General features: G+C 43.8%; 5 protein-coding genes and 2 long non-coding RNA genes across 7 annotated transcripts; 2 read left to right on the forward strand and 5 right to left on the reverse strand.

Moving 5' to 3' along the window:
- Positions 1 to 9,412: 9,412 nt before the first annotated feature.
- LOC128444791 (NACHT, LRR and PYD domains-containing protein 12-like) lies at positions 9,413 to 50,546 on the reverse strand. Its single transcript, XM_053427446.1, has 13 exons — positions 50,421 to 50,546; positions 48,831 to 48,940; positions 48,639 to 48,656; positions 48,171 to 48,290; positions 47,490 to 47,726; positions 45,495 to 47,312; positions 44,678 to 44,851; positions 44,002 to 44,178; positions 43,675 to 43,733; positions 12,800 to 12,911; positions 12,097 to 12,265; positions 11,687 to 11,780; positions 9,413 to 9,447 (listed from the first exon to the last, which is right to left on the reverse strand). Exons 1-13 carry the CDS (start codon positions 50,544 to 50,546, stop codon positions 9,413 to 9,415), a joined length of 3,249 nt encoding a protein of 1,082 aa, XP_053283421.1.
- Positions 32,088 to 34,966, forward strand: LOC128444911 (uncharacterized). The gene is made up of 4 exons (XR_008339201.1): positions 32,088 to 32,210; positions 32,619 to 33,507; positions 34,181 to 34,328; positions 34,565 to 34,966. It is a non-coding gene; the product is annotated as an uncharacterized LOC128444911 (long non-coding RNA).
- Positions 37,053 to 39,023, reverse strand: LOC128444912 (uncharacterized). Its single transcript, XR_008339202.1, has 3 exons — positions 38,901 to 39,023; positions 38,310 to 38,492; positions 37,053 to 37,689 (listed from the first exon to the last, which is right to left on the reverse strand). It is a non-coding gene; the product is annotated as an uncharacterized LOC128444912 (long non-coding RNA).
- Positions 50,547 to 63,592: 13,046 nt separating the features above from the next.
- On the reverse strand, positions 63,593 to 71,423 carry LOC128444792 (NACHT, LRR and PYD domains-containing protein 12-like; the record flags this gene model as incomplete). Its single annotated transcript, XM_053427448.1, has 9 exons — positions 71,329 to 71,423; positions 70,296 to 70,389; positions 68,512 to 68,606; positions 68,072 to 68,176; positions 67,413 to 67,627; positions 65,396 to 67,196; positions 64,579 to 64,752; positions 63,919 to 64,095; positions 63,593 to 63,650 (listed from the first exon to the last, which is right to left on the reverse strand). Coding segments are annotated over exons 1-9 (2,814 nt in total), but the record flags the coding sequence as incomplete, so codon positions are not given.
- A 2,903-nt stretch (positions 71,424 to 74,326) lies between these two features.
- LOC128444793 (NACHT, LRR and PYD domains-containing protein 12-like) lies at positions 74,327 to 82,149 on the reverse strand (the record flags this gene model as incomplete). The annotated part of the gene is made up of 9 exons (XM_053427449.1): positions 82,055 to 82,149; positions 81,022 to 81,115; positions 79,238 to 79,332; positions 78,798 to 78,902; positions 78,139 to 78,353; positions 76,122 to 77,922; positions 75,313 to 75,486; positions 74,653 to 74,829; positions 74,327 to 74,384 (listed from the first exon to the last, which is right to left on the reverse strand). Coding segments are annotated over exons 1-9 (2,814 nt in total), but the record flags the coding sequence as incomplete, so codon positions are not given.
- Positions 82,150 to 85,049: 2,900 nt separating this feature from the next.
- On the reverse strand, positions 85,050 to 92,674 carry LOC128444794 (NLR family CARD domain-containing protein 3-like; the record flags this gene model as incomplete). The annotated part of the gene is made up of 10 exons (XM_053427450.1): positions 92,580 to 92,674; positions 91,547 to 91,640; positions 89,964 to 90,058; positions 89,744 to 89,848; positions 89,524 to 89,628; positions 88,846 to 89,079; positions 86,848 to 88,650; positions 86,039 to 86,212; positions 85,379 to 85,555; positions 85,050 to 85,110 (listed from the first exon to the last, which is right to left on the reverse strand). Coding segments are annotated over exons 1-10 (2,943 nt in total), but the record flags the coding sequence as incomplete, so codon positions are not given.
- A 39,725-nt stretch (positions 92,675 to 132,399) lies between these two features.
- Positions 132,400 to 135,307, forward strand: hyal6 (hyaluronoglucosaminidase 6). The gene is made up of 3 exons (XM_053427451.1): positions 132,400 to 133,305; positions 133,509 to 133,598; positions 134,828 to 135,307. The coding sequence occupies exons 1-3, from the start codon at positions 132,400 to 132,402 to the stop codon at positions 135,305 to 135,307; spliced, it is 1,476 nt and encodes a 491-aa protein (XP_053283426.1).
- Positions 135,308 to 144,179: the final 8,872 nt, after the last annotated feature.

Consider the following 144,179-nt stretch of genomic DNA (forward strand, 5'->3'; position numbering starts at 1 on the left):
CTGAAGTAAGCTTTTGCATTGCTCACTGCATTGTGAAACATGGAAAGCCATTTACTGATGGCGATTATATAAAGGAGGCTTTCTTCTCTACCTCAGAGATTCTGTTTGAAGTACTACAAAACAAAGAGCCAATCAAATCAAGAATCAGAGACATTCCTATATCAGCTCATCAAGTGTTGAGCGACACATCAAAGAAATGGCAGAAAATGTCGGGGCGCAGCAAACAGCTAGGAAAAAAGATACCGTAGTATTTACTGTGAAGCTCCTGGCTTCACAGTAAATGCGCGTGTGCGTGCGTGTGCGCAAGAACAGGTTCAGTACATTCCGGTCAATAGATACAGGTAGCCACGGAGACCACGGCCGACATGCGACAGGCCCTACGTTAGACAGTCTCCCATCTTCGTGCAGCAATACAAATAATAATAAAAAAAAAAAAAAGAGTAAAACGTGTGCCACTGCATTTTCTTCTTCTTCTTCTTCTTCTTCGCATTACGGCGAAAGAACAGGCTCAAGCACACAACGCGAGCAGCCAGGCAAGGTTAGAGGACAAACAGTCCTCGGGTCGTGGAGACCCAGACGTGAGAGATGCCACAACGTCACAACGTACTGTCATTTCTTTATTTTATTATTATTATTATAATTATTATCACTGAGCAGGAACAGGTTCGAGTACACAACGCGGGGAGCCGGGTCAGTCCAACGTCACTAATCTCAGGGTCACGGAGACCCCCGATCGGAGAGACGGCCCTCAACGGGAGCGACCGGGCAAGCCCCGAGGCGTGTTTTCGGGTCGCGGAGACCTAGACCGGAGAGATGCCCCCAAACCCGGGCGGCCGACCGGCCCCGCGTCACACCGGTGCACAACTTGGAGTGTGCGACGTTCTTTTTTTTAATATTATTACTGAGCAAGAACAGGTTTCAGAACCCAACGCGGGGAGCCGGGGTCGCCGCGAAGACAGGTCGGGGTCAAAGAGAGTTACTAACAATGCATCAGGGTACAAGTCGGGACACCGTCCCCACCCCCATCGCGTAGCCGTGCCGTTCTCCCTGACGAGGTCAAGCGATATCACGTCAAGAGTGTTTCACCAGAGAACAGGTTCTCCAACAGCTCCAACATCCTCTGAACGGGAAGAGAACCAAGACGACGAAGAAGAAGAAGACGACGAAGAAGAAGACGAAGAAGACTCTGACGACTGCGTAGACGACGACGACTACGACCCGGTGCGTGACGCTGCTGCTGCAGATTCCTCATCGTGCACATCCTCGGAAGGAGACGAACAACAACAAGAAGAAGAAGAAGAAGAAGAAGAAGAAGAAGAAGAAGAAGAAGAAGAAGAAGAAGAAGAAGACAGCTGCTGCGCCAACGCCGCCGCCAACGGACACATGGAAAGAGAGACCTTCCTGTCCAAAACTGAGAAATATCATGGTCCTCAACGCCGTACGGCCGAGAGGGGCGATCCACCTCCATCTCCTCCTGTACTTCCTCCTCCGCTACGCCCGTCGGGGTCCCTTCCCCGGGCCCCACGACGCACGCGACGTCCGGCGTCAACGACGCAGCCTTGAAGTTCGGCCTGGTCGTAACGCCGACGGTAGAGAACATCGTCCTGGAGATGACAAATCTGGAGGGTCGTTGGAAATACGTTGACGTCTGGAAAGGGATGGACGTGACCGACCTGTGCGCCTAGGTGGGGCTGCTGATCTTGGCGGGCGTGTACAGGTCCCGGGGTGATATTCCGCGCCACGATGCCCCTCAAGGTCTTTCACACGTACTCCACATAGTTCGAGAGGTTTGGGACGCTTGGGCGACGCGGCTGCCGCTCCTCTACAACCCGGGGCCCGAAGTGACCGTGAACGAGCAACTGGTTCCGTTCAGAGATTATTCTTTTCGTTATATTTTTTTGGGTTGTTGTTGTTGTTGTTGTTGTTGTTGTTGCGTTATGTTACGTGGCCATGGCTAGCCAGCGGCTGGATATTTCTCGTCGGTTGTCCGGCGGTATGCACCTGACGACTCCAAGCTTTCTTCTTCTTCTTCTTCTTCTTCTTCTTCTTCTTCTTCTTCTTCTTCTTCTTCTTCTTCTTCTTCTTCTTCTTCTTCCCTGTCGACATTCACGTCTTGTCTGCTCTCATCTCCCCCCTCACACACACACACACACACAGACACACACACAAACACACGCACACACGCCAGGCCGGTGCCCTTTCCGACAGTACATGCCCAGCAAGCTGACGAAATACGTGATCAAGTCGTAGATGGCGTGCGACACCATCTGCAGCTATATTTGGAAGATGCAAGTCTACACCGGAAAGCCGAGCGGCGGGCGCCCGGAGAGGAACCTGGGGCTGCGGGTCGCAACGTCACGTGCGACAATTACTTCACCTCCTACGAACCTTCACACCAGCCGCCACTTTGGTGTCTTACGTCCCGAAGAAGAAAAACAAGAACGTGGTGCTCCTGAGCACGCGGCACTCGGAGGCCGACGTCAGCCACTGAAAGCCCCCCGCGCTGACAGACATTGACAGCGACCCTCCGGCTCTAGGCCTGCAGCAAAATCAACGACAGCATCAACAACAACAACAACAACAACCCCAGGGTCCGGCCGCCTGTCCAGCCCTTGGCGTCGGCACCACCGCCGCCGCCTCCGTGGCACCCCCGCTCGCAACGAGTAAGAGGTGTCAGATATGCCCCAGGAACAAGGACTGTAAAACTCACACAATGTGCCGCGGGTGTAACAAATACATCTGCAAGGGCTGCGCTTTTCTATTGCCTTTCATAAGCGTGCTGATGTGTGGTGGGCTGTGCGTGTGCATGTGTGCGCATGTGTTTGAAGCAGGGTATCACAACAAGCGTTAGTTAAATCGCTACACAAACGCTCACAGCCAACAGCATGGGGAAACAGGGACAACACGAGGGATAAATGAATGAAATTAATTTCCCGACATTGGTTACATCCACATCTCTTATTTAGTCTCTGCAACGTTTTACTGCAAAGCAATAGTTAACTATGGTGTGTAATGGTTGAAATAAAGTCGCACCCATACAAACACCTTCACTACACTGTATTTAATGGTGAACCATCATTACAAGAATAAAAAAAGGTAAAAATGTGAAAGAGCGACTGCATGTACCATCACTGTTAAGATCAAGAGCATAACATTTTATTGTAAAAATCAATATAATCTGGAAATTATTGCAGTAGAAACATGAGAACAAACCAGGTGAATCTGCAACATTAGTACAATCCATATTACCAAGAGCTGGGATTGTGGATGAAAAGTTCGTGAGAGAAGTCCTGAACGCAACCCCCCTGGTATGTGAGAGTGAAGAAGAGGACAAGAGGGAGAGACTGCATTTCTACAGACCCACATCAAACTATCACATGCCTGAGAAACAGGTTCTACACAAGACAAATCATCCTGCAAAGAGTTCCTGTCACGGAATCAAAAAGTCAGTCAGAAGGATGTGACAGCTCACATCTGAGCCCCCCAACAAAACGTTCACCCTCATCAGCTCTTAATGCAGAACACCTTGAACTGTTGAATAGCTATTGAGGCATGTCCCACGTGATATTTCCCAAAGAGCAGAGCATAGCTCAAGTAGGTCCTATTACAGGTAACACCGCTGCTTTTAAAATTATTTTCTGAATAAAGTTCAATATTTAACATTTGTTCACTTCCTTGTTTGTGATTTTGTAATTTTAGGCTTAGAAATACAACCCTGTTCAGGTCTGGTGCAAAAAAACAGCCTAAAGTGTGTGAACATACAACAATGCAGCACAGATAACTGAAATTGTTTAGGTGAGTGACTTGTGGAAAGTGTTCAATACATGATCTTATTGGGTGACTGTAAAACTATTTCAGTGTATTATAGGGTACAGTATGTCCTGTCCTCAGTCTAGTCAAGATCCAGCCCTTCATTGCCCTTTAGTCCTCTCTGTGCCCACAAAAAAAGTACAACATTCATATTTAGAATTCTATAACAGGGTCTCAAATATCTCATTAACTAAATCTACCCTACTGATAGATGACAATGACTTTAATAACATTATTGCTGAGCAGGAATCTACACAAAACAACCAAAATCGCTTGGAAGTATATATGAAGGTATACTGAAACTGTTTGGTTTATGCCAACATCATGGTGCATTACGCCATCCACTGTGTTGCTGCATCGCTCCTGGAGGTACTGCAATACCAGTACCACTCCTTTGATTTTGTGTGCTCCTGTCCTCTGATGTCCTGCGCGCCCCTGTCCTTTGACTATGTATGCCCTTTATATATATAGTCTATGTGTATGCCACAGTCCTATGATTTTGTATTCCCCCCTCAATAACCAAACAAAGAAGAAGAACCAAGTGGATAATTTATCTAAAGCAACTGGTCAGCGAAACAGCAGTACGAGTATTACGAGCAGTGTGGTACAAGACAGTTTAAAACGCTTCAGGGATATCAAACAATGCATAGTATTACCATGCCTGAGAGTGCAGACGCGTCCATGTTTGAGGAGAGCTGTGTCTCTGTTACCAATCCAGAGCTACATGAGGAGCTGGCTGAATTACAGCGGCTGGCAGGGAAACTGTGGACAGAGAACAAACAACTGGTGGAAACAATGGATGATGGAAAGGAAATCTACCACTGCACTACCTACTATGAGCTAACACAGAAGACAGCTGAGCTTGAGGACCTATTTAAGATGCTGCAGACAAAGAAAGATGATGTAATTGCAAGAATGCTGATTCTGCAGGAAAGCTGCAAGGGCAGTACCTGTCATGACCTTTCGAAGAGGATGTCTGAATTTGAGAACCACGTTCAGATGCTGAATACGGACAACAGAAATCGGTTGGCAACACAACAGGAATACTACAACTACAGTACCTGTTTGAAGCTATCACGGAGGTTGGCTGAAAATGAGAAGCAGACAGATACGCTGGAGACAATCAACGATACTCTGTTGGTGGCAGTGCATGATCTGCAGGAGACAGAGGAAAGTCTGAGACATGAGGCTCAACAAGCAGGGATCAGGAATTGTGAACTTGAGAAAAAGAGTGAACATCAACTGAAAGAGATTTCCAGATTGAGAGCAGAGTTATTTACTCTTAAGTCCCATTTAGATGATGCTAAGGAAGCCATCAAGGATGAAGTTAAGAGAACACAGGAGCTGACTCGGTCGACATCTCTGATGGAGAAGTCAGAAGTCCAAAAGTTGACCAACGCACTGCAAAATAGAAAGGAACATGAAGAAGTCCTGAATCGGCAGAATAGCATCGTTATGGCTGAACTGGCCCGACTTGAGTCACTGAGAGACAAACGATTCAAAGAGAACGAAACGCTAAAGACAAGCGAGCGAAATCTTTTGTGCCAACTTTATGAAGCTGATTTGCTCATCCTCCATAAAGATGAGCTCATAACAAAGCAAAGGAGGGAAATTGATTACTGTCAGAAAACCATAGAGAAGCAGCATTTACTCACAGAGGATTTGAGAAAATCCGCCCGTGATCTGAAGGACCAATTGGAGGAAGCTCAGCTGGAACTAAGCAGAAAGCAAGCAGAGGACTGTGATCACAATCTGAAAGAGGAATTGATAACAGTGATTCCTCAGGAGGAGGTACAACCTTATTCGCTGTGGCTGAAAGTATTTTTGTTTGCTGTGATCGTTGTTGTAGGTTCGGGATCTGTCCTGACCAGCCACGCTGCCTGACATTTTTTACAGCCTACCTCCAATCTCAACCCACCTCCCTTTTAAACAAGACAGAAAACCTCCATCAAGGGTATTTATTTGAAATTCCAAGAAGTCCAGTTGGATAAAATTTCCTGAGGCAAAGGATTGAAACATCATGTGTAATGTGTTGTGATTCAGTGCCATATATATTTTTTATAATATATATATATATTTTTATTTAATGTTTTTATTTTTGTGTAAAATTGTTTTGCCGTTTTATGTTTTATATTCAGTTTCTCTGTCTAATGTTGTGTAGATTGGGGCCTGTTATTAAATGAATGAATTGAATTTCCTGACATTGATTACATCCACATCTCTTATTTAGTCTCTGCAACGTTTTACTGCAAAGCAAAAGTTAGCTATGGTGTGTAATGGTTGAAGTAAAGTCGCACCCATACAAACACCTTCACTACACTGTATTTAATGGTGAACGATCATTACAAGAATAAAAAACTATAAAAATGGGAAAGAGCGACTGCATGTACCATCACTGTTAAGATCAGGAGCATAACATTTTATTCTACAAGTCAATATAATCTGGAAATTACTGCAGTAGAAACATGAGAACAAACCAGGTGAATCTGCAACATTAGTACAATCCATATTACCAAGAGTTGGGATTGTGGATGAAAAGTTTGTGAGAGAAGTCCTGAACGCAACCCCTCTGGTCTGTGAGAGTGAAGAAGAGGACAAGAGGGAGAGACTGCATTTCTACAGACCCACATCAAACTATCACATGCCTGAGAAACAGGTTCCACACAAGACAAATCATCCTGCAAAGAGTTCCTGTCACGGAATCAAAAAAAGGCCGCGTCAGTCAGAAGGATGTGACAGCTCACATCTGACCCCCCCAACAAAACATTCACCCTCATCAGCTCTTAATGCAGAAGACCTTGAACTGTTGAATAGCTATTGAGGCATGTCCCACGTGATATTTCCCAAAGAGCAGAGCATAGCTCAAGTATAACAGGTTCAAAGTAAAAAGTTCAAAGTTTAGTTTATTGTCACATGCACCAATGACAGCGTCATCGGAGCAGTGAAATTCTTGTGACATGGCAGGCAACATCTACGCAGTAGACGATTTTACAAAAAAGAAAAATAATATACTATATAACATATAACATATAACATCGTAACATATAACATAGTCAAATGAAGCAGTAGTTTACAGGGTGAAGGAGTTGGGAATATTAAATTCAATAATATGAATATATGTATGACATATAACATGGTCAAATGAAGCAGCAGTTTACAGGGTGAAGGAGTGGGGAATATTAAATTAAATAATATGAGTATATGTGAAGTATGTGACGCTTGGAAGATGCAAGTCTACACCGAAAAGCCAAGCGGCGGGTGCCCGAAGAGGAACCTGGGGACACAGGTCCTGCTCGACGTCACGGAGGGACTGAGCGGGCGCAACATCACTTGCGACAATTATTTCACCTCCTACGAACTGGCGCGGCAGCTCCTGGGGAGGAACATCATCGTGGTCGGCACGGTTCGGAAGAACAAGCCCGAGCTCCCGCCCCGGCTGCTTGCGGTCAAGGGACAAGCGGTGTTCTCCTCTGTGTTCGCCTTCACGCCCACCACCACTCTGGTGTCTTACGTCCCGAAGAAGAAAAACAGGAACGTGGTGCTCCTGACCGACGCTCGGAGACCGACGTCAGCGACCGCAACAAACTACAACCGCAACAAAGGAGGCGTGGACAACCTGGACAAGCTGATCGGAATGTACAGCTGCCGGAGGATGACCGCGCGCATAACCCTGGTCGTCTTCCACAACATCCTCGACGTCTCTTCCTACAACTCCTTCGTGGTATGGCGAGAGGTCAACCCCGACTGGATGCCGGGCAAGCGGAACAAGCGAAGGGTGTTCCTCGAGCAGCTGGGAAAGGCTCTCGTGGCTCCGTACATCGCGCGGAGGCAGCAAGTCCCCCGCACCGAGGCGTCCGCCGTGGTCGTGAAGGCCGTGAAAGCGGCCGAGCTGAGAGACGTTGACCGCGAACGAGACGACCCAAGCGTCCGAGAGTCCGGCCACCCCTCCGGCCCTAACCCTGCAGCACCAACAACGACAACAACAACGACAACAACAACAACAACAACCCCAGGGTCCGGCCTCCCGGTCGTCGCAGCCGCCGCAGCCTCTGTGGCAGGACTGTAAAACTCACACAAAGTGCCTCGGGTGTGACAAATACATATGCAAGGGCTGTTCGCTTTTCTATTGGCAATCTTAATCGTGCTGATGTGTGGTGGGCTGTGCGCGTGCGTGTGCGCCCGTATGTGTGTTTCAAGCAGAGGGGGGACGTGTGTGTGTGTGTGTGTGTGTGTGTGTGTGTGTGTGTGTGTGTGTGTGTGTGTGTGGTTAGTTCAATCAGTACCCAAACGCTCACAGCCATCAGAATGGAGAAGCAGGGAAAACACGAGGGTAAAGTCCAGAGTTTTGACCTTTTGCGTCAAAGACAAAACTCTGATTTTAAACTCAAAGTGATTTCAATGTGTCGAACTTTGTGTTGAACTAAATCAATTTGTGACGTGAATCCAGGAACTTTAAGATCATAAACAAACATATACACAGAATGTGGTTCTACACACGGAGAAATACTGAGGGACAAAGGTGGAAAATAATGAAGACAAACTTAAATACACTGTACGTGACTCTTTACAGAGGGTTTATATATTCTATTCTTATATATGCTTGCGTTGTGTAATTTCAATAAACACATTGTTCATGTGGATAAACACAATCAGGGCAGGTTGCTGGTTTGAATCCGGTTCAGATGGGGTCTTCCTGTGTGGAGTCTGCATGTTCTCTCCGTGTTTTCTCAGAGTCTTCCGGCTTCATCTCACATGCAGAGTAGGGGTTGTGTAGATTGGATACTACACACAAGCTAATGCTGCTTCAGCCTCTGGATCCTCAGGACACAGCTCAGCCTCCGTCCACACACACTGTCCTCTTCACACTCACCTCCACGAAGATCACCACCTGTTGAGAGAAGAAGACATCAGTGTCACAGAGACTCACTTCATCAGCTGTGAGTAAGTGATGCAGCACATCCTGTAAGAGCAGCAGGGACTTCAGTCCTGTTCAGAGGTAGAGCAGCTTCCTCTCTGCTTCATGTTCACGTGTTGGAATGAACACGCTAAGAGCTCAGTGTGTGTCCTCTGCATGTCAAAGTTCAGAGTGGACACCTGAGAGGTGGATTTACTGCTGTTACAGGTGAAGCCATGTTTCACTGTGTGTTTAATGAACATCTTATTCTGACAAACTGGGACCAGAGGAGACAGATGGACCTCAGCAGAGGTTCTGCTCTGTATAAAGAGCTCCTGGTTACCATGCTGATGAGGAGAGGCTTCAGTCCCACTGATCTCAGAGCTGTGACAAAGATCCACCTGATCAGTTCTTCACTGATGAAGTGAGAGAACAAAGTGTCTCAGATGGGATGAAGACGACACCGTCTCTGTTCCTCGTTTGAGGCTGTCAGCTGTGGTCCAGCTTCATTTCCTGTTCACATGAAAACAACAACTGTCGTCTTCACGTCAACTCGATCACATGAACCCAAGCAGCTTGAGGCTCGTCTGATTGGCCGACTGTTGTCTCTCTGTGTCTCTGTCCAATCCTGACATCTGTCCTCATTTTCCTCTCACAGCTTCACTGAGGAAACACTGAGGCCTGAACTACGAAAACACTTCAAAATGTCTAGGAGATCTTTCTGAGGTCCAGCTCAATTGAACCTGACAGACACAGTCAGGCTAAGTGGTCACATGACGCTGGTTATCAACTCGTTAAGTTAACTCAGGTTTTCCCCATTGAGATCTGAGCTTGCAGATAAAAGGGGCGGGGTTTACTGTGTGTAACCAATCAGAGGCATGGACAGTTTGACTGAAAGTAGAGCCTCATATTTCACAACCAGGATCAAACTGTTCTATAATACAAATCAGAAGAGAAAAACACATGATCCAGAATAAAAGAAACTCAGTCACAGCTGCTAAATGCAGGAAGAACAGCTGGTAAAGATCTATGATCGTGTAAATGTGTAAGTTACAGCGCCCCCTGGTGGCATTTGGTAAAAAACTATATTACGTGACCACGACATAATAACGTGTGTGAACGAGATAAATAACTCGAGGCCACGAGATCTGATTCTATTGTTTACTAACAAGACGAGTGGAAGAGAAGAAGATTCTTGATAAGAAACGTTTGAATCTCAGGATGTGACACACACTGTCTCACTGTCTCTGAGGACAAACACTATCTCTGAGGACACACACTGTCTCACTGACTCTGAGGACACACACTGTCTCTGAGGACATAGAACAACTCACTGTCTCTGAGGACACACACTGTCTCATTGTCTCTGAGGACACACACTATCTCACTGTCTCTGAGGACACATACTGTCTCTGAGGACACACACTGACTCACTGTCTCTGAGGACAAACACTGTCTCACTGACTCTGAGGACACACACTGTCTCACTGTCACTGAGGACACACACTATTACTGAGGACACACACCGTCTCACTGTCTCTGAGGAAAAACACTGACTCTGAGGACAGACACTGTCTCTGGGGACACATACTGTCTCTGAGGACACAGAATAAAAGAAACTCAGTCACAGCTGCTAAATGCAGGATGAGTAGCTGGTGAAACATCTGTGATTGCGTCAATGTGTCAGTTACAGTGCCCCCTGGTGGCATTTGGGGAAAAAAACTATATTATGTGACCACGACATGATAACGTGTGAACGGGATAAATAACTCGAGGTCACGAGATCTGAGTCTGTCTCACTAACTCTGAGGACAAACACTGTCTCTGAGGACACACACTATCTCACTGACTTTGAGGACATCCACCCTCTCACTGTCTTAGAGGAAACACACTGACTCTGAGGACACAAACTGTCTCACTCTCTCTGAGGACACAAACTGTCACTCAGGACACACACTGTCTCTGAGGACACACACTGACTCATTGTCTCTGAGGACACACAATGTCTCACTGTCACTGTGGACACACACTGTCTCACTGTCCCTGAGGAAACACACTGACTCTGGGGACACACACTGTCTCTGAGGACACACACTGTGGTGGAAACCTCTGACATCACTATTCAATAGAAACACATGGACCTGTCTTCAGGAAGCTGACTGAGTGCATCTGATGTTTTGGTGACAGGATGAGTCTGGAGAGATTGAGATGTTCTGGGTGAGTTAGAGATCAACTGAACCAACCAGACGTTGATTTAAATTTCCCTTATCCGTCCCTTAAGGAGAGTGTGCACCACACAACAGTGTAGAGTCACTCTGGTCAGTGGGCGGAGCTTTTAAACGGGTTGATCTCCAACTTAACCTGGAGCAGGATAGCTGTTCATCAGAAGTTACCATGGATATTTACCTCGTTAAGAAGTGGACGAGCTTCGTAGGACTTGTAAGCCAAATGTAACATTTGACCACAATATGATCATGTTTATTTCCCCTCTGATTGATCATGATTGAATCTCATATAATGTAACCTTGATCAAGCTGTATCCTGTTCTACTGGATGAATCTTGGCCTGATTGCTTTAACTAGGCATTGTTGTTTTCATGTCATCAGAAGATCCCAACATTTGACCTTGTAACAACCCCAACCAGAATAGGAGGGGTGAGCCAAATGAATAAAGACAAAGAACTGTTTCCCATCGGTGTGGATATTACATACTAACCTTTGTCGTTTGCACAATGCTATGAGTATTAAAGTGTGATAATACTGTAAGAGATTGGTGTCTCGTTCCTCGTTGGTAGAGTGGGATTGTAGAAATTGCCACGACAGACTGAAACATTTAAACCTGATAACCACAAATCCGGCTTGGAAGCACAAACCCTGGATCTGTACTGTGATACTGACTGTGTTTAGTAAAATACTGATGAAAGCAGCGTGGACTGACTCCAACCATCTACTGACCTCAGAGTCTCAAGTCGACAGGTTGGACTCTGCATTAGATCAAGCAGGTCCTTCACTCCTGATTCCTGCAGGTTGTTGTCTCTCAGATCCAGTTCTCTTAGATGAGAGGGGTTTGACCTCAGAGCTGAAGCCAGAGAAGAACAGCTGATCTCTGACAGACTGCAGCCCTTCAACCTGGATAAGGAATAACGAATCCTGATTCAGTAAAAATAGATTATTTGGACCCGGTTCTGTCCTGCATATCAGTTTAGGAAATACAGAACTAAAGTCAGTGTTTTAACAAGTAGCTGAATATTTAAAATGTCAGAGATTAATTAATGAATGGATTTATGTTATGTATGAAGAGGAATTGTGTTAAATTATAATTAAATGAGATCAACTGTTTATAAATGCTCTTTTATAGATATGAGATCTACAAAAGTCAGTCAGTGAACTGACCTCAGAGCCTCCAGTCAACAAGTTGGACTGGAGGCCACACAGCTCCTTCACTCCTGAGTCCTGCAGGACGTTGAAGCTTAGATCCAGTTTTCTCAGATTAGAGGGGTTTGACCTCAGCGCTGAAGCCAGAGAAGAACAACTGATCTCTGACAGTCTGCACTGATACAACCTGGATAAAGAAATATGAATATTTGAATGTGTCCTCCTGTTGTTGTGGATCGTCATCATGTCAAGACTCTCAACATGCTGCTAGCCTCAGTCCAGTCTGTGACCTGAAGATAAATATCAGATCAGACATGTTGGACCATTGTTTCATTCATCACCTTCTTCTCTGTGTGTTGGTCACTGAGCAGGTTTGTGTAATTAAACACTGTTTAAAGTAGGGATGGCTCCTGACAGTCACTTCCTGTTTGTTTCTTTACTTATCTACTTTCCAACGTGTTTCAATAAGAATGTGTTTTATTTTGTAAACCTGAGGAAGATGGGTGCTCGGCCTCAGTCCACATGTTATTTACTGACACTTTCTTAGTGATCAGGGGCAGGGGAGTGCAGGTGAATGGAGTTGATGAGGTGGACGTGGCTGTAAAGGGTGGGTGAGAGACAAATGACTGAGGGACAGTGAGCAGAGCAGAACTGAGACATTTCAAAAAAATAATGACCCAATAAGAAAGAAATTCTGAAAAGTGAAGAAGGATTTAAGGACCTCAGAGTCTCCAATCGACAGTTTGGACACACCAGTCCAGAACACAGTGGCTTCACTCCTGAATCCTGCAATTCGTTCAGCCTCAGATCAAGTTCTCTCAGATGTGAGGGGTCTGACTGTAGAGCTGAGGCTACGACTTCACAATGAGTCTCTGAGAATCCACAACCACAGAGTCTGTAATTAAAGAAAATATCAAATCTGTGAGAATTAAACCAGAAAACACACTTTAATACAGAACAAACAATGAGGAGTGTATTTGAAGTGCGACTCATCTCCACAGATTGAACATGTTATTGATCATGTCTGGACTCACTTAGCCTTCCTGCATTTCCTCACAGCTGGGATCAGTCTCCGTCGACCCTGGACTGATGTTTTGAACTTCTCCAGGTCCAACTCATCCAGAACCTCCTCTGACATCTGCAGCATGTAGGCTAGAGCTGACTAGTGGATCTCAGAGAGTTTCTCCTCTGATTTGTTTTCTGACGTCAGGAACTGTTGCATCTGCTGATGAACTGAGTGGTCGTTCATCTCAGTCAGACAGTGGAAGATGTTGATGCTTCTGTCAGGAGAAATGTTATCACTCTTCATCTTCTTCAGGTTGTTGATGACTCTCTGGATGATCTCTGGATTGTTCCCTCTCCGACCCAGCAGGCCTCCTAAGACTCTCTGGTTGGACTCCAGACTGAGGCCGTGAAGGAATCGAACAAACAGGTCCAGATGACCATTTGTACTGGTCAGGGATTTCTTCATGGTTCTCCTCAGAAGGTCATCCAAGAACAGAGTCCCCACATGTTCCCAAGAAGTTGTTGAGTTTTTCTCTGTTCCTCTTGGTGTAACAGTGGAACATGTAGACTGCAGCCAAGAACTCCTGAACGCTCAGATGAACAAAGCAGTAGACTGATTTCTGGAAGATCAATCAATCAATCAATCAATCAAATTTTATTTGTATAGCCCATATTCACAAATTACAATTCATCTCATAGGGCTTTAACAGGGTGTGGCATCCTCTGTCCTTAACCCTCAGCAAGAGTAAGGAAAAACTACTAAAAACCCTTTTAACAGGGTAAAAATATGTAGAAACTTCAGAGAGAGCCACATGTGAGGGATCCCTCTCCCAGGACGGACAGAAGTGCAATAGATGCCACGTGCAGGAAAACATCATCAATAATCAAAGTCTCTAGCAGCATTTGATGAGGGTAGACATCCCGAAGGACAACCCCAACATGACATGCCAAGCAGTCCCGCTGCAATCACAGTCCATGTTCAGCAACCATCTAGACCACGATCCACCATCCAGACCAGACGGCACTCCAGTCCTCAGTCACCGTCCACCGCCGCCCACCAGGACCCATCACAAGCCACCACCGCGGTCCTGGTCCACCGCCCGTGCCCAATGCCAACGCGACACAGGGTCCGCCACCAGCACCACGATCAGCCCAGAATCCGCCACAATGGATCCACCACAGCGACCCCCGGTGTACGATCCACAAACCGCAATCCATGGTGCGGCCACAGAGGCCCTGGATCTGCGGGTGATAAAGCAAAGGGATTCCGGGGAAGGGGATAGGGATGGAGAAGAGGAAGGAGAAGCTGGAAAGAGAAGCTCCGTGTGTCATGTGTCATAAAATAGAACAAGTAACGTTCTGGCGCACTAATTAGCTCTAACTATAAGCTTTATCAAAAAGGAAGGTTTTGAGTCTACTCTTAAATGAAAAGATGGTATCTGCCTCCCGAACTGAAAGTGGTAGATTATTCCACAGCCGAGGGGCTTGATGGCTAAAAGCTCTGGCTCCTACTCTTTTTTTAGAGAATTTAGGGACGACAAGTAGGCTTGAATTCTGGGAGCGGAGTGCTCTAGCGGGTTTATAAGGTACTAACAGCTCTTTAAGGTAAAAAGGTGCCATATTATTAAGGGCCTTGAAGGTGAGGAGGAGAATTTTAAATTCTATTCTAGATTTAACTGGAAGCCAGTGTAGCGACGCTAATATTGGAGAAATGTGCTCTCTTCTCTTTGTTCTCGTCAGGACACGTGCTGCGGCATTTTGGACAAGCTGTAGAGTCTTTAACGACTTACTGCTGGAGCCAGATAATAATGAATTACAATAGTCCAGTCTCGATGTAACAAAGGCGTGGACTAGTTTTTCTGCATCTTTTTGGGAAAGGACATGTCTAATTTTGGAAATATTACGTAAGTGGAAAAAAGCGGTCCTAGAAATTTGTTTTAAGTGAGAATTAAAGGATAAATCAGGATCAAAGATCACTCCCAAGTTCCTGATTGTTTCATTGGAAGCAAGGGCAATGTCGTCTAGCACAGCTATATCATTAGATAATGCATCTCTAAGGTGTTTGGGGCCAAGTATTATAACCTCTGTTTTGTCTGAGTTTAATAAGAGAAAATTGCGGGTCATCCAGGTTTTTATGTCCTTGAGACATGTTCGAAGTTTAGTTAATTGATTACTTTGTTCAGGTTTTATTGACAAATATAACTGGGTGTCATCCGCATAGCAGTGGAAATTTACCGAGTGTGTCCTGATAATGTTTCCTAGTGGAAGCATATATAATGAGAATAAAATTGGGCCGAGCACAGAGCCCTGTGGAACACCATGGTTAACTTTGGTGCGCACAGATGACTCATCATTAATTTGCACAAATTGAGAGCGATCAGAAAAATACGATTTAAACCAGTTAAGGGCGGTTCCATTAATGTTAATTAACTGTTTGAGTCTTTGTAATAAAATTTGATGGTCAATTGTGTCGAATGCTGCACTGAGATCTAACAGAACGAGGACAGACACAAGTCCCTGATCTGAGGCTATTAAAAGGTCATTAGTGACTTTTGCCAAGGCTGTCTCTGTACTGTGATTGGCTCTAAACCCCGATTGAAAGTCTTCATATATATTATTTTCCCGGAGAAACTCACACAGCTGATTGGAAACAACTTTTTCTAAGATTTTAGAGACGAAGGGGAGATTAGATATTGGTCTGTAATTGGCTAAAACCTCTGGGTCTAGGGTGGGTTTTTTGAGTAGGGGTTTGATGACAGCTATTTTAAAAGACTGTGGTACATAACCTGATGATAATGACAGATTGATGATGTTAAGTAACAAACTATCAATTAGGGGCAGAATTTCTTTAAGTAATTTGGTAGGAATGGGATCTAAGATACAGGTTGTTGGTTTAGAACCTGAGATTAATTTGGTAAACTGATCACGGGTGATCAGAGAGAAGCTGTCTAAGTAATGGGTAGGATTCTCAGCCGTTTCTGAGATCTCTGTTGTTGGGAGGGTATTAGTGCCAATTGAGGGCAGGAGATGGTTGATTTTATTTCTAATAGTTTGAATTTTATCATTAAAAAAGGTCATAAAGATATTGCTATTTAGGGATCGAGGAATACTGGGTTCGGTGGAGGTGTGACTCTCTGTCAGCCTGGCTACAGTGCTGAAGAGAAACCTGGGGTTGTTTTTATTCTCTTCTATTAGTTTTGAATAGTAGGCGGCTCTTGCTTTGTGGAGAGCCTTTTTATATTCTTTAACACTATTCTTCCAGTCTATTAGGTTTTCAACATTGTTGCTGGAGCGCCACTTCCTTTCTAGTTTTCTTGATAATTGTTTTAACTCATTTGTCTGGGAATTATACCACGGAGCTAATTTACTATGTTTGACATTTTTCTTTTTTAGAGGCGCTATTGAGTCTAATGTTAATCGTAATGAGTCTGCAGAGCTATCGACGAGGTGGTCGATCTCAATGGAGCTCAGGGTTTTAAAGAATTTGTTGTTTATATCTACTGCTAATACGGGTTTAAATGTAATTGGGATTATTTCCTTAAATTTAGCTACAGCACTATCAGGTAGACATCTAGAAAATGAATTTTTTATTAGTGGCATATATTCAGTTATTGAAAAATCAAAGGTTATTAAATTATGGTCTGATAGAACTGGATTGCGCGGAAGTACTGTTAAATTTTCAATTCCGACACCGTACGATAATACAAGGTCAAGTGTGTGGTTACCACAATGAGTAGGTTTGTGCACACACTGACTGAAACCAATAGAGTCTAGTATTGAAATAAATGCTACGCTAAGGCAATCTTTATTATTATCAACATGAATATTAAAGTCACCAACAATAATAATTTTATCGGTCTTTAGGACTAAGTTTGATAAAAACTCAGGGAATTCCTTTTAAAATTCAGTATAAGCCCTGGGAGCACGGTAAACTACGGCAAATATGATTGGCTGTTGGTGGTTCCTGGATTGGCGTGGAAGACTAAGAACCAGACATTCAAATGATTTGTAGCTGAGTTTAGGTTTAGGATTAATTGTTAGACTGGAGTTAAAAATAGCAGCAACTCCACCTCCTCGCCCAATTTCTCTAGGAACCTGTGAATTGATATGACTGGGGGGAGTAGATTCATTTAGACTGACATATTCATCAGGATGCAGCCACGTCTCAGTGAGGGACAGTAAATCTATGTAAATTTCATTAACTAAAAGAGCTTTTTTTTCCAGTGATCTAATGTTTAAAAGACCACATTTAAAAGTCTGGGTTTCCTGTATTGTTTCAGAGGTTGTTTTTATTTGTATTAAATTTTTGTGTGGAGTTCTCGCTCTGTTATTGTTTAATTTCAATAATTTAATCGGACGGTGAACAGACACAATCTCTATGGGGTTTTGTGATTGATCCAGAGGGAGCGCAGAGAAGTGTTTAGCACTGCAGCTCTGCTTCCTGGTCCCAACTATGGGCTGTCATGTAATAGACTGAGTAATATTCCTAGATAAGAGAGCTGCTCCATCCCAAGTGGGATGAACGCCGTCTCTCCTAACAAGACCAGGTTTTGTCGAAAAAGTTAGGCAATTATCTATAAAGCCCACACCGTTTACAGGACACCACCTCGACAGCCAGCGGTTAAAAGACAACATGCGGCTAAACATGTCATCACCTGTTGTATTAGGGAGCGGGCCAGAGAAAACTACTTTGTCCGACATCGTTTTAGCAAAAGCACACACGGACTCAACATTAACTTTAGTGATCTCCGACATGCGAAGCCGGGAGTCGTTGCTGCCGACGTGAATTACGATTTTATTGTATTTACCTTTTTTAGTTTTAGCCATTAACTTAAGTTTAGATTCGATGTTGCCGGCTCTGGCCCCTGGGATACAATTAACTATAGTCGCTGGTGTCGCTAACCTGACGTTTCTCAGAACCGAGTCGCCAATAATCAGAGTCTGTTTATCAGCGGGTGCCTCGCTGAGTGGAGCGAATCTATTTGAAACGTGAGCTGGTGGCTCTTTAATCGTGGGCTTTTTAAGTCTAGCACTATGCCCCCTCCGGGTTGTCACCCAGCTGCCCTGCGCTCCCGGCTGCACGGGACTAGTCTGGGGACTGCTAGTTAAGGCTAAGCCACGTGATAAGCTAGGTGGCTCCGCGGCTAGCGGGAGCCGGCTAACTACAGCTAACGGAGTTTCTAAACTGCTGAGCCGAGCTTCTAAGTCGCTAAGCCGAGCCTCCATCGCTACCAACACACTACATTTATTACATGTACCACTACTGTTAAGGGAGGCAGAGGAGTAAGTAAACATTAGACACTCGGAGCAAGAGAGAGCAGTGGAGCAACAGGGAGAGAGAGAAGACATCGCTGCTATAGAGCTGCGAGGGTGAGCTCAAACATAACACAGAATCACTAAGCACGATAGAGTAAGGGTTGGTATGTGCGAGTGTTTAACTACAGACCGGTGATTTTAGCCGTAGTGCTACAGAGAAACAGTTGTGTTTTAGCAGCGGAGCTAATTCGCAGAGCGACCACCACCAGTGGCAAGAAAACAGGAAATGACGCAGCACGCTTACCGTAATGACGTCAGCTGTCTGTCCTACGACCTACGATCATGAAACCACACATACAGAAGATCACACACTCTCCTCTGAAGATCTCAGTACAAACTCCTGAGTACACCGAGGCCTCTGTGACATTAAGACCACACCGCTCCAGGTCTTCTTGGTAGAACAATATGTTTCCTTCCTCCAGATGTTTAAATGCAAGCCTCCCAAGCTTCAGAAGAACGTCCCTGTCAGCCTCCGTCAGCTGCTGTGGAGTCGTCTCATGTCCCTCAGAGTACTTGTTGTTCTTCCTCTTTGTCTGAACCAGCAAGAAGTGTGAGTACAGGTCAGTCAGGGTCTTGGGCAGCTCTCCTCTCTGGTCTGTGGTCAACATGTGCTCCAGAACTGTAGCACTGATCCAGCAGAAGACTGGGATTTGACACATGATGTGGAGGCTCCTGGACGTCTTGATGTGTGAGATGATTCTGCTGCACAGCTCTTCATCACTGAATCTCCTCATGAAGTACTCCTCCTTCTGGGCGTCAGCGAAGCCTTGTACTTCTGTGAACCTGTCAACACATGCAGGAGGGATCTGATTGGCCGCCGCAGGTCTGGAGGTTATCCACACGAGAGCCGAGGGAAGCAGATTCCCCCGGATGAGGTTTGTCAGCAGCACGTTGACTGATGACCTCTGTGTGACATCAGACACAAGCTCCCTGTTGTTGAAGTCCAGAGAAGGTCTGCTTTCATCCAGGCCGTCAAAGATGAACAAAGGTTTACAGACAGCAAGCGTCTCTGCCGTGAGCTTCTGTAACGCTGGATGGAAAACACGGAGCAGCGTGAGAAGACTGTGCTGCTGGTCCTTCAGTCAGCAGACCCACATCTTGGTTTTCTAAACCCTCTGCCCAGTCCAGAGTGAACTTCTGCACCGAGAAGGTTTTTCTAACGCCAGCGACGCCGTTGGTCAGGACGACTCTGATGCTGCTCTGCTGGTCAGTGGAGGCTTTAAAGATGTCGTGGCACGGGGGGTCACGTGATGCAGCGTAGCTAGGTAGATGCAGACCCACAGGCTCCTCAAACAAATCCATATTTAATTATTTTTATACACCCAAACTCAGTCCGAACCCGGTCGGTTAGCTTTATTATGGTCCGAAGAACCAGAAACAGGCAACTGAATTCAGCTGGTGAGCAAAACTCGACATCTATCGATAAAACAACTCCCGATCACAGTGACGACGAAGTTCATGTAATGGCGGTGGCACAAGACCACCTGGGCGGTGTACAAGACTCCCTCATTCTTCAAGAGATACGAAACGGTAATCAAGCTCTCTCCAATAAACTCGACGCTAAAACGGCAGAAATTAACCAATCTATCTCTGGACTGAAGCCGCATCAGCACAGCGGAGGACCAGCTGGTGAGCCTAGATTCTCGCGTCCAAAAACTGAGTAAAGAAAATGACTTTTTATTGGAGAAAATCAACCAGCTGGAAAACTACAGCCGACGCAACAATATACGTGTCGTTAATCTGAAGGAAAACTGTGAGGGAAACGATGGGGTTTGTTTTCTTGTTGAATGTTGGTGCTTTGGTTTATCTTTTTTTCTTTCATCACGGGAGATACACTGGCTCTTGCACAGTGCATTTACAAGGAGGCTATGACACTCTTGTGTACACAGTTAATTAATGAATAGGGTAGTTAAGTTTGTTAGCTTCAATGTGAACGGGCTAAATGGACCAGTTAAGAGGAAGAGAGTTTAACACAACTTAAAAAACTGCAAACACTTTTTTACAAGAGACCCACCTTACCACACAGGAGCATAAAAAGCTGAGAAGAGAATGGGTGGGACACGTGTTATCATCCTCATTTAACTCTAAAGCCAGGGGGGTTGCTATTTTAATAAATAAAAACATTCCAGTTACAATTGGAGAAACTATAATTGAGCAGGCCGCTATGTCCTAGTTAATTGCCAAATCTACTCTGAACCCTGGACACTGTTAAACTTATACGCACCCAACTCTGATGATGAATCCTTTATTCAAGATATTTTTATGAGGGTATCGGAGGGACAACAAAACATACTTGTAGGAGGCGACTTTAATTTTTGCTTAGATCCTATATTAGATAAGTCAGCTACAACAACATCCAAAACAAAGGCAGCCAAGACTACCTTATCATTTATGAAAGATCTAAACCTGACTGATGTTTGGCGACAGATACACCCTCAAACTAGAGACTATTCCTTTTACTCCTGCCCACACAACTCTCACACCAGGATCGACCTTTTCTTATTGTCAACACAGTTGATTCATAGACAGTGTTGCCATAGTTACTTTGAAAAAGTAACTTAGTTACTTTACAAGTTACTTGACTTTAAAAGTAACTAAGTTAGATTACAAGTTACTTGATTTTAAAAGCAACTAAGTTAGATTACAAGTTACTCTATTAGTTACATTCAGCAGCTGCCGACAACCCCCCCGCCGCCTCAACATAAAAATGACAACCGGTTTTGCCAACACTAACTTTATTAGACACCGCCGGAGGTCCCCCCCCCCCCCCCCCCCCCACGCGAACGGAGGGTTCCCCCAACGGGCGCTGTAGCTGAGGTGATCTGACGGGACCACCACGCGTCCAGAGTCGCTGCCGCCGACCGCCGTACCCGGTCCCCTCCAACCGGTCCCCGCCTTCCGCAGCGCCGACGGACACCGCCCCGCGGCATACTAGAAGGAAAGCCCCCGCACCGCGGATGAGCACCTCCCCCCCTAAAAAAACGTCGAGGCGTGCCGCACACCGAGCCTCCGGCGGCGTGGTGAGGAGGGCGACGGGGCGACTGCTCCCCCAGCCGCAGGACGTGCCCAGCGGGTTAACCACAAATACCGAAATAGTAACGCAAGGTGACTTGGACAAGTAACTTTAATCTGATTACTGGTTTGGAAATAGTAACGTTAGATTACTCGTTACTGAAAAAAGTGGTCAGATTAGAGTAACGCGTTACTAAGTAGCGCGTTACCGGCATCACTGTTCATAGAACACTAGAATCTAACTATTTATCTAGGATGCTGTCTGACCATTCACCTTTGACCCTATCTATTTTGATGCCAGAAAAACCAGCAAACCAATATAGATGGCATCTGAACCCTACTCTCCTTCATAGACAAGACTTTTGCCAGTTTATTAGGGACCAGATAATATTGTTCTGTGAGATAAACTGCCCCTCCTCCCCCAGTAGTTTCATATTATGGGACACGCTGAAAGCTTATCTAAGAGGGCAAATAATATCTTATACAAAGGGTATCAAAAAGAAATATATGGCAGAGATAAATGAGTTAGAAGCAGATATTCTGAAATTGGAAAAGGAGTTTCAACAATCTGGGTCTAAAGAACTTTACCAACGACTGGTTAACAAAAAATTAAAATACAATACTTTACATTCTTAAAAAACATTTTAAGAACCAAAAAAAAATATTATGATTTGGGAGAGAAAGCTCACAAAATCTTGTCCTGGCAGTTGAGAACAGAGGAAAGCTCAAGGACAATTAATGCAATTCAAACTGAAACTGGTGCAATCTCACACAACCCCACAGAAATTAACAGCGCATTCAAACAATTTTATACAAATCTATATACATCAGAATCACCAGAGGATCTATCTAAGATTGATGAATTTCTGTCCACTATTGATTTGCCGAAACTCAGCCATGAAGACAAAAAGAATCTTGATTTGCCCTTCACTCAGAAAGAAATCGAAAAGGCCTTATGCTCACTACAATCCAATAAATCCCCGGGAGAGGATGGCTTCCCCCCTGAATTCTACAGAGAATTTAAGGACTTACTAACCCCCCTTATAATGGATGTGATTAATTTGGCATCTAAAACTCAAACCCTTCCTGAATCGTTCTCCACTGCCATAATCACAGTGATTCACAAAAAAAATAGAGATCCATTAAAATGTTCCTCTTTTCGACCCATTTCATTATTGAATTCAGATTATAAATTGATTTCCAAAGCCCTGGCAAACAGGCTTGGTCAACTTTTGCCAAAATTAATAAACCCAGACCAGAGTGGCTTTATTTTGAAACGCTCATCAGCCAATAACCTGTGCAGACTCTTTAATATTATCCACCTAACTAAATCTAAATCTGAACCTAGTGTAGCTGTAGCATTAGATGTTGAAAATGTCTTTGATAGGCTAGAGTGGCCGTATTTATTCAAAGTTTTGGATTCGGCCATTTTTTTATCAATTGGGTGAAAACACTGTACCATAAACCCAGAGCCAAAATTACCACAAATGGACAGACTTCGGCAGCATTTCCCTTGAGTCGATCGAGTCGACAGGGATGTCCTCTTTCTCCTGAACTCTTTGTCCTGGCTATTGAACCACTTGCTGAAGCAATTAGACGGGATCCAGATATAAAGGGGTTCAGAGTAGACCAAATAAATCATAAAATTAATCTCCTGGCAGATGATGTAATTCTGTATCTAACAGACCCGGTTAACTCTCTCACAAAATTACAGACGCTGCTAAACATCTATGGTGCTATTTCAGGATACAAGGTCAATTTGGAAAAAAGTGAAATTATTCCACTCACGAACTTTGATCACACCGAACACCAACAAACAACCCCATTTAAGTGGCTCCAGAATATTAAATATCTAGGAATAATTATAGACAATGATCTTAAAAACTTATACAAACTTAATTACCTCCCATTGCTGAGTAAAATCGAGGAAGACTTCGACAGATGGAGGAACCTACCCATTACTCTAATTGGTCCAATAAACTGTGTGAAAATGAATACTCTCCCGAAGTTGCAATATCTTTTCCAGTCCTTACCCGTTCCATTACCTGAAACCTTTTTTAAAACACTCAACAAACACGTTAGACAGTTTTTATGGAACGGTAAAATCCCAAGGGTGTCAATGGAAAAATTAACATGGGATTTTAGCCTGGGAGGTTTTCGATTGCCCAATTTTAAAAAGTATTATTTAGCGGCCCAGATGCGATATATTTCGTCACTTTTTGGCGGTGATGCTGCCCCCTCTTGGATACAAATTGGACTTCATCCTCTGAAGGAGGGAGCTTCCAGTGATTTTATTTATAAATGGAACTCCAAAACCATATCCAACAGGACAGATAATCCTATTTTGAAACATTTGATTAAAATATGGTGTGAAGTTCAGAAAAATCTTGGGCTGAATTTGAGACTGTCACCAAAAACACCTCTAAGACAAAATGAACTAGTACCCATGACTCTAAAAAATAAGATTCTGGAGACTTGGCATGACAAGGGAATCCAGCATCTGGAAGATTGCTTTGATAAAGGACGTCTCATGTCTTTTGAAGAACTGAAGAGAAAGTATGACTTGTCCAGTAGAACTTTCTTTTGTTACCTCCAGTTAAGATCTTTTTTGAGAACTAACCTGGGCCCTGAAATGATTCTACCTGTGTTAACTAATGTGGAAAAAATGCTTCATGAGGGAATATATGTGCAAATTTATTTCTAAAATGTACTCCATGTTGATGAATGAGTGCCCAAAACCAGGATTACACAGATCCAGACTGAGATGGGAATCAGACTTGAATATAGCAATTGATGAACAACTCTGGTCAGCTTTGTGCCAGAACAGTCTGTCAGCAACGGTTAATGCCCGGTACAGACTTGTGCATTATAATTTTCTTCATCAACTGTACCTTACCCCACAGAAGCTACATAAATCCAAACCTGAATTGTCAGAAATGTGTTTCAGATGTGGTATAGAGGTTGGCTCCTTCCTACACTGTACCTGGCTTTGCACAAAGGTGAGGTCCTTTCAACAGGTCTTTAACGAAGCTCCAAATAAAATTTGCAGAAATTGCTTTATGCGTGGCCAAAAAATGTATAGCAATGACTTGGAAGTCTGATTCCCCGACTCTCATAGACAGATGGTCTGTGGAAATGAACAGTTGTATTCCTCTTGAAAAGATTACATATAGTCTCAGAAAGAAATATAAGTTATTTTTGCAAATCTGGCAGCCTTATTTGGAGTACATGGATACACCACCAACAGTACCATAGGACTAACTATTTGGAGCTCTGAATTACGCTATGTACTGTGTCATTGCAGTATTTCTCTGTGATGTGTCATCCTATGCACCAACTTTTTTTTTTTTTTTTCTCTTTGGGTGGGGGGAATTATTTACTAAATTTATTTAATTAGTGTTATTCCATCTATATTTGTATTTTGTTATGTATTTTTTTGTAATGTTTAATGTAGTATGCTCTGTATGCTCTGCATGTTCTCTTGGATTGTGAAAATATTTGGAAAAATAAAATATCACAAAAAAAAAAAGATGTTGTGGCACTTGATGGGAGTGTCGTGGAGGCTCTTCATCTTGGAAGCCGTTTCAAGCTGCCTCACCTCATGTTGAGTATTAACCTCTTCTCTACTTCCTGTTTCATCAGTTCCTTCAGTCACATGTTCACATCTCCTCCTCACACTGAGCTTATGTTCATCTAAAACCTCCTGCAGACCACGATCTGCTGAAACACAAGAAACAATGTCAGAGACAGAGAATCTGAGAATTTGCTGATTGTTTTCATCAGATACAGAAAAACTACAGAAAATGAAAGCTTTTTAACTTTGTGCTTTTATAACGATGTTAAATGTTGATGCTGTATGAAGGAACAAATAAAACCACATGTGCTGTTGTCAGAAGTGAAGACATCAGCAGACACATGAACAGTGCTGCTCTGACCGGCTGTCTGAGCTCCAGCTCCTGTTCTGGATATTTGTCCACAGTGTGAACAGGAGGAGTTTCCTGAAGAACCAGACTGGTCCCAGTTTGAGGTGATGCACTGTCTGCAGAACCAGTGTCCACAGATGGTGGCGACTGGATCCTTCAGGACGTCCTCACACAATGCACAGCAGGACGACTGCTCCTCCTCAGAAACATGACTCCTCTTCCTCTCCCTGTGAAGACATTTCCTGATAACTCACATGTCACAGTCACAGGTTGTCATTACTTCTGTCAAGGAGGTTTTGTTTTCACCCAGTATGTTTGTGTGCTGGTTGGTTCGTTAGTGGGATTATAAAAACAACAGATTACTAGTAAACTTGGTGGAAGGTTGTGGTCTGCGAACTAAATTGGGGGGGGGTTACTGGAGATCCAAATCAAAATGAGTCTCTAGTGTTTTTCAAAGTGGTTTCATAAGGAGCGTGTTGGTTCTTGGTGGAGGTCTGAGCTCTTTGAGGGATTTTGAGAGATTAGTCACCAACTTCAATGAAGCTGTGTCCTAAAGCAGGGGCCACACTACAGGAAACTAGATCCTCTTCAGAGCAGGTCACAGTAGAAACAGTCTATTACTCTGTGTGTGAGGGTCCAGGTTCATTACTGAAGAATGGAGGAACTCCCATTGACCAGTCACTCTTCAGAGACACACAGCTGGACCCTGGAGACTCTGCTCTCAGTCTGTGGTCCTGACATCTGCAAACACAAACATGTTTTATTCAGAACACATCATTCACTGGTTCATTCTCTGAGGATTCAGTTTGGAGCTTCACATGTTTGTAGTGGGTCTCTTACTTTGTGTGTGAGGGTCCAACTTGCTCTGAAATGTCCTCGTCCATGTTGCACCGAGCCGGCTGGGGCTAAGTTGTGGTTCAGGCCACGCTGCTCTTCTAGATATTCAAGAATTGATTCAGTTTCTATTGACTGAATCAATTAATTTATTTTGTAAATGTTTTTAATTGTGGAAATAGATAAAGGTTTTCATAGTTTGTAGTACTGGTATTTATTTGAGTACACAGGACTTCTTATATACAAGGAAATACAGTTACCACATCAGAAACCTCAGGAAGGCTAGAGTTACATTAAAAGTAAAACACTTCGGGTGAAGCACAATAGGCTCTCTCTTTCTCTCTCGGTGCATGCTGGGAGTTTGTTGCGTGAGTGAGTGTCGGAGCGAGTGCGTTTTTCGCTCTTTATTTATCTTTTGTTTGTAGTTAATGTTATATTTTTTGAATCACATAACACATTAGAGTCACAGTAGTTTATTTTCTGGTGCTTTAGGGTCTCTCTCTGGGTGTCTTTCCCCTCAACAGCGTCTTGCTGGTGTAGCGATGGCCGCCATGGCCAGCGGGAATTTTAAATCACTGACACGTAAACACGGTGTTAAGATTTGTGTGAGTTTCCCCTGCAGCGTAGAGAACATCGGGCTCGCTGTGGGGGGAAAGGTCGGTCACAGCTGCGTGGTGTCAGCGGCCCGTATGAACAGCGTCGCGTGGACAAGGTGAACTCCGTGGTAGAGACAGGGATCATCGTGAACGGTTGTTTTGTTCAGGTACTGCCTTTATCCCAACCCGCTACCAAGGTGGTCCTGTCCAATGTCCCTCCGTTCATCACCGATGAGTTCCTCAGTATAGAGCTGTCCAGGCACGGGAAGGTAGCGTACCCCATACGTAAGCTGTTGTCTGGGTCTCCGTTACTGAAACACGTAGTGTCCCACTGCAGACAGCTCTATATGATACTTAACAACCGGAACGAGGAGCTCAACCTCCGCTTCCATGTTAAAGTAGATGATTACGACTTCGTGATTTTCGCCACTTCATCGGTGATGAAGTGTTTCGGGTGCGGAGAGGAGGGACACACGGTGAGAGCCTGTCCGAAGCGGAGTGACCCGGCTCCGCCCGGTCCTGATGCGGCTACGAGCGCTGGGGCGGGGGCCCCCGCTGCTCCTCCGGTACCGGAGCGACGGGGACCCGGTGCCGGCCGATCCCCTTGGCGAGCCGGTCGCTGCGGGGCGGGCCGGTCCCTCCGGGGGGCCGGTCGCTGAGGGGCTGGCCGTCACATCTGAGCGCCCGATCGCTTCGCCACGGGTTTCTCCTCCAACATCTCCGCGGAGAACCGAGGCTGTGACCGAGCCATCACGAGGGGTGAGTTTTGTTAATACACCGGGTGTTGGGGGGATGTGTTGGTGGAGGATGTTGTGGTGGAGGATGTTGTGGTGGAGGATGTTGTGGGTGAGGTAGAGGAAAAGGAGGTGGCAGATAAAGGGGAGGAAGAGAGTGGTGTAGGTAGCAAACAGGTGGAGGAGGTGACGGGTTCAGAAAAAAGCGTTGAGCAGGAGGGAGGGGACAGTGGAAGGAGAGGAGGAGAAGCAGCTGAGGGCAGGATGGTGTGGAGTGAGCAGGTGGAGGAGGAGGAGATGGAGGAAGAAGTAATAAAGGAAAAGAAAACAGTAAAATGTAGGAGGTCAGCTAGGACAGTTTTAACTGAAGCAAAGACGAGCAAAGTACAAGTGGAGAGTGATGTGAGTGAAAGTGAGTGTGTGTCTGACAACAGCGACTTTCCGCCTTTTAACAGCAGTCAATAAAAGAAAACCCTTACAGTAGATAAATTTAAATCCTTTTTACATCAAACAAAAAATCAGCAACTGAAACTTGAGGAGCACTTCCCGTCTTTTTATTTCCTCGGCCAGACTCCACATGAGCCAGAGGGAGGAGTCTGGTCTCACAGACCAGGAAGTTTTTAGAATAAAAAAACTGGTGCTCAGAGCAAAGAGACAACTGAGCAGTGATGGAAAGGACAGCAATGGTTGTATTAATTAATTTATTGTTTTCTGTTTTTGTTTCTAACATTTTAAACAACATGGATGTTTTTAAAGTTGGGGTTTTAAACGTGAACGGTGCAAGAGATCAAAAGAAAAGAACCTGTATTTATGAAACTATGAAAATGAAAAAAATTGATGTCATGTTTTTACAAGAAACGCATAGTGATTTTAATAATGAGTCTGACTGGAGGAGGGAGTGGGGAGGGGAGGCCATTTTAAGTCACAACACTTCTCTGAGCGCAGGAGTGGGCTTCCTCTTCTCCACGGCTTTTAAACCAAACTCGCTGGAGGTCAAACATGTGATCCATGGGAGGCTTCTTTTAGCCAAAGCTCAGTTCGACCATTTTACTGCTGTTTTTATTAACATTTATGCTCCAGCAACCGGTGCAGAGAGGAACCCGTTTTTACTGAAAATAAGTGAGATTCTTAATGATTGTGCCATGGAGGATTTTTTATTCTTGGGTGGGGATTTTAACTGCACTGAAGATGCGGTTTTAGACCGCAACCACGCAGAGCCTCATCCAGCCTCTCAGCACGCCTTAAAGCAGCTGGTCCGCTCTCACGGCATGGTGGACGTGTGGAGGAGGATGCACCCAGACTGCAGACAGTACACCTGGTCCCACATCAGAGAGAGTAGGATCTCCTCAGCCAGGTTAGACAGGATTTATTGTTTTAAACATCACTTTAACATTTTTAAAAGCTGCGCTATCATGCCGGCTGGTTTTAGTGATCATTCCCTGCTTTTATGTCATGTTTTTGTCAGGAATGTTTTAGGCGCTCTTCAGTAAACATTCGATAAGAATTTTAAAGATGTTTTTATGTATTTCTGGGGTGTTTTTAGATAGAGGAAGGGGGAGTTTAGTAATCTTAGGCAGTGGTGGGACCATGGTAAGACACAAATACGCTTATTGTGTCAACAACACACCCTCAATGTCACACGAGATGCCACCCGATCTATGAAAGATCTAGAGACCGACATAGTGGAACTAGAACATTTAAGTGAGTCCACCGGAAATCGAGGTTATATTGAAAGCCTCAAAGAAAAAAAATGGGTTCAGCCGACCTGTTAGAAAGTAAAGTACAGGGCGCGTTAGTCAGGTCTCGGTTCCTGAACATTGCTGAAATGGATGCTTCAACTAGTTACTTCTTCAGTCTTGAGAAAAAGAACGGGCAGAGGAGAGTAATCCACACCCTGCTCTCAGACACAGGGGAAGAGCTGATGGAGTCACGCCAGATAAGAGAGCGGGCTGTGAGTTTTTATCAAGCACTGTACTCTTCTGAGGAAGAACACACAGGCACACAGCTCGCTGCCCCCCTCCGGATGCAGGAGCTGCTGACCGCCCTGCAAGGCATGCAGGGACGGCGGGCTCCTGGCATTGACGGACTGACCCCGGAGTTTTATAAAGCTTACTGGGGCATTTTATCGCACGATCTTTTACAGGTTTTTAATGAATGTCTGGCGTCTGGTTCCATGCCAGTGTCCTGCAGGAGGGCGGTCCTCACACTGCTCCCGATAAAAGGGAACCTGCAGGACATCAAGAACTGGCGCCCTGTGTCATTGCTCTGTGTGGATTACAAACTTCTGTCCAAAGCACTGGCCTCCAGGCTGGGGAAGGCTATGGAGCAGGTCATTGACAGGGACCAGACCTACTGCGTGCCCGGCAGGTCCATGGTGGACAATGTCCACCTCATTCGAAACCTTTTGGATAGCTCCAGTTCATTCGATGTAGATATAGGCTTGATTTCCCTAGACCAAGAAAAAGCTTTTGACCGTGTTGAACACAGCTTCCTGTAGAAAGTAATGGGGAAGTTTGGGTTCAGCGCTGGCTTCATAGCTAAGATCAAGGTGCTGTACAGTGACGTTGAGAGTGTGTTAAAGATCAACGGCAGTCTGAGTGCTCCTTTCAGGGTGGGTAGAGGTGTCAGGCAGGGCTGTGCTCTGTCGGGCATGCTCTACGCACTCTCCCTGGAACCTCTCCTCTGCAGAATAAGATCTAGCATTCAAGGTCTGTTTTATCCTGGTTTTAGTGGCAACATGATTTTATCGGCTTATGCCGACGATCTTATTGTTTTTATTAAAGACCAGACGGATGTAGATATTTTAGCCAAAATCTTAAATGATTTTAGCATGGCATCGGCCGCGAAGGTCAACTGGAAAAAAAGCGAATCCCTCGCAGTCGGGGAGTGGCCTGGCGGTCTCCCAGTTCTCCCCCAAAACCTGAAATGGAAGAGGGAGGGCATTAAGTACCTCGGGGTGTTTTTAGGAAACGAAGATATACATAAGAAGAACTGGGAGAACGTCACAGAAAAAATAGAAAACAAACTGTTAAAATGGAAATGGCTGCTCCCAAAAATGTCTCTTAGAGGGAGGGTACTGGTTTTAAATAATCTTGTGGCATCCCAACTGTGGCACCACCTAATGTGTTTGGAACCCCCCCCTGGCTTGCTTTCCACTTTACAAAAGAAAATGGTGGATTTTTTCTGGGGGGGTCTACACTGGGTGCCACAGGGGGTGCTGTTTTTAGCCAGGGAGGAGGGGGGACAGGGCCTCGTCCACCTGGCCAGCCGGACTGCAACTTTTAGAATTCAATTCATCCAAAAATATCTCACAGGTCCAGCAGATCTGGTGTGGACAGATGTGGCCAGCAGCATCCTTAGGCGTGCCAATAACCTGGGGTTGGATGATGCTCTGTTTTTAACAGATTCTAAATTCTTAAAGTTAAGTGGGTTGCCTCCTTTTTATCAAGGTGTTAAATCATGGGCCCTTTTTAACAAAAAAAGGTGCCAAAAAGCAGTCTCTCTGTACTGGTTGTTGAGAGAACCACTTGTGAATGGAGCCAGACTGGATGTCAGCGGCACATCAACACCCGGCCTAATGGTGGCGCTGACCCGGTCTGGAACAGTGACCTTACAGCAGCTGGTGGTTGCAGTGGGGCCGGCACTCGACAACACCCAGGCCCTGGGCTCCCTGCTGGGGCTGCAGTCTACCCGGATGGCCCAGAGGATCCTGGAGCTCTGGGCCCAGAGGCTCTCCATCCGTGAAAAGGACCTCCTGAGGGCCTACCAGAGAGGGGAGACCGCACCAGAGGCTGCAGACCCCTACCCGGAAATTATCCTGAGCCCAGGCCTGGGAGAAAAGACCGGCCCCCCACTAACTGAAATAAATACACACAAACTAACATTACACAAAATGGACAAAGAGACACTGTACAGGAACTGTGTAAAAAGCATCCACCAGACCGGACTGAGCAACAGACCCCCCACTGTGTTGTCACGGAGGTGGGGAGAACATGGACCCAGCCCACAGTGGAGAATTTTATACAAACCTCCCCTTACAACCCAGTCTCATCAGAAAACGTTCAATGGCAACGTTGGTCCACTTGGAACGACGTTACCATCTCACAATCTGGCCTCTCAGATTGTGAGATGGTAACATTTAGTCCTCCCATTGTTTTGCATTGGCGTGTTCTCACGTCACGTGACTCTCAAGCTCCCGTCTGCGGAGAGGAAAACATGGCGGAGATTCCTTGTTTTTTCAGATAAAAATATAATTTTGTAACTTAGTTTGGGCATAAAAATACATTCTGACACCATTTCTAGCGAGAAATGTGCTCTTTGCTTCCACAGTCTTCAGCCAGTTCGTGCTTATGATAAATATTTTAATAGTTATCATGCATGTTTTTATCGTTGCTATGATGGTTGCCATGCCACCACGGCGCAGCGTGGTGTTTAAATCACAGTCCCTGCGTGGTGTCCTTCAGTGATCGTGAATGTTATTCATGTTATATAATAGTAATATTTGAGGCTAGATTACATCTCTAATGAGAAGGATCCTGCGAGTCTGTTCATACCGAGGCCGGCCCGAGTGCGCGACCGGACTGAGTGCGCGAGCGGACATGACGTGTGGCTGTCGTAAAAACCCTATTTGTAAACAACCAGTCCTTTAACTCAGCGCTACGTCATAAACACGGAGCGCTTGGAAGACCACGATGTCATCTTCCTTCTGTCAGGTAAGTAGTTTATTGTTTTTAAAGATCGTTACGATCTAGGTTTACAGTCCGAGTGCAGAAAGAGTCCGTCAATCCACACTATGGACGCTATTCTTCAGCTAATACGCCATTGATAGCCACATGCTTCAGCCCACGGTAGCCTGTGCTACCTGGGAGGTGAATACATGGTTGTTGAAACCAGTTCAAGACGCTTAGCTCATCATTGAGGGACGCTACAATATAAATATAAACATGAATTTGATTTATGAATGCTTTAGATTAATAAGGAGTGTATTTCTCTACTATTACTCCACAATATCAGGTCAGTTTGGTTTAATGTATAGCATGCACTATGACAATAATGTTTCCATGTTATGGAGTTGCGATTCATTTTATAAAACAATTGCTATGTTCTGTTTTTTAATCAAGGAGGATCCAAGTGAAGCTACAGGAGTTTCATTAACGTCAACAACTTGGACCGAACAGTTTGTTTTGCTTGATGAAGAGCAGGAAGGGCAGCCTGGAGAGAAAGAGAAGCCGGGTTGAGCCCACTACCATCATCCATGTACCACAAGGAAGATGAGGGAGAGAAATGATCCTACCATTAAAGAGGTACTTTTAAGTTACATACCAGAAACACCATTTTATATAATGTGCTAAATATACATTTTTATTACATCCCCAAAGTACGCTTGCTGAAATACAAGTTAATATCACACTGAAAGAATTTTGATCAATCATGCTTCCCTGCTGTGATTGTTTAACTGGGAAAACAACTTTTTCCACAGGAAGGCAAGTAAATTTAAGGAATACATGTGCAAAGTTTTCCTCTGTTATGTATAATGATGACCCCATCAAACATAATGTTAGCAATATTTACACCTTTTAATTTATACTGATTATTTCTGTCTACATGTGTGAATTTGCCTTCATTAGTTTCAGAAAAGAGCGATACTGTATCGGTCAGTGGGCGGCAGCACGAGACTCCGCAAACTAGTCTGTAAGCAAAGTAGACGAAGGCATCGAGGTTGCGGCCTGCCATCATTGTTATTTTTGCTTAAGGGACTGAATATGTTTCATGCAGGAATATTAGCATTTCCCTTATATCTACCAAAACTGCTTGTTTCACAGACTGCAGTTTTGTTTTGATCCGATGTGGTGTGCAAATACAACCGTATCTGCAATGGGTTGTGGGGCATTAACATTTGTAACTCTAATTTTGTTTTGACCGACTGTGAAAAGAACGTTGAGAACATCACCACTCTACAGGAAGACACAGTCCAGTAATGGGTGTCAGAATTTCAGTAGTGAACGACAGGTACTGTGGAAAAATGTGTGTCATTGTTGTACAATGTCCTTTGACTCTGTTTACACAAGGTTAACACAAAAAGGTTTGATTGTAAACTGATATTGGTATGAATTCATGTTATTCTCCTCTTCACAAGAAACAAACAATCCAAATTACCTGCAGAACGCCCTTGATGGACGCTTCAGCTGCATCGTCAGACTGGCCAGACAGCAAGATGCCAACTTTAATGCCAATTTATTTGTGTAACATTCTGTGACCAAATGTATAGATAACTTTTTGTAGATTGTAAAAAAGATAACCCATTTATTAAAAAAAAACTACACTAGAATTACCGCACTGCGTTGTATGACTCCGCTAACCAGTGCAGTGTCCGTCTACATATTTCTACATATTTTCTCTCGTATAAATGACACTGTGTCTCTTGACAACTGAAACTATAAGATGAGGTCAGTGTGGCCTTGACCTTTTGACTTTAACACAAATACACAGTTAGACAATCCGAAAACATACAGTTTGCCAAAATATATTTTGTTTCACATTCTAGATGGCATAAGCAGAGACATCAACTCAGGAAAAATATTTCTGTAGAAAAGAAAGCCCTGTACGTGTGTACGTATGTATACATACACACGTACAAACGCACTATTGAGACGTTTTGTTGTTTTTTATCATATATTCTCAGGAAGGACTGATGCATTTACTGAGACGGGACGTGAGGGCCTACTCTGCGTGCTCAGAGTTCAAGCCCAGCAGGCTGCAGCGGTCCTGACATATTCCGGAACAGCAGCACAGTCTTTGGATGACTCCTCTGAAGATGAAAACATGGCGAGGTACTTCTCCACTGATGAAGAACTGTGAGGGCTGTGATTAGCTACACTCTCTTGCTACAAGGCTACTCTTGCTACTCCTTGGCAGCCTTAGGAAGGCATTAGCTTGCTGTTGGGTAGCTGTTAGCTTCAGCATTTTTAGTTTTTAGCGGCCTGTGTGACGTTTATATTTAAAACAAAAAAATCAGAGGGAACCATCTTCATAATTTAACACTATGGTTTGTTTGTGTGTCCTTCAGTTCTTCTCAAGAGAAGCAGTACAGGTGTGCCTCAGCTCCACGGTCCCTCCTGCAGCCTCCGCTCCTGATGCTAACCTCATGTCTCCATCACACCAAGCAGCAGACCTGGATTGACAGACCTTTCTCCAGAGCTGCCCCCTCCCTCTGAAACCCCCCTCTCCAAAACACTATTTGTGTAGTTTTTAAAGTATTTTTTGCATGAGAATTGTTGATCATAACATTTCCAGCAGATGCCTTAATGTAATGTTTGTGCACAATAAATGACATTGATCATAACATATTGGTATTTCCTTGCACTTCTACACCATGATATTGTCAGATAAGATGCTGATTACATTAAAGCAGTGAATGCTCTGCTTTAAGCAACATAAACACACAATGATCCAATGGATCTGAAGTAGAATGGGCACATTACATTCTGTAGAGAATGCCTCAGTAATGGAAGTCAGAAAATAACTTTCTTTATCTGAGGTTCCAGTCATTTATAGTCACAGCAAAGCACACAGGTCTGGTTGTCTAGGGACACCCATATCAAATTGTTTAAGATGTGTAACATCAAGTTTGTGTATCAGTGCAAAATACATACCGTCATTAGTCAAGAGTTCACTCTCTTGTTTACACTAAATTTAGGTGACCCAGATGTTTCACAATGCATCTGATAAGGTTTTATGAGAAACATTCTTAACATTAAAGAAATGAACACAGAGGATAGCAATAGATGTTTGACTCAAATCAGTAGCTGGTAATCAGCAGCCTGACTTTTTCAAACACATTAATACTACAATGAATGAGGCAGGGGTTATCTATCAGAAATCAACTATATCGTCACATTAGGTTTCTCTTGAGCTCATTGAAATTACCTTCACATTCCACTCACTGTCACCTGAACCATACTGTTGTTTCTGTATCTACAGTGACTTTTAGGAAAACATGTATAAAGCAATGTATAAACAATAATACATCTTATTTATATAGAGCTTTTCAAGAAGTGCAAGTACTTAACTGAGGGACAGCTCATACAAACAATATATATGTCTTAAATCCATGTGATGGGACAGCCTCACACTTGGATGTAAACCAATTTTAAAACACATTTACTTATACTGGAGATCTTTTAAATGAATGTCCCAGAAATGATTTCTGATAGATAACCCCTGCCTCATTCATTGTAGTATTAATGTGCTTGAATAAGTCAGGCTGCTGATTACCAGCTACTGATTTGAGCCAAACAGTTATTGCTATCCTCTGTGTTAATTTCTTTAATGTTAAGAATGTTTCTCATAAGACCTTATCAGATGCATTGTGAAACATCTGGGTCACCTAAATTTAGTGTAAACAAGAGAGTGAACTCTTGACTAATGACGGTATGTATTTTGCACTGATACACAAACTTGATGTTACACATCTTAAACAATATGATATGGGTGTCCCTAGACAACCAGACCTGTGTGCTTTGCTGTGACTATAAATGACTGGAACCTCAGATAAAGAAAGTTATTTTCTGACTTCAATTACTGAGGCATTCTCTACAGAATGTAATGTGCCCATTCTACTTCAGATCCATTGGATCATTGTGTGTTTATTTTGCTTAAAGCAGAGCATTCACTGCTTTAATGTAATCAGCATCTTATCTGCCAATATCATGGTGTAGAAGTGCAAGGAAATACCAATATGTTATGAACAATGTAATTTATTGTGCACAAACATTACATTAAGGCATCTGCTGGAAATGTTATGATCAACAATTCTCATGCAAAAAATACTTTAAAAACTACACAAATAGTGTTTTGGAGAGGGGGGTTTCAGAGGGAGGGGGCAGCTCTGGAGAAAGGTCTGTCAATCCAGGTCTGCTGCTTGGTGTGATGGAGACATGAGGTTAGCATCAGGAGCGGAGGTTGCAGGAGGGACCGTGTAGCTGAGGCACACCTGTACTGCTTCTCTTGAGAAGAACTGAAGGACACACAAACAAACCATAGTGTTAAATTATGAAGATGGTTCCCTCTGATTTTTTTGTTTTAAACATAAACGTCACACAGGCCGCTAAAAACTAAAAATGCTGAAGCTAACAGCTACCCAACAGCAAGCTAATGCCTTCCTAAGGCTGCCAGGGAGTAGCAAGAGTAGCATTGTAGCAAGAGAGTGTAGCTAATCACAGCCCTCACAGTTCTTCATCAGTGGAGAAGTACCTCGCCATGTTTTCATCTTCAGAGGAGTCATCCAAAGACTGTGCTGCTGTTCCGGAATATGTCAGGCCCGCAGCCCGCTGCAGCCTGCTGGGCTTGAACTCTGAGCACGCAGAGTAGGCCCTCACGTCCCGTCTCAGTAAATGCATCAGTCCTTCCTGAGAATATATGATAAAAAACAAAACGTCTCAATTGTGCGTTTGTACGTGTGTATGTATACATACGTACACACGTGTGTATGTATACATACGTACACACGTACAGGGCTTTCTTTTCTACAGAAATATTTTTCCTGAGTTGATGTCTCTGCTTATGCCATCTAGAATGTGAAACAAAATATATTTTAGCATAACTGTATGTTTTCGGATTGTCTAACTGTGTATTTGTGTTAAAGTCAAAAGGTCAAGGCCACACTGACCTCATCTTATGGTTTCAGTTGTCAAGAGATACAGTGTCATTTATATGAGAGAAAATATGTAGAAATATGTAGACGGACACTGCACTGGTTAGCGGAGTCATACAACGCAGTGCGGTAATTCTAGTGTAGTTTTTTTTTAATAAATGGGTTATCTTTTTTACAATCTACAAAAAGTTATCTATACATTTGGTCACAGAATGTTACACAAATAAATTGGCATTAAAGTTGGCATCTTGCTGTCTGGCCAGTCTGACGATGCAGCTGAAGCGTCCATCAAGGGCTTTCTGCAGGTAATTTGGATTGTTTGTTTCTTGTGAAGAGGAGAATAACATGAATTCATACCAATATCAGTTTACAATCAAACCTTTTTGTGTTAACCTTGTGTAAACAGAGTCAAAGGACATTGTACAACAATGACACACATTTTTCCACAGTACCTGTCGTTCACTACTGAAATTCTGACACCCATTACTGGACTGTGTCTTCCTGTAGAGTGGTGATGTTCTCAACGTTCTTTTCACAGTCTGTCAAAACAAAATTAGAGTTACAAATGTTAATGCCCCACAACCCATTGCAGATACGGTTTTATTAGCACACCACATCGGATCAAAACAAAACTGCAGTCTGTGAAACAAGCAGTTTTGGTAGATATAAGGGAAATGCTAATATTCCTGCATGAAACATATTCAGTCCCTTAAGCAAAAATAACAATGATGGCAGGCCGCAACCTCGATGCCTTCGTCTGCTTTGCTTACAGACTAGTTTGCGGAGTCTCGTGCTGCCGCCCACTGACCGATACATCATCGCTCTTTTCTGAAACTAATGAAGGCAAATTCACACATGTAGACAGAAATAAACAGTATAAATTAAAAGGTGTAAATATTGCTAACATTATGTTTGATGGGGGTCATCATTATACATAACAGAGGAAAACTTTGCACATGTATTCCTTAAATTTACTTGCCTTCCTGTGGAAAAAGTTGTTTTCCCAGTTAAACAATCACAGCAGGGAAGCATGATTGATCAAAATTCTTTCAGTGTGATATTAACTTGTATTTCAGCAAGCGTACTTTGGGGATGTAATAAAAATGTATATTTAGCACATTATATAAAATGGTGTATCTGGTATGTAACTTAAAAGTACCTCTTTAATGGTAGGATCATTTCTCTCCCTCATCTTACTTGTGGTACATGGATGATGGTAGTGGGCTCAACCCGGCTTCTCTTTCTCTCCAGGCTGCCCTTCCTGCTCTTCATCAAGCAAAACAAAGTGTTCGGTCCAAGTTGTTGACGTTAATGAAACTCCTGTAGCTTCACTTGGATCCTCCTTGATTAAAAAACAGAACATAGCAATTGTTTTATAAAATGAATCGCAACTCCATAACATGGAAACATTATTGTCATAGTGCATGCTATACATTAAACCAAACTGACCTGATATTGTGGAGTAATAGTAGAGAAATACACTCCTTATTAATCTAAAGCATTCATAAATCAAATTCATGTTTATATTTATATTGTAGCGTCCCTCAATGATTAGCTAAGCGTCTTGAACAGGTTTCAACAACAATGTATTCACCTCCCAGGTAGCACAGGCTACCGTGGGCTGAAGCATGTGGCTAACAATGGCGTATTAGCTGATGAACAGCGTCCATAGTGTGGATTGACGGACTCTTTCCGCACTCGGACTGTAAACCTAGATCGTAACGATCTTTAAAAACAATAAACTACTTACCTGACAGAAGGAAGATGACATCGTGGTCTTCCAAGCGCTCCGTGTTTATGACGTAGCGCTGAGTTAAAGGACTGGTTGTTTACAAATAGGGTTTTTACGACAGCCACACGTCATGTCCGCTCGCGCACTCGGTCCGGTCGCGCACTCGGGCCGGCCTCGGTATGAACAGACTCGCAGGATCCTTCTCATTAGAGATGTAATCTAGCCTCAAATATTACTATTATATAACAAGAATAACATTCACGATCACTGAAGGACACCACGCAGGGACTGTGATTTAAACACCAAGCTGCGCCGTGGTGGCATGGCAACCATCATAGCAACGATAAAAACATGCGTGATAACTATTAAAATATTTATCATAAGCACGAACTGGCTGAAGACTGTGGAAGCAAAGAGCACATTTCTCGCTAGAAATGGTGTCAGAATGTATTTTTATGCCCAAACTAAGTTACAAAATTATATGAAAAAAAACAAGGAATCTCCGCCATGTTTTCCTCTCCGCAGACGGGAGCTTGAGAGTCACGTGACGTGAGAACATGCCAATGCAAAACAATGGGAGGACTAAATGTTACCATCTCACAATCTGAGAGGCCAGATTGTGAGATGGTAACGTCGTTCCAAGTGGACCAACGTTGCCATTGAACGTTTTCTGATGAGACTGGGTTGCCCCTTAAGAAAAGAACAGGCGACCTCCAGTGGAGAATTTTACACGGCACCGTCGCCTCCAATGCTTTTATTTCTATTCTTAATCCCACCGTTTTAAGCAAGTGTCCATTTTGCGACCTGCGTGAGACTATTTATCACGTTTTTACTGAGTGCAAGAGACTGACAAGTTTCTTCGCTCTTTTAACTGCGGTTTTTAGTGATTTTAACGTCACTTTTACTGAGAAGGTTTTTATCATGGGAGCTGCCTACAACAAAGCAGATAAAGATAAGTGGCAGCTCCTGAACCACCTCTCAGCTGAGGCCAAGATGGCCATTTACATTAGTAGAAAAAACAGGGTAGAGAACAGGAACGGGCAGGAAGTGGGGCGGTGTGTGTGGTAAACCTCCGGGCCAGACTCCGACTCGAGTTCAGTTTTTACACAATGGTATCTGATCTCAAGTATTTGGTGTTTTAATGACATACTCTGCACCGTCACCAACAATGAGCTGTCCTTTCCACACTTTTTAACAGACTGAGTTTTTTAACAGAAGCACTTTTTTTATTTATTGAATAATGCTGTAAACAAGTGTTTTGTAAAATGAAGAATATGTAAATAAAGTGTTTGTGAAAAATCAAAATCTCTCTCTCTCTCTCCCCATCTCTGACCCATGCGTACAAACGTTTTGGAGACAGGAAAGTGGCGACGCAAACGTCAGGTGGCGAACTGAAGCAGATTCATCATTTACATTAAAACTAACAGTTTAGTTTCGCTTCGTACACTTCGCTTTTATTGTGATGGTTATGAAGTCGATGACAAACTTAGGATCATGTATTTAGTTAATAATGGACAGTGTGGGATAATGAATATTCACCATTTACCACGTGGGCCACTTTATATTAAACTTTACCCTAGAGCATCGCATGTTTGCCAAAAATAGCCCCACATTTGTTTTGGGATATTTGGGCCACATTAGTTATTGGTGGGCAGTTTTATCCATTTTCCATAAGAAGGCCAGAAGTGCCACATCACCGCCTGAAGTGGACCACAGCCGTATTATATCTGCGTCCCATCAGGTGATCACTGTACCAAAAAACCCACAATCACAAGGGCACAACAAAAAACAACATCTCCGATCCTGCTGAATAGGAGGCGCTACTGGATGTGATTTAGTCCTTTCCATAGTTTAACTTGTGTCATTATGTATTGTCGACGTCTTTGTAGTTTTTATGTTCATATGATCTTTAAAATGCTATCCACAATAAAAGTTGCATCGACGTGGATGCTTGGCCATTAAGACTTGATTCTGATATGTGTGACAGGAAGCTGAATTAAGTATAAAGTATAAAGTATATCCCATAAATGTGTTTGATGGAATTCTAATGGATCCTTTGGAGGACGTGTTGTTCACACTTTGTGTTTGGTCACGGTGACAACAGCCTGGTGCACAGCTCCATGAAGAGATGATGGTCTCACTCTGCTGCAAAGGAAGTGGACCTCAGAGCTTCAACATCTGCTGGACAGATGTTAGAGCAGCGTGTTCATGTACATGGCGTCACAGTCACATGTTACACTGAAACATGTGTGTTGAGGATCATCACAAAGTCACATGATGACCTCTCCACACAGTGAGAACTTGAGCCTGTCAGGAACTGACTCTGTCAAACATTTCTTATCCTGAAGTCACAAAGAACTGAGACGGGCTTGAAGATGAAGTGAAATCATCATGTTGAGACAAGTGTCTCTACGAAATATCACAAACTGCTCAACAAAACAGGCCCAAAATGTCCACTGTCTTCAGGACATCATCTCTCAGACACTTTCTGTCCCTTGTCTCTGCTGTGAACCTCCCATCATCAATTATTTCCCAACATGCAGCTGTTCCCAGAGGCCTGCTACAGTCTCCCCCTTGTGGTTGTTCTGAGGTGGTGGTCGAGAACGTACAACAAGAATCTTCATCTACGTTTTTATAAACGTTCTCGGGTCAGTTTTCCAATAAATATGGTAAAATGTTTATTAAACAGTTTCCTCAGAGACTTAAAGATGCTCTGCTCTTCATCGACTCTTCTTCATACTGTAAATGTCTCATTCACTTTTCTTCTGCTTGTTTCCATTATGTCAAACTGGTGATTTTGTTCTTTTAACCTGCACCAAGGATGAGATGTTTCCACCTGTTTGTTTGAAGAGTAAAGAAAAGAAGAGTCATGATTCCAGTGAAGTCGGTGGAAGGATGTTTATTGAGCATTAAAGGAGAGACAAGTAGAAACAAAACTTTTCTCTCTGAGATGTTTTTCTTCTCGTAACATCTGGTTTGTCACAGAGGAAATGATCCATGTGTTTGACTCATAGACTGAATATAAAGGCTTTGACTGGGATGTGCTGCTGTTATACTGCACTGCCACCTGTGGGTCAAAAGTAGAAAAGCCACCACCGCTCTGCACCTGATGCAGAAATTAAAAACGTCCCATTTTTAAGTCCAGAGTTTTGATCTTTTGTGTCAAAGACAAAACTCTGATTTTAAACTCAATGTGATTTCAATGTGTTTAACTTTGTGTTGAACTATATCAATTTGTGACGTGAATCCAGGAACTTTAACATCAGAAACAGACATATACACAGAATGTGGTTCTACACACATGGAGTAAATAAACACACAATCGGGGCAAGAAGGTTGCTGGTTTGAATCTGGTTCAGATGGGGTCTTCCTGTGTGGAGACTGCATGTTCTCCCCGTGTTTTCTCCAGGTGCCCTGGCTTCATCTCACAAACATATGCAGATTAGGGGTTGTATAGATTGGAGACTACACACAAGCTGCTGCTGCTTCAGCCTCTGGATCCTCAGGACACAGATCAGCCTTCGTCCACACACACTGTCCTCTTCACACTCACCTCCTAAAAGATCACTTCAATCTGTTGAGAAAAGAAGACATCAGTGTCACAGAGACTCACTTCATCAGCTGTGAGTAAGTGATGCAGCACATCCTGTAAGAGCAGCAGGGACTTCAGTCCTGTTCAGAGGTAGAGCAGCTTCCTCTCTGCTTCATGTTCACGTGTTGGAATGAACACGCTAAGAGCTCAGTGTGTGTCCTCTGCATGTCAAAGTGCAGAGTGGACACCTGAGAGGTGGATTTACTGCTGTTACAGGTGAAGCCATGTTTCACTGTGTGTTTAATGAACATCTTCTTCTGACAAACTGGGACAAGTTGAGATAGATGGACCTCAGCAGAGGTTCTGCTCTGTATAAAGAGCTCCTGGTTACCATGCTGATGAGGAGAGACTTCAGTCCCACTGATCTCAGAGCTGTGACAAAGATCCACCTGATCAGTTCTTCACTGATGAAGTGAGAGAACAAAGTGTCTCAGATCAGATGAAGACGACACCGTCTCTGTCCCTCGCGTGAGGCTGTCAGCTGTGGTCCAGCTTCATTTCCTGTTCACATGAAAACAAAAACAACTGTCGTCTTCACGTCAACTCGATCACATGATCCCAATCAGCTTGAGGCTCGTCTGATGGCTGACTGTTGTCTCTCTGTCCAACACTCTCACACTGTCTTTGAGGACACACACAGTCTCACTGTCTCTGAGGAAACACACTGTCTTTGAGGACACACACTGTCTCTGAGGACACACTGTGGTGGAAACCTCTGACATCACTATTTAATAGAAACACATGGACCTGTCTTCCGGAAGCTGACTGAGTGCATCTGGTGTTTTGGTGACAGGATGAGTCTGGAGAGATTGAGATGTTCTGGGTGAGTTAGAGATCAACTGAACCTACCAGACTTTGATTTCAATTTCCCTTATCCGTCCCTTTAAGGAGAGTGTGCACCACACAACAGTGTAGAGTCACTCTGGTCAGTGGGCGGAGCTTTTAAACGGGTTGATCTCCGACTTAACCTGGAGCAGGATAGCTGTTCATCAGAAGTTACCATGGTGATTTACCTTGTTAAGAAGTTGACGAGCTTCGTAGGACTGAAAAAACTAAACCTGAAGTTAACCTGATAACCACAAATCCTGCACAGACCCTGGACCTGTGATACTGACTGTGTTTAGTAAAATACTAATGAAAGCAGCCTGGACTGACTCCAAACATCTACTGACCTCACAGTCTCCAGTCGACAGGTTGAACTCTGCTCCAGGGAAGCCAGAGAAGAACAGCTGATCTCTGACAGACTGCAGCCCCACAACCTGAATAAAGAATAAAACTTTGAATTAAACTGAGTTCATGTGTGAAAATAACAGACACATATTTATGTGAACACAGACTCATAACAAGGAAGATAAATATGAAATCAGACATATTGGACTAAAAACGAGTCCTGATTCAGTAAGTAGCTGAAAATGTTAAATGTCACAAATTAATTAATTAATGTTAAATTATAATTAAATTAGATCAATTGTGTATAAATGCTGTATTATAGATATGAGATCTACAAAAGTCAGTCAGTGAACTGACCTCAGAGTCTCCAGTCGACAGTTTGGACTCTGTAGAAAACCACACAGCTCCTTCACTCCTGAGTCCTGCAGGTTGTCGTTGTAGCTCAGATCCAGTTCTCTCAGATGAGAGGGGTTTGACCTCAGAGCTGAAGTCAGATAAGAACAGCTGATCTCTGACAGTCTGCAGTGATTCAACCTGGATGAAGAAATATGAATATTTGAATGTGTCCTCCAGTTGTTTTTGATCGTCATCATATCAACACAGACTCTCAACATGCTGCTGACCTCATTCCAGTCTGTGACCTGAAGATAAATATCAGATCAGACATGTTGGAGCATTGTTTCATTCATCAGCTTCTTCTCTGTGTGTTGGTCACTGAGCAGGTTTGTGTAATTAAACACTGTTTAAAGTAGTGATGGCTCTAGACACTCACTTCCTGTTTGTTTTTAGACTTATCAACAGTCCAACGTGTTTCAATAAGAATGTGTCTTATTTTGAAAACCTGAGGAGGACGAGTGCTCGGCCTCAGTCCACATGTTATTTACTGACACTTTCTTAGTGATCAGTAGCAGGTGAGTGCAGGTGAATGGAGTTGATGAGGTGGACGTGAGTGACAGGCTGAGTGAGTGACATTTCAAATAAATAATGACCCAATAAGAAAGAAAGTCTGAAAAGTGAAGAAGGATTTAAGGACCTCAGAGTCTCCAGTCGACAGTTTGGACTCTCCAGTCCAGAACACAGCTGCTTCACTCTTGAATCCTGCAGGTTGTTGTCACTCAGATCCAGTTCTCTCAGATGTGAGGGGTCTGACTTCAGAGCTGTGGCCAAGACTTCCCAGTGAGTCTCTGAGAGTCCACAATCACAGAGTCTGTAATTAAAGAAAATATCAAATCTGTGAGAATTAAATCAGAAAACACAACATTCATACAAAACGTGAACATTTGACCCTCAACCTGGTAAATCCCCTCTTTGTTAAAAACTCCTGAAGAAAATCTTTTCAAATTTGGTTCATGCGTTCATTGAGACTAACAGAGGAACTCATTAGATTCAGGTGGTCAGGGTTCAAAGGTCAAGGTCACAGAACAGCTTCATGGCCTCTTGAACATGTTATCTCAAGCCTGTCTTTAGGGGACTCCTTCACATTTAGACCAAAAGATAAACGGATTCGATTTCAGTGGTCAAAGGTCAAAGGTTACAGTGACCTCATATTATTGTTAAGTAAACATGTCAGGAACCTGGAGGGACGGACACTGCACTGGTTCGTGGTGGCGTACAAACACAGGGTGGGAACTCACACACACACACACACACACACACACACACACACAAACACACACACACACACACACCCGCACACACATACTTCCTACTCAAAGAAAGGCTGTACTAACAGTGTTGACCACTGCAACACCATGCTGCCCAAAACAATGAGGATAATTTAACACTGAGTGTATTTGAAGAACGACTCATCTCCACTGAATGAACATGTTATTGATCATGTCTGGACTCACTTAGCCTTCCTGCAGTTCCTCAAAGCTGGGATCAGTCTTCGTCGACCCCTGTCTGATGTGTTGAACTTCTCCAGGTCCAACTCATCAAGAACCTCCTCTGACATCTGCAGCATGTAGGCCAGAGCTGAGCAGTGGATCTCAGAGAGTTTCTCCTCTGATCTGTTCTCTGACGTCAGGAACTGTTGCATCTGCTGATGAACTGAGTGGTCGTTCATCTCAGTCAGACAGTGGAAGATGTTGATGCTTCTGTCAGGAGAAATTTTATAACTCTCCATCTCCTTCAGGTTGTTGATGACTCTCTGGATGATCTCTGGATTGTTCTCTGTCTGACCCAGCAGGCCTCCTAAGACTCTCTGGTTGGACTCCAGACTGAGGCCGTGAAGGAAGCGAACAAACAGGTCCAGATGACCATTTGTACTGGTGAGGGATTTCTCCATGGTTCTCTCCAGGAAGTCATCCAGGGAGAAGGTACTGTCTGTGTCCACATCTGTTCTCAAGAAGTTGTTGAGTTCTTCTGTGTTCCTCTCGGTGTAACAGTGGAACATGTAGACTGCAGCCAGAAACTCCTGAACGCTCAGATGAACAAAGCAGTAGACTGATTTCTGGAAGATCACACACTCTCTTCTGAAGATCTCAGTACAAACTCCTGAGTACACCGAGGCCTCTGTGACATTAAGACCACACCGCTCCAGGTCTTCTTGGTAGAACATGATGTTTCCTTCCTCCAGATGTTTAAGTGCCAGCCTCCCCAGCTTCAGCAGAACGTCCCTGTCAGCCTCCGTCAGCTGCTGTGGAGTCGTCTCATGTCCCTCAGAGTACTTGTTGTTCTTCCTCTTTGTCTGAACCAGCAAGAAGTGTGAGTACAGGTCAGTCAGGGTCTTGGGCAGCTCTCCTCTCTGGTCTGTGGTCAACATGTGCTCCAGAACTGTAGCACTGATCCAGCAGAAGACTGGGATTTGACACATGATGTGGAGGCTCCTGGACGTCTTGATGTGTGAGATGATTCTGCTGCACAGCTCTTCATCACTGAATCTCCTCATGAAGTACTCCTCCTTCTGGGCGTTAGTGAAGCCTCGTACCTCTGTGACCCTGTCGACATATGCAGGAGAGATCTGATTGGCCGCTGCAGGTCTGGAGGTTATCCACACGAGAGCCGAGGGAAGCAGATTCCCCCGGATGAGGTTTGTCAGCAGCACGTTGACTGATGACCTCTGTGTGACATCAGATACAAGCTCCCTGTTGTTGAAGTCCAGAGAAGGTCTGCTTTCATCCAGGCCGTCAAAGATGAACAAAGGTTTACAGACAGCAAGCGTCTCTGCCGTGAGCTTCTGTAACGCTGGATGGAAAACACGGAGCAGCGTGAGAAGACTGTGCTGCTGGTCCTTCACCAGGTTCAGCTCCCTGAACGAAAGCACAGTCAGCAGACCCACATCTTGGTTTTCTAAACCCTCTGCCCAGTCCAGAGTGAACTTCTGCACCAAGAAGGTTTTTCCTACGCCAGCGACGCCGTTGGTCAGGACGACTCTGATGCTGCTCTGCTGGTCAGGGGAGGCTTTAAAGATGTCGTGACACTTGATGGGAGTGTCGTGGAGGCTCTTCATCTTGGAAGATGTCTCAAGCTGCCTCACCTCATGATGCATATTAACCTCTTCACTCTGTCCCTCTGTGATGTAGAGATCAATGTAGATCCTGTTGAGGAGGGTTCTACTTCCTGTTTCATCACTTCCTTCAGTCACATGTTCACATATCCTTCTCACACTGAACTTATGTTCATCTAAACCCTCCTGCAGACCAGGATCTGCTGAAACACAAGAAACACTGTCAGAGACACAGAATCTGAGAATCTGCTGATTGTTTTCATCAGAAACAGAAAAACTACAGAAAATAAAAGCTTTTTAACTTTTTTCTTTTAAAACGATGTTAAATGTTGATGCTGTAAGAAATAACAAAATAAAATCACATGTGCTGTGGTCAGAAGTGAAGACATCAGCAGACACATGTACAGTGCTGCTCTGACCGGCTGTCTGACCTCCAGCTCCTGTTCTGGATCTTTGTCCACACTGGGGACAGGAGGAGTCTCCTGAAGAGCCAGACTGGTCCCAGTATGAGGTGATGCACTGTCTGCAGAACCAGTGTCCACAGATGGTGGCGACTGGATCCTTCAGGACGTCCTTACACAAAGCACAGCAGGACGACTGCTCCTCCTCAGAAACATGACTCCTCTTCCTCTCCCTGTGAAGACATTTCCTGATAACTCACATGTCACAGTCACAGGTTGTCATTACTTCTGTCAAGGAGGTTTTGTTTTCACCCAGTATGTTTGTGTGTTGGTTGGTTCGTTAGTGGGATTATAAAAAACGGCAGATTACCAGTAAACTTGGTGGAAGGTTGGGTAAGGGTTAGGGTTGGGGAGTGTTCCTCTTTCACAGACATGTTCATAAGACTGATGTTTACCAGTGTGTGGAATTTGGTGCAGAGCCAAATCAAAATGAGTCTCTAGTGGATTTCAAAGTGGTTTCATTAGGAGCGTGTTGGTTCTTGGTGGAGGTCTGAGCTCTTTGAGTGATTCTGAGAGATTAGTCACCAACTTCAATGAAGCTGTGTCCTAAAGCAGGGGCCACACTACAGGAAACTAGATCCTCTTCAGAGCAGGTCACAGTAGAAACAGTCTCTTACTCTGTGTGTGAGGGTCCAGGTTCATTACTGAAGTGTAGAGGATAATCTTTGGACATGTCACTCTTCAGAGACAGACAGCTGGACCCTGGAGACTCTGCTCTCAGTCTGTGGTCCTGATATCTGCAAACACAAACATGTTTTTATTCAGAACATATCATTTACTGGTTCATTCTCTGAGGATTCAGTTTGGAGGTTCACATGTTTGCAGCAGGTCTCTTACATTGTGTGTGAGGGTCCAGGTTCATTACTGAAGTGTAGAGGATAATCTTTGGACATGTCACTCTTCAGAGACAGACAGCTGGACCCTGGAGACTCTGCTCTCAGTCTGTGGTCCTGACATCTGCAAACACAAACATGTTTTTATTCAGAACACATCATTTACTGGTTCATTCTCTGAGGATTCAGTTTGGAGGTTCACATGTTTGCAGCAGGTCTCTTACATTGTGTGTGAGGGTCCAGGTTCATTACTGAAGTGTAGAGGATAATCTTTGGACATGTCACTCTTCAGAGACAGACAGCTGGACCCTGGAGACTCTGCTCTCAGTCTGTGGTCCTGACATCTGCAAACACAAACATGTTTTTATTTAGAACACATCATTCACTGGTTCATTCTCTGAGGATTCAGTTTGGAGGTTCACATGTTTGCAGCAGGTCTCTTACATTGTGTGTGAGGGTCCAGGTTCATTACTGAAGTGTAGAGGATAATCTTTGGACATGTCACTCTTCAGAGACAGACAGCTGGACCCTGGAGACTCTGCTCTCAGTCTGTGGTCCTGACCTCTGCAAACGCAAACATGTTTTTATTCAGAAAACATCATTCACTGGTTCATTCTCTGAGGATTCAGTTTGGAGGTTCACATGTTTGCAGCAGGTCTCTTACTTATTTGTTGAGGGTCCAACTTTCCTAGGAATGTCCTCGTCCATGTTGCATCGGGCCGGCTGCGGCTCAGTTGTGGTTCAGGCCACGCTGCTCTTCTAGATATTCAAGGTCTGGACTAATTCCTTCTCATTCTGCGCTCAGTTTACAGAAGAACACAGTGAAATTACCTTTCACACCAGTTTCAATGTTTATCTGTTGAAAATGTCACAAACAACACTTGTGTGTTGCAAATAGCTCTCTCTCTCTCTCTCTCTCTCTCTCTCTCTCTCTCTCTCTCTCTCTCTCTCTCTCTCTCTCTCTCTCTCTCTCTCTCTCTTTCCAGACAGGTGACCTCAGGAAGCCTGCATTATTTTTGTATTAAAATATTAGTCAATCACTTGATTTATTCAGCCAGTTTCAACCATTTCACTGAGAACATTATTAAATGAATAATATGAATATATTTTTTTGGGGCATCAGCCAATAAGGGTGTGGAGGTGTACTATTGTACAAGTTCAATAATAAAGTTCCCTTTCAAGTAATATTGGTTTATGTCATTTGTAAATCCACCAATAAACCTGCATAGTCACAAACAAACGTTCAATAATATAATAATCCAATATTTTGGCAACTTGAGCATTTCCTAAGCCACACTCAGATTAATCAACTACATTAATTAATGATTACAAGCTTGTAAAAATGCAGGTGTCCCTCAACCCCCTGCCACTAAGAGAAGGAAACTCAACATCTAGTATCATGTTCACGTCATAAAGGCTGGAAATGAATTACAGAAATTTCTAGACAGTAACTCTGAGAGCAAATCAGTCAGCAGCTTGAAGCAGCACTCTGTATCTCCACTCAGTTCTATGGCTTTGTGCCCAAATGAAGGTCAAACACAAGCTCTTCAACTTTATAGTCACTTTAAAACTCACACAAAACCAGTATAAAGTGATATGTGTGTGTGTGTGTGTGTGTGTGTGTGTGTGTGTGTGTGTGTGTGTTTGTGTGCGTGTGTGTGTGTTTACCTGGCTCTGCAGGTCGATGTTCCTCACACCTCAGCCAGTGAGTCCAGAGCTTTACGGGGATCCACAGTGAAGACTCTCGACTGGTTGGTGACCACTGCTGTAACGTATGGTTGTGAAAACACGTTCTGTTATTAAACACTTGATGAACAGATGTGATGAAGATGAAAAGTGAAACTGTGAGTTAACTCTGTTAATTAGTCCTTTGAAGGCTCTTTGTTCCAGACCTGCTGTTCACATCTGTCTCTGGGATCCGATCACACGAAACCACGTCTGTCACCAGGTGTGAACTGACAAATGTTAGTGTGAACTGACAATCCGTGTGAGAGTGTAATAGTAAAACTTTCAGAAAGTTATGTTCACACTAACCTGCTCATTTTCCTTCCTTCTGCTCGTCCAGGTGAAAAAGGAGTCTGACCGCTCCTTGTTCTCATGCTTCTCCTCCCTGTTGAACCAGTTCACACTTGAAACCACCCAGTTCAAAGTCCAGTTCATGCCCATAAAAATTAACTGGTTCACAGTTCATGTTTTATTGTGATGGTTATGATGTCGATAGCAAACTTAGATTTAATATTAGATTAGATTCAACTTTATTGTCATTGCACAGGGTACAAGTACAGAGACAATGAAATGTAGTTTAGCATCTAGCCAGAAGTGCAGAAAAAGCATAAAAGTGCAGAGTATTTGCATATGTAAAGTGGAATATGTAAATAAATAAGATATGTCCATTTAGAAATAGAGATGGAATATGAAGAGTATTGATACATTAGTAGCAACAATAGAAGAAGGTAGTATAGATGACAAACTTAGGATCACGTCTTTAGTTAATAATGGACGGTGTGGGATCATGAATCCAGATGTTCACCTTAACACTGAGTCCTGACAGTGTGCGTCTCCTGGGACTGAGCCGTACAATGTGATTTTTCATGATGTTTAAATGAGCCTCATAAACTCTTGAATCAAACCAACACTCAAGTTACTTCATGTGCTGTGCGATTAGCAGACAGATGTTAACACTAAGTGTGACATGTTGAGATATCTATGTTTCTCTGTATTTTGTGATTATATTTTACCTATATCCTGTGAACAAATATTAGCTGTATAATCCATATAATCAATAATGCTACAACAGTTACTTTTAGTTAGAATGATGTATAATCTTTTTGACTCAGACGCAGGGTCAGGCCCAGAGCACGACCACAGAAAGAGCAGGTGTCAACCTGAATGTCAATCTGACCCAAAATACAATTCGGAGAAAAGTGTGTGATGGAAATTCATCTTGAGATTTGAAATAATGAAAGCACGGATGCTCAGAAAAGAGAGAGGACGTGCCAGAACTAATACAATAAGGTGCTTCATGAAATATGGTGAGAAAAAGATATGAAATCCTCCGGAAAAGTATTATCTGCTGGGTCTCTCCACTGTGGCAGGCTCCCTGTTTGCCAAGGCCACAGTGGTGGGACACCTGGTCAGTTGAAAGTGATGTGCTTGCAAAAAACTGCACTTTGAGGAAACAGTATACATCTGGCCAATAACTGGCCAGATGAATTCCCTCAAAGAAAAAGAACCGCCTCTGTGCCCACCCTGTGTCTGATTATATATACTGTGGACTTAGGATTGAACGGGGCTTCTTCTCGACATGATCCACTGAACCTGGTGACGTGTCCGGCAGAACCCCAGAGACTCTCTGTAAGTATTTCAGTGAATACAATAAATGTTCAATTTCCAGAACTTCATGTATAAGTGTCTAATTATTCCTTCTCAAATCCTGGATCAACAAACACGCTTGTCCAATCGCCGGAGGCGAGTTCAAGTTTAAAAGCCTGGCGACGACAAAATTGGTGACCCCGACGTGATCCAGTGAAGGAAAAAAGGACAGATCGTATTGACAATAAGAGGACATCTCGAGGATCTCTTTGTTCACAGTGAAAGACCGCGGTCAACATAAAACAGGTGAGCAGCGACCTTTTTATAACTAAAACGGCTGTGATTGGAAAAAATAACTAAATTAACTGTGAGCAAAGAGAAATACGAGATGTAAGTATATTAAGAGTGGAGTGAAGGAAATTGTAAGGGTCTGGGACCCTATGGTTTGAAACCATTTACATTTATTGAAAGGATTTGGGATCCTATGGCCAGGGGCCACACTGAGAAGTGTACGGAACACTGATAAAGTGGTGCACGGAGCACGCACTATAATTTAAAGGATTTGGGATCCTATGGCCAGGAGCCACATTGAGAAGTGTATGGAACACTGATAAAGTGGTGCACGGAGCAAGCACTATAATTTAAAGGATTTGGGATCCTATGGCCAGGGGCCACACTCATATCTGTGTCCGGAGTCAGATATGAAGTGAAAAAGGGAATCAGGGATTTCCTAGTCTGGGATTAAAGGGGAAAAGTGTGGGGTGGTTTCCTGTGACATCAAGGTAATTACGAACACAAAGAGTGTTTTGAGTCACAGTTCTGAAAGGGTATTGAGGGTTGGAATAGATATTGGCAGAATATTAATAGATTGTGGAAAAGTGTGTATTTTGGTTGTGTTAAACACCCAGAGAACGGGCGCTACTGAAACTATTTCTGTAGTAGAAGCTTCCTGTTCTGACCAAGTATACATGGCAATGCGTCCTCCACATCTAAGTTCTGCCAACAGTATTTGATAAAAATTGTGAAAAAAGTAGTTAAAGAAACAAACAAAATGACGACTACTAATGCAACATTCCAGGAGGTGATTCCTTTGGCCCTTTTGAAAGAAAATAAAATGTCGACCTGCCGTAATAAAATAGAGGCGGTCATTTTAAAAGCCATAGAACACTCTGTGGATCGTGACAAAGCCAGAAAAGAGGAACAGAAATAATTACACAGGTGGATTAAACAGGGCTGGATGATCCCAGTCATTTAAAAAAAAAAAAAAAAAACACTTCCCCCAATAACACATAGGCTGTCGGTACTAAAAGGGAAAGAATTACTGATATAATAATTATAAATTAATATTGATTATATAATATAGGGAGTTCTTTCTGAAAGAACTAGTGTGAATGAAAAAGTGTGTCTGTGAAAACGAGAGAGGAGGAGAGGAAAAAGAGTCAAGGTCAGCTTGCTGACTGAGACAGAGAGGGAAACGACTGACTGAGACACAGAAAAAACTGACTGAGACTGAGAGAAAACCGACTGACTGACAGAGGAGAGACAGAAATAATGCAAAAAACTAGACTAGAGGCTATACGCCTGCCATTTGATGTATGTTGTATGTATGGATGTGAGGGTAAACGTGTAAAGGACTTGCCAAAGAAAGTAAAAGAATGTTGACTGAAGGTTTGAGAGATTAACTAATGACGAGAAAGATAAAGCTATGTTTAGGAATAAGAAAGATCTATAGGAGTGAGATGTTTCAATTCAGTAATATCTTGCTCTGAGATGGATAATAGAATGTAAAACTTGAGTGGCAAAGAAAATAGGGGAAGAGAAGTGGGAATAGAACGTTTTTGTAAGTGCACAGGATGAAAGGAGGGAGATAAGAGTGTTTGGGAGTCGGAAAGCCATCTGGGAAAGGCCAGAATCCTTACAGGTTGCAACTGGCATTGAGACCATAAGGAGGCTTGGATGTTTGTTTGTCTGTTTGTTTGTTTTTACTATTGCTTCATTCAGAAGTAAAAAACTCCAAAAGAAATTGTTAAATTTACACTTTTGGTACCAATTTGTTATTTTGGATTTTTCCAATATATCCAATCCATTAGAGGAAAGGAGAAAAGGTTTTGGCCTCCAAATTATTACACAAAATCCAATCATTAAATAGTTTATTCTCATTTTTTAACTGACACAGCAGGGATAATAGGATACACCAGTTTAATATTTCAGACAATTTATTATTTGATTCTTAATATAACTTCAAGGATGAGTGATTAACCAAATCACATTAATGTGTCCTTTAAAAGTCCATTTCTAGGTACAGTTAATGTGCAATTTTTTTTTTTTTGGGGGGGGATTTTTCTTTCTCTGTTTTGTATTATTTTTGAGCCATTTTACATCTTTACAAAAGTGTAACCCTCATCTGTGGTTTTGTGACAATGAAGATGATAATTGTTTTTGTTTTGTAGTATGGAGAACTTGATTCTCTGATGCAATGAGCTCCGTGAAGCTAGACAGAGCTGATCTTGCTTTGCTCTGCTCAGGTTTGATGAGAAGAGGAAATGCTGTTCTATTTACTTGTATTTCTTAGAGCTGAAAATCATTCATGTGCTTTCTATATGAGCAAAATCAATCATATCATGATGAGAAATTCAAACTTTACTTTAAACTTAATTCTGTGCTGCCTAGAATTAGATTTTTTTTTTTTTTTTTTGGTTTCACCTGAAGTTGCTTTAATTCCACATTCAAATCATCCATTTAAGATTAAATAATCAAGACATGTTTAATCTATTTACAGTTGGCCTTTAAAATAGGAGTTTGATTCACCCTCCATGTAATTATTGTTAGACTCTTGCGACCTAAAAATAAATATGTTTCACCATTGAAAGAAGAATAAATCTTAATCCAATTAAAGGGACAGATGTCTAAAACACTTTAACTCATAGCGTGTTTCATCTTAAATGAAAAACACAAACTATAGTACAAGCCCCCTTGTTTACACACTTCATTGAATACCATATCAATAATTATATTTTAATTACTTTGCAACACTTTAACCTTTAAAGAACCAGAAGAAGGGAATTTCTTTTTGTGTGTTTTGTTTTACTAATTATCTTAACATCCAATGCTCCTAATTTGAAAGACGTTGTTAAGCTCTACTTTTTGTTTTTATTTTATCATAAAGGAAATTGTGACAGAATGACTTTTATTAATTTTGTTTTGTTTTGTTTCAGCTGTCTCACACATTTGTCCTTTGTATGTGATGCCTGTTTTACCACAGGGCAGTTTGACGTCAAAGCTTCTGAATTATGATGTAATGAAGCAGTCGATGACTTTTGGAAAATGGTTTGAACACAAATACTCAAATGCTGTTAAATTTGCTGCTTATTGAAATTCAGCTTGTTAATCATTTAATATTTCATGAAATGCCAAAGATTTCTGTCGCTTTTCTGCCACTTTTTGAATCTTTTATTTTTGAATGTCCACTTATTTGGCTATTACTCCTCAAAATTGTAAAGAAATTGTTGACCAAAAAAGATGGGTCTACCTGTATGTCTTGTTTTGATTATTTGTTTATTTTCCTTTTCAAATATAAGCTTATATAATTTACTGTAAACTCAGTTACGCACTGCAGCATATTAATCACTTTTCAGTTTGTTTTCCTTTCAATCTCTGGGATCTGGGCTCCATGTCTCCACAACCCCCTCCCATCCGGTGTCAACTCCACCTCCTCCACCCTGACCGACTACGCCCTGCGCCTGGCTTGTACAGTGCAAGCTTAAACACCTGGCCTGTAGGCGAGTATCAATTCCACGAAAGGATCTTTACAAGGCTGAGATCCAGATCACTGACTCTTAAAATTAAAAAAGCCTCACTGACAATTCTTGACAATTTTGTTCCTGGAGCAGATCTGACAGAAGCTGATATCTGAACAGCTTGCTCCTGTACCCTGTGTGGTCACATATAAACGAATGGCCCTGGATCTGCTACTGGCAGGAGAGGGTTATGTGTGTGCACTGCTATAGGAAGTTCTTAAAATAATTTTTTTTTTTCCAAACTGCCCCTGGTGGCTGGGTGACCAGTGCCCTCTCCACCTCTACGCACCATGACACAACATGGATGTAGACTCTGAAATTGCTGAATAGATCGCCACGGCTCTGATGAAGGATGCTGTGGAGCTGAAGCTGAGGAAGCTGAGGACGATGGAGATGACGATGCGACGATGATGATGATGTATGAGGACGGGTTTGCACTGGATGGGATGACGGTTGAGGGGTACATGAACTCCCCAGTAAGTGGTTCACACCATTAAATGGTGTGAAAAGAGGGATTGTTAGGGTTGAATAATTCTATATAGTGGGGGTCTGACTGAAACTATTTGCAACTAAAGGGGGGGTGGAAGCATGACCAGTTTGAGCCAGATATTAGGCCTTTATACAAATCATAACTAAATAACCTTTTCCTTCCTACTGTGTCATCTTGAAATTAGAATGTATGTGGGTCACAGTTCTGTTTCGTTGTTTTGGCTTAGTTGTTTCGAATTTCTGTACAAACAGAACATTTTAGCCGATATAGCAGGAACACGATAATACCTTTTCTCCAACAACAGTTTGGCCCTCATGGCATCAGCTGTGTCAAGGCCTTGAGAGTGTCTCCTGTTCACTTCCTTATTCCAAATGCCAAGAGGAGGGACTACACGTGCGCACTTTCGATGAGGAAGAACCAAGACCTACTGTTATAAAATCTTACAGACGCCGGCTGTTTGATGCGTTTTGATGTGCTGATGCGTTCTGCTGGGTCTCTGCCACTTCCCCCAGGCACACTACTGATACAGCCTGAAGTGCTAGTAACCTCTCAGAGCTACACCACACCCCCTCTCACACACTGATAAAGCGCTCCAGTTTCCCAAGTACGCACACAGACCTTGGGACACACTATAACTGATACAGCCTGAAGTGCTAGTAACCTCTCAGAGCTACACCACACCTCCTCTCATACACTGATAAAGATCTTCTCGGCGGGACCTGTGAACCGACGCCGGAGTTTTAACTTTGATTTCCTATTTTACTATTCATTTTAATCATTTAACAGAGTCCACAGTATTAGTTTTATTTTTACCTTTTGTGTTAAATTTTTCTATTCATTTTAAATCATTTAACAGAATCGATAGTGTTAAGTTTAATTTTGTTTCTTCTGTTTAATTTTCTCTGCATGTGTTTTAATAAAATATAAGGAAAAATGGAACCAAGACAAAGACCTTGGCATCCTTTCAGACACCCTGGGTTATGTGGGTTTAGGGGGATAGTACTGTTTTTGACCATTATCACTTTAGTGATTGTATTTCCTCTGCTATGGTTCGAAAAGAAACTAAACTCAAGCTCCACCACGTCCCCCACGACTCCAACTGCCGCCTCTCATATCACCCCCACCACCCCTTTCCTGACCAATCCTACTCGGCAATATCACAAACCAGAACATCACTCTCGGAGCAAGCGCTCTGGCTCCACCGCACCAAAGGTAAAAACCTGATCTAGACCCGGCACCACATCTAAGAATGAACCCATATGTCTTACGGTAGAAGGTAATGCACGCATCACATTTCAAATAGACGTGTGTCGGCATTTCGATTGTCCCACTTACAGATACGCACAATATTATGTAAATCCAGTCTCAATGAAAGGATGGGATTACACGGTCGCATATTCTGGCACAGACTGGGAGCCAAGGCCTTCGGCCTGGTTTTGTAAAAAAATAAAAAACCTGGTGGGACTAGCTCGGGGAGTGATCCAACCCCAAGAGGAGGGGGGATCATATCTGTTACTTACAGTCGATCTAACAAAACAAAACATCTCCCAAATCACACAACAAACTTGCTCAAGTTGGAAGTGTCGCGGGGAAAAGTACTCCTCCCTCTATCTGTCCCTAACGGCTTACGTCAAAGGTTATCCCTCAGTGGAACTCATGATAGAACAGACTTGGCCAGATGCGTCCACTCCCTCTAACACGACCTCTTTCTCACCTTTCATTGAACCCGTGCCCCAAGGAAGCGGTGTCCTGGCCTTCGTCACAGATGATCTGACCTATGATAACGTTCTTGGTTCAGAGACAGGGTATCACATGTCCAATACTTGGCTGTTGCTAGCCCAGGAAGCTGCTAGATCTTCCCCTTTTTCTGATTGTGTTGTGTGTTCCGGCCCCCGACCTGTGTTGCATATGGTTCCCACACCATTCGAATACACCAGTATAGGTACCACAGAACATGTATCTGAAGGCACTCCTGACATACACTGTCTATTGAACATAATGGGGAAACATGTTCCCTCACCCAGATGCAAACAGTATGACGACTGGTATCCCATGACCCCACAAAATGCCACACCACCATTCTTCAGTAATCGACTAGACAAAGGGGTTAATTTCACCTGTATAACCCGCTCCAAGGAAAGCCACCCAGCACGTTTAATGGGACACCTTAACCCTACTCACTGTCACACCATGCTCAATCTCACCAGCAACACCACAGCACTGTCTCTTACTGTGGCCCGCTCTGATGTCTGGTGGTATTGCGGAGGGAAGAAAGTGTTCGGCTGGCTTCCTCCGAATTGGTTCGGCACATGCGCGTTGGTTTCCTTTGTATCACCAATCTCTGTAATTCAAGCATCCAATGAAGTTCAAGCCGCGTTATCCCAAGCAGCCGACTTACACCCTAGGGCACGCAGATCAGTTGATGCTTTTTCCAGTAGTCCGGTGTATATGGATGCTATAGGAATTCCCCGGGGGGTCCCAGATGAGTATAAACTGGCAGATAACATTGCAGCAGGATTTGAGAGCATGCCTATCATTAGTGCTATGTTCCCAGTTACTCCCATCAAAAATGTCGACCGAATCAACTATCTCCACTATAACATCCAACGCTTGTCCAATTTCACCAGAGACGCAGTATCTGCGGTACACGAACAGCTGTCTGCCACCTCCTTGATGTCATTTCAAAATCGTGTAGCAGTTGATTTCCTTTTAGCAGAGAGAGGGGGTGTATGTGCTATGATAGGTGCACAATGTTGTACGTTCATCCCTAACAACACAGCCCCAGACGGTACCTTATCTAAAGCACTCCATGGACTGCGTTCACTCTCTGTGGAAATGAAGGAACACTCTGGCGTGAAACCATGGGATGATTTTATGTCTAACTTCTTTGGCAAATGGTCTAAACTGGTCTCGGCCTTCATACTATCTGTCGCAGTGTTCATAGCCCTGTTCGCCATCTGCGGATGTTGTTGTATTCCCTGCATTCGAGCCCTGTGCATCCGTGTCATAGACTCTGCGATACAAAAGAATGACACTGAACGTGCATTACAACTGCCCCTGCTAGCTCACTCTGAGGAGATGAGGGACTGCGTTTCTTATGATTTCTGCCCAGATGGTGACAACTTACCAGATATTGACCATGCCTTTGCTCTTGCGTTACAGACTGTCCCCCCAGTCGTTCTGACCCCTGCTTTCGGACTTCCCCAATAAGTTGATGCTCAATTATGATTAGTCACATAGCCCCAAATGGTGATGTATGGACCCTTACAGGACACGGTTTTGACTTTCCCGACACAATATCTCTCACAGGAGCCCTAACAGTCGTTAGAACCCCTAAACTTAATACTTCATGCAATAGCCCTATGAAATGCTGGGAGCCTTACCCTGATTTTAGTGACATGTGATTAACTTATATTAACAGAGGGATTGTTGAGATATCTATGTTTCTCTGTATTTTGTGATTATATTTTACCTATATCCTGTGAACAAATATTAGCTGTATAATCCATATAATCAATAATGCTACAACAGTTACTTTTAGTTAGAATGATGTATAATCTTTTTGACTCAGACGCAGGGTCAGGCCCAGAGCACGACCACAGAAAGAGCAGGTGTCAACCTGAATGTCAATCTGACCCAAAATACAATTCGGAGAAAAGTGTGTGATGGAAATTCATCTTGAGATTTGAAATAATGAAAGCACGGATGCTCAGAAAAGAGAGAGGACGTGCCAGAACTAATACAATAAGGTGCTTCGTGAAATATGGTGAGAAAAAGATATGAAATCCTCCGGAAAAGTATTATCTGCTGGGTCTCTCCACTGTGGCAGGCTCCCTGTTTGCCAAGGCCACAGTGGTGGGACACCTGGTCAGTTGAAAGTGATGTGCTTGCAAAAAACTGCACTTTGAGGAAACAGTATACATCTGGCCAATAACTGGCCAGATGAATTCCCTCAAAGAAAAAGAACCGCCTCTGTGCCCACCCTGTGTCTGATTATATATACTGTGGACTTAGGATTGAACGGGGCTTCTTCTCGACATGATCCACTGAACCTGGTGACGTGTCCGGCAGAACCCCAGAGACTCTCTGTAAGTATTTCAGTGAATACAATAAATGTTCAATTTCCAGAACTTCATGTATAAGTGTCTAATTATTCCTTCTCAAATCCTGGATCAACAAACACGCTTGTCCAATCGCCGGAGGCGAGTTCAAGTTTAAAAGCCTGGCGACGACAGACACCACTTTATATTTGACATCTAGCACCATCCAATGGGTTCAGGGGCTCTCAGTCAGGCTCCACCCCCTGCTCTTCCAAATATGGTTACCTCTGGTTTCAAAAAACCAAGATGGCGCTGAACAAAAAGTCAAAGTGAGGCTTCAGAGCAGCAGTTCACCAACCAGCATGTGACATCACGTTGGATTGATACTTGAGTTCAACTTTATTTTGGAAATCTCCTTCAGAACATTTTACAAACTCCATCATACACAAGTTCACAACAGAGAAATGAATTCACACATTACAGATTCTTATGTTTTCCTTCGTCCTCCTGACGTTGATCATCACCTATACCTCAAAGTCCTCTGCGCCGCCCGGACAGTTTCCGGATCTTACCGAGCCTCGGCCAGAAACGCCCGCAACACCATCCTGCTGCACGGAGTCCAGCTGTTCATTTGCATGCTGTCGTTCCTCTCGCCCTTCATCAACATCGCTCTAGTCACCACGTGGCCCAACGACCACACCACCATCCTCTTTATCACCTTCCTGTTCACCAATGAGCTGCCACGGTAAATAATCAATAGTAAATGTATTGATCTGCTGTCAGGCTGTTTATATTGAGACATATTGATCAGAGGTAGAATTTCATTACGAGCACAAGCTTTTCATTATATGTATAGAGTATATCCCATAAAAGTGTTTGATGGAATTCTAACGGATCCTTTGGAGGACGTGTTGTTCACACTTTGTGTTTGGTCACGGTGACAACAGCCTGGTGCACAGCTCCATGAAGAGATGATGGTCTCACTCTGCTGCAGAGGAAGTGGACCTCAGAGCTTCATGTACATGGCGTCACAGTCACATGTTACACTGATACATGTGTGTTGAGGATCATCACAAAGTCACATGATGACCTCTCCACACAGTGAGAACTTGAGCCTGTCAGGAACTGACTCTGTCAAACATTTCTTATCCTGAAGTCACAAAGAACTGAGACGGGCTTGAAGATGAAGTGAAATCATCATGTTGAGACAAGTGTCTCTACGAAATATCACAAACTGTCTTCAGGACATCATCTCTCAGACACTTTCTGTCCCTTGTCTCTGCTGTGAACCTCCCATCATCAATTATTTCCCAACATGCAGCTGTTCCCAGAGGCCTGCTACAGTCTCCCCCTTGTGGTTGTTCTGAGGTGGTGGTCAAGAACGTACAACAAGAATCTTCATCTACGTTTTTATAAACGTTCTCGGGTCAGTTTTCCAATAAATATGGTAAAGTGTTTATTAAACAGTTTCCTCAGAGACTTAAAGATGCTCTGCTCTTCATCGACTCTTCTTCATACTGTAAATGTCTCATTCACTTTTCTTCTGCTTGTTTCCATTATGTCAAACTGGTGATTTTGTTCTTTTACCTGCACCAAGGATGAGATGTTTCCACCTGTTTGTTTGAAGAGGAAAGAAAATCAGAGTCATGATTCCAGTGAAGTCGGTGGAAGGATGTTTATTGAGCATTAAAGGAGAGACAAGTAGAAACAAAACTTTTCTCTCTGAGATGTTTTTCTTCTCGTAACATCTGGTTTGTCACAGAGGAAATGATCCATGTGTTTGACTCATAGACTGAATATAAAGGCTTTGACTGGGATGTGCTGCTGTTATACTGCACTGCCACCTGTGGGTCAAAAGTAGAAAAGCCACCACCGCTCTGCACCTGATGCAGAAATTAAAAACGTCCCATTTTTAAGTCCAGAGTTTTGATCTTTTGTGTCAAAGACAAAACTCTGATTTTAAACTCAATGTGATTTCAATGTGTTTAACTTTGTGTTGAACTATATCAATTTGTGACGTGAATCCAGGAACTTTAACATCAGAAACAGACATATACACAGAATGTGGTTCTACACACATGGAGTAAATAAACACACAATCGGGGCAAGAAGGTTGCTGGTTTGAATCCGGTTCAGATGGGGTCTTCCTGTGTGGAGACTGCATGTTCTCCCCGTGTTTTCTCCAGGTGCCCTGGCTTCATCTCACAAACATATGCAGATTAGGGGTTGTATAGATTGGAGACTACACACAAGCTGCTGCTGCTTCAGCCTCTGGATCCTCAGGACACAGATCAGCCTTCGTCCACACACACTGTCCTCTTCACACTCACCTCCTAAAAGATCACTTCAATCTGTTGAGAAAAGAAGACATCAGTGTCACAGAGACTCACTTCATCAGCTGTGAGTAAGTGATGCAGCACATCCTGTAAGAGCAGCAGGGACTTCAGTCCTGTTCAGAGGTAGAGCAGCTTCCTCTCTGCTTCATGTTCACGTGTTGGAATGAACACGCTAAGAGCTCAGTGTGTGTCCTCTGCATGTCAAAGTGCAGAGTGGACACCTGAGAGGTGGATTTACTGCTGTTACAGGTGAAGCCATGTTTCACTGTGTGTTTAATGAACATCTTCTTCTGACAAACTGGGACAAGTTGAGACAGATGGACCTCAGCAGAGGTTCTGCTCTGTATAAAGAGCTCCTGGTTACCATGCTGATGAGGAGAGACTTCAGTCCCACTGATCTCAGAGCTGTGACAAAGATCCACCTGATCAGTTCTTCACTGATGAAGTGAGAGAACAAAGTGTCTCAGATCAGATGAAGACGACACCGTCTCTGTCCCTCGCGTGAGGCTGTCAGCTGTGGTCCAGCTTCATTTCCTGTTCACATGAAAACAACAACTGTCGTCTTCACGTCAACTCAATCACATGATCCCAATCAGCTTGAGGCTCGTCTGATGGCTGACTGTTGTCTCTCTGTCCAACACTCTCACACTGTCTTTGAGGACACACACAGTCTCACTGTCTCTGAGGAAACACACTGTCTTTGAGGACACACACTGTCTCTGAGGACACACTGTGGTGGAAACCTCTGACATCACTATTTAATAGAAACACATGGACCTGTCTTCCGGAAGCTGACTGAGTGCATCTGGTGTTTTGGTGACAGGATGAGTCTGGAGAGATTGAGATGTTCTGGGTGAGTTAGAGATCAACTGAACCTACCAGACTTTGATTTCAATTTCCCTTATCCGTCCCTTTAAGGAGAGTGTGCACCACACAACAGTGTAGAGTCACTCTGGTCAGTGGGCGGAGCTTTTAAACGGGTTGATCTCCGACTTAACCTGGAGCAGGATAGCTGTTCATCAGAAGTTACCATGGTGATTTACCTTGTTAAGAAGTTGACGAGCTTCGTAGGACTGAAAAAACTAAACCTGAAGTTAACCTGATAACCACAAATCCTGCACAGACCCTGGACCTGTGATACTGACTGTGTTTAGTAAAATACTAATGAAAGCAGCCTGGACTGACTCCAAACATCTACTGACCTCACAGTCTCCAGTCGACAGGTTGAACTCTGCTCCAGGGAAGCCAGAGAAGAACAGCTGATCTCTGACAGACTGCAGCCCCACAACCTGAATAAAGAATAAAACTTTGAATTAAACTGAGTTCATGTGTGAAAATAACAGACACATATTTATGTGAACACAGACTCATAACAAGGAAGATAAATATGAAATCAGACATATTGGACTAAAAACGAGTCCTGATTCAGTAAGTAGCTGAAAATGTTAAATGTCACAAATTAATTAATTAATGTTAAATTATAATTAAATTAGATCAATTGTGTATAAATGCTGTATTATAGATATGAGATCTACAAAAGTCAGTCAGTGAACTGACCTCAGAGTCTCCAGTCGACAGTTTGGACTCTGTAGAAAACCACACAGCTCCTTCACTCCTGAGTCCTGCAGGTTGTCGTTGTAGCTCAGATCCAGTTCTCTCAGATGAGAGGGGTTTGACCTCAGAGCTGAAGTCAGATAAGAACAGCTGATCTCTGACAGTCTGCAGTGATTCAACCTGGATGAAGAAATATGAATATTTGAATGTGTCCTCCAGTTGTTTTTGATCGTCATCATGTCAACACAGACTCTCAACATGCTGCTGACCTCATTCCAGTCTGTGACCTGAAGATAAATATCAGATCAGACATGTTGGAGCATTGTTTCATTCATCAGCTTCTTCTCTGTGTGTTGGTCACTGAGCAGGTTTGTGTAATTAAACACTGTTTAAAGTAGTGATGGCTCTAGACACTCACTTCCTGTTTGTTTTTAGACTTATCAACAGTCCAACGTGTTTCAATAAGAATGTGTCTTATTTTGAAAACCTGAGGAGGACGAGTGCTCGGCCTCAGTCCACATGTTATTTACTGACACTTTCTTAGTGATCAGTAGCAGGTGAGTGCAGGTGAATGGAGTTGATGAGGTGGACGTGAGTGACATTTCAAATAAATAATGACCCAATAAGAAAGAAAGTCTGAAAAGTAAAGAAGGATTTAAGGACCTCAGAGTCTCCAGTCGACAGTTTGGACTCTCCAGTCCAGAACACAGCTGCTTCACTCTTGAATCCTGCAGGTTGTTGTCACTCAGATCCAGTTCTCTCAGATGTGAGGGGTCTGACTTCAGAGCTGTGGCCAAGACTTCCCAGTGAGTCTCTGAGAGTCCACAATCACAGAGTCTGTAATTAAAGAAAATATCAAATCTGTGAGAATTAAATCAGAAAACACAACATTCATACAAAACGTGAACATTTGACCCTCAACCTGGTAAATCCCCTCTTTGTTAAAAACTCCTGAAGAAAATCTTTTCAAATTTGGTTCATGCGTTCATTGAGACTAACAGAGGAACTCATTAGATTCAGGTGGTCAGGGTTCAAAGGTCAAGGTCACAGAACAGCTTCATGGCCTCTTGAACATGTTATCTCAAGCCTGTCTTTAGGGGACTCCTTCACATTTAGACCAAAAGATAAACGGATTCGATTTCAGTGGTCAAAGGTCAAAGGTTACAGTGACCTCATATTATTGTTAAGTAAACATGTCAGGAACCTGGAGGGACGGACACTGCACTGGTTCGTGGTGGCGTACAAACACAGGGTGGGAACTCACACACACACACACACACACACACACACACACACAAACACACACACACACACACACCCGCACACACATACTTCCTACTCAAAGAAAGGCTGTACTAACAGTGTTGACCACTGCAACACCATGCTGCCCAAAACAATGAGGATAATTTAACACTGAGTGTATTTGAAGAACGACTCATCTCCACTGAATGAACATGTTATTGATCATGTCTGGACTCACTTAGCCTTCCTGCAGTTCCTCAAAGCTGGGATCAGTCTTCGTCGACCCCTGTCTGATGTGTTGAACTTCTCCAGGTCCAACTCATCAAGAACCTCCTCTGACATCTGCAGCATGTAGGCCAGAGCTGAGCAGTGGATCTCAGAGAGTTTCTCCTCTGATCTGTTCTCTGACGTCAGGAACTGTTGCATCTGCTGATGAACTGAGTGGTCGTTCATCTCAGTCAGACAGTGGAAGATGTTGATGCTTCTATCAGGAGAAATTTTATAACTCTCCATCTCCTTCAGGTTGTTGATGACTCTCTGGATGATCTCTGGATTGTTCTCTGTCTGACCCAGCAGGCCTCCTAAGACTCTCTGGTTGGACTCCAGACTGAGGCCGTGAAGGAAGCGAACAAACAGGTCCAGATGACCATTTGTACTGGTGAGGGATTTCTCCATGGTTCTCTCCAGGAAGTCATCCAGGGAGAAGGTACTGTCTGTGTCCACATCTGTTCTCAAGAAGTTGTTGAGTTCTTCTGTGTTCCTCTCGGTGTAACAGTGGAACATGTAGACTGCAGCCAGAAACTCCTGAACGCTCAGATGAACAAAGCAGTAGACTGATTTCTGGAAGATCACACACTCTCTTCTGAAGATCTCAGTACAAACTCCTGAGTACACCGAGGCCTCTGTGACATTAAGACCACACCGCTCCAGGTCTTCTTGGTAGAACATGATGTTTCCTTCCTCCAGATGTTTAAGTGCCAGCCTCCCCAGCTTCAGCAGAACGTCCCTGTCAGCCTCCGTCAGCTGCTGTGGAGTCGTCTCATGTCCCTCAGAGTACTTGTTGTTCTTCCTCTTTGTCTGAACCAGCAAGAAGTGTGAGTACAGGTCAGTCAGGGTCTTGGGCAGCTCTCCTCTCTGGTCTGTGGTCAACATGTGCTCCAGAACTGTAGCACTGATCCAGCAGAAGACTGGGATTTGACACATGATGTGGAGGCTCCTGGACGTCTTGATGTGTGAGATGATTCTGCTGCACAGCTCTTCATCACTGAATCTCCTCATGAAGTACTCCTCCTTCTGGGCGTTAGTGAAGCCTCGTACCTCTGTGACCCTGTCGACATATGCAGGAGAGATCTGATTGGCCGCTGCAGGTCTGGAGGTTATCCACACGAGAGCCGAGGGAAGCAGATTCCCCCGGATGAGGTTTGTCAGCAGCACGTTGACTGATGACCTCTGTGTGACATCAGATACAAGCTCCCTGTTGTTGAAGTCCAGAGAAGGTCTGCTTTCATCCAGGCCGTCAAAGATGAACAAAGGTTTACAGACAGCAAGCGTCTCTGCCGTGAGCTTCTGTAACGCTGGATGGAAAACACGGAGCAGCGTGAGAAGACTGTGCTGCTGGTCCTTCACCAGGTTCAGCTCCCTGAACGAAAGCACAGTCAGCAGACCCACATCTTGGTTTTCTAAACCCTCTGCCCAGTCCAGAGTGAACTTCTGCACCAAGAAGGTTTTTCCTACGCCAGCGACGCCGTTGGTCAGGACGACTCTGATGCTGCTCTGCTGGTCAGGGGAGGCTTTAAAGATGTCGTGACACTTGATGGGAGTGTCGTGGAGGCTCTTCATCTTGGAAGATGTCTCAAGCTGCCTCACCTCATGATGCATATTAACCTCTTCACTCTGTCCCTCTGTGATGTAGAGATCAATGTAGATCCTGTTGAGGAGGGTTCTACTTCCTGTTTCATCACTTCCTTCAGTCACATGTTCACATATCCTTCTCACACTGAACTTATGTTCATCTAAACCCTCCTGCAGACCAGGATCTGCTGAAACACAAGAAACACTGTCAGAGACACAGAATCTGAGAATCTGCTGATTGTTTTCATCAGAAACAGAAAAACTACAGAAAATAAAAGCTTTTTAACTTTTTTCTTTTAAAACGATGTTAAATGTTGATGCTGTAAGAAATAACAAAATAAAATCACATGTGCTGTGGTCAGAAGTGAAGACATCAGCAGACACATGTACAGTGCTGCTCTGACCGGCTGTCTGACCTCCAGCTCCTGTTCTGGATCTTTGTCCACACTGGGGACAGGAGGAGTCTCCTGAAGAGCCAGACTGGTCCCAGTATGAGGTGATGCACTGTCTGCAGAACCAGTGTCCACAGATGGTGGCGACTGGATCCTTCAGGACGTCCTTACACAAAGCACAGCAGGACGACTGCTCCTCCTCAGAAACATGACTCCTCTTCCTCTCCCTGTGAAGACATTTCCTGATAACTCACATGTCACAGTCACAGGTTGTCATTACTTCTGTCAAGGAGGTTTTGTTTTCACCCAGTATGTTTGTGTGTTGGTTGGTTCGTTAGTGGGATTATAAAAAACGGCAGATTACCAGTAAACTTGGTGGAAGGTTGGGTAAGGGTTAGGGTTGGGGAGTGTTCCTCTTTCACAGACATGTTCATAAGACTGATGTTTACCAGTGTGTGGAATTTGGTGCAGAGCCAAATCAAAATGAGTCTCTAGTGGATTTCAAAGTGGTTTCATTAGGAGCGTGTTGGTTCTTGGTGGAGGTCTGAGCTCTTTGAGTGATTCTGAGAGATTAGTCACCAACTTCAATGAAGCTGTGTCCTAAAGCAGGGGCCACACTACAGGAAACTAGATCCTCTTCAGAGCAGGTCACAGTAGAAACAGTCTCTTACTCTGTGTGTGAGGGTCCGGGTTCATTACTGAAGTGTAGAGGATAATCTTTGGACATGTCACTCTTCAGAGACAGACAGCTGGACCCTGGAGACTCTGCTCTCAGTCTGTGGTCCTGATATCTGCAAACACAAACATGTTTTTATTCAGAACATATCATTTACTGGTTCATTCTCTGAGGATTCAGTTTGGAGGTTCACATGTTTGCAGCAGGTCTCTTACATTGTGTGTGAGGGTCCAGGTTCATTACTGAAGTGTAGAGGATAATCTTTGGACATGTCACTCTTCAGAGACAGACAGCTGGACCCTGGAGACTCTGCTCTCAGTCTGTGGTCCTGACATCTGCAAACACAAACATGTTTTTATTCAGAACACATCATTTACTGGTTCATTCTCTGAGGATTCAGTTTGGAGGTTCACATGTTTGCAGCAGGTCTCTTACATTGTGTGTGAGGGTCCAGGTTCATTACTGAAGTGTAGAGGATAATCTTTGGACATGTCACTCTTCAGAGACAGACAGCTGGACCCTGGAGACTCTGCTCTCAGTCTGTGGTCCTGACATCTGCAAACACAAACATGTTTTTATTTAGAACACATCATTCACTGGTTCATTCTCTGAGGATTCAGTTTGGAGGTTCACATGTTTGCAGCAGGTCTCTTACATTGTGTGTGAGGGTCCAGGTTCATTACTGAAGTGTAGAGGATAATCTTTGGACATGTCACTCTTCAGAGACAGACAGCTGGACCCTGGAGACTCTGCTCTCAGTCTGTGGTCCTGACCTCTGCAAACGCAAACATGTTTTTATTCAGAAAACATCATTCACTGGTTCATTCTCTGAGGATTCAGTTTGGAGGTTCACATGTTTGCAGCAGGTCTCTTACTTATTTGTTGAGGGTCCAACTTTCCTAGGAATGTCCTCGTCCATGTTGCATCGGGCCGGCTGCGGCTCAGTTGTGGTTCAGGCCACGCTGCTCTTCTAGATATTCAAGGTCTGGACTAATTCCTTCTCATTCTGCGCTCAGTTTACAGAAGAACACAGTGAAATTACCTTTCACACCAGTTTCAATGTTTATCTGTTGAAAATGTCACAAACAACACTTGTGTGTTGCAAATAGCTCTCTCTCTCTCTCTCTCTCTCTCTCTCTCTCTCTCTCTCTCTCTCTCTCTCTCTTTCCAGACAGGTGACCTCAGGAAGCCTGCATTATTTTTGTATTAAAATATTAGTCAATCACTTGATTTATTCAGCCAGTTTCAACCATTTCATTGAGAACATTATTAAATGAATAATATGAATATATTTTTTTGGGGCATCAGCCAATAAGGGTGTGGAGGTGTACTATTGTACAAGTTCAATAATAAAGTTCCCTTTCAAGTAATATTGGTTTATGTCATTTGTAAATCCACCAATAAACCTGCATAGTCACAAACAAACGTTCAATAATATAATAATCCAATATTTTGGCAACTTGAGCATTTCCTAAGCCACACTCAGATTAATCAACTACATTAATTAATGATTACAAGCTTGTAAAAATGCAGGTGTCCCTCAACCCCCTGCCACTAAGAGAAGGAAACTCAACATCTAGTATCATGTTCACGTCATAAAGGCTGGAAATGAATTACAGAAATTTCTAGACAGTAACTCTGAGAGCAAATCAGTCAGCAGCTTGAAGCAGCACTCTGTATCTCCACTCAGTTCTATGGCTTTGTGCCCAAATGAAGGTCAAACACAAGCTCTTCAACTTTATAGTCACTTTAAAACTCACACAAAACCAGTATAAAGTTATATGTGTGTGTATGTGTGTGTGTGTGTGTGTGTGTGTGTGTGTGTGTGTTTGTGTGCGTGTGTGTGTGTTTACCTGGCTCTGCAGGTCGATGTTCCTCACACCTCAGCCAGTGAGTCCAGAGCTTTACTGGGATCCACAGTGAAGACTCTCGACTGGTTGGTGACCACTGCTGTAACGTATGGTTGTGAAAACACGTTCTGTTATTAAACACTTGATGAACAGATGTGATGAAGATGAAAAGTGAAACTGTGAGTTAACTCTGTTAATTAGTCCTTTGAAGGCTCTTTGTTCCAGACCTGCTGTTCACATCTGTCTCTGGGATCCGATCACACGAAACCACGTCTGTCACCAGGTGTGAACTGACAAATGTTAGTGTGAACTGACAATCCGTGTGAGAGTGTAATAGTAAAACTTTCAGAAAGTTATGTTCACACTAACCTGCTCATTTTCCTTCCTTCTGCTCGTCCAGGTGAAAAAGGAGTCTGACCGCTCCTTGTTCTCATGCTTCTCCTCCCTGTTGAACCAGTTCACACTTGAAACCACCCAGTTCAAAGTCCAGTTCATGCCCATAAAAATTAACTGGTTCACAGTTCATGTTTTATTGTGATGGTTATGATGTCGATAGCAAACTTAGATTTAATATTAGATTAGATTCAACTTTATTGTCATTGCACAGGGTACAAGTACAGAGACAATGAAATGTAGTTTAGCATCTAGCCAGAAGTGCAGAAAAAGCATAAAAGTGCAGAGTATTTGCATATGTAAAGTGGAATATGTAAATAAATAAGATATGTCCATTTAGAAATAGAGATGGAATATGAAGAGTATTGATACATTAGTAGCAACAATAGAAGAAGGTAGTATAGATGACAAACTTAGGATCACGTCTTTAGTTAATAATGGACGGTGTGGGATCATGAATCCAGATGTTCACCTTAACACTGAGTCCTGACAGTGTGCGTCTCCTGGGACTGAGCCGTACAATGTGATTTTTCATGATGTTTAAATGAGCCTCATAAACTCTTGAATCAAACCAACACTCAAGTTACTTCATGTGCTGTGCGATTAGCAGACAGATGTTAACACTAAGTGTGACACCACTTTATATTTGACATCTAGCACCGTCCAATGGGTTCAGGGGCTCTCAGTCAGGCTCCACCCCCTGCTCTTCCAAATATGGTTACCTCTGGTTTCAAAAAACCAAGATGGCGCTGAACAAAAAGTCAAAGTGAGGCTTCAGAGCAGCAGTTCACCAACCAGCATGTGACATCACGTTGGATTGATACTTGAGTTCAACTTTATTTTGGAAATCTCCTTCAGAACATTTTACAAACTCCATCATACACAAGTTCACAACAGAGAAATGAATTCACACATTACAGATTCTTATGTTTTCCTTCGTCCTCCTGACGTTGATCATCACCTATACCTCAAAGTCCTCTGCGCCGCCCGGACAGTTTCCGGATCTTACCGAGCCTCGGCCAGAAACGCCCGCAACACCATCCTGCTGCACGGAGTCCAGCTGTTCATTTGCATGCTGTCGTTCCTCTCGCCCTTCATCAACATCGCTCTAGTCACCACGTGGCCCAACGACCACACCACCATCCTCTTTATCACCTTCCTGTTCACCAATGAGCTGCCACGGTAAATAATCAATAGTAAATGTATTGATCTGCTGTCAGGCTGTTTATATTGAGACATATTGATCAGAGGTAGAATTTCATTACGAGCACAAGCTTTTCATTATATGTATAGAGTATATCCCATAAAAGTGTTTGATGGAATTCTAACGGATCCTTTGGAGGACGTGTTGTTCACACTTTGTGTTTGGTCACGGTGACAACAGCCTGGTGCACAGCTCCATGAAGAGATGATGGTCTCACTCTGCTGCAGAGGAAGTGGACCTCAGAGCTTCATGTACATGGCGTCACAGTCACATGTTACACTGATACATGTGTGTTGAGGATCATCACAAAGTCACATGATGACCTCTCCACACAGTGAGAACTTGAGCCTGTCAGGAACTGACTCTGTCAAACATTTCTTATCCTGAAGTCACAAAGAACTGAGACGGGCTTGAAGATGAAGTGAAATCATCATGTTGAGACAAGTGTCTCTACGAAATATCACAAACTGTCTTCAGGACATCATCTCTCAGACACTTTCTGTCCCTTGTCTCTGCTGTGAACCTCCCATCATCAATTATTTCCCAACATGCAGCTGTTCCCAGAGGCCTGCTACAGTCTCCCCCTTGTGGTTGTTCTGAGGTGGTGGTCAAGAACGTACAACAAGAATCTTCATCTACGTTTTTATAAACGTTCTCGGGTCAGTTTTCCAATAAATATGGTAAAGTGTTTATTAAACAGTTTCCTCAGAGACTTAAAGATGCTCTGCTCTTCATCGACTCTTCTTCATACTGTAAATGTCTCATTCACTTTTCTTCTGCTTGTTTCCATTATGTCAAACTGGTGATTTTGTTCTTTTACCTGCACCAAGGATGAGATGTTTCCACCTGTTTGTTTGAAGAGGAAAGAAAATCAGAGTCATGATTCCAGTGAAGTCGGTGGAAGGATGTTTATTGAGCATTAAAGGAGAGACAAGTAGAAACAAAACTTTTCTCTCTGAGATGTTTTTCTTCTCGTAACATCTGGTTTGTCACAGAGGAAATGATCCATGTGTTTGACTCATAGACTGAATATAAAGGCTTTGACTGGGATGTGCTGCTGTTATACTGCACTGCCACCTGTGGGTCAAAAGTAGAAAAGCCACCACCGCTCTGCACCTGATGCAGAAATTAAAAACGTCCCATTTTTAAGTCCAGAGTTTTGATCTTTTGTGTCAAAGACAAAACTCTGATTTTAAACTCAATGTGATTTCAATGTGTTTAACTTTGTGTTGAACTATATCAATTTGTGACGTGAATCCAGGAACTTTAACATCAGAAACAGACATATACACAGAATGTGGTTCTACACACATGGAGTAAATAAACACACAATCGGGGCAAGAAGGTTGCTGGTTTGAATCCGGTTCAGATGGGGTCTTCCTGTGTGGAGACTGCATGTTCTCCCCGTGTTTTCTCCAGGTGCCCTGGCTTCATCTCACAAACATATGCAGATTAGGGGTTGTATAGATTGGAGACTACACACAAGCTGCTGCTGCTTCAGCCTCTGGATCCTCAGGACACAGATCAGCCTTCGTCCACACACACTGTCCTCTTCACACTCACCTCCTAAAAGATCACTTCAATCTGTTGAGAAAAGAAGACATCAGTGTCACAGAGACTCACTTCATCAGCTGTGAGTAAGTGATGCAGCACATCCTGTAAGAGCAGCAGGGACTTCAGTCCTGTTCAGAGGTAGAGCAGCTTCCTCTCTGCTTCATGTTCACGTGTTGGAATGAACACGCTAAGAGCTCAGTGTGTGTCCTCTGCATGTCAAAGTGCAGAGTGGACACCTGAGAGGTGGATTTACTGCTGTTACAGGTGAAGCCATGTTTCACTGTGTGTTTAATGAACATCTTCTTCTGACAAACTGGGACAAGTTGAGACAGATGGACCTCAGCAGAGGTTCTGCTCTGTATAAAGAGCTCCTGGTTACCATGCTGATGAGGAGAGACTTCAGTCCCACTGATCTCAGAGCTGTGACAAAGATCCACCTGATCAGTTCTTCACTGATGAAGTGAGAGAACAAAGTGTCTCAGATCAGATGAAGACGACACCGTCTCTGTCCCTCGCGTGAGGCTGTCAGCTGTGGTCCAGCTTCATTTCCTGTTCACATGAAAACAAAAACAACTGTCGTCTTCACGTCAACTCGATCACATGATCCCAATCAGCTTGAGGCTCGTCTGATGGCTGACTGTTGTCTCTCTGTCCAACACTCTCACACTGTCTTTGAGGACACACACAGTCTCACTGTCTCTGAGGAAACACACTGTCTTTGAGGACACACACTGTCTCTGAGGACACACTGTGGTGGAAACCTCTGACATCACTATTTAATAGAAACACATGGACCTGTCTTCCGGAAGCTGACTGAGTGCATCTGGTGTTTTGGTGACAGGATGAGTCTGGAGAGATTGAGATGTTCTGGGTGAGTTAGAGATCAACTGAACCTACCAGACTTTGATTTCAATTTCCCTTATCCGTCCCTTTAAGGAGAGTGTGCACCACACAACAGTGTAGAGTCACTCTGGTCAGTGGGCGGAGCTTTTAAACGGGTTGATCTCCGACTTAACCTGGAGCAGGATAGCTGTTCATCAGAAGTTACCATGGTGATTTACCTTGTTAAGAAGTTGACGAGCTTCGTAGGACTGAAAAAACTAAACCTGAAGTTAACCTGATAACCACAAATCCTGCACAGACCCTGGACCTGTGATACTGACTGTGTTTAGTAAAATACTAATGAAAGCAGCCTGGACTGACTCCAAACATCTACTGACCTCACAGTCTCCAGTCGACAGGTTGAACTCTGCTCCAGGGAAGCCAGAGAAGAACAGCTGATCTCTGACAGACTGCAGCCCCACAACCTGAATAAAGAATAAAACTTTGAATTAAACTGAGTTCATGTGTGAAAATAACAGACACATATTTATGTGAACACAGACTCATAACAAGGAAGATAAATATGAAATCAGACATATTGGACTAAAAACGAGTCCTGATTCAGTAAGTAGCTGAAAATGTTAAATGTCACAAATTAATTAATTAATGTTAAATTATAATTAAATTAGATCAATTGTGTATAAATGCTGTATTATAGATATGAGATCTACAAAAGTCAGTCAGTGAACTGACCTCAGAGTCTCCAGTCGACAGTTTGGACTCTGTAGAAAACCACACAGCTCCTTCACTCCTGAGTCCTGCAGGTTGTCGTTGTAGCTCAGATCCAGTTCTCTCAGATGAGAGGGGTTTGACCTCAGAGCTGAAGTCAGATAAGAACAGCTGATCTCTGACAGTCTGCAGTGATTCAACCTGGATGAAGAAATATGAATATTTGAATGTGTCCTCCAGTTGTTTTTGATCGTCATCATGTCAACACAGACTCTCAACATGCTGCTGACCTCATTCCAGTCTGTGACCTGAAGATAAATATCAGATCAGACATGTTGGAGCATTGTTTCATTCATCAGCTTCTTCTCTGTGTGTTGGTCACTAAGCAGGTTTGTGTAATTAAACACTGTTTAAAGTAGTGATGGCTCTAGACACTCACTTCCTGTTTGTTTTTAGACTTATCAACAGTCCAACGTGTTTCAATAAGAATGTGTCTTATTTTGAAAACCTGAGGAGGACGAGTGCTCGGCCTCAGTCCACATGTTATTTACTGACACTTTCTTAGTGATCAGTAGCAGGTGAGTGCAGGTGAATGGAGTTGATGAGGTGGACGTGAGTGACATTTCAAATAAATAATGACCCAATAAGAAAGAAAGTCTGAAAAGTAAAGAAGGATTTAAGGACCTCAGAGTCTCCAGTCGACAGTTTGGACTCTCCAGTCCAGAACACAGCTGCTTCACTCTTGAATCCTGCAGGTTGTTGTCACTCAGATCCAGTTCTCTCAGATGTGAGGGGTCTGACTTCAGAGCTGTGGCCAAGACTTCCCAGTGAGTCTCTGAGAGTCCACAATCACAGAGTCTGTAATTAAAGAAAATATCAAATCTGTGAGAATTAAATCAGAAAACACAACATTCATACAAAACGTGAACATTTGACCCTCAACCTGGTAAATCCCCTCTTTGTTAAAAACTCCTGAAGAAAATCTTTTCAAATTTGGTTCATGCGTTCATTGAGACTAACAGAGGAACTCATTAGATTCAGGTGGTCAGGGTTCAAAGGTCAAGGTCACAGAACAGCTTCATGGCCTCTTGAACATGTTATCTCAAGCCTGTCTTTAGGGGACTCCTTCACATTTAGACCAAAAGATAAACGGATTCGATTTCAGTGGTCAAAGGTCAAAGGTTACAGTGACCTCATATTATTGTTAAGTAAACATGTCAGGAACCTGGAGGGACGGACACTGCACTGGTTCGTGGTGGCGTACAAACACAGGGTGGGAACTCACACACACACACACACACACACACACAAACACACACACACACACACACCCGCACACACATACTTCCTACTCAAAGAAAGGCTGTACTAACAGTGTTGACCACTGCAACACCATGCTGCCCAAAACAATGAGGATAATTTAACACTGAGTGTATTTGAAGAACGACTCATCTCCACTGAATGAACATGTTATTGATCATGTCTGGACTCACTTAGCCTTCCTGCAGTTCCTCAAAGCTGGGATCAGTCTTCGTCGACCCCTGTCTGATGTGTTGAACTTCTCCAGGTCCAACTCATCAAGAACCTCCTCTGACATCTGCAGCATGTAGGCCAGAGCTGAGCAGTGGATCTCAGAGAGTTTCTCCTCTGATCTGTTCTCTGACGTCAGGAACTGTTGCATCTGCTGATGAACTGAGTGGTCGTTCATCTCAGTCAGACAGTGGAAGATGTTGATGCTTCTATCAGGAGAAATTTTATAACTCTCCATCTCCTTCAGGTTGTTGATGACTCTCTGGATGATCTCTGGATTGTTCTCTGTCTGACCCAGCAGGCCTCCTAAGACTCTCTGGTTGGACTCCAGACTGAGGCCGTGAAGGAAGCGAACAAACAGGTCCAGATGACCATTTGTACTGGTGAGGGATTTCTCCATGGTTCTCTCCAGGAAGTCATCCAGGGAGAAGGTACTGTCTGTGTCCACATCTGTTCTCAAGAAGTTGTTGAGTTCTTCTGTGTTCCTCTCGGTGTAACAGTGGAACATGTAGACTGCAGCCAGAAACTCCTGAACGCTCAGATGAACAAAGCAGTAGACTGATTTCTGGAAGATCACACACTCTCTTCTGAAGATCTCAGTACAAACTCCTGAGTACACCGAGGCCTCTGTGACATTAAGACCACACCGCTCCAGGTCTTCTTGGTAGAACATGATGTTTCCTTCCTCCAGATGTTTAAGTGCCAGCCTCCCCAGCTTCAGCAGAACGTCCCTGTCAGCCTCCGTCAGCTGCTGTGGAGTCGTCTCATGTCCCTCAGAGTACTTGTTGTTCTTCCTCTTTGTCTGAACCAGCAAGAAGTGTGAGTACAGGTCAGTCAGGGTCTTGGGCAGCTCTCCTCTCTGGTCTGTGGTCAACATGTGCTCCAGAACTGTAGCACTGATCCAGCAGAAGACTGGGATTTGACACATGATGTGGAGGCTCCTGGACGTCTTGATGTGTGAGATGATTCTGCTGCACAGCTCTTCATCACTGAATCTCCTCATGAAGTACTCCTCCTTCTGGGCGTTAGTGAAGCCTCGTACCTCTGTGACCCTGTCGACATATGCAGGAGAGATCTGATTGGCCGCTGCAGGTCTGGAGGTTATCCACACGAGAGCCGAGGGAAGCAGATTCCCCCGGATGAGGTTTGTCAGCAGCACGTTGACTGATGACCTCTGTGTGACATCAGATACAAGCTCCCTGTTGTTGAAGTCCAGAGAAGGTCTGCTTTCATCCAGGCCGTCAAAGATGAACAAAGGTTTACAGACAGCAAGCGTCTCTGCCGTGAGCTTCTGTAACGCTGGATGGAAAACACGGAGCAGCGTGAGAAGACTGTGCTGCTGGTCCTTCACCAGGTTCAGCTCCCTGAACGAAAGCACAGTCAGCAGACCCACATCTTGGTTTTCTAAACCCTCTGCCCAGTCCAGAGTGAACTTCTGCACCAAGAAGGTTTTTCCTACGCCAGCGACGCCGTTGGTCAGGACGACTCTGATGCTGCTCTGCTGGTCAGGGGAGGCTTTAAAGATGTCGTGACACTTGATGGGAGTGTCGTGGAGGCTCTTCATCTTGGAAGATGTCTCAAGCTGCCTCACCTCATGATGCATATTAACCTCTTCACTCTGTCCCTCTGTGATGTAGAGATCAATGTAGATCCTGTTGAGGAGGGTTCTACTTCCTGTTTCATCACTTCCTTCAGTCACATGTTCACATATCCTTCTCACACTGAACTTATGTTCATCTAAACCCTCCTGCAGACCAGGATCTGCTGAAACACAAGAAACACTGTCAGAGACACAGAATCTGAGAATCTGCTGATTGTTTTCATCAGAAACAGAAAAACTACAGAAAATAAAAGCTTTTTAACTTTTTTCTTTTAAAACGATGTTAAATGTTGATGCTGTAAGAAATAACAAAATAAAATCACATGTGCTGTGGTCAGAAGTGAAGACATCAGCAGACACATGTACAGTGCTGCTCTGACCGGCTGTCTGACCTCCAGCTCCTGTTCTGGATCTTTGTCCACACTGGGGACAGGAGGAGTCTCCTGAAGAGCCAGACTGGTCCCAGTATGAGGTGATGCACTGTCTGCAGAACCAGTGTCCACAGATGGTGGCGACTGGATCCTTCAGGACGTCCTTACACAAAGCACAGCAGGACGACTGCTCCTCCTCAGAAACATGACTCCTCTTCCTCTCCCTGTGAAGACATTTCCTGATAACTCACATGTCACAGTCACAGGTTGTCATTACTTCTGTCAAGGAGGTTTTGTTTTCACCCAGTATGTTTGTGTGTTGGTTGGTTCGTTAGTGGGATTATAAAAAACGGCAGATTACCAGTAAACTTGGTGGAAGGTTGGGTAAGGGTTAGGGTTGGGGAGTGTTCCTCTTTCACAGACATGTTCATAAGACTGATGTTTACCAGTGTGTGGAATTTGGTGCAGAGCCAAATCAAAATGAGTCTCTAGTGGATTTCAAAGTGGTTTCATTAGGAGCGTGTTGGTTCTTGGTGGAGGTCTGAGCTCTTTGAGTGATTCTGAGAGATTAGTCACCAACTTCAATGAAGCTGTGTCCTAAAGCAGGGGCCACACTACAGGAAACTAGATCCTCTTCAGAGCAGGTCACAGTAGAAACAGTCTCTTACTCTGTGTGTGAGGGTCCGGGTTCATTACTGAAGTGTAGAGGATAATCTTTGGACATGTCACTCTTCAGAGACAGACAGCTGGACCCTGGAGACTCTGCTCTCAGTCTGTGGTCCTGATATCTGCAAACACAAACATGTTTTTATTCAGAACATATCATTTACTGGTTCATTCTCTGAGGATTCAGTTTGGAGGTTCACATGTTTGCAGCAGGTCTCTTACATTGTGTGTGAGGGTCCAGGTTCATTACTGAAGTGTAGAGGATAATCTTTGGACATGTCACTCTTCAGAGACAGACAGCTGGACCCTGGAGACTCTGCTCTCAGTCTGTGGTCCTGACATCTGCAAACACAAACATGTTTTTATTCAGAACACATCATTTACTGGTTCATTCTCTGAGGATTCAGTTTGGAGGTTCACATGTTTGCAGCAGGTCTCTTACATTGTGTGTGAGGGTCCAGGTTCATTACTGAAGTGTAGAGGATAATCTTTGGACATGTCACTCTTCAGAGACAGACAGCTGGACCCTGGAGACTCTGCTCTCAGTCTGTGGTCCTGACATCTGCAAACACAAACATGTTTTTATTTAGAACACATCATTCACTGGTTCATTCTCTGAGGATTCAGTTTGGAGGTTCACATGTTTGCAGCAGGTCTCTTACATTGTGTGTGAGGGTCCAGGTTCATTACTGAAGTGTAGAGGATAATCTTTGGACATGTCACTCTTCAGAGACAGACAGCTGGACCCTGGAGACTCTGCTCTCAGTCTGTGGTCCTGACCTCTGCAAACGCAAACATGTTTTTATTCAGAAAACATCATTCACTGGTTCATTCTCTGAGGATTCAGTTTGGAGGTTCACATGTTTGCAGCAGGTCTCTTACTTATTTGTTGAGGGTCCAACTTTCCTAGGAATGTCCTCGTCCATGTTGCATCGGGCCGGCTGCGGCTCAGTTGTGGTTCAGGCCACGCTGCTCTTCTAGATATTCAAGGTCTGGACTAATTCCTTCTCATTCTGCGCTCAGTTTACAGAAGAACACAGTGAAATTACCTTTCACACCAGTTTCAATGTTTATCTGTTGAAAATGTCACAAACAACACTTGTGTGTTGCAAATAGCTCTCTCTCTCTCTCTCTCTCTCTCTCTCTCTCTCTCTCTCTCTCTCTCTCTCTCTTTCCAGACAGGTGACCTCAGGAAGCCTGCATTATTTTTGTATTAAAATATTAGTCAATCACTTGATTTATTCAGCCAGTTTCAACCATTTCATTGAGAACATTATTAAATGAATAATATGAATATATTTTTTTGGGGCATCAGCCAATAAGGGTGTGGAGGTGTACTATTGTACAAGTTCAATAATAAAGTTCCCTTTCAAGTAATATTGGTTTATGTCATTTGTAAATCCACCAATAAACCTGCATAGTCACAAACAAACGTTCAATAATATAATAATCCAATATTTTGGCAACTTGAGCATTTCCTAAGCCACACTCAGATTAATCAACTACATTAATTAATGATTACAAGCTTGTAAAAATGCAGGTGTCCCTCAACCCCCTGCCACTAAGAGAAGGAAACTCAACATCTAGTATCATGTTCACGTCATAAAGGCTGGAAATGAATTACAGAAATTTCTAGACAGTAACTCTGAGAGCAAATCAGTCAGCAGCTTGAAGCAGCACTCTGTATCTCCACTCAGTTCTATGGCTTTGTGCCCAAATGAAGGTCAAACACAAGCTCTTCAACTTTATAGTCACTTTAAAACTCACACAAAACCAGTATAAAGTTATATGTGTGTGTATGTGTGTGTGTGTGTGTGTGTGTGTGTGTGTGTGTGTTTGTGTGCGTGTGTGTGTGTTTACCTGGCTCTGCAGGTCGATGTTCCTCACACCTCAGCCAGTGAGTCCAGAGCTTTACTGGGATCCACAGTGAAGACTCTCGACTGGTTGGTGACCACTGCTGTAACGTATGGTTGTGAAAACACGTTCTGTTATTAAACACTTGATGAACAGATGTGATGAAGATGAAAAGTGAAACTGTGAGTTAACTCTGTTAATTAGTCCTTTGAAGGCTCTTTGTTCCAGACCTGCTGTTCACATCTGTCTCTGGGATCCGATCACACGAAACCACGTCTGTCACCAGGTGTGAACTGACAAATGTTAGTGTGAACTGACAATCCGTGTGAGAGTGTAATAGTAAAACTTTCAGAAAGTTATGTTCACACTAACCTGCTCATTTTCCTTCCTTCTGCTCGTCCAGGTGAAAAAGGAGTCTGACCGCTCCTTGTTCTCATGCTTCTCCTCCCTGTTGAACCAGTTCACACTTGAAACCACCCAGTTCAAAGTCCAGTTCATGCCCATAAAAATTAACTGGTTCACAGTTCATGTTTTATTGTGATGGTTATGATGTCGATAGCAAACTTAGATTTAATATTAGATTAGATTCAACTTTATTGTCATTGCACAGGGTACAAGTACAGAGACAATGAAATGTAGTTTAGCATCTAGCCAGAAGTGCAGAAAAAGCATAAAAGTGCAGAGTATTTGCATATGTAAAGTGGAATATGTAAATAAATAAGATATGTCCATTTAGAAATAGAGATGGAATATGAAGAGTATTGATACATTAGTAGCAACAATAGAAGAAGGTAGTATAGATGACAAACTTAGGATCACGTCTTTAGTTAATAATGGACGGTGTGGGATCATGAATCCAGATGTTCACCTTAACACTGAGTCCTGACAGTGTGCGTCTCCTGGGACTGAGCCGTACAATGTGATTTTTCATGATGTTTAAATGAGCCTCATAAACTCTTGAATCAAACCAACACTCAAGTTACTTCATGTGCTGTGCGATTAGCAGACAGATGTTAACACTAAGTGTGACACCACTTTATATTTGACATCTAGCACCGTCCAATGGGTTCAGGGGCTCTCAGTCAGGCTCCACCCCCTGCTCTTCCAAATATGGTTACCTCTGGTTTCAAAAAACCAAGATGGCGCTGAACAAAAAGTCAAAGTGAGGCTTCAGAGCAGCAGTTCACCAACCAGCATGTGACATCACGTTGGATTGATACTTGAGTTCAACTTTATTTTGGAAATCTCCTTCAGAACATTTTACAAACTCCATCATACACAAGTTCACAACAGAGAAATGAATTCACACATTACAGATTCTTATGTTTTCCTTCGTCCTCCTGACGTTGATCATCACCTATACCTCAAAGTCCTCTGCGCCGCCCGGACAGTTTCCGGATCTTACCGAGCCTCGGCCAGAAACGCCCGCAACACCATCCTGCTGCACGGAGTCCAGCTGTTCATTTGCATGCTGTCGTTCCTCTCGCCCTTCATCAACATCGCTCTAGTCACCACGTGGCCCAACGACCACACCACCATCCTCTTTATCACCTTCCTGTTCACCAATGAGCTGCCACGGTAAATAATCAATAGTAAATGTATTGATCTGCTGTCAGGCTGTTTATATTGAGACATATTGATCAGAGGTAGAATTTCATTACGAGCACAAGCTTTTCATTATATGTATAGAGTATATCCCATAAAAGTGTTTGATGGAATTCTAACGGATCCTTTGGAGGACGTGTTGTTCACACTTTGTGTTTGGTCACGGTGACAACAGCCTGGTGCACAGCTCCATGAAGAGATGATGGTCTCACTCTGCTGCAGAGGAAGTGGACCTCAGAGCTTCATGTACATGGCGTCACAGTCACATGTTACACTGATACATGTGTGTTGAGGATCATCACAAAGTCACATGATGACCTCTCCACACAGTGAGAACTTGAGCCTGTCAGGAACTGACTCTGTCAAACATTTCTTATCCTGAAGTCACAAAGAACTGAGACGGGCTTGAAGATGAAGTGAAATCATCATGTTGAGACAAGTGTCTCTACGAAATATCACAAACTGTCTTCAGGACATCATCTCTCAGACACTTTCTGTCCCTTGTCTCTGCTGTGAACCTCCCATCATCAATTATTTCCCAACATGCAGCTGTTCCCAGAGGCCTGCTACAGTCTCCCCCTTGTGGTTGTTCTGAGGTGGTGGTCAAGAACGTACAACAAGAATCTTCATCTACGTTTTTATAAACGTTCTCGGGTCAGTTTTCCAATAAATATGGTAAAGTGTTTATTAAACAGTTTCCTCAGAGACTTAAAGATGCTCTGCTCTTCATCGACTCTTCTTCATACTGTAAATGTCTCATTCACTTTTCTTCTGCTTGTTTCCATTATGTCAAACTGGTGATTTTGTTCTTTTACCTGCACCAAGGATGAGATGTTTCCACCTGTTTGTTTGAAGAGGAAAGAAAATCAGAGTCATGATTCCAGTGAAGTCGGTGGAAGGATGTTTATTGAGCATTAAAGGAGAGACAAGTAGAAACAAAACTTTTCTCTCTGAGATGTTTTTCTTCTCGTAACATCTGGTTTGTCACAGAGGAAATGATCCATGTGTTTGACTCATAGACTGAATATAAAGGCTTTGACTGGGATGTGCTGCTGTTATACTGCACTGCCACCTGTGGGTCAAAAGTAGAAAAGCCACCACCGCTCTGCACCTGATGCAGAAATTAAAAACGTCCCATTTTTAAGTCCAGAGTTTTGATCTTTTGTGTCAAAGACAAAACTCTGATTTTAAACTCAATGTGATTTCAATGTGTTTAACTTTGTGTTGAACTATATCAATTTGTGACGTGAATCCAGGAACTTTAACATCAGAAACAGACATATACACAGAATGTGGTTCTACACACATGGAGTAAATAAACACACAATCGGGGCAAGAAGGTTGCTGGTTTGAATCCGGTTCAGATGGGGTCTTCCTGTGTGGAGACTGCATGTTCTCCCCGTGTTTTCTCCAGGTGCCCTGGCTTCATCTCACAAACATATGCAGATTAGGGGTTGTATAGATTGGAGACTACACACAAGCTGCTGCTGCTTCAGCCTCTGGATCCTCAGGACACAGATCAGCCTTCGTCCACACACACTGTCCTCTTCACACTCACCTCCTAAAAGATCACTTCAATCTGTTGAGAAAAGAAGACATCAGTGTCACAGAGACTCACTTCATCAGCTGTGAGTAAGTGATGCAGCACATCCTGTAAGAGCAGCAGGGACTTCAGTCCTGTTCAGAGGTAGAGCAGCTTCCTCTCTGCTTCATGTTCACGTGTTGGAATGAACACGCTAAGAGCTCAGTGTGTGTCCTCTGCATGTCAAAGTGCAGAGTGGACACCTGAGAGGTGGATTTACTGCTGTTACAGGTGAAGCCATGTTTCACTGTGTGTTTAATGAACATCTTCTTCTGACAAACTGGGACAAGTTGAGACAGATGGACCTCAGCAGAGGTTCTGCTCTGTATAAAGAGCTCCTGGTTACCATGCTGATGAGGAGAGACTTCAGTCCCACTGATCTCAGAGCTGTGACAAAGATCCACCTGATCAGTTCTTCACTGATGAAGTGAGAGAACAAAGTGTCTCAGATCAGATGAAGACGACACCGTCTCTGTCCCTCGCGTGAGGCTGTCAGCTGTGGTCCAGCTTCATTTCCTGTTCACATGAAAACAAAAACAACTGTCGTCTTCACGTCAACTCGATCACATGATCCCAATCAGCTTGAGGCTCGTCTGATGGCTGACTGTTGTCTCTCTGTCCAACACTCTCACACTGTCTTTGAGGACACACACAGTCTCACTGTCTCTGAGGAAACACACTGTCTTTGAGGACACACACTGTCTCTGAGGACACACTGTGGTGGAAACCTCTGACATCACTATTTAATAGAAACACATGGACCTGTCTTCCGGAAGCTGACTGAGTGCATCTGGTGTTTTGGTGACAGGATGAGTCTGGAGAGATTGAGATGTTCTGGGTGAGTTAGAGATCAACTGAACCTACCAGACTTTGATTTCAATTTCCCTTATCCGTCCCTTTAAGGAGAGTGTGCACCACACAACAGTGTAGAGTCACTCTGGTCAGTGGGCGGAGCTTTTAAACGGGTTGATCTCCGACTTAACCTGGAGCAGGATAGCTGTTCATCAGAAGTTACCATGGTGATTTACCTTGTTAAGAAGTTGACGAGCTTCGTAGGACTGAAAAAACTAAACCTGAAGTTAACCTGATAACCACAAATCCTGCACAGACCCTGGACCTGTGATACTGACTGTGTTTAGTAAAATACTAATGAAAGCAGCCTGGACTGACTCCAAACATCTACTGACCTCACAGTCTCCAGTCGACAGGTTGAACTCTGCTCCAGGGAAGCCAGAGAAGAACAGCTGATCTCTGACAGACTGCAGCCCCACAACCTGAATAAAGAATAAAACTTTGAATTAAACTGAGTTCATGTGTGAAAATAACAGACACATATTTATGTGAACACAGACTCATAACAAGGAAGATAAATATGAAATCAGACATATTGGACTAAAAACGAGTCCTGATTCAGTAAGTAGCTGAAAATGTTAAATGTCACAAATTAATTAATTAATGTTAAATTATAATTAAATTAGATCAATTGTGTATAAATGCTGTATTATAGATATGAGATCTACAAAAGTCAGTCAGTGAACTGACCTCAGAGTCTCCAGTCGACAGTTTGGACTCTGTAGAAAACCACACAGCTCCTTCACTCCTGAGTCCTGCAGGTTGTCGTTGTAGCTCAGATCCAGTTCTCTCAGATGAGAGGGGTTTGACCTCAGAGCTGAAGTCAGATAAGAACAGCTGATCTCTGACAGTCTGCAGTGATTCAACCTGGATGAAGAAATATGAATATTTGAATGTGTCCTCCAGTTGTTTTTGATCGTCATCATGTCAACACAGACTCTCAACATGCTGCTGACCTCATTCCAGTCTGTGACCTGAAGATAAATATCAGATCAGACATGTTGGAGCATTGTTTCATTCATCAGCTTCTTCTCTGTGTGTTGGTCACTAAGCAGGTTTGTGTAATTAAACACTGTTTAAAGTAGTGATGGCTCTAGACACTCACTTCCTGTTTGTTTTTAGACTTATCAACAGTCCAACGTGTTTCAATAAGAATGTGTCTTATTTTGAAAACCTGAGGAGGACGAGTGCTCGGCCTCAGTCCACATGTTATTTACTGACACTTTCTTAGTGATCAGTAGCAGGTGAGTGCAGGTGAATGGAGTTGATGAGGTGGACGTGAGTGACATTTCAAATAAATAATGACCCAATAAGAAAGAAAGTCTGAAAAGTAAAGAAGGATTTAAGGACCTCAGAGTCTCCAGTCGACAGTTTGGACTCTCCAGTCCAGAACACAGCTGCTTCACTCTTGAATCCTGCAGGTTGTTGTCACTCAGATCCAGTTCTCTCAGATGTGAGGGGTCTGACTTCAGAGCTGTGGCCAAGACTTCCCAGTGAGTCTCTGAGAGTCCACAATCACAGAGTCTGTAATTAAAGAAAATATCAAATCTGTGAGAATTAAATCAGAAAACACAACATTCATACAAAACGTGAACATTTGACCCTCAACCTGGTAAATCCCCTCTTTGTTAAAAACTCCTGAAGAAAATCTTTTCAAATTTGGTTCATGCGTTCATTGAGACTAACAGAGGAACTCATTAGATTCAGGTGGTCAGGGTTCAAAGGTCAAGGTCACAGAACAGCTTCATGGCCTCTTGAACATGTTATCTCAAGCCTGTCTTTAGGGGACTCCTTCACATTTAGACCAAAAGATAAACGGATTCGATTTCAGTGGTCAAAGGTCAAAGGTTACAGTGACCTCATATTATTGTTAAGTAAACATGTCAGGAACCTGGAGGGACGGACACTGCACTGGTTCGTGGTGGCGTACAAACACAGGGTGGGAACTCACACACACACACACACACACACACACAAACACACACACACACACACACCCGCACACACATACTTCCTACTCAAAGAAAGGCTGTACTAACAGTGTTGACCACTGCAACACCATGCTGCCCAAAACAATGAGGATAATTTAACACTGAGTGTATTTGAAGAACGACTCATCTCCACTGAATGAACATGTTATTGATCATGTCTGGACTCACTTAGCCTTCCTGCAGTTCCTCAAAGCTGGGATCAGTCTTCGTCGACCCCTGTCTGATGTGTTGAACTTCTCCAGGTCCAACTCATCAAGAACCTCCTCTGACATCTGCAGCATGTAGGCCAGAGCTGAGCAGTGGATCTCAGAGAGTTTCTCCTCTGATCTGTTCTCTGACGTCAGGAACTGTTGCATCTGCTGATGAACTGAGTGGTCGTTCATCTCAGTCAGACAGTGGAAGATGTTGATGCTTCTATCAGGAGAAATTTTATAACTCTCCATCTCCTTCAGGTTGTTGATGACTCTCTGGATGATCTCTGGATTGTTCTCTGTCTGACCCAGCAGGCCTCCTAAGACTCTCTGGTTGGACTCCAGACTGAGGCCGTGAAGGAAGCGAACAAACAGGTCCAGATGACCATTTGTACTGGTGAGGGATTTCTCCATGGTTCTCTCCAGGAAGTCATCCAGGGAGAAGGTACTGTCTGTGTCCACATCTGTTCTCAAGAAGTTGTTGAGTTCTTCTGTGTTCCTCTCGGTGTAACAGTGGAACATGTAGACTGCAGCCAGAAACTCCTGAACGCTCAGATGAACAAAGCAGTAGACTGATTTCTGGAAGATCACACACTCTCTTCTGAAGATCTCAGTACAAACTCCTGAGTACACCGAGGCCTCTGTGACATTAAGACCACACCGCTCCAGGTCTTCTTGGTAGAACATGATGTTTCCTTCCTCCAGATGTTTAAGTGCCAGCCTCCCCAGCTTCAGCAGAACGTCCCTGTCAGCCTCCGTCAGCTGCTGTGGAGTCGTCTCATGTCCCTCAGAGTACTTGTTGTTCTTCCTCTTTGTCTGAACCAGCAAGAAGTGTGAGTACAGGTCAGTCAGGGTCTTGGGCAGCTCTCCTCTCTGGTCTGTGGTCAACATGTGCTCCAGAACTGTAGCACTGATCCAGCAGAAGACTGGGATTTGACACATGATGTGGAGGCTCCTGGACGTCTTGATGTGTGAGATGATTCTGCTGCACAGCTCTTCATCACTGAATCTCCTCATGAAGTACTCCTCCTTCTGGGCGTTAGTGAAGCCTCGTACCTCTGTGACCCTGTCGACATATGCAGGAGAGATCTGATTGGCCGCTGCAGGTCTGGAGGTTATCCACACGAGAGCCGAGGGAAGCAGATTCCCCCGGATGAGGTTTGTCAGCAGCACGTTGACTGATGACCTCTGTGTGACATCAGATACAAGCTCCCTGTTGTTGAAGTCCAGAGAAGGTCTGCTTTCATCCAGGCCGTCAAAGATGAACAAAGGTTTACAGACAGCAAGCGTCTCTGCCGTGAGCTTCTGTAACGCTGGATGGAAAACACGGAGCAGCGTGAGAAGACTGTGCTGCTGGTCCTTCACCAGGTTCAGCTCCCTGAACGAAAGCACAGTCAGCAGACCCACATCTTGGTTTTCTAAACCCTCTGCCCAGTCCAGAGTGAACTTCTGCACCAAGAAGGTTTTTCCTACGCCAGCGACGCCGTTGGTCAGGACGACTCTGATGCTGCTCTGCTGGTCAGGGGAGGCTTTAAAGATGTCGTGACACTTGATGGGAGTGTCGTGGAGGCTCTTCATCTTGGAAGATGTCTCAAGCTGCCTCACCTCATGATGCATATTAACCTCTTCACTCTGTCCCTCTGTGATGTAGAGATCAATGTAGATCCTGTTGAGGAGGGTTCTACTTCCTGTTTCATCACTTCCTTCAGTCACATGTTCACATATCCTTCTCACACTGAACTTATGTTCATCTAAACCCTCCTGCAGACCAGGATCTGCTGAAACACAAGAAACACTGTCAGAGACACAGAATCTGAGAATCTGCTGATTGTTTTCATCAGAAACAGAAAAACTACAGAAAATAAAAGCTTTTTAACTTTTTTCTTTTAAAACGATGTTAAATGTTGATGCTGTAAGAAATAACAAAATAAAATCACATGTGCTGTGGTCAGAAGTGAAGACATCAGCAGACACATGTACAGTGCTGCTCTGACCGGCTGTCTGACCTCCAGCTCCTGTTCTGGATCTTTGTCCACACTGGGGACAGGAGGAGTCTCCTGAAGAGCCAGACTGGTCCCAGTATGAGGTGATGCACTGTCTGCAGAACCAGTGTCCACAGATGGTGGCGACTGGATCCTTCAGGACGTCCTTACACAAAGCACAGCAGGACGACTGCTCCTCCTCAGAAACATGACTCCTCTTCCTCTCCCTGTGAAGACATTTCCTGATAACTCACATGTCACAGTCACAGGTTGTCATTACTTCTGTCAAGGAGGTTTTGTTTTCACCCAGTATGTTTGTGTGTTGGTTGGTTCGTTAGTGGGATTATAAAAAACGGCAGATTACCAGTAAACTTGGTGGAAGGTTGGGTAAGGGTTAGGGTTGGGGAGTGTTCCTCTTTCACAGACATGTTCATAAGACTGATGTTTACCAGTGTGTGGAATTTGGTGCAGAGCCAAATCAAAATGAGTCTCTAGTGGATTTCAAAGTGGTTTCATTAGGAGCGTGTTGGTTCTTGGTGGAGGTCTGAGCTCTTTGAGTGATTCTGAGAGATTAGTCACCAACTTCAATGAAGCTGTGTCCTAAAGCAGGGGCCACACTACAGGAAACTAGATCCTCTTCAGAGCAGGTCACAGTAGAAACAGTCTCTTACTCTGTGTGTGAGGGTCCAGGTTCATTACTGAAGTGTAGAGGATAATCTTTGGACATGTCACTCTTCAGAGACAGACAGCTGGACCCTGGAGACTCTGCTCTCAGTCTGTGGTCCTGATATCTGCAAACACAAACATGTTTTTATTCAGAACATATCATTTACTGGTTCATTCTCTGAGGATTCAGTTTGGAGGTTCACATGTTTGCAGCAGGTCTCTTACATTGTGTGTGAGGGTCCAGGTTCATTACTGAAGTGTAGAGGATAATCTTTGGACATGTCACTCTTCAGAGACAGACAGCTGGACCCTGGAGACTCTGCTCTCAGTCTGTGGTCCTGACATCTGCAAACACAAACATGTTTTTATTCAGAACACATCATTTACTGGTTCATTCTCTGAGGATTCAGTTTGGAGGTTCACATGTTTGCAGCAGGTCTCTTACATTGTGTGTGAGGGTCCAGGTTCATTACTGAAGTGTAGAGGATAATCTTTGGACATGTCACTCTTCAGAGACAGACAGCTGGACCCTGGAGACTCTGCTCTCAGTCTGTGGTCCTGACCTCTGCAAACGCAAACATGTTTTTATTCAGAAAACATCATTCACTGGTTCATTCTCTGAGGATTCAGTTTGGAGGTTCACATGTTTGCAGCAGGTCTCTTACTTATTTGTTGAGGGTCCAACTTTCCTAGGAATGTCCTCGTCCATGTTGCATCGGGCCGGCTGCGGCTCAGTTGTGGTTCAGGCCACGCTGCTTTTCTAGATATTCAAGGTCTGGACTAATTCCTTCTCATTCTGCGCTCAGTTTACAGAAGAACACAGTGAAATTACCTTTCACACCAGTTTCAATGTTTATCTGTTGAAAATGTCACAAACAACACTTGTGTGTTGCAAATAGCTCTCTCTCTCTCTCTCTCTCTCTCTCTCTCTCTCTCTCTCTCTCTCTCTCTCTCTCTCTCTCTCTCTCTCTCTTTCCAGACAGGTGACCTCAGGAAGCCTGCATTATTTTTGTATTAAAATATTAGTCAATCACTTGATTTATTCAGCCAGTTTCAACCATTTCATTGAGAACATTATTAAATGAATAATATGAATATATTTTTTTGGGGCATCAGCCAATAAGGGTGTGGAGGTGTACTATTGTACAAGTTCAATAATAAAGTTCCCTTTCAAGTAATATTGGTTTATGTCATTTGTAAATCCACCAATAAACCTGCATAGTCACAAACAAACGTTCAATAATATAATAATCCAATATTTTGGCAACTTGAGCATTTCCTAAGCCACACTCAGATTAATCAACTACATTAATTAATGATTACAAGCTTGTAAAAATGCAGGTGTCCCTCAACCCCCTGCCACTAAGAGAAGGAAACTCAACATCTAGTATCATGTTCACGTCATAAAGGCTGGAAATGAATTACAGAAATTTCTAGACAGTAACTCTGAGAGCAAATCAGTCAGCAGCTTGAAGCAGCACTCTGTATCTCCACTCAGTTCTATGGCTTTGTGCCCAAATGAAGGTCAAACACAAGCTCTTCAACTTTATAGTCACTTTAAAACTCACACAAAACCAGTATAAAGTTATATGTGTGTGTATGTGTGTGTGTGTGTGTGTGTGTGTGTGTGTGTGTGTGTTGTGTGCGTGTGTGTGTGTTTACCTGGCTCTGCAGGTCGATGTTCCTCACACCTCAGCCAGTGAGTCCAGAGCTTTACTGGGATCCACAGTGAAGACTCTCGACTGGTTGGTGACCACTGCTGTAACGTATGGTTGTGAAAACACGTTCTGTTATTAAACACTTGATGAACAGATGTGATGAAGATGAAAAGTGAAACTGTGAGTTAACTCTGTTAATTAGTCCTTTGAAGGCTCTTTGTTCCAGACCTGCTGTTCACATCTGTCTCTGGGATCCGATCACACAAAACCACGTCTGTCACCAGGTGTGAACTGACAAATGTTAGTGTGAACTGACAATCCGTGTGAGAGTGTAATAGTAAAACTTTCAGAAAGTTATGTTCACACTAACCTGCTCATTTTCCTTCCTTCTGCTCGTCCAGGTGAAAAAGGAGTCTGACCGCTCCTTGTTCTCATGCTTCTCCTCCCTGTTGAACCAGTTCACACTTGAAACCACCCAGTTCAAAGTCCAGTTCATGCCCATAAAAATTAACTGGTTCACAGTTCATGTTTTATTGTGATGGTTATGATGTCGATAGCAAACTTAGATTTAATATTAGATTAGATTCAACTTTATTGTCATTGCACAGGGTACAAGTACAGAGACAATGAAATGTAGTTTAGCATCTAGCCAGAAGTGCAGAAAAAGCATAAAAGTGCAGAGTATTTGCATATGTAAAGTGGAATATGTAAATAAATAAGATATGTCCATTTAGAAATAGAGATGGAATATGAAGAGTATTGATACATTAGTAGCAACAATAGAAGAAGGTAGTATAGATGACAAACTTAGGATCACGTCTTTAGTTAATAATGGACGGTGTGGGATCATGAATCCAGATGTTCACCTTAACACTGAGTCCTGACAGTGTGCGTCTCCTGGGACTGAGCCGTACAATGTGATTTTTCATGATGTTTAAATGAGCCTCATAAACTCTTGAATCAAACCAACACTCAAGTTACTTCATGTGCTGTGCGATTAGCAGACAGATGTTAACACTAAGTGTGACACCACTTTATATTTGACATCTAGCACCGTCCAATGGGTTCAGGGGCTCTCAGTCAGGCTCCACCCCCTGCTCTTCCAAATATGGTTACCTCTGGTTTCAAAAAACCAAGATGGCGCTGAACAAAAAGTCAAAGTGAGGCTTCAGAGCAGCAGTTCACCAACCAGCATGTGACATCACGTTGGATTGATACTTGAGTTCAACTTTATTTTGGAAATCTCCTTCAGAACATTTTACAAACTCCATCATACACAAGTTCACAACAGAGAAATGAATTCACACATTACAGATTCTTATGTTTTCCTTCGTCCTCCTGACGTTGATCATCACCTATACCTCAAAGTCCTCTGCGCCGCCCGGACAGTTTCCGGATCTTACCGAGCCTCGGCCAGAAACGCCCGCAACACCATCCTGCTGCACGGAGTCCAGCTGTTCATTTGCATGCTGTCGTTCCTCTCGCCCTTCATCAACATCGCTCTAGTCACCACGTGGCCCAACGACCACACCACCATCCTCTTTATCACCTTCCTGTTCACCAATGAGCTGCCACGGTAAATAATCAATAGTAAATGTATTGATCTGCTGTCAGGCTGTTTATATTGAGACATATTGATCAGAGGTAGAATTTCATTACGAGCACAAGCTTTTCATTATATGTATAGAGTATATCCCATAAAAGTGTTTGATGGAATTCTAACGGATCCTTTGGAGGACGTGTTGTTCACACTTTGTGTTTGGTCACGGTGACAACAGCCTGGTGCACAGCTCCATGAAGAGATGATGGTCTCACTCTGCTGCAGAGGAAGTGGACCTCAGAGCTTCAACATCTGCTGGACAGATGTTAGAGCAGCGTGTTCATGTACATGGCGTCACAGTCACATGTTACACTGATACATGTGTGTTGAGGATCATCACAAAGTCACATGATGACCTCTCCACACAGTGAGAACTTGAGCCTGTCAGGAACTGACTCTGTCAAACATTTCTTATCCTGAAGTCACAAAGAACTGAGACGGGCTTGAAGATGAAGTGAAATCATCATGTTGAGACAAGTGTCTCTACGAAATATCACAAACTGCTCAACAAAACAGGCCCAAAGTGTCCACTGTCTTCAGGACATCATCTCTCAGACACTTTCTGTCCCTTGTCTCTGCTGTGAACCTCCCATCATCAATTATTTCCCAACATGCAGCTGTTCCCAGAGGCCTGCTACAGTCTCCCCCTTGTGGTTGTTCTGAGGTGGTGGTCAAGAACGTACAACAAGAATCTTCATCTACGTTTTTATAAAAGGTCCTCGGGTTAGTTTATGTTTATTAAACAGTTTCCTCAGAGACTTAAGGATGCTCTGCTCTTCATCGACTCTTCTTCATACTGTAAATGTCTCATTCACTTTTCTTCTGCTTGTTTCCATTATGTCAAACTGGTGATTTTGTTCTTTTACCTGCACCAAGGATGAGATGTTTCCACCTGCTTGTTTGAAGAGGAAAGAAAAGCAGAGTCATGATTCCAGTGAAGTCGGTGGAAGGATGTTTATTGAGCATTAAAGGAGAGACTGAATATAAAGGCTTTGACTGGGATTTGATGCTGTTATACTGCAGTGCCACCTGTAGGTCAACATCAGAAAAGCAACCACAGCTCTGCACCTGATGCAGAAATGAAAACGTCCCATTTTTAAGATGGAAAATTATAAAGACAAACTTAAATACACTGTATATGACTCTTTATAGAGGATTTATATATTCTGCTTGTGCTGTGTCATTTAAATAAACACTTTCTTCATGTGAATAAACATAATCGGGGGAAGAAGGTTGCTGGTTTGGATCCGGTTCAGATGGGGTCTTCCTGTGTGGAGTCAACCCAGTCTCATCAGAAAACGTTCAGTGGCAACATTGGTCCACTTGGAAAAACGTTACCATCTCACAATCTGGCCTCTCAGATTGTGAGATGGTAACGTCTCTGTCCGCCCATTGTTTTGCATTGGCGTGTTCTCACGTCACGTGACTCCCATCTTCCCGTCTGCAGAGAGGAAAACATGGCGGAGATTCCTTGTTTTTTCAGATAAAAATATAATTTTGTAACTTAAATACATGCATAAAAATACATTCTGACACCATTTCTAGCGAGAAATGTGCTCTTTGCTTCTACAGTCTTCAGCAAGTTCATGCTTATGAAATATATTTTAATAGTTATCACAAATGTTTTTATCGTTGCTATGAGGGTTGCTATGACGCTGCCATGCCGAAGACCACATCGTAGCGTGCTATTTAAATCACCGTCCCTGCGTTGTGTCGTTCAGTGATCGTGAATGTTAGTCACGTTATATAAAATGTATATTTGAGGATAGATTACACCGCTAATTCGAAGGATCTAAGGAGTCCGTTTATATCGAGGTGGGCCCGAGTGCGCTAGCGGACCTAACGTGTGGCTGTCGTAAAAAAAATTTTGTAAACATCCGGTCCATTTAACTCAGCGCTGCGTCATAAACACGGAGCGCTTGGAAGACGACGATGTATCTTCCTCCTTTCAGGTAAGTAGTTTATTGTTTTTAAAGATTGTTAGGATCTAGGTTTACAGTCCAAGTGCTGAGACAGCGGATGCAGAGTCCGTCGATACACACTATGGACGCTATTCATCAGCTAATATTCCGTTGTTTTGCCCCAGGCTGCGGTCCACGGTAGCCCGTGTTACCTGGGATTTGAATAAATGGCTGGTGAAAACAGTTCTACATGCTTAGCTAATCTTTGAGGGACGCTACAATATAAATATAAACATGAACAGATAATGAATAAGGAAGCTAACAGAAACCACGAATCCGCCCATAAATATATTTTTACACAATACAGTGTAGGGTGCCCACTATAGGGCCTTCACTTTGCATTAATTTTAAGAGTTTGAGAGGTTCCCTATTTTTGGTTTCTATTTAGTTTGATTTCGTTTTCTCAAATTAAGGATGGATTATGATTTAACTTTGATTTATGAATGCTTTAGATTAACAAGTAGTATATTTGTCTACCATTACTCCACAATATCAGATCAATTTGGTTTAATTTATAGTATGCAATATGACAATAATGTTTTCATGTTAGGGAGTTGCGATTCATTTTATAAAACAATTGCTATGTTCTGTTTTTTAATCAAGGAGGATCCAAGTGAAGCTACAGGAGTTTCAGCAACGTCAATAACTTGGACCGAACAGTTTGTTTTGCTTGATGAGGAACAGGAAGAGCAGACTGGAGAGAAAGAGAAGCCGAGTTGAGGCCACTCCACCATCCACATACATCGAGGAAGATGAGGGAGAGAAATGATCCTACCATTAAAGAGGTACTTTTAAGTGACATACCAGAAACACCATTTTATATAATATGCCAAATAGAAATTTTTATTAAATCCCAAAAGTACGCTTGCTGAAATACAAGTTAATATCACACTGAAAGAATTTTGGTCAATCATGCTTCCCTGCTGTGATTGTTTAACTGGGAAAACTACTTTTTCCACAGGAAGGCAAGTAAATTTAAGGAATACATGTGCAAAGTTTTCCTCTGTTATGTATAATGATGACCCCATCAAACATAATGTTAGCAATATTTACACCTTTTAATTTATACTGATTATTTCTGTCTACATGTGTGAATTTGCCTTCATTAGTTTCAGAAAAGAGCGATGATGTATCGGTCAGTGGGCGGCAGCACGAGACTCCGCAAACTAGTCTGTAAGCAAAGTAGACGAAGGCATTTTAGGCATTATTTATTTTGCTTAAGGGACTGAATATGTTTCATGCAGAAATATTTGCGTTTCCCTTATGTCTACAAAAATTGCTTGTTTCACAGACTGCAGTTTTGTTTTGATCCGATGTGGTGTGCAAATACAACCGTATCTGCAATGGGTAGTAACTCTAATTTTGTTTTGACAGACTGTGCTAAGGACCTTGAGAACATCACCACTCTACAGGTAGACACAGTCCAATAATGGGTGTCAGAAGTTCAGTAGTGAACGACAGGTTTACACAAGGTTAACAAAAAAATGTTTGATTGTAAACTGATATTGGTACGAATTCATGTTATTCTCCTCTTCACAAGAAACAAACAATCCAAATTACCTGCAGAAAGCCATTGATTGACGCTTCAGCTGCATCGTCAGACTGGCGAGACAGCAAGATGCCAACTTTAATGCCAATTTCTTTGTGTAACATTCTGTGACCAAATGTGTAGATAACTTTTTGTAGATTGTAAAAATAGATGACCCATTTATAAAAAAAACTAAATGAGAATTACCGCACTGCGTTGTATGACTCCGCTAACCAGTGCATTGTCCATCTACATATTTCTACATATTTTCTCTCGTATAAATATCACTGTAACCTCTTGACAACTGAAACCATAAGATGAGGTCAGTGTGGCCTTGACCTTTTGACTTTAAGACAAATAGTCAGTTAGACAACCCGAAAACATGTAATGCCTCCGGCAACTCGCTATTGCAGAGACATTAAAACGTTAGTGTAGTAGACTGGATTTTATTGGTGTTACATTGGACATCTTGTATGGGTACACCAAAAATATATATTTGGTTTCACATTCTAGATGGCAATAAGCAGAGACATCTACTCAGGAAAAATATTTCTGTAGAAAAGAAAGCCTTTTTGTGTGTGTATATATACATACACACAAACGCACTATTAAGACGTTTTGTTTTTTATCATATATTCTCAGGGAGTACTGAGGCATTTACAGAGATGGGACGTGAGGGCCTACTCTGCGTGCTCAAGAGAAGATTCCACAGAGTTCAAGCTCAGCAGGCTGCGGCAGGTTTGGATGAATCCTCCTCTGAAGAGGAAAACATGGCGAGGTACTTCTCCACTGATAAAGAAATGTGAGTGCTCTGATTAGGTAAACTCTGCTGCACTGCTACTGTTGCTACTGCCTGGCTTTAGCTTGGTGTTTGGTAGCTGTTAGCTTTAGCATATTTAGTTTTTAGCGGCCTGTCTGACGTTTATGTTTAAAAAAAAAATCAGAGGGAACCATCTTCATAATTTAACACTATGATTTGTTTGTGTCCTTCAGTTCTTCTCAAGTGAAGCTGTTCTAGTGTGCTCCAGCTCCACGGTCCCTCCTGCAACCTCCGCTCCTGATGCTAACCTCATGTCTCCATCACACCAAGCAGCAGACCTGGAGTGACAGAAATTTCTCCAGAGCTGCCCCCTCCCTCTGAAACCCCCCTCTCCAAAACACTATTTGTGTAGTTTTTAAAGTCTTATTTGCATGAGAATTGTTGATCATATAATTTACAGCAAATGCCTTAATGTAATGTTTGTGCACAATAAATGACATTGATCATAACATATTGGTATTTCCTTGCACTTCTACACAATGTTATTGGCAGATAAGATGCTGATTACATTAAAGCAGTGAATGCTCTGCTTTAAGCAAAATAAACACACAATGATCCAATGGGTTTGAAATAGAATGGGCACATTACATTCTGTAAAGCAGGGGTGCCAAACTCAAATACATGCGACGTCTGGCGTCAGCGACGCGGCCTCGACGTTTGGCCTGTTCGTCACACCGACGGCAGAGAACATCATCCTGGAGATGACTAATCTCGTCGGAAATACGGCGACGGCTGGAAAGGGATGGACGCGACCGACCTGCGCGCCTACGTGGGGCTGCTGATCTTGGTGGGCGTGTACAGGTCCCGGGGCGAGGCCGGCGCCAGCCTGTGAGATGCTGAGAGCGGCGGCTGGATATTCCGCGCCACGATGCCCCTGAGGTCTTTTACATGTACTCCAGACTGCTGTGATTAGACAACCGCGAGACGAGATGCGCGAGACGCGCCTCCGACAAATAGGAGCCCATGCGAGAGGTCGGGGACGCTTGGGCGACGAGGCTGCCGCTCCTATACAACCCGGGGCCCTAAGTGACCGTGGACGAGCAGCTGGTTCTGTTCAGAGGTTATTCTTTTTGTTATTCTTTTCTTTATATATATTTTTTTCTTTTACTGATGTTATGTTGTGTATTTTTTGTTATAGCGTTATGTTACGTGGCCTCTTCAGTTGTCCGCCGGTATGCACCTGGCGACTCTGAGCTTTCTTCTTCTTCTTCTTCTTCTTCTTCTTCTTCTTCTTCTTCTTCTTCTTCTTCTTCTTCTTCTTCTTCTTCTTCAAGATATTGTCGAAATTCACGTTTCGTCTCTTCTCCTCTCCTCTCCCCTAGCCCCCTCAAACAAGCACACACGCACACACACACACAAACCCACGCACGCACGCACGCACACACACACACGCCAGGCCGGTGCCCTTTCCGACAGTACATGCCCAGTAAAGCCTGAAACATGCTTCTGCGACTGCGTCTGCGTCTTTTCACGCCGCTGTGGCGCAAGACTCGTCTTGACACTTGTCATTCATGCTTCCCCAACCGTTGCGCGTCTTACAAAGCAATTCCGCGCCAGAACACTAGGCGGAGTAATGCTTTTTGTCGAAGACGACCTGAGAGACGCCTTCTTTCTTCTTCATCGATTGTTTATTTACATAGCTACTGCGCCTGTCTGTGTGTTTCAAGCAGAGGGGGGGCGTGTGTGTGTGTACGCGTGCGTGTTTCTGTATGCGTGTGTGTGCGTGCGTGCGTGTGTGTGTGTGGTTAGTTCAATCAGTACCCAAACGCTCACAGCCATCAACATGGGGAAGCAGGGACAACACAAGGGTTAAACAAGACAGAAAACCTCCATGTTATTTATGTGGAAAATTGTTTTTCCGTTTCTGTGTTATATTAAATTTCTCTGTCTAAGGAACTTTAATTTCTAGTGTTGGATGTCTCTCTGGGTTCTATTACTAATGTTGTATAGATTAGGGCCTGTTATTTAATGAATGAATTGAATTTCTCGACATTGATTACATCCACAACTCTTAATTAGTCTCTGCAATGATTTACTGCAAAGCAAAAGTTAGCTATGGTGTGTAATGGTTGAAGTAAAGTCGCACCCATACAAACACCTTCACTACACTGTATTAAATGTTGAACCATCATTACAAGAATAAAAAACTGTAAAAATGGGAAAGAGCTACTGCATGTACCATCACTGTTAAGATCAAGAGCATAACATTTTATTGTAAAAATCAATATAATCTGGAAATTATTGCAGTAGAAACATGAGAACAAACCAGGTGAATCTGCAACATTAGTACAATCCATATTACCAAGAGCTGGAATTGTGGATGAAAAGTTTGTGAGAGAAGTCCTGAACGCAACCCCCCTGGTATGTGAGAGTGAAGAAGAGGACAAGAGGGAGAGACTGCATTTCTACAGACCCACATCAAACTATCACATGCCTGAGAAACAGGTTCCACACAAGACAAATCATCCTGCAAAGAGTTCCTGTCACGGAATCAAAAAAAGGCCGCGTCAGTCAGAAGGATGTGACAGCTCACATCTGAGCCCCCCAACAAAACATTCACACTCATCAGCTCTTAATGCAGAAGACCTTGAACTGTTGAATAGCTATTGAGGCATGTCCCACGTGATATTTCCCAAAGAGCAGAGCATAGCTCAAGTATAACAGGTTCAAAGTAAAAAGTTCAAAGTTTAGTTTATTGTCACATGCACCAATGACGACTTTACAAAAAAGAAAAATGATATACTATATAACATATAACATAGTCAAATAAAGTAGCAGTTTACAGGGTATATTAAATTAAATAATATGAATATATGTATGACATTTAACATGGTCAAATGAAGCAGCAGTTTACAGGGTGAAGGGGTGGGGAATATTAAATTAAATAATATGAGTATATGTGAAGTAAGTGTATTTGTATGAGTGGGGGAGCAGAATGTACATGGTAACTGTTCAGAGGGTCAGTGTTGATTGTTCAGAAGCCTTACGGCCTGGGGGAAGAAGCTGTTTTTGAGTCTGGTAGTCTGTGCTCGGATGCTCCGGAAACGTCTACCAGACGGCAGCAGTGTGAGAAGTCCACAGCCTGGGTGGCTGTGGTCCTTGATGATCTTCCGTGCTTTTCTCAGGCATCTTGTGTTGTAGATGCCTTGCACGGCAGCGAGATGGCAGCAGATGATACGCTCCGCTGTCTTCACCATCCTCTGCAGGTCCTTGCAGTCAGCAGCGGAGCAGCTACCATACCTGGCAGTCGTGCAACCTGAGAGGATGCTCTCAGTGGTACACCAAAGTTTGCAAGTGTTTTTGCAGCCATGCCAAACTTCTTGAGTCTCCTCAGGCAGTATAGGCGCTTTTGTGCAGTTTTGACCACAGAGTCCTCTTGTTGGGACCAGGTAAGTGGGGACGGCTCTGCTGCGTCCTCTGCGGCTGCTGATTCTGATGCAGCGGTTCCGGCGTCGAGAGTGCCCGTGGTTGCGGTGGTGCCGGTGGCGGCTGTGGTTCCGGTGGATGCCGGGCCGGGTGCTGCCTCCCTGTGTCAGAGGGGGGCCATGGACTAACAGACATCATCTCCAGGACTGCTGCTTTTAGACTGCAGGCAGCCCAGAGGCTACTGTATGGCTCCACACTGTGCTTGTCGGCTGTGGCACGCCAGCTGCTCTGGAGAGCTGGGGGCCTCCGATATGACAAACAGCTGTTCTTGTTGAACTCTCCTCAGCACAAACTGACTGGACTCAGTCATTTTTATACCTCCGTGATAGATGCCTGGAGGACTCTCAACTTCACGAGGCCTCCTGACCCCACGCCTGGGATGTGGCTGTTTGAGGAGCAACTGTTCAACAATGGATTCCTGATTGACTCAGTACTAACATCCACCTTCACATAAACTACAGTAAAGAATAAGTTCAGGGAGGCAGGAATACTGAAGCTGGGCCACCTGACACGGACATCACTGGAGAGGCTGGCGGAGGTGACGGGGATAAGATCCACCAGAGTGCTGCGGAGCCTCGTGGACGAGGTGGGGCAGTCACTGGCCCAGCCTCTTCGGACCTTTGCCCAGAGCCAAAGTCAGGCTGACCAGTGGACAAGAACACAAGAATACAAGTTTCCTATCCTGAATGTGAGTCCTGCAGTGGGGGAGTGGAGAGAAGAGAGCGGCCGACTGCTAACCCTCAGGACTCCAGCACTGGGCACCTTCAACACCTCTGCAGGGAAACAGCTCTACCATAGCTGCGTGAAGGTCCTGAACTGTCGCTCTCTTGCAGGAGTCAGGGAGTCGAGATGGACGGAGGTTTTTGGCTCGGACTATTCCCCTAGTGGCAGCTGGCGGGTCCTGTATAAACCTCCTGTGGAGAAACGGATGGCAGACATCCAGTGGAGATTTATACACAGAGCTCTAGATACAAACAGATACAGAGCTCACCTGGACCCAAGCACTAAGGGGGCGGTCCTTTCTGCTCACTGCCAGAGACCCTGGAGCACTTAGTAGTGTCGTGTCCCAGGTTAGCTGACACTTTTAAACAACTACAGGAGTGGGTGGGGGGTCTAGGAGAGGTCTTCTCACTGCCACTATTTGTTTTTGGACCCAAGTACTTTGCAAGGAAAAAGCACACTATGGTTTTAATGAATTTTCTCTTTTCTAATGCCAAGATAGCGACCCGGATTAGTCGAAATAACTAAATGGCTGGGGGAGGATGGACAGATCCACTGCGCTGTCTGAGGGGTTTGGTGGCAGCGCGGCTGAGAATTGAGCTTGCGTATTTTACACTGATGGACAATTTTGAGGGTTTCAGGGCTGTGTGGGGGGTGGGACAGGTCCTGTGCTCACTGGGGGACAACCAGTCTCTGGTTTAAAAATGTTAACACAACATCTGGTAATTTTAGGGGTGTTGTATGATGTGTGTGTGTGTATGGAATGTTTTAACCTTTTTCTGCTCCACATAATTGAATAGTTAAGGATTTATTTTGACAATGTTTCAAAGTCTTCTTCTTCTTCTTCTTCTTCTTACACCGTCTCACATTTCCGCGTGCAGCTATAAAAAATAATAATAATTGTTCTTGTTCTGCTCGCACACAACGCGAGCAGCCAGGGCAAGCTCAGAGGCTCCAGTCCTCGGGTCGCGGAGACCCAGACGTGAGAGATGCCCCAACGCGGGTATCGGGAGGGCCCTACGTCACACCGGGGAATAACTTGGACTGTGCCGTGCAGAGATAAAAAAAAAAGATGTCAAACGCATCGTACTGTCATTTCTTTATTATTATTATTATTATTATTATTATTATTATTATTATTATTATTATTATTATTATCACTGAGCAGGAACAGGTCCGAGAACAGAACGCAGGGAGCCGGGGTCGCCGCGAAGACAGGTCGGGGTCAAAGAGAGTTACTAACAAAGCATCAGGGTACAAGTGGGGACACCGTCCCCATCCCCATCGCGTAGCCGTGCCGTTCTTCCTGACGAGGTCAAGCGATGTCACGTCAAGAGCGTTTCACCAGAGAACAGGTTCTCCATCAGCGCTGGTCAACATCCTGTGAACGGGAAGAGGACCAAGACGAAGAAGAAGAAGAAGAAGAAGAAGAAGAAGAAGACTTTTTTGACTTTTAAATAACTTTATTTAAGAGACATTATCAAAATAGCTCTTAATTACTCACAAATTTATTTATTTATTTATTTATTTTTTTTTGGGAAAAGACAAGGGATGAAAACATTATATACACGCACACATCATAAACCAACCCTAAAAAGTTAAAACCAGAGACTGGTTCTCCCCCAGTGAGCACAGGACCTGTCCCACCCCCCACACAGCCCTGAAACCCTCCAAATTGCTAGTAAGTGTAAAATATGCATGTTCAATGCTCAGCCGAGCTGCCACAAACCCCCTCAAACAGCGCAGTGGATCTGTCCATCCTCCCCCAGCCATTTTGTTTTTTCTACTAATCCAGGTTGCCATCTTTGCATTAGAAAAAAGAAAATTCATTAAAACCATAGTATGTTTTTTTCTTGCTGTGTACTTGGGTCCAAACACAAAAAGTGGCAACGAGAAAACCTCTCCTAACCCCCCCACCCAATCCTGCAGCTGTTTAAACATTTCAGCTAACCTGGGACAGGACACCACTAAGTGCTCCAGGGTCTCAGGCAGTGAACAGAATGGACACCCCCCCTCAGTGCTTGGGTCCAGGTGAGCTCTGTATCTGTTTGTAGCTAGAGCTCCATGTATAATTCTCCACTGGATGTCTGCCATCCGTCTCTCCACCGGAGGTTTATACAGGACCCGCCAGCTGCCACTAGGGGAATAGTCTGAGCCAAAAACCTCAATCCATTTTGACTCCCTGACTCCTTCAAGAGAGCGACAGTTCAGGACCTTCACGCAGCTGTGGTAGAGCTGTTTCCCTCCAGAGTTGTTGAAGGTGCCCAGTGCTGGAGTCCTGAGGGCTAGCAGTTGGCCGCTCTCTTCTGTCCACTCCCCCACTGCAGGACTCACCTTCAGGATAGGGAACACGTATTCCTGTGTTTTGGTCCACTGGTCCGCCTGACTTTTGTTCTGGGCGAAGGTCCGCAGAGCCTGGGGCAGTGCCTGCCACACCTCATCCACGAGGCTCCGCAGCATTCTGGTGGATCGAATTCCCGTCACCTCTGCCAGCCTCTCAAGTGACGTCCGGGTCAGGTGGCCCAGCTTCACTATTCCTGCCTCCCTGAACTTGTTTTTTACCGTTGTTGAAGTGGGTGTGGATGTCAGGACTGAAGTGACCAGGAAACCATTATCAAACAGTGGCTCCTCAAATAGCCACATCCCAGGCGCGGGGTCAGGAGGTCTCGTGAAGTTGAGTGTCCTCCAGGCATCTATCACAGAGGTGTAAAACTGCGTGAGTCCAGTTAGTTTGTGCTGCGGAGAGTTCAACAGGAACAGCTGTTTGTCATAACCAAGGCCCCCGGCTCTCCAGAGCAGCAGGCGTGCCACAGCCGACCAGCACAGTGTGGGGCCGTACAGGAGCCTCTGGGCTGCCTGCAGTCTGAAGGCAGCAGTCCTGGCGATGATGTCGGTTAGTCCATGGCCCCCCTCTGCCACAGGGAGGTACAGCACGGACGCCCGCACCCAGTGGTGACCCGACCAGAAGAAGTCCACCAGCAGCCTCTGTAGTTGCTCCATGAGTCCCGGTGGAGGAGTGAGCACATAGAGTCTGTGCCACAGGGACGCTGCAACCAGGTTATTGACTATCAGACTTCTTCCCCTGTAGGACAACTGGGGTAGCAACCATTTCCATTTAGACAACTTGACCTGCACCTTTCCCAGCACTCCCTCCCAGTTCTGCCTCTCTATCTCTTCACTGCCGATATGCAAGCCGAGGACTTTTAACCCTTTAATTCCCCATGTCAGGTTCCCAGGGAGACGGGGTACTCTCCCTGCGTCCCACTGACCAATCACACAGGCTTCACTCTTACCCCAGTTAACTTTTGCCGATGAAGCCTTCGCATACAATGACAGACTGCCCTCTAATTCTTGTATGTCTGCCTGATCCTTGACAAAGATGTTCACATCATCCGCATAAGCTGATATTACTATTGGGGGGCTGTGAGCCAGCTCAGGCAGACGCAGGCCTTTCAGCCGAGTCCTGAGCCGACACAGGAGCGGTTCGATTGCCACACTGTAGAGCTGGCCTGAGATGGGGCATCCCTGCCTTATCCCTCTTTCAACTGGTACAGGTCTGCTCAGCCCTCCCCCCACCTTCAAAACACAACACGTATCATTGTATAATAGTTTCACCCAGGACAGAAAATGCTCCCCAACACCGAAAGCCTGCAGTGTGGAAAACAGGAATGAACGATCGACACGATCAAATGCTTTTTCCTGGTCAATGGAAATAATGCCAATATTAATATTACACGTTGTACACAGATCAAAAATGTCTCTCATTAAAAACAAATTGTCTTGCATTGACCTACCTGGTACACAATAGGATTGGTCAGCACCAATAAACACTTCCATAAAAACCTTGAATCTATTTGCTAAAACCTTAGATAAAACTTTATAGTCACTACATAAAAGAGAGACGGGTCTCCAGTTTTTCAGCAGGGTCAGATCCCCTTTCTTCGGCAGGAGTGATATTACAGCTCGTCTGCAGGAGGCTGGAAGAAGCCCCTTCCCAAACGACTCCTTCAAGACATCCAGCAGATCCTGTCCCATAATGTTCCAGAAATGTTTTAAAAAATCTGCCGGTAATCCATCCATACCTGGTGACTTGCCTGCAGCCATCTGCGAAACTGCAGTGGTCAGCTCCTCCAGAGTGATGTCCGAGCTCAGGATGTCCCTCTCACCTGGACTCAGCTGTGGGAGGTCCTGCAGCAACTCGGCCACAGCTTCAGCGTCACACTCCTCTGCCCCAAACAGGTCGGAATAAAACTCCACTGCGTGTCTCCTCATCTCGGCTGGTTCTGCTGTTATATTCCCATCCGGCAGCCGGAGACCCACCATCTGCTTCCCCTGGGCCACGGATCTCTCCAGATTAAAAAAGAAAGAAGTGGGTGCGTCTATGTCTTTTAATTTCTGGAACCGAGCTCGAACCAGAGCTCCTTTGGCCTTCTCCTGGAGAAAGGAGTTTAGTTGTTGTTTTTTAGTTTTTAATGTCTCCGTGTTGGTAGGTACACTTTCCAGCTCCTTTATGTCGGCCTCTAGCTGCTCCATTGCTCTTTTAATGTTCCCTGAAGAGTACGCAGTGTATTGCTGGCAGAACACCTTAATCTGACCCTTGCCAACCTCCCACCACTGACACAGGGAGGGAAACAACTCTTTCTTTGATTCCCAGTTGGCCCAGAACAGCTTAAAATTCCCACAGAAATTTAAATCCTTTAAAAGCTTAACATTAAAATGCCAGAAGGATCCAGGCTTTCTAGCAGGAGATAAAAGTAGATCTACTAGAACTAAATGATGGTCTGTGAAGCCAACCGGGTGAATTTGACAGTTTGTCACACGGGTAATAAAAGGAGCGGATATGTAAAATCTGTCCAGCCGGGCACCATGGATCCTGCCGTCTGTTATCTTTATCCAGGTGTACTGCCTGGCCGAAGGATGTTGCCTCCTCCACGGGTCCACTAGATCTGCCTCCTTGACTGTCTGGCCCAGGAAAGAGGAGGACTGAGGATGGAGCTCCTGTCCTGTTCGGTCCAGATTGACATCCGTGCAGCAGTTCCAATCCCCCCCCATTACAATACATTCCCCTTGACCAACACTACCCAACATGTTTTTTAATAATTTAAAAAGAGTAACCCGTTCAGGACCTTGGTTGTGTGCATACACGTTGATTAAATTAAAAATAATACTGTGTATTTCTACTCTTATAGTCAGAAACCTGCCTGCCACGCTCTCTGTGCTGGATAGAATTGTCATGTTTAAAGAGGGAGAAAATAACACAGCGACGCCTGCGCTCAGGTTAGAGCCATGGCTGAGTATGTGCTGCCCCCCCCACCATACTCCCCAGTCTGTCTCATTCAGGCAATCACTGTGTGTCTCCTGTAAAAAAAGGACATCCAGCTTTTTTACTTTAAAAAGTTCTGATACTAAAAACCTTTTCTGAGCACTTCTACCCCCGTTAATGTTTAATGAGGCTACCCGTAATGCCATGAGAGGATAAAAAATGCAGCTTAAAAAGACAAACAGGTACACACAGCAGAACGAAAACACCCAGTGATGAATGGTCATGGTCAATTTTATTTACAACTTTTTCTTCTCTTTGACCGTATATTACATGGTAGACCTTTTTTAGCCGCAGTGACATGCTTCCTGAGCCTATACCTTCTTTTCTCATCCAGGACATCCGTCCCCACCACCTTCTGCAGTGTACTGACTGTCTGAATGAACTTTCCTACGTCTGGGAAGTACTCCCCTACTTCCACTGCTTTGCCAAATGATTCATCCAGAAACTCATTGACCTCTTTTAATGAATATAACTCTGCGCTTAGTGAGATGCTGTCAGCTAGAGACACATTATCAGATTCATAATCTTCCTCCACATCCATCTCACTAACCTGACTGTTGTTTACTTCAGCCTGTGGTTCTGCCTGCTGTGCAGGACCACACTGCATCTCCTGTTGTTGCTCGGCAACAACCACCTTTTCTATTTCAACCTGTTTCTCACATCTCTTCTTCGACCTCACCGCAGCCACCGGCACTACCGGTACCACCGGAGCCGACCCGGGAGCCGCAGCCACCGGAACCGCATCCGCGGCACCGGGAGCCGCCGCCCCCGGAACCGCATCCGCGGCACCGGGAGCCACCGGAACCGCATCCGCGGCACCGGGAGCCTCAGCCCCCGTAACCGCATCCGCGGCACCGGGAGCCGCAGCCCCCGTAACCGCATCCGCGGCACCGGGAGCCGCCGCCCCCGGAACCGCATCCGCGGCACCGGGAGCCGCAGCAGCAGAACCAGTAGCCGCAGAGGACGCAGCAGCACCGGCCGACCGGCCCCACGCAGGCCGAGTCACCCCAGCGCTGCCCTCCCCTCCTTCCGCTCCAGCGGCCCCCCCCGCCCGTCTCCCGTTCGGGCACGTCACCTTCTTGTGCCCCACTTCTCCACACTGAAAACACTTCATGCTCCCCGAGCTCGCGTACACCATGTAGAACTGTTCCTCGTAGCGAACCCGGAAAGACACGTCTAGTGTCTGAGACTCATTCTCCAGAAACATGAAGGCTTGTCTCCTCAGAGACTGGACGTGCTTCAGCTTCGTGTCTCTGCACCCCAGAGCCACCGCGCGGAACCCACTCGCGAACTTCCCGAACCTCCTCAGCTCTCTCTCCAGAGCTTCATTGGGGATGAACGGGGGGACACCGGACACGGTGATCCGGGTGGAAGCTACCGCTAGCGGGGACACTTGAATGAACTCCTCCTCTAAAGTTAAACCGCTCTCAATTAGCTTAGTGACCGAGTCTGGATCTTTAAAAAAGATCACCAGCGCCTTGTTCATCCTGGAAGCGTAAGAGATGTTCTCATGTCCCACCTGCTCCCCCACAGCCAACAGCACCTGCTCCACCGTGGAGCTGAGCTGAGGCACCAGCCTGACGCCATGTCTCAGGGACATCGGCGGCGTCCCTGCGGACGCCATCCCCCCCACAGACACGGCAAACACACAGACAAACTACACTAAACGTACACAAACACTACACAACAATGAACATACAATAAACATACAGAAATCTGAATAAGTTTGAACGCGCTTTCCTTCACCTCCTCTGTCTTCACAACTACACCTCCACCAAAGAAGAAGAAGAAGAAGAAGAAGAAGAAGAAGAAGAAGAAGAAGAAGAAGAAGAAGAAGAAGAAGAAGAAGAAGACAACTATGTCGGAGACGACTACGACCCGGTGCGTGACGCCGCTGCTGCAGATTCTTCATGGTGCACATCCTCGGAAGACTTTGACTTTTAAATAACTTTATTTAAGAGACATTATCAAAATAGCTCTTAATTACTCAAAAATTACTTTTTTTTTTTTTTTTTTTGGGAAAAGACAAGGGATGAAAACATTATATACACGCACACATCATAAACCAACCCTAAAAAGTTAAAACCAGAGACTGGTTCTCCCCCAGTGAGCATAGGACCTGTCCCACCCCCCACACAGCCCTGAAACCCTCCAAATTGCTAGTAAGTGTAAAATACGCATGTTCAATGCTCAGCCGAGCTGCCACAAACCCCCTCAAACAGCGCAGTGGATCGGTCCATCCTCCCCCAGCCATTTTGTTTTTTCTACTAATCCAGGTTGCCATCTTTGCATTAGAAAAAAGAAAATTCATTAAAACCATAGTATGTTTTTTCCTTGCTGTGTACTTGGGTCCAAACACAAAAAGTGGCAACGAGAAAACCTCTCCTAACCCCCCCACCCACTCCTGCAGCTGTTTAAACATTTCAGCTAACCTGGGACAGGACACCACTAAATGCTCCAGGGTCTCAGGCAGTGAACAGAATGGACACCCCCCCTCAGTGCTTGGGTCCAGGTGAGCTCTGTATCTGTTTGTAGCTAGAGCTCCATGTATAATTCTCCACTGGATGTCTGCCATCCGTCTCTCCACCGGAGGTTTATACAGGACCCGCCAGCTGCCACTAGGGGAATAGTCTGAGCCAAAAACCTCCGTCCATTTCGACTCCCTGACTCCTTCAAGAGAGCGACAGTTCAGGACCTTCACGCAGCTATGGTAGAGCTGTTTCCCTCCAGAGTTGTTGAAGGTGCCCAGTGCTGGAGTCCTGAGGGCTAGCAGTTGGCCGCTCTCTTCTGTCCACTCCCCCACTGCAGGACTCACCTTCAGGATAGGGAACACGTATTCCTGTGTTTTGGTCCACTGGTCCGCCTGACTTTTGTTCTGGGCGAAGGTCCGCAGAGCCTGGGGCAGTGCCTGCCACACCTCATCCACGAGGCTCCGCAGCATTCTGGTGGATCGAATTCCCGTCACCTCTGCCAGCCTCTCAAGTGACGTCCGGGTCAGGTGGCCCAGCTTCACTATTCCTGCCTCCCTGAACTTGTTTTTTACCGTTGTTGAAGTGGGTGTGGATGTCAGGACTGAAGTGACCAGGAAACCATTATCAAACAGTGGCTCCTCAAATAGCCACATCCCAGGCGCGGGGTCAGGAGGTCTCGTGAAGTTGAGTGTCCTCCAGGCATCTATCACAGAGGTGTAAAACTGCGTGAGTCCAGTTAGTTTGTGCTGCGGAGAGTTCAACAGGAACAGCTGTTTGTCATAACCAAGGCCCCCGGCTCTCCAGAGCAGCAGGCGTGCCACAGCCGACCAGCACAGTGTGGGGCCGTACAGGAGCCTCTGGGCTGCCTGCAGTCTGAAGGCAGCAGTCCTGGCGATGATGTCGGTTAGTCCATGGCCCCCCTCTGCCACAGGGAGGTACAGCACGGACGCCCGCACCCAGTGGTGACCCGACCAGAAGAAGTCCACCAGCAGCCTCTGTAGTTGCTCCATGAGTCCCGGTGGAGGAGTGAGCACATAGAGTCTGTGCCACAGGGATGCTGCAACCAGGTTATTGACTATCAGACTTCTTCCCCTGTAGGACAACTGGGGTAGCAACCATTTCCATTTAGACAACTTGACCTGCACCTTTCCCAGCACTCCCTCCCAGTTCTGCCTCTCTATCTCTTCACTGCCGATATGCAAGCCGAGGACTTTTAACCCTTTAATTCCCCATGTCAGGTTCCCAGGGAGACGGGGTACTCTCCCTGCGTCCCACTGACCAATCACACAGGCTTCACTCTTACCCCAGTTAACTTTTGCCGATGAAGCCTTCGCATACAATGACAGACTGCCCTCTAATTCTTGTATGTCTGCCTGATCCTTGACAAAGATGTTCACATCATCCGCATAAGCTGATATTACTATTGGGGGGCTGTGAGCCAGCTCAGGCAGACGCAGGCCTTTCAGCCGAGTCCTGAGGCGACACAGGAGCGGTTCGATTGCCACACTGTAAAGTTGGCCTGAGATGGGGCATCCCTGCCTTATCCCTCTTTCAACTGGTACAGGTCTGCTCAGCCCTCCCCCCACCATCAAAACACAACACGTATCATTATATAATAGTTTCACCCAGGACAGAAAATGCTCCCCAACACCGAAAGCCTGCAGTGTGGAAAACAGGAATGAACGATCGACACGATCAAATGCTTTTTCCTGGTCAATGGAAATAATGCCAATATTAATATTACACGTTGTACACAGATCAAAAATGTCTCTCATTAAAAACAAATTGTCTTGCATTGACCTACCTGGTACACAATAGGATTGGTCAGCACCAATAAACACTTCCATAAAAACCTTGAATCTATTTGCTAAAACCTTAGATAAAACTTTATAGTCACTACATAAAAGAGAGACGGGTCTCCAGTTTTTCAGCAGGGTCAGATCCCCTTTCTTCGGCAGGAGTGATATTACAGCTCGTCTGCAGGAGGCTGGAAGAAGCCCCTTCCCAAACGACTCCTTCAAGACATCCAGCAGATCCTGTCCCATAATGTTCCAGAAATGTTTTAAAAAATCTGCCGGTAAACCATCCAAACCTGGTGACTTGCCTGCAGCCATCTGCGAAACTGCAGTGGTCAGCTCCTCCAGAGTGATGTCCGAGCTCAGGATGTCCCTCTCACCTGGACTCAGCTGTGGGAGGTCCTGCAGCAACTCGGCCACAGCTTCAGCGTCACACTCCTCTGCCCCAAACAGGTCGGAATAAAACTCCACTGCGTGTCTCCTCATCTCGGCTGGTTCTGCTGTTATATTCCCATCCGGCAGCCGGAGACCCACCATCTGCTTCCCCTGGGCCACGGATCTCTCCAGATTAAAAAAGAAAGAAGTGGGTGCGTCTATGTCTTTTAATTTCTGGAACCGAGCTCGAACCAGAGCTCCTTTGGCCTTCTCCTGGAGAAAGGAGTTTAGTTGTTGTTTTTTAGTTTTTAATGTCTCCGTGTTGGTAGGTACACTTTCCAGCTCCTTTATGTCGGCCTCTAGCTGCTCCATTGCTCTTTTAATGTTCCCTGAAGAGTACGCAGTGTATTGCTGGCAGAACACCTTAATTTGACCCTTGCCAACCTCCCACCACTGACACAGGGAGGGAAACAACTCTTTCTTTGATTCCCAGTTGGCCCAGAACAGCTTAAAATTCCCACAGAAATTTAAATCCTTTAAAAGCTTAACATTAAAATGCCAGAAGGATCCAGGCTTTCTAGCAGGAGATAAAAGTAGATCTACTAGAACTAAATGATGGTCTGTGAAGCCAACCGGGTGAATTTGACAGTTTGTCACACGGGTAATAAAAGGAGCGGATATGTAAAATCTGTCCAGCCGGGCACCATGGATCCTGCCGTCTGTTATCTTTATCCAGGTGTACTGCCTGGCCGAAGGATGTCGCCTCCTCCACGGGTCCACTAGATCTGCCTCCTTGACTGTCTGGCCCAGGAAAGAGGAGGACTGAGGATGGAGCTCCTGTCCTGTTCGGTCCAGATTGACATCCGTGCAGCAGTTCCAATCCCCCCCCATTACAATACATTCCCCTTGACCAACACTACCCAACATGTTTTTTAATAATTTAAAAAGAGTAACCCGTTCAGGACCTTGGTTGTGTGCATACACGTTGATTAAATTAAAAATAATACTGTGTATTTCTACTCTTATAGTCAGAAACCTGCCTGCCACGCTCTCTGTGCTGGATAGAATTGTCATGTTTAAAGAGGGAGAAAATAACACAGCGACTCCTGCGCTCAGGTTAGAGCCATGGCTGAGTATGTGCTGCCCCCCCCACCATACTCCCCAGTCTGTCTCATTCAGGCAATCACTGTGTGTCTCCTGTAAAAAAAGGACATCCAGCTTTTTTACTTTAAAAAGTTCTGATACTAAAAACCTTTTCTGAGCACTTCTACCCCCGTTAATGTTTAATGAGGCTACCCGTAATGCCATGAGAGGATAAAAAATGCAGCTTAAAAAGACAAACAGGTAAACACAGCAGAAAGAAAACACCCAGTGATGAATGGTCATGGTCAATTTTATTTACAACTTTTTCTTCTCTTGGACCGTATATTACATGGTAGACCTTTTTTAGCCGCAGTGACATGCTTCCTGAGCCTATACCTTCTTTTCTCATCCAGGACATCCGTCCCCACCACCTTCTGCAGTGTACTGACTGTCTGAATGAACTTTCCTACGTCTGGGAAGTACTCCCCTACTTCCACTGCTTTGCCAAATGATTCATCCAGAAACTCATTGACCTCTTTTAATGAATATAACTCTGCGCTTAGTGAGATGCTGTCAGCTAGAGACACATTATCAGATTCATAATCTTCCTCCACATCCATCTCACTAACCTGACTGCTGTTTACTTCAGCCTGTGGTTCTGCCTGCTGTGCAGGACCACACTGCATCTCCTGTTGTTGCTCGGCAACAACCACCTTTTCTATTTCAACCTGTTTCTCACATCTCTTCTTCGACCTCACCGCAGCCACCGGCACTACCGGTACCACCGGAGCCGACCCGGGAGCCGCAGCCACCGGCACTACCGGTACCACCGGAGCCGACCCGGGAGTCGCAGCCACCGGACCCGCATCCGCGGCACCGGGAGCCGCCGCCCCCGGAACCGCATCCGCGGCACCGGGAGCCACCGGAACCGCATCCGCGGCACCGGGAGCCTCAGCCCCCGTAACCGCATCCGCGGCACCGGGAGCCGCAGCCACCGGAACCGCATCCGCGGCACCGGGAGCCGCCGCCCCCGGAACCGCATCCGCGGCACCGGGAGCCGCAGCAGCAGAACCAGTAGCCGCAGAGGACGCAGCAGCACCGGCCGACCGGCCCCACGCAGGCCGAGTCACCCCAGCGCTGCCCTCCCCTCCTTCCGCTCCAGCGGCCCCCCCCGCCCGTCTCCCGTTCGGGCACGTCACTTTCTTGTGTCCCGCTTCTCCACACTGAAAACACTTCATGCTCCCCGAGCTCGCATAAACCATGTAGAACTGTTCCTCGTAGCGAACCCGGAAAGACACGTCTAGTGTCTGAGACTCATTCTCCAGAAACATGAAGGCTTGTCTCCTCAGAGACTGGACGTGCTTCAGCTTCGTGTCTCTGCACCCCAGAGCCACCGCGCGGAACCCACTCGCGAACTTCCCGAACCTCCTCAGCTCTCTCTCCAGAGCTTCATTGGGGATGAACGGGGGGACACCGGACACGGTGATCCGGGTGGAAGCTACCGCTAGCGGGGACACTTGAATGAACTCCTCCTCTAAAGTTAAACCGCTCTCAATTAGCTTAGTGACCGAGTCTGGATCTTTAAAAAAGATCACCAGCGCCTTGTTCATCCTGGAAGCGTAAGAGATGTTCTCATGTCCCACCTGCTCCCCCACAGCCAACAGCACCTGCTCCACCGTGGAGCTGAGCTGAGGCACCAGCCTGACGCCATGTCTCAGGGACATCGGCGGCGTCCCTGCGGACGCCATCCCCCCCACAGACACGGCAAACACACAGACAAACTACACTAAACGTACACAAACACTACACAACAATGAACATACAATAAACATACAGAAATCTGAATAAGTTTGAACGCACTTTCCTTCACCTCCTCTGTCTTCACAACTACACCTCCACCAACGAAGAAGAAGAAGAAGAAGAACAACAACAACAACAACAACAACAACAACAAGACTAAGAAGAAGTAGACAGCTGCTGCGCCAACGCCGCCGCCAACGGACAAGTGAAAAGAGAGACCTTCCTGTCCAAAAACTTAGAAATATCATGGTCCTCGACGCCGTACGGCCGAGAAGGGCAATCCACCTCCTCCTCCGCTACGCCCATCGGGGTCACTTCCCCGGGCCCCACGACGCACGCGACGTCTGGCGTCGCCGACGCGGCTTCGACGTTCGGCCTGTTCGTCACGCCGACGGTAGAGAACATCGTCCTGGAGATGACGAATCTGGAGGGTCGTCGGAAATACGGCGACGTCTGGTAAGGGATGGACGGGACCGACCTGCGCGCCTACGTGGGGCTGCTGATCTTGGCGGGCGTGTACAGGTCCCGGGGCGAGGCCGCCGCCAGCCTGTGGGACGCCGAGAGCGGCCGCACGATATTCCGCGCCACGATGCCCTTCAAGGTCTTTCACACGTAATCCAGACTGCTGCGCTTCGACGACTGCGAGACAAGACGCTCGAGACGCGCCTCTGACAAATTGGCGTCAGTTCGAGAGGTCTGGGACACTTGGGCGACGCGGCTGCAGCTCCTCAAAAACCAGGGGCTCGAAGTGACCGTGGACGAGCAACTGGTTCCGTTCAGAGGTTATTCTTTTTGTTATTCTTTTCTTTATATATATTTTTCTTTGTTGTTGTTATTGTTGTTGGTGTTGTTGCGTTATGTTACGTGGCCATGGCTAGCCAGCAGCTGGATATTTCTCGTCGGTTGTCCTGTCTCCCCTGTCGACATTCACATCTTGTCTCCTCTCCTCTCTCTCCCCCCCCCCCCCCCCACACACACACACACACACACACACTCACACTTTCCGGTGATGAAAGTCTACACCGGAAAGTGTGAGCGGCGGACGCCCGGAGAGGAACCTGGGGCTGCGGGTCGTGCTTGACGTCACAGAGGGACTGAGTGGGCGCAACGTCACGTGCGAAAAATTACTTCACCTCCTACGAACTCGCGCGGCAGCTCCTGGAGAGGAACATCACCGTGGTCGGCACGGTTCGGAAGAACAAGCCCGAGGGGTGGTCTCCACCGTGTTCGCCTTCACGCTCGCCGCCACTCTGGTGTCTTGCTTCCCGAAGAAGAAAAACAAGAATGTGGTGCTCCTGAGCACGCGGCACTCGGAGGCCGACGTCAGCGACTGCGCGAACGGCAGACCGGTCATCGTCCTGGACTACAACTGCAACAAAGGAGGCGTGGACAACCTGGACAATGTGATCGGAACGTACAGCTGCAGGAGGATGACCGCGGGCTGGCCCCTGGTCGTCTTCCACAACATCCTCGACGTCTCTTCCTACAACGCCTTCGTGATATGGCGAGAGGTCAACCCCGACTGTTCGCTTTTCTATTGCCCTTCGTGCGCGTGCTGATATATGGTGGGCTGTGCGTGTGCAAGTATGTGCGTGCGTCTGTGTGTTTGACACAGGGTATCACAACAAGCGTTAGTTAAAACGCTACCCAAACGCTCATAGACAAACAGCATGGGGAAGAAGGGACAACACGAGGTTTAAGAAGACACTTAGAAACAGTACACCCTTGTCACATGCATGTGTTCTTCCTGCAAGTAATGTGGATTTAATGTTCAAGTGTATGTTATGTAAATACACATGTTAAACTTGGCCCATTTTGTCATAATCTTGTTTGGGTAGGGGAGCGGTTGGGGCATGACAAATATTCTAGCTCCAAAGTGGGGCATGACAGGTAAAGTTTGAGAACCACTGCCTTAACCTAACCCTAACCCTAAAACCAAGTCTTAAACCTTCAAGGATTTAAAAGGGGCGTCACAAAGTAAGGACTGGCCAAAATGTCCTCAGTCCATCATTTGTAGGCTCAAATTGGTCCTCACAAAGAAGCTTCACAAGATTACATAGACACACACACTGCTACAGAGTGCTGGTTGTAAGTTTATTCAATTATTATTAATAAGGAAAGTATCAAGTCTTCAAATCCCCCAAAATGGCACTACCCTTCCCATGACCATTAAGAATACACATGCCAAGTATAAAGTCGATTAGATGAACTATTTAATATGAGATATGTGTTCCTTATACAAACAAACAGATATTTGTGGAATTAGGTTGATTTTTTATTTTTTTGTACTATGCTCTTGATTTGTTGTTGCATTCCAAAAGATATGAATAATTTAAAGTCTTATTGTCTTTTTCATTATCAATAGTTGTATAGGGTAATTGTCTTAAATTCTTCTTTTTTGATGGTTATGAGGAATTCTGTTCGTTTTGATGCATTTCAGGATTCACAGCTAAAGATGGTTTATGCAGTGGTTACTTCCTGCAACGTTAAATTTTTGTCAATGAAACCTGAAACTTTCTGTAATGGATTTCTTGATTTCTTTCGTTTACGTCACCAAAATGGACGGAAGTTAATTTGCCACTAAAACACGAGGCTTCAGACAAATGGACTGAGCATCTGCAATAATGTCTTCTACCTCTTTGCTGCCTGCCGATATAATCTAATAAAAAAGGCTGGAGCACAACATAATGGGAGTCCTCATGTCTGTCTGTCTGTGTTGCTTCCTGTCCAGAAATTCATTAACAGATGTGCAGTCATTGTCCCGGTAGGTACTTCTCTCTAAAGGCTTTTCTTTCTGTCAGTATTTCTGTCACCTGTGGAGACGACAACTCATGCATGTCTTCATGGAAACTGTCGGACCAGGTCCCTTCTCCTAATGATGGCTGGCTTTTCATCCCAGCTATGCGTGCAGCCATGGAAAACAACAATAATACTACTGACTTCCAATAAGGACATTTTGTCCAAACGTTTTTCTCCTGTATTTTATTGGAGAGGTGAAACGTCTAAGTGTGATAGGTAAGTGTGAATAGTGGAGGGAGACACATCGAAGGGTCGCAAGCCAGAGCCGAACCTGGGCCACTATAGCGGACTGATGCTTCAGTACATGGGGATGAGCAGTGCAGCGCCCCCAAACATGTTATTGTTTGAGCATATTCTGACCATATTTTTATATTATACTTATAAAGAACAAAGTGGCGAAGAAAAGACCACAAAAAAAAGAAAACTATTGCCTCTCTAAAACCCAAAACATGTTTAAAAGCACTGAAAACACAACAGAAGTTACACATAATTTAAATGCATTTAGACAAAATAGATCAATATATACAAAAAGTTCCATAAGTGCAGCTGCTATGTGTGTGTTTCAGGAACGTTTACAGTGCTTTAATGTGTCTGAACAGTCTTGGATCGATAGGTTTGACTAGACTTTGTTCATATCTGAAGTTTTTATGAGGTTGCATGCTGTCTGCACACCAATAATACATGTTGGGACCTACAGCCACAGAGAACCATAAAATGAGGACTGGTGGAAGATTCCACTCCAGCCTAAAGTACGGGGGGGGAGCAGGCTACAGTTGGAACTGTCAATGACCCCTGCTGTGTCTCTAGCCGCGCCTCAGATTTTGAACTCTGACCCTCCTATTGGCCTAAGACCCTTAACCCTGCTAGAAGGCGGGAGTTACCTCTAAGGTGCTATTTAAGGGCAAACACACCGAAAATATTTCTTTCCAGTTCCACTCACATTAGAGCTAGCATCTCCAGTTTAGTTCTCAGTGATTCACAGGACACAAAGGAAACAAACTTAACAGCTGTTTGATTTTTCATAAGTTTATTTTAAACTTATCTTTTCGTAGTTTCACTTTTAGTTTAAAGCTACTTTTTCTAATCCAGTTTAAGCTTAACTTATCCTTTTTTAGTACATCGTAAGCTTATTTTTCCTATTTTTACTTAAAGCTTTTAATCTGAATAGCGCGCGGCAGAAACTCCCCCTCACTCGCTGGCCGAGAACAGAGACACTTTCCCCGCTATCCACGGACAATCCGGCGACGGTTGTTCCTTCCTGCAGACGGGCAAAGACCTTGCCAAGGAGAACGAGAAGCATTCTCTCCGAGACGGGCAAAGACCTTGCCAAGGAGAACGAGAAGAATCCTCTCCGATTCGGCCCAGCGCAATCTCGCCGTCGCCCCCAGCGGCTCCGCGATCAGCGGCCCGAGGCCAGGACATCATCCACTTCCTCCTTCCGGGATTCGCGCTACTCCGGTCGTGCACGAAACCCCGCGAAGCAACACGAAGTAAGAGACATATGTCTGGGCAGAGTCTAGTTTAATAATTAGCGTGTTTTTGTATATGATTGTACTTTTATAGAAAGACCGCCGTGTCGATCTTATTGTGAAAAGCGCGCGGTGACGATCCGGCGCTTCCTGTTTGATTCGTGTTTCCGTCAGGCCGATCTCACAGAAGACGTGCATCTGTTAAAAGACACCTCTTACGTAGCTGGATTGCCGGCCTCACTGTGTGATCGCCTCTGACGGCGTTTTTAAGATCATCTCCGATCTGTGTTACTATATGTTTCTCTCTTTCTCTCTATTGTATTCTCTCACATCCGCCGACACACACATCCTCGCCCACGCACACACACATAGTCGCATTACATATAGTCATTCTGATATCAAGGAGGGCCTGAACGCACCTCGACGCCATTCGGCGCTAAAGCTAAGCTAAGACAAAGAATCCCTTTGTCCTCCCTCGACCTTTGTCCCACGTGTGTTTAAGTCGGCCATCTTTGACCATCTTGACTCTAAGTTACGTGGTCCTTCGACCATTGATTGCAATACACATCGAGGCCCGCCCTCCATTCGGACTCTAAATTCCTTAGGCGACTCCGCCATTTTGAGTTGTAGTCCTGGTGTATATTACATCACCAATTTTGTAGTCAAACCCCCAGGGTTAAGCCGGCCCTCTTAAACTTCGTGAGTCATCGACCCCCCTTTTTCCCTCTCTCTCTCACACACACATACACTTCCCCCCACTCACACACACATACACACGAACACACACACAGCCCTATCAGAAGGATGGCAGTGTGATCAATTGTGCTAAATGTGCTGCGACTGTATTGGATATAGCGGATTGTGTTAAATGAAGAATCATTTGGAACAACTTTGACTTTTATATCTTTTTAATAAACCCCTTTTATACTTAAAGTATTCGAATCTTGTGATTATTGGTGCATATTTATGTGAACACAGTTGGATAACGATAGCCAGTGCTTGAACTCAAACCCTTCATCGTTTATTATATAATCCCTAATATTAACTATTGAGATTATTAATTTAACTTTATCAGATGAGACTGATACTTATAGACTTATTCGTTGGTCCCTGTAACCAGGGTGGTGCCCCTTCTCGAGTATTAATATAGATAGTAGCATTCTTAAATTGACGATTTTATTGTTGTGACTAATTATTTCATTATTCTTGGTTGATAACCTTATCATTATTAATTGATAGCTTGTACTTTCTAAATTGATAATTACTTGTTTTTCATTAGTAGTTGTTATTCATTGATTGATTATTCTTAAAGTTTACATTAATTATTTAATTATTCTTAATCAATAAACTTTATCATTCTCAAATTAGTGATTTAATAATTCTTAATTGTTGAACTTCCTTATTTACTCATTAATGGTTTTATTGTTATTTGATTACTGATCATCTTCAATTAATAATCTAATTATTTTGTTTAATAAATAATCTTTATTGTTTCAATAATCATATTCCATGATTATTGATAATTAGCCAACGTCGAGTCCCCCTACTATTGCACAACATACAGCTTAATGCAAGTGTGAAGTTTCTGAAAGCTTGCATGTTAGCTCCTGCTAGGTAAATATTGGACTGATGAAAAAGCTGTGCGGATGCCAGCCAGTACTCTTGTTCACACAGCTCTGAGTGTCTAGAACTAACATCCACCTGTTCTACTCAGCATTTCCAATATTTCCACAGCTGACAGGAACTGCGTCCCCTCCACCATAGTCAGCCTTATGAAACCAAGCGGCTGCTGGTGGTGCAGTTTGTGTGAGTGCGGTGGGGTCGTCCGATATCCTGCTTGAGCTGCAGCATCGCTCAGGAGCACCAGTTCACAGAGAATGAGAATGAAAACCAAGTGATCCAGCAGTGAAAGTTCTGATGGAGTTCTGTTAGCTATGGTTCTCTGATGCTGAGACACAAACTGACACCAGGCCCACGCCAACAACCCTACTGTGCAGGTTATTTGTATTGTCAGTACTTTCAAAGTAGGACATCTTGTCTGTGGCGCACTCAAATCAGGATACTGATTTTTCAAATAAAGTCAACTTGATAAAAGTATTGATGTTTTTTGATGAATATTCTTTAGGTGAGATGTAGGTTGCATGGTGCAATAACTCCTGACTTGTGTGTCATGTTTTAAAAGTGCATATGTGCAGAAAGAAGCAGTCTTTAATATGTTGTAAATTACATTGTATTGACGTCTTATAAGGGTCTGACAGTGGGAAATAATGCAGTGTCCTGGAAGCTGTTTCTGTGGCTACCAGCGTTGGATAACAAAGAATTAAATGTTCTGATCACAGTCCCAACTGGTGTGAGAGGAAGATTGCAGTTTTATTCCATGTTGGCTGTAAACTCAGCAGTAGGTTTATTAGGCCCCTACTAGCCCATATGTATGGGACAGAAGTGTTGATAATGCTCATTCAATGGCCTGATTGCAGTGTGATCACTTATCTCAGACAAATGGTCAGTTAAGAGACTAGGATGTTTCAATCCAGGGAACCAACGTTATAGAATTGCTACTGGACAGTAATCTGTAATAAGTCATCTGTAATCTTTGATGCAAAGGACATAAAAAAGTATCCAAGAAATCACAGATAGGATTTTTCCATCACAGCAGGTAAAGACTAAACTTTTGTCAAGTAACTATTACACTTTCCATCTTTACCTTCTTTTAGCTGGTCTGCCCGTTACAAAGGTCTGATAGGTGTTAGTCCAAATGGAAAATGAATAGGGCCAAACTTTGCCTTGTGTCGCACAGCATTCAGGGCTAAAAACAAATCCTACACACTGAAGAAACAGCTTATGTGCACATACTGTATTTCTGCCGCACAGTCTCCAGCTGAAGGAATTTGATCTAATACAAGATTATATCAATTTACATGTAAGTTAATATTTTGCAAGAGTAAACCATGTCACAGTCATCATCAGGTGATAGGGCGTATGGCTTTTAGGAAGTAAACCTTTGTGTTGATTCAGTCTGTTGGTGCAGACATAAACTGATGATTCTGTGCATTTCTGAGATGCTGATGCAGAGGTGCGGCGGTAATAAGAGTCCATTTATAATCCGCCAGATGTTTCCTAAGCTGTGCAAATGGCTGAGAAATGCATGGCTGACTTCAACACCTTTTCCAAGGTCACCAAAGTGTCAAGAATCGGGCCCGGAGCTGCCACTGAAGACCCTGAGAGTCTTATATCCTGGGGCAGCTAAGGTACATTGAACAATAAAAACAAAATTGCTATTTTAATTGATAGCGTTATGGCCATCTTACAATAGTTGAATTGTAAAAAAAAAAAAAAAGAAGGTTATTCTTACTGTTCCTTGAGAACATGTTTTCATGCAACATAAATTTTGATCTCCAAATCAGTGGTGAATCTTAGATATTTTTTTCATGATCCATAAAGGGGCTACAATTTACACATAGGCACAATTATATGTTCAAGAATTCCTGATTCAGAAATCTGCACATTTAAGATATGCCTTGTTTATTGTTGGTTCTGCAAAGTCACACGTCATTGAATATACTGTATTTTGGGAAAAAATTCGTAGCTGTAAAAAAAAAAGCTTAGAGAATAAAGAATCTTTATTCCCCCCCCCCCCCCCCCCCCCACACACACACACATGTGTGTGCATGTATTAAGGCAACTTGTGGAGAAAGTCCAGACCCAATTCTCCAGAGATCCTCCCCAGGTCTGAAAACGGCTTTTGACTGTTTTCTGTGATTGAACAGGGGTTTTGGTTTGGGGCAATGTTAACCAAGGGGGACTTTGGAGGCTGCCAGACCCCTTAATTAAGACATTGTGATCCATGAAAACCTCACTGCAGTATATCTGGTAAAGTGATGGAAAAAATAGCCCCTTATAAAAAGGTTTATTGGTTTACAGCATATATGCCGGAAACAGTGTTTTGTTAGTTGTGTGGTAAGTGTGACCTTCTCTGTTTTGAACATATGGCACAGGACCCCCTGTTTTTGAAGAGTAATTGCAAACTGATATGTAAACTGTTCTGTTTTTATCGATGGTTCTTTCAAGAATCTGACTTCATCACAAAAATATAACTTTTTCTTCTCTTGTAATAATCGGTGTATCGGAAATATTACAGACAGCTCAGACACACACACTCACTCACTCACTCACTCAACTAATCAATCAATCAATCAGACTCTTATTTACCACTATACATACAAAGAAAATGTAAATGTAAGACAAAGTGCTTCACATGTCATTGTATGTCAGCCAATATTTCGTCGAGTCACCGGATACGTCCCGTCAAAGATGTATTGGCCTGAGAGGAGAGAACACACATCTGAAAAGGTAGTGGATTCTGAAACCTTGAGGCTTGAGTGGCTGGCAAACATCAGCAGACACTGACCAGAGTTAGCTTTGGAGCTCAAATGGCTGATGATGTTCACCAGAGAGTCGAGCAACAGTTACATAGAGTTAGCTTCACACATGTGACTGCAGGTTGTGTATGTCTCTGATGATTTTCCGCCTGTTCGATGCAGCTGGACTCAAGATTGACCTCCAGCTCCTGCGTGAAGGTGAACCTCTTCAGCTGGATGATCAATATACTGATGTCAGAGGAGGAGAGAGCAGGAAAGGTTTGGATCACAAATGGACAGGCGTAACCGTATCAGAATTGATGCATTTTCAAATGAAAACGTAGTAGCGTGGTTGTAGCAACAGTATTTCACCATTCACACACACATTCATACAGTGCATCTATGTGCAGCACTTTCTTTATCACACATTGGTTACACACTGCTGGCACAGCCGTCAGGAGCAATATGGATTTTGCTCAAAGACACTTCAGCATGGAAGACTAGGATCCAACGCCCATACTACTGGTCAGAGGACAACATTTATATTCCAGATGTCTCTCCTGTGACAAGAAACACGAAGCGGAGGCCGATTTTAGTTAAAATCTTTTCATGACGACACAAACACATTAGCATGCAATTATGGTGGGATACATATTTGACTCAGTTTGAGTTACTCCTGTAAACAGTCACTCACTGAGCCTCCAGGGAGAGCTGGATGTTGTAACCCTCCCTCATGGACTGGCCACCACATCTGCAGAAGAAAGATAGTGTTCAAAAGAAAACAAAGTCACAACACATCAAGAACGTTTTGTATAATTAGTGGACAATGTTGACGACAATGTAATTTGATGAATGAAGTGACCCAAACCACCACAACAAACCAGAAGGAGTTTAAGTTATTTTATATTTTTCTTTAAATCACAATGATCAATGGAGATGGGGTCAGCTCAAAAAAAGGAATGATTGGTTGACTCTGATCACCACAAACTCTCTTGACATCTCCGTGGTGTTGTGTATGTGTTTGACATCACTTTTCGCCTGGAGATATTTGTAAAACTTTAATTTACATTTTGTTTGTGTCTGTTGCATGTTAGAAACGTCATTAACAGGAAATGTAACTTAGAAAAGTACTTGATTAGGACATTTGACACACAAGCCCACTCATGCACACACACACACACACACACACACACACACACACACACACACACACACACACACACACACACACACACACACACACACACACACACACACACACCACCAATCCTCATTGCCCATAGACAACACAGGGCCTGCTACCCCATTCACCAGCACTGCCAAACTCCTGAAAATACCAAAGACGGAACACTAGAGTCCGAATTTGAAAAGTGAACAGAATAGAAACAAGAGAAAATATGTTTTAAAGTTACAAAAAGCTGACAATAAAATATAGGGCATCAAAAGGTAAATAATCAGAAAATAATGTTGTATGTAAAATTTAAACAAACATTGAAGTATCACGGCCTCCTTGCTGTGAACTTCATATTGTGAAGCCAACATTCAGGGAACATAAACGTCTGTGTACTGTCTTGTTTGTTTCACTAAATCAGAGTCCTGTTGGACACAGTTGGGGAGGGGCCAAACCAACAATGGCATCTCTGACCCAATAAAACCCAGGGGACCTGAGAGAGGGGGAAACAGACAATTGAGCAGATTTTCCAACAGACAATCTGTGTCTAAAACCCCAGAGGTAAGGAAATCAATTATAAGGAGGCTCTGGTTTGCAGCATGGTCAGCAGAGACGGAAAGGTATGTCAAATTCATCATAAAAACTGTTTTTTTTTCATTGAAATCTTAAGATACATTGACCTCTATCAGAATTTCTTTTATTAATTAATACATTTTAATTTTGTTAATGTTTTTGGCAACAATCTTTCACTTGAAGATTGCCACGGTGTTCTGGTCTGATGTTCTGATCTTTGAGTGGAATTTATTTCATGCTCAGATTAGTGATCTATTGTAAAACTGATTTCAAGCCTGACAAGAGGACTGGTCCTGCACTCACAGTAAAATACTGTGTTTTTGTCTCCTATCAATCATTTTGTCCGTCGAGTTTGATTGCTGCAGTAATGTTTGAGAGACTGTGTTCCAGAAAAAAAACAAAAAACAGGCAGACTGTTGGACAGATGGACTTAATGACTGAACTATGAAGGCAAAAGTGTGAAAGGCAGTTTCCCGTTGTTGCAGCAGTGATGCGTCTGAGCTCTGGTGTTAATAAAAGCCATACAAACCACATCTGGAAAGTGCAGCAAGGAGACCGCAGCCTGAAAAACACATGTGAACGTAATCAGGACTTCACTGAAAGCTGGAAATGAACCAGTTATAATCAGTGTGTTTGAGAGCAGCGGGCCGTCAAAAGGCTTCTGCAGGCTTCAAATGAACGAGGTTGCTTGAGGTGTCGACAAACCAACAAGCACTGTGTTAGAAGCAGACTGAGGCCTAAGCTAAGCAGCAAATGTATCGTTCACCTGTGTTATTGAGTGACACACACCAAACGCCTTACACTGACTTGGACAAAATTTATTTAATTACTGCAATTGCTAATAAGCAATTGAATTAAGTTTAGTCAGATCAAACTAAACAGTTTAGACGAACCCCATTGCTTTAAGTCAGTTGTAGGGGAGAGTGGGGTAAAGTGAGACATTTTTTGAATGAGCTAAAATGATATATCAGTAAAATGTACACATTTACCATTAGTTCAGGATGCTTTCTAGCAATGTAAATGATCAGAATGTCTTCAGGACAAAGGGCAGTGAAAATATGATTATTTTTTAAAAAGTGGTCTTGTGTCTCACTTTACCCCGGCTACGGTACAGAGAAATCCAGGGGGTAAAGTGATCAACTTAAAACTACCATAACAACACATGTTGTAATAGTTAAAATCCTGACAGCTAGATTGACAACCACACATTCCAAAACTAATATCGGACTAGTAACAGAATAATGGGGATTCGTCAATTAAGCACATTTATGATTATTATGATTCATGTGATCTTTTGCACACCCTAGCTTCCCTGCACATTGTTTCTCTGTCCAATTGGCAGGGACAGGGATATTGTTTTTGTCTACGTATTCAAATGCCAGTTCACGGCACTTAACTGGAGCAAGGCCATGGAACTGGTCAGCTAGTTGTTTCAAGTGTTTGGCAAGCTCCTCCTCCATCAGTAACTTTACATTACTTCAACTATTACTTTTGAGTGTACTGCCCCCCGATTGATGAACAGATTACTCAATATGTAACTACCAATTCCACAAACGTCTGTCTGTATGTGGAATGCATATCTAACGAATAGTTCTTCTCCTCAGCTTCTAACTTGGCATGTTAATTGTTAATAGCCTTAGAAAGGGCAGTGCCGAGTTCGGTGGCAACCAGTGCCCCATAGTCAGTGGAGGCGGGGCAGTGTGCCTTCAGTCCAAGTTGAACATGTCTTCTTCCCACCCTCAGATAAACTACAGCAGTGGTCCGAAGTTGGCATCGAATATAACATCTTCAATGCAGGTAAAACAGGTAGGATGAACTTCACTCTGCACCATAGACTATTTATAAAAAGCTCTGCACATAACGTCCAGCACACAAACAATACAAGTGTCACTATATTGTAGAATTGTTTGAGGAGAACTCACTAATGACAAGGAAATATTCTGAAGTAGCTCCAGAGCATCAACACAGGACAAGAGAACAGAACATTCCAAACAAGCAGGTTTACAAGGGCACTGCACTTGTCCTGATGAATTGGGTATACTTAGTCCTATTAGCAGGGGAGCTGAAAATTTAGAGTTTGATCTGAGGGTGGCACAAGAGGAAAGGTCATGGGGTCATCACACTCTAAAGGATAGTTCCTCTGCTGAAACATGGAAGTTAAAACTAAAGACGTGTTGGATGTCCAGCTATATTTTTGTCTATAATGTTGAACGTATCAGCAGCTATTTTGAACACACAAATGTATTTGTAAGCTACAGTCACATATCTCTTGTATTGTTGAATATCAAACACGTTATGGTGTTTGTTAAAAGTAAATTCAATGCATGTGCACAGTTTTTGTGTTTTGTAAGTGATTTTATTGTTTTGTGTTTTAAGTTCAGATTGCTTTTTGTGCATTGTAACTTCCTCCTTCTCTACATTATATCTTCACAGTACTGTGGATAATTTGACATACTGCTACTCACTGAGATCTGTCGTATCTCCTGGCACTGTTTTTAACTTGGAGCTGTTTATCATTGCGGGCAGTTTGGATGGTTAACCACACCTGTCATCAGTGGCCCGTCAGCCCATCGGTGTGTTTATACTGTAAATGGGTGTGGTGGCCGTTTTTTAAGCATTTTGAGTGGATGAAGACCTGACATGGATCATTTGTGGTTTGGAGTCAGTGTGTAGACTCTACTTTATTCATTGATGCGGCATTTTAAGAAGTCTCTGACCTACAGTAAGTGATCAAGTGCAATTACATCCCTTCAATTATGTTTGTGTCTGAATCCAGTTTTTTGTTGCATCCATAGTGGTTATACTTTAAAGAAATAGTAAAATACATGCTCAGTGAATGCATTAGATTTGTCAACAAAATGTCTGTGTGCAAGCGCACAGTCTGAGCAGAAGCAGAGCAAATATGAGCACAAGCAGGGGCTATTTGGGAGCAAGTGCAGGGTTTTAAGTGAGCTTTACAAAATGTGAACGTGAAATCAGGTCCTCCTCCAAAAAATAAAAGACCAAGCTCTTGATAAATGAAAACAAAATCATGGTGGCTATATAATACCAGGAGAAAAAGTGTTTTATGAGGCTCAGAGTGTGAGCGCTGAAGTGTCGGAAAACTGTCTGGCTTTGCTGCTCTTGTCTTTGATGGCAATTCATGCTCCTGTTTTGGTGTGTTCCCATCCATCACAGTTTGCATCAGGTCAAATGGGACCAGCTCTGGGAGTCCTCAGCTCTCTAACAGATAATCAGGTATCTTTTATTTAAGGGTACGTTATGGATCAGACCCACTAAGACATCTAGTCTGGAGAATACTGTGTTGAATCAGCTCACTTATTAAGCAACTCCACACATGTTTGGAGTAAAATCAGCAGTCTGACTCAGAGTTTCTGAGGTTTTAAAGCCCCCCCCCTCATTACACACACACACACACACACACACACACACACACAGACCCATACACACACCACCACCATCATGTGTGGTGTCCCTGGCTGCTGGACATTAACGCCGGATCATTAACTGTTAATTCAAGGCCGGCTTCATATTTTCCAGACTACACTGTGCAAGCTGGTCATGTATCAAAAGTATCATCCAGGCTCAGCCGGAGACCCAAGAACACAGCATCTCCACATTTGCGCACACTGCACCACTGCCAGGCCACCGCAGATACAAATCCAGCAAACACAGGCAGAAGATCAGCTTGATCAGAGTTTATTACCCCCCACCATTACATTTGTCAAACACATCAGCTTGTCCTGATCCTAAAAGTATTTTCTTTCATCGAGTTGAGAAACAGAAAAACAATGTTGTGTTAGAAAGAAATATTATTCAGATCTTTTCTCATCATAATTGCAACTCTATAAGCAGGAATAAGCAGCTCCACAATGCAATTAAGGTTAAGTTTGTTCACATGGTGACTTTTCATCTGGGACTTGCTGGACTATCCTCAGTCCTTAGCAAGTATGTGGCCAAACAAGTGCAAGTTAAAGCTAAGTTTTGTTAGCCTGGAAAAGCTGGCAAGAGCAGACCACGCAATACGATCAATGCATCCCACTCCCTTCTTTGGATCTATCATACTTACAACATATTGCACAATCCCTCCCTTTGGGCTTACAGTATATTTTATATATTACATTTTTGCTTCCTATTTTAAGGGTCTGACTACCAACAGTGCGAAAGCCCTTTTGTTGTTCGATTGATTATTCAGAAAATGAGTTGCATTTTTGGCAGCTTGAACATACTCCAAAAACTCAACAAACTTCGTGACCACTTTGGCCGGTGTACAAGTTGTGTATTTTAACAAATTCCTCCTGGAGCTTTCATCAGATTAACTTCAAATTCAGTGAATGTCATCTTAACAAGATGATGAGTTTTCTTCACATGTTGTGACCATGGCGCCACATTTTGAAGAATCAGACATCTACACAGAAATCATGACATAAAATCGCAGTGCCACCTGGTGGCAACAGGAAATGTCTTGTTTTTTGCACATTTTACACTTGGATTAATTCCTCCTCGTCCATTGAGCACAACTTTGTCAAACTTTGTTAAAAGACATTGATCATGAAGTCCTATGTAGACTGTGATTTTTTTTTACACCATATTAGTGATGTGGGGTCAAATTTCAACAAGTCGACGTGACACATGAAATTGCTGTAACTTAAGTCTACTTTCATCAATCTCCATCAAACTATATTTGGGTAATATCGCCCCCCGCAAAGACATTCATATGGTTTCAAGGAATGAGCGTGGTCAAATAGCTGAAAAGTTCCCCCAAAAGAGCAGCATAGCACCACGATTGACAGACATGTACAAAAAACTGTAGTGTAATTAGTCGTTTCATTACATTCCAAAAAAACTCTTGGATCGATATGCTTGACGAAACAGGAAGTCGACCATTTTTGACCACCTACACATGTTGTATTTTGAAAAAATCCTTTGAGAGTTTCATCAGATCAACTTTAAATTTGGCGAGTGTTATTTCAACTCCACGAGGATTAAAACTAACTCAAACGGTCTGTCTGTCCATGGCATCAAAGTTTGATGATTCTCCAAAAAAGAGAGATTCATGATCCTCTGTGCATTGTCCAATCTGCACTTGATGGCTTGTACCATAATACCTTGTGTTTGTTTGATTAGCTCTAGTGTTTATAAGACACATGTAACATGATGCACAGAGTTAGGAATTTAGTGTTAAAATGAGCAGAAGTATCCAGAGCCATGTTCCAACATCATCGATTACTAAGCACACACACACTCCTGCAGACAAAAGTTCTTGCCACGGATAATGACTTTTAACTTCATTGCTTAAGATCATCGGTTCCCAAACTGGCGTACGCGTACACCACAGGAAATTCATTGTATTTGTAAACCTGCTTGGCAATAAAATCAAATCGTGATTCTGATTCTGATTAAGACTCCTATTTTGTCTATTGAGAGCAGAGGGAGGACGCTGGCAGGCAGGTCAGTTAGTGACAGACAGGTACGGCAGCAAATAATTTAATTTGTTCAGAAGGACATGAAGGGTATCTCCAGATTGTAAGGGTTTCAGAAACAATTTACCAATTCGCCATTACTCTAAGAATCATACTGTTCAGCAGCCCTCTGCTGGAAAAAATTATGTGTTTTTTATAACAATAATATGATACACGGAAGTAAACTGCCCAGTCAGAAGGCTAGTGTGAGTGGTAGGCAAGTTTGTTTAGTAGTTCACATTAATTATGCTGAAGCAATGAGGATTTTTTGGGAATCGTGAATATCCCTCTTTTCTTAATTTATGGCAATTCATTTAGTAGTTATAATTGTTGAAATATGTCAATCCCGACTGACTGTCTGATGTCCATAGAGCCAACCAACTATGGTGGCAAACCATCAGGATGGTTAACTCAGTGTGACAGCTCACCCCCCTCTGTCCACATCTGGATCCAATTAGTTGAGTTCAGCTTCTTTTCACCGGTTTGTTGTCTCTGTGTGAGACAAAACATCAAACTTCGTCTCCTGTGTTAGTCTTGACTCAGACTTTTTGTTTTGGGGGGTCCAGCGGCTCTAGGTCTCTCAATGGTTTGGTGGACAGACTGACTGGCTTAACCGCACTTTGTTTGTTTTGGATCAGCATAACCAGAAAAAACATAACTCAGGGAGGATTATGAAACTGGTGCGAGACACACACACAGCCTTCAAAAATGCTTCACAAAGCTGAAGCGGACACGAGGGAAGTTCTGAAGAATTCCAACCCTCCTAAAAAGTTTTGCGGGGGAAATTTTGACAATTTATTTGTGACTTTATAAACTCTCAACTCCTCAACCTTTCACTGTCATCTCCTTCAGCTGTCCACTCACTGATCCACATCCAGGATTACTGCGATCATAAAGTTATTTTGCCATTAAAGTCATCAGAAAACTTCAGCTCTGGGCCAGCATCTCCTCAGATGAATGAAAAGTTGAAATGATTGGAGGAACCTCAGCCCACTGGTGGTTTCCTGCAACCCTGCTCTGGTTACAATCCTGCAAAGAGAATGATGAGAGATTTTCCGTTGCGTCCTCCGAGGCAACCTCAGTGGTCGTGTTTCCCAAGAGCTGGGTCACAATGTCTTTCCCCCCCCCCCCCCCCGACTTTGGAAAACATTAAATATGAATTACTTGCATATGAGGGGGCGCCAATAGCAATTATATGGGGACAGTGTGTGCATGTGTGTTAGGGGGCTCTTACATAAAGATCTGAGGGAATAGTTTCAGAATAATTATAAAAAGACAGCTTAACACGTGTTTGACTATGTACTGTTTGTGCAACTGAGGAGACAGTATACACAGAATTAGACTTTAAACTTAATAGATGTGGTTCCACAATAAAAATACACATTTTGCTGCAACATATTGCTGCTGTAATGTGAAACTTACAGCAGACAAATGTATGGATCCTATTGTCTAAACTGTTACTTGACTTAATATTGCTTCAAGACAGCAATTCATTTTTGAGGTTATATCATAAAGAACTAGTGAAAACCATCAATATCTTTATAATCAGAGTGTGCATTTCATTTGAATGCATTCTGTTGCTTCTGTATTCAGCAAGTACGGAAACTGTGGTTGCAGCGGTTAGGAGCAGTATAAAGAAATACGTTGATAATCTCAACCAGGCCTGTCATTGTTTTCATGGCTAAATGAATGTCGCTGAGTATCTTGCTATTTAAGTAGGAATATGATGTTCACATTCTGAATTTCTTCACTGCTACCAGACCAGTGGCCGATCTAGGATTTTTCTAAATCAAGGGCCATGAAAGGACCTTCCTTTACACAGATTGGCCAATTACATGTCCAATTCCCATGCACAATTGCTGATTTAATAATTAGCACATTTGGGTAATTTCTTGATAGTTTAAAGCAAAGCCACACATCACTGAATAAATGTAGAAAATTGCTCCTTGTTCAGCACATACTTAAAAATACTTAGAAAATAACAATAATTCTTAACAAATTGTCTTATTATTATTAGTATCGTTAGCCAGTGACTAGTTTATATAAAAAAAATACTACTTTCGGGACAGGGCAATATAGGGGCCTATCAGATTCCAGCGCACAGTCTGACCGTGGTAAAAGCATTGGTTATAATGGATGTGAAATGATGAGAAGTAAAGGAAAAGAGGGAGTTTATCCTGATTGCTCTTCCTGTCCCCAATGTCTTTGCTGATCTATGATTTGAACTAGCATCTTTTCCATTGCAGTCCATCAGAGAACAGGGGAGCTTTGTGTTTTGCTCCATTGTGTAATTTGGAGCATTCACTTCAGTGACTTCATTTCATGTGTCCTGTCACAGGCCTGCTTTATTATCTATGTTCACTGAAGCTCATAATGTCTTCATTTCCTCTCTAAATGTGTAACTTTTCCTCTCTCCCTGTGTAGGACCACTAATTGCTCCATGAAGAATCGGGGGCCATGGTACAGATGGGGCTCCCATCTCCTTGCGATGGCCTTATGGGTTGGGATTGGAGTAAAGCTCCAAGTTGGGGGTGACCAGATGAAGCCGGCCCGTGCACCTCTGATCCCCCATCGGCCTTTTGTTGTCGTGTGGAATGCACCTACGGAGTCCTGTCGACTTCGATTCAAAGTAGACCTGGACCTCAGTGTTTTTGATATCGTAGCGAACCACAACGAAACCCTCAGTGGACCAAATGTCACCATATTCTACCACAGCCACCTGGGATACTACCCATACTACTCCAACTCTGGGTTCCCCATTAATGGTGGCTTGCCACAGAACCAGAGCATCTCCAAACACCTGAGTAAGGCCCGGACTGACATTGACAAGCTTATCCCGCATAAGGATTTTCGAGGCTTGGGTGTCATTGACTGGGAGAACTGGAGGCCCCAGTGGGTCAGAAACTGGGGCTCCAAGGACATATACCGCAACAAGTCCAAGGAACAAATCCGGAAACTTCACCCAAATTGGCCAGAGAGCAAGGTAGAGAAAGAAGCAAAGGAAAGCTTCGAAAGAGCCGGGCAAGACTTTATGAATCTGACCTTAGCACTGGCTGAGGGCCGCAGGCCCAATGGGCTGTGGGGGTTTTACCTGTTCCCAGACTGCTACAACTATGGGTACAAGCAGCATCCACAGCAGTACACTGGTGAATGTCCAAATGTCGAGCATGTTCGCAATGACCATCTGATGTGGCTGTGGAAGGAGAGCTCAGCCCTCTACCCATCCATCTACCTCGACTATGAGCTCAAGTCCTCCCCCAACACTGTCAAGTTTGTCCACTATCGAGTCAAGGAAGCCATGAGGATTGCGTCTATTGCCCGTACAGACTTCACATTGCCTGTGTTTGTCTACTCCAGAGCTTTCTATGCCTACACCTTTGTGGTTCTTTCTGAGGTAAGTTTTTTGTCTTGAGACAGATGATTAGGGCATCTGCTCACAAGACGTCTTGAATAAGAAGAAAACCACTAAATAAAATAAAATGGCCATAAAAATTCTTAAAATAACCTCAAACCTGAAACTAGTGAGTTTGCAGAAGGTGTTTGTGGAATAAATGTCCTGAAAAATCAGGGAGAGTGTTAAATATCTGTCTGTTTAAGAGTGACCTGCTTCATACCATCGGGGAGAGCGCCGCTTTGGGAGCATCAGGCGTCGTCCTCTGGGGATCATCAGAATACTCTCGATCACAGGTAATGCTAACTAATGGTAAACATCAAAAAATATTTCAAAATGATGCGTTAGCACTGACTTAAGTGGTGCAAAGCTGGTTTTTATTCAACAACATGGACTACAAAGGTCTTTAAATATATTTCAACATGAAATCAATTTACCCCTCCCAAAAAAACCGAGCATTCATCATATTCTCACATTAACACTACATTACAGCATACATTACATAAGACACTCCACAAAGTAATAGGAAACCATGGATGGCGTATTGTTTGCAGTCACAGTGCATAAAATAAGACTTCATGATGACTGACAGTGATAATTCAAAAAATACATCTTTAATTTCTCCTCCATAACCCTGTGTTTGAATCCAGAAGACAAGAGAAACATGTGGTTAATTGGTTAGTATTTCTGTTGGTGACATTTTTTGCAACAAACTCTGTATCTTAAATCAACAGAAAGACATTTTCTAACATGATACATCTGAAATTGTGAAAATAAGCTTGTACTCACTTGTCATCAGAACCATGACTTTCAGCAACAAGTCTTACTTCTTAATTGAACACAAATGTTGTTGTTTGCTAACGCAGGGGCGGCTCCTGGCATAGGCAACCTAGGCAGTTTACTAGGTTGCAAAATGCAGAGAGAGCGCCACAAGAGGCTGATTTATCATGACGTGATAGGTGCATTTTTGTCGACATGAATAGCTTCATACCTCCAACATTGCCATCTTTGACTCTAAAGATGCTGATGTTGCATATGTTGCTGTAACAAGAGAGATTTGTCTTTCCAAAATTAAAAATACAACAGCAAAAGTGTGAGGAAAATTCAATAGTAAATGTTCTGTATTTATTTAGCGCACTTAAAGTGCTTAAAATGAAGCATTAGAAGAGAGTATGTCTGCTATATCTCTCATCCCATCATCTCTGAACTGTGTATGAACGACAAGGAAGAAAGAGATACAAATAAAAGCAGCGAACCATTTTTACAGCTGTTGATGGAATGGAAAATATCCAAACAGACATGCAAAATTGATATTAACTACTGATATTATTAATGTATGAAATTCAGATCCAAATGAAAATCCCGACCTAATTTAAATCTGGTTTCATCAGGCGACTGTTGGGCCTTGGCAGAACACTCTCTCAATGCAAAAGTTTGTAGTTAGGTATGAAGTTAAAAAACATAGCTATATATTATATACATTTTAACGGACTTATGATTGTGTTTTTCCTTCTGCCTCCTACAGAGGAACTGTCTGACAGTGAAGAAGTATATCGATGGCCCACTGGGACATTATGTTATCAATGTCACATCAGCTGCTAAGTTGTGCAGCAAAGCATTGTGCAAGAAGAATGGCAGGTGCGTCCGCAAGAGCCTCGACTCAAACGCTTACCTGCACCTTAATCCACGCTTCTTCAACATCCACCGCAGGCCGACACCAAGGGGCCCCCATTTCCACGTCAGCGGTCACCTCAACAACTATGACATCCTGGACATGAAGAACAAGTTCACCTGCCAGTGCTACCAGGGCTGGACGGGGGTCCATTGCGAGATGCCCCAGGCCCCGCCTCCACCTCTCCTGCCTCAGCCTGCCATCCCTCTGCCGCACCCCCATGAGAACAGCCTGTTGGGGGATATCTTGCTCCTCCTATCCCTCCATTTCTCTTGTCTCTGCATCATTATCTTCCTGGGTCTTTGTCTGATTATTAAGTGTCTCAATCTGTAGCCAACAAGACTCAAGCCATTGTGTGTTAGCTCTCAGTGTGATCAGCTGCAGTTTCTCAAATGTCCAATAGATGTTGTTTCAAGAAATCTCAGACTTTCCTGAAAATAATAGGCATACCTCCAACTTCTAAAATTCAGCTCTCACTTACTGAATTCACTTCATCTAATGTGTACCTTAGTGGTGACAATTTTTTGACTTAAGAAATATTACACCAAAAATCTCGTTTTATATAACTAACAACCAAGCAGACTTAACACGTTGCCCTGTAAAGTTTGTATCTTGCCCATTTGCAATTAATAATGTTAAAGATTTAACGTAAAAAACGTCCATAAAAACTTTAGAAACCACTCCCACCACAATAACCTCTAAATTTTTTATCCAGACCCAGGATTTGGTGAAATTAGGCCAATAAGAAGGTAGACAGAGATCTCTCTCTCTTTTTCCATGTCCCTCAGCTTGATCGGGGCCCCAATCCACATGAAATGAATTCTTTAGAGCCAGTGCCTCAACTGCAGGCTCCTTCCAAGCTTATCACTCTGTCCTTCAGGCTGAGCAGAAACATTACAGGTCTCTGTTTGCCGAGTATGTAAGATACACTGCCTTTGTTGCTGCTGAAAACTGGAAGGAGCAACGAGGGGGAGTGAATTATCATTCAGAGGTTTCTGATTTCACAAGTTCCTATGGATGGTTCAATACCTGTTATTTTTATTTTGCTGTGTCTCGTGTTGATCCATTACACTGGTGGTGAATCATTGTCTGTTGCTGTTAAATTTTTTACATGAAACTGTAAACATCAGAGGAAGCGGTCTACACGTATAAGTGACCCACGAAGGTTGTTGCCATTTTGGATTGTGTTGACCACAAAGACATGCTAAATGACTCTTAGCAGGAAACCGATGGATTGCTTACTCCGGGTAGGAAATGAGTCCTTAGCCCAAGTGAAGGAGTTCAAGTACCTCGGGGTCTTGTTCGCGAGTGAGGGTACTATGGAGCGTGAGATTGGCCGGAGAATCGGAGCAGCGGGGGCGGTATTGCGTTCGCTTTACCGCACCGTTGTAACGAAAAGAGAGCTGAGCCGCAAGGCAAAGCTCTCGATCTACCGGTCGATCTTCGTTCCTATCCTCACCTATGGTCATGAGGGCTGGGTGATGACCGAAAGGACGAGATCGCGGGTACAAGCGGCCGAGATGAGTTTTCTCAGAAGGGTGGCTGGCGTCTCCCTTAGGGATAGGGTGAGAAGCTCAGTCATCCGTGAGGAACTCGGATTAGAGCCGCTGCTCCTTTACTTAGAAAGAAGTCAGCTGAGGTGGTTTGGGCATCTGGTAAGGATGCCCACTGGGCGCCTCCCTTGGGAGGTTTTTCAGGCACGTCCAGTGGGGAGGAGACCTCGGGGAAGACCCAGGACTAGGTGGAGAGATTATATCTTAACACTGGCCTGGGAACGCCTCGGGATCCCCCCGTCAGAGCTGGTCAATGTGGCCCGGGAAAGGGAAGTCTGGGGCCCCCTGCTTGAGCTGCTCCCCCCGCGACCCGACCCCGGATAAGCGGATGACGATGAGTGATGATGAGATGAGTGACCACAAAGGCAGAGAATTGAGTTTTACGAAGATCTTTCTGATCTGCATCACCAGCTTGTCCTGTCGGTACCGCTGTCACCTAACAATCTGCAGTTTGAAACAACAAGAAAGATTCAATGTACCTTGGTTTTTAACATGACTACAAATGGCTGTTCAGTTGAGTTGAAGCCTGATATTTAGGCATTGGACTTCTTGTCATTTGCACTCTTCATTTTACATTTGAAAAGCAATTGAAGATCAAAGAATCCTGGCCTAGCCTAAGAAGAATCCAAACGTTGGATAATGATAGATCTATTGGCTGCATTTGGAGGAGACTTTGGCCTGTTCACACCTGGGGCTAACATGTGTTTTTTGTGATCCGCTCTCAAGTAGACAACTCTTAGTACAGGTGTGAACGCACTCAGATCTTATCACTTATCTGTACCCATATGCTGATTTGGTTTTGGCCATCGCCAAAATATCAACACTGACCAAGACATCATGACTGTTGTTTTCTTAAATTGATTAAATCTCTCTTTACTGCAGCTGCAGGAGATTAATTCAGAGCATCCTAACTACTCTCTCTCTCATGCTGACATGCAGACACACAATCTCGGACACATCTTTACACTGAAACTGGGTCAAAATTTGGTCGTATCACACATGACATACGTGTTCATTTGCATGTAGAGCGGGGAAGTGAGATCCGATCACAGGTGGTCACAGGAGACACCTTTAGGATGCATTTTAATGCCAAGTGTACTTAGCGCTTGCCACATGTGACTGGATCTCTCAGGACAGATGTTAATAGAATGTGTCACACTGCTATGACACAATTTTTCACCAAATGCAGACACCAAGGAAAGAGGCACCCTAATTTGGACACTGCTCACTAATTGTGAAGAAAGAGCTGCTCAAGTCCTCCATTGTTAGCCATTGTGTTTTCTGCTGCTGGAAAGTCCAGAAGAAAACACAACAGCACCCTTCAAACTCATGTGCAGCTCACTGTGACACAGTGACAACTTGTGCTAAACTATGATATTACAGTTGCTGTTGAGGGGAGCGTTTTGGGGCTGTAAACTTCATTAGTCTTCTTTTGATCTACTGTATTTGTCTTTTTCACTGGCATTTATACATGATTTATTTAGTGTAACTTGTTTTTATGTATGTGTGTGTTTACAGCCTAAATAAAAGAGATAAATAGAAGAAATCTCTCTCGTAAATGTCTGTGTAGCAATGACAACTGTGATGATTTAGAGAACACATGAGAGAAAAACTGCTGTATTGTCTTCAGCTGGATGACAAACGAGACGTAAAAGTATAAAAACCTAAAAAAAAACGATCAGTAAAATAACAGAGCCCTTCAGAAGACAAGACAAGAAGGTCCAAACTCTCAATCGTTAATTTGGGATAATGACTGTTATGAGGCTGACATCACAGCCAGCCCTCCATCAGGCTGCTGAGTGCAGATGAAGTTGTGTGGTGACAGTGTTCCGTGGCAGGATGGGTCACGTGACCAGACAACACAACAATAGTCCCTGTGTTTGTCTCATGGGAAAGGGAAGGACAACCCTATGTCAAATGCTGTTTCTGTTGATGAGAGAACGGAGCAACGAGCTTCTGTTGCGACTGGAGGTTCGATTTTCACGTCTCTTCAAAGTAGAGTCAACAGGGGATTAGAGGAAGTGTTGAAGTCAGCTGATTCCTCAAAAGCTCAAACTGAACTGGAGCTTGAGAGACCCGTCACTAATCTGCTGCTGCTAGAGGATCAGAAAGCTGCAAGTTTTTTACCTGTAGATTAACTGTGGGGCTGTGGGTTTGGTAAACCCCTCACCTTATTTACCTTATTTACCACAACATCAAACTCTATAATGATCCTTCATTTGCTTCAGCTGTGTTGCATATATAAACCCCACCCATGAAGGTATTCAAGGAGAATTGCAATCATAGGAAAGACAAACGAGCTTCCGCCAAAGCTGAGGATTTGATTATTTCATCTCACCTTAAGGGCCTTGGGTATAAGAAAATTTCCAAAAAATGTAATATTTCAAGAGATACCTTTAGAAGTTTAAAACTGATGGAACAGCTTCATACCTGCCTGGCCGTGGAAGAAAGCCCATCATTTCATCAAGGTCCCTTAGCAACTTAGTCAGAACAACTCAGATAAACCCCTGTGTGACTGCAAGACACCTACAGGATGACCTGATGAAGGCTGGTACAAGTGCGTCAGTGGCAACTATAAGACGAATAAATGAATAAACAGGGACTTCATGGCCGGACTCCAAAACGCACTCAGCTCTTGACCATAAGGAACATCAAAAGTCGACCAGAATATGCCAGAAGGAACTGGATAAGTCTACAGTGATTTGGGTGACAGTTCTATGGACTGATGAAACCAAACTGGAACTATTTGGACATATGGACCAGCTGTATGTCTGGCGTGCGAAAGGCCAGGCTTATAACCATAAGAATACCATCCCTACGGTCAAGCATGGAGGTGGGTCATTGATTATGTTGGGCTGTTTTTCTGCAGCAAGAACTGGGGTTCTTGATCGTGTACCTGGCATCATTGATTCTCAGAAATACCAGGCCATTTGAAGAGGAATGTGATGCCTTCAGTTGACCAATTAAACCTTGGTGATCATTGGACTTTCAAGCAAGAAAATAATCCAAAGGCCACCTCCAAGGCAAGCAAAGCTTGATTGAGAAAAAGATCCTGGAACGTCCTAGAGTGGCCTTCTCAGCCGCCAGATTTAAATCTGATTGAAAATCTTGGTTGGATTTAAAGAAGGCAGTTGCAGCATGGAAGCCATCAAACATCACTGAGCTAGAGGCTTTTGCACTTGAAGAATGGGCAAAGATTCTGATCGAGTGCTTGTCCGCACTTACCGAAAACGTTTGTTAGAAGTTATAAAAGCTAAAGGATGCGCAACAAATCTCTGAAGCTTGGGGTTGAATAATACTGAACATGTGTTAAAAGAATAACATTTTTCATTAGAACTTCAAAGTTAAGTCAACTTATGTTGTCAAAACAAAACTCAAAACAAAACTGTTGGTTGTTAAATGAGTTTTTTTGCCATTTATTGTCATTATCTTTCATCAACATCACTATAATGTTTTCTGACGTGTTGAATATTTCTGATATCAACTGTACCTGCAGTTTTTTTATGCTGGCAAATAACCTGTTGCAGCTCTGCCTGCATTATCAGCTGAGATTCACAGTGGGACATGGGCTGCAGTCTTCAGCTGGCTGGATGATCACGTAGCAGCTGACAGCATTTGCAGAAACAGAAAAGCTTGGTGTTTATGGGATTTAGTTTGATGAAATGTTATAAGTTTGATGATGCCTTAACTTAACTGAACTAGTTTATGGAATACCTGCTAAACTAATTACATTCTTGTTAATATTTGTAACAATGCATGCTTACATATTAAATAAATTAAGATGTTAAACATGGTAAACTTTGAAACAGGAAACACAGCTTGTTAAATCTATTTGAGCATCCATCAAGCAGTTTTGTGGAGTCTGGTTGCTCTTCAAATGTTTGTGAGTCTGTTCATAGCTGAATTTGGGGTGTGATGAGCTATAATAAATCAAAGCCTATGAGGTGCATTTGTGTTTTGGACTATACAAATAAAAATGATTTGAGAAGGCATTCTCCTGTCACTGAACATGTAAGTGTTTTAATTTTGTCCTTTAGGTGGCGCTACAATAAAAGCAGCTCAGACCAGCACCGTCATTAGGATTCATCCTGTAGGTACACTGTATGTCTGAACTCAATTTCAGGGGCTTCGACGTTCATGATGAGTAAATACGGTTCTTGCAAAGCATATGCTGACTTGGCTGAATCATTGCGTCAGTGCGTATTTGTTGCTGTTATTATTGGATTATGATGATTGGCAGCCAAGGAAGCAAACAGCCGTTACATCTGCATTTCACAGTCCTCTCAGTTTCATGTCAGTTTCTTTTTCTTCTTCACCTTCTAAATTCCAGCCTGACAATGTAAGGAGAGAGAAAACAATGCTGTGTGTTACAGTTCTATCAGAGAATAAAGTCTTTCCTTCAACTGTTTTTACATAACCACATCTGAGGAGTTGATGTTTTAAAAACACTGAATACTGGATCCACTTCATAAAATAAACTCTGAGGTTCATCATTCAATGTGTCGTAAATACACAGAAACCAAACACCTGTAATTTGACAGACCTCAGGCTTCACTTTGCTCCTGTACTTATACTAGCTAATAACCATAATCAGCTGCAGCACAGTGTCAGCAGCGTTCAGCTCGTCTGCAGTGAAGCTGGCACAGATTCAACATGAGATTTGTTCTCCTTAGAGCTAAAGGTCTCTACTTAAAATATAAAAGCTAATTAAAGAATAAGCACAGCTCCCTTCTGTAGTCTCTGTTGTCATCAAAACCCTTGAAAAGGACGCAACCTATGACGTGTTCTTCCATTGTCCCAAACTTTCTGATTTCTCTACCCTGTCTTCGACCCTCAGGCCAAATCCCACTGGTCCCCACTAATATTTTAAAAACTGCTCACAAAAATGATCTTCTTAAAATGGCTCAGAAACAATTGAATAAGATTTTTTTACCAATCAGTAGGAGGCTATGTCTTCACCCCTGTCCATTAGTTGGCTGGTTAGTGTTTTGGTTTTAAACAAGATTGCACACAAAATAAGAGAAGATTACCACAAACGTAGTGGAAGGACTTGGATCCGGAAAGGACCCATTACAGATCAGCGTGCGGATCCAGGAATGTTTCTTCACTTTCTTTAACATTGCGAGATGGAGCTTTTTTTTTTTTTTTTTTACATTTTCACCATTTTCTCAGAGAATAATTCATTGATAAATGAAATTGTGAAGTTTGATTGACTTTGCAGGGACTGTTAAGCCTTAGTGGAGGTTATGCTCTCTACTGCCAGTCAGCCAGTCAGTTCTACCTTTAGCTTCAACGTACCCTCAGGTTTGGCTTTTAACGTTATTGCGATTAAAAGGCATCACGTGATGACGCCAAGGTACAATTGAAGATTATTATTATTATTTTAATTTTTACAACCAATGTGACAGAGCTTTAATGTGATGGTTGCACAGCTGTTCCAGGTCGCTCTCTCCCATCTCCCATTTATTTGCAGTAATCTTCTTCAAGCCCAAACAACTAATAAATTGATTTGGAAAAAAAGGAAGGTGTCTGTAGCTTTCGCACCACTGTATTGAACACCTGTCTACCTGTCTGTCAACCTTACTGCCTGCATGCACCCTGCCAGTGTTGTCACCATGCATGAGTGGACACTTTAGCCGGAGAGACATACACCACTGAAGCAGAGACGATAGCCAGAAGTTAACAACCCCTCTAGCAGTTGTCAACGGCAGAATGTATGAACTGAGTCCAACTTCTGTCTTCACCTCTGATTGGCTGTTTATCAGCGGTTCGGTACCAACTGTGCAGCTTCTTCTTCAGCTTCATCTGCTGCTGCTGCCGATTACAGGGCTCAGGGTAAAGCAGCTAAACATTTTTGACTTGAGTAAACAAACAATTAACCCGATCTAAACACACACGACTGATGTTTCACCTCCAAAACAGCCTCAGGTGGAAACAAAACGTTCATATCAGCTTCACTTCCGTCTCTCTGTAAGCAGAGAATGATGACTGACTGGTAAAACACATCATTTACCCCCTTTAAAAATAAAAGTATGTATTGAAGAAAAAAAGATAAACCTACGAAGTTACTTGTGATCTCATCCAGCAACAGGTTTGAGGCTTGACTGAAGCAAAGGGATAAAAACTCAGAATTTTATTTTCACCTTTCTCCTTTTCCAAGTAAAAATGTCAGTTTGAATGTGTCGGTCAGTATCAGATGGTTTTGTCATTTGTAGACAGATTTATGATGTAGTGCTAAAATGAAGCAATCATGTTTTATATTGCGGTTCAGATTGTGATTGGAAGTTTAAAGCTATATGTTATTGATTCATTTGTGTTTTCTCAGTGTTTCACATTTTATAACCAAAAGCATTTTCTGAGTTGTGCTCATGACAAGAAAACCAAAAGTGTAAAAATAAATTACTATCAACCAATTTTGAAATAGTGGGAATGAAAACTGTGAGAATATGTGTTGAAACAAGACTAAGAGCCAACAGCACTGCCAAGATCCCTGTGAGGCCGCACTGAGACACTGGTTACATTATATTACATGTCATGTTGGGGTTCAGCATAGTGCTGTTGAAATACAGCATTTATCTACAAACCACAAATATCAACCTCATGGTGGCGCTAGAAAAAAAGGCAGGCGATGACAGAGTTTAGTAAGATTCATTCTCTTGACATCTGTGGTAATCTGACACAATTTTCTGCAGGTGAACTAACCAACCAACTGACGCTGCTGCGGCGTCATGGGACTATGACTAAAGTAAACACCAGTGCAAAACTTGCATTGCATAAACTAGAGACTATCTTGCAATGTGATCACACTAATCTGTCGGTCAAACGACATCATATCTACATGAATATATTAGCGCTCAGAGATCAGGGGTTAAACTGTTTGATCTCTACGCCTCATAGTAAAGTTTCATGACTGCATCTTGACCATAGACTCAATAAACAATTTAATGACATGACGGCCTCTCAAAAGTGAAGCCAAAGCAACTCCACTGACACCTAGTGTCTGGCAGCAGTATAGTTCATATTCGTCCATCTCCATGTTACCAGATGGGACATGGGCCAAACTGAAAAGTCCAACTACATGGTAAATCATTTTTCCAAAGATGGTTTCTGTCATTTTAGGTAGTTCTCATCACAATGATATATGTTCAAGTGCTCATTTTTCACGTAAGGTAATAAATATGTGCTTTATTTGCCTTAGTTTCATAAATATATCGTCAGTAGCACTAGTCAAGGTACAGCGTTGGTAAAGGAAATATGGCGTCAGGACATCATGGAGTCACCAATAACATTAAGAGAGAACCTGTGGTGGTGCCTGATGGCCAAATTGCATGGCCTTGAGCAGCAGGTCCTTGGTTTGATTCCTGCTCTGCCAGCCATACAATTTCCTGTTTTTAATTTGCCTATTTCTCTCCCCCCTTTATTTCCTGTCTCTCCCGCGCTGTGCTATAAAAATTTAAAACGTAAAAATGCTCCTATGATAAAAGTTAAATGTTCCATCCTAATCCCCAAAAATGTAAAATCACTCGGAAGCGTTTTCTAGTATTATGAGAAGGGACTCAGATCAGAGTGAGTAGGAGTCGTCCCTTCCAGTAAAAACACGAACTCGGCGTCAGTCTGTTGATTTTAAATCTAGTCTTCTGCTTAGATCTCGA

The sequence above is a fragment of the Pleuronectes platessa genome, chromosome 7, assembly GCF_947347685.1.
Source record: "Pleuronectes platessa chromosome 7, fPlePla1.1, whole genome shotgun sequence".
Lineage (NCBI taxonomy): Eukaryota > Metazoa > Chordata > Actinopteri > Pleuronectiformes > Pleuronectidae > Pleuronectes > Pleuronectes platessa.

Excerpts from the sequence above, each read along its gene's own strand:
- hyal6 (XM_053427451.1), top strand. The coding sequence starts at position 132,400 with ATGGCCTTATGGGTTGGGATTGGAGTAAAGCTCCAAGTTGGGGGTGAC. Across the intron at positions 133,306-133,508 it reads CCTTTGTGGTTCTTTCTGAG|AGTGACCTGCTTCATACCAT; the intron begins GTAAGTTTTTTG and ends TGTCTGTTTAAG. Across the intron at positions 133,599-134,827 it reads CAGAATACTCTCGATCACAG|AGGAACTGTCTGACAGTGAA; the intron begins GTAATGCTAACT and ends TGCCTCCTACAG.
- LOC128444791 (XM_053427446.1), bottom strand. The coding sequence starts at position 50,546 with ATGAACTGGACTTTGAACTGGGTGGTTTCAAGTGTGAACTGGTTCAAC. Across the intron at positions 47,313-47,489 it reads CAGAGCAGCACTGTACATGT|TGTTTCTTGTGTTTCAGCAG; the intron begins GTCTGCTGATGT and ends TGTCTCTGACAG. Across the intron at positions 12,266-12,799 it reads TGTCGATTGGAGACTCTGAG|GTTGTATCAGTGCAGACTGT; the intron begins GTCCTTAAATCC and ends TTCTTTATCCAG.